The sequence below is a fragment of the Euprymna scolopes genome, chromosome 7 (assembly GCF_053919585.1).
Source record: "Euprymna scolopes isolate OS-2025 chromosome 7, ASM5391958v1, whole genome shotgun sequence".
NCBI classification, from domain to species: domain Eukaryota; kingdom Metazoa; phylum Mollusca; class Cephalopoda; order Sepiida; family Sepiolidae; genus Euprymna; species Euprymna scolopes.
Window position 1 is genome coordinate 134,475,110 of NC_136488.1, and position 144,179 is coordinate 134,619,288.

General features: G+C 34.6%; 3 long non-coding RNA genes across 3 annotated transcripts; 1 reads left to right on the forward strand and 2 right to left on the reverse strand.

The window, feature by feature from the left end:
- Positions 1–40,806: 40,806 nt before the first annotated feature.
- On the forward strand, positions 40,807–58,453 carry LOC145279971 (uncharacterized). Its single transcript, XR_013868508.1, has 2 exons — positions 40,807–40,938; positions 55,483–58,453. It is a non-coding gene; the product is annotated as an uncharacterized LOC145279971 (long non-coding RNA).
- Positions 58,454–95,138: 36,685 nt separating this feature from the next.
- Positions 95,139–104,650, reverse strand: LOC145279972 (uncharacterized). The gene is made up of 2 exons (XR_013868509.1): positions 104,547–104,650; positions 95,139–96,109 (listed from the first exon to the last, which is right to left on the reverse strand). It is a non-coding gene; the product is annotated as an uncharacterized LOC145279972 (long non-coding RNA).
- Positions 104,651–121,893: 17,243 nt separating this feature from the next.
- LOC145279973 (uncharacterized) lies at positions 121,894–139,340 on the reverse strand. The gene is made up of 2 exons (XR_013868510.1): positions 139,230–139,340; positions 121,894–125,681 (listed from the first exon to the last, which is right to left on the reverse strand). It is a non-coding gene; the product is annotated as an uncharacterized LOC145279973 (long non-coding RNA).
- Positions 139,341–144,179: the final 4,839 nt, after the last annotated feature.

The window sequence follows — 144,179 nt, forward strand, 5'->3', positions numbered from 1 at the left end:
CCTGGCTCTTATATAGATAGAGAATTGCATCAGCAGTGAGATATCTACTGGATCGATAGAAGGATCCCACCATTTTCCAGCGGCCTTGGTAACAGATTTGATGTACCTGTTCCATTTAAGATCAGGAGTAAAGGTCAAGGTAAATTTCCAAAAAAACACTTCTTCTTTTTTTTTTAAATAGAATATTTTATTTATTGATCTTTTATCTTCAATTTGTGATATATAAAACTTTGGTACATAAATTAATTATTTAATTTTTAATAGACATTTCAAAATGGTGGGGGGGTTGAATTTAAAAAAAGAACGTTCGTCTAAAATATTATATTCGGTTCATTGGAAAGAGCATAAAATTTCACATTGACCCTGAAAATATCGTAAAAATTAAACCAATAGAAAAATTTCGATAGATTTTTAAAGTTTAAACATTGAAAAAGAATTTCATTCATAAAATTCAATTGATTTCATACGTAAAAAATAATGGTTGGTTGAACGAGCACAGGCACTTTGTAAACACTGTTTTATAAAAAATAATATTTCTATTATTTTTTAAACAACTTTAATAGTTTATTTTGGAAGTATATTCCATACAGAAAATAAACAACCCACTTTAAAAAAAATAAATAAAATAAATTACGAGTTTTGTATATTTTATTCGCAGTTTTCTGTTAGGAGTGTCAACCCCCCCCCCTTCTGATACACACACAGACACACATCTGTATGGTAATGGTGAATAAAAAGAAACAGGAAGTTTTAAACACAACGGAAGTTGGCACATGAGTCTCTTAATTTAGCTATGGGAGCACAGAATCGATACAATTTTCAATTATTTTATGTTAGTTTTTTGGGGTTTTATTCACCTCCTTATAGGCACCGCCAAAAATGGCCGCAAAATCAAGTTGTTGTTGTTTTTTAAAACGAAATTACATTTATTAAAATCCATTATTTCTGAGTAACTTTTTTTTTCCAGAAAGATAAAACCCTGAATTTTATCATATAGAAAACAGAATAATGTAAAACTTTTTCTACTATTTTTAATTCAATTTTAAATGTTAAATTTCCCCAAAAAGTTAACAATTGACATTTTTTGTCTTGCACAAAAAACGTACTTAAATATTTAAAAAAAAAAGGGGGGGTTTTTGAAATAATTAATTTATTTATTTATTGTCTAACTAAGATTTAGGATGATTTTCTAAGAGAATATGCAAAAATATTATAATATAAGTACCTGAATTTCAAATAATTCCACTTATTCATATAGGTAACCAAATATCTCGCGTCGACGTAGAGTTCAGATCGACTCTGTTTACGTTTTCTTTTGATGATAAGAAAACTATGGAAGACCAAACAGGCCAAAAAAACTTATTTTTCAGTGACGAAAATTTCAATGTATTATTAAGCTGAGGCTGGTCAGTACCAGATGGGTGACCATTTGTATGAGTTTGGTTTTTAATGTGTATGTGTGTGGGGGCCAGGCTCCCCAAAATGGGGGGGGGGCAATTTAAAGCAGAATAAAAAAAAATTATTTCAGCGCGTTTGGTCCACCGTAGTCGAAAGGCGGCAAACGTTTTCAAACGAGATCGAAAAAAATTATGCTATTTTTAACACAAAGGGCACAATATTTATCGAATTTTTTTTTTTGCATCGATTATTCAAAGCATGCCCTGTTTAATAATGGTCATGCATTATTCGGCTCGCTAAAAAAAAAATTGTTAATTTATTTATCAAAAATTTTAAAATGGCTTTTTTCGTATAAATATTTAAAAAAATTTTTTTTGTTTTGCTTAACTTAAATTAATTATTTTACTTAACATATTCACCGAATTTCACACTTCAAAACTCAAAAGCGGGATAATTAAACACAATCGAAGTTCTGATATTCAGACGTCAAAATAAGGTATGCAAACAATTTTTTTTTTTTTTATCTATAATTCTGTCCCTTACAACAACACAATATGTTTTGTTCAGTTTCAGATGATTATTTTAAGCATATTTGTTCCCACTTCAAAACAAGGGGGGGTTTGTAAGCAAAAAAAAAATATATATGAATATCGTTTATGAAAAATAAGTACACTGTTATAAAGCTCATTCTTCTCCTAATAATCGCTGAAAATTTCGTATTGATCGGATAATTACCTGATTTTTGGTAGATTTTTAAAAAGACGGTCCTTCAAAAAGTACTGACCTGCCCCCCCCCCCAGTTTTGGCGGTGCCTACCTCCTTATAATAAAAGTATATAAAAATACGTAAACTTTTTATCAACTATTTTTTTATTTTGTAATCGCATAAAACCACAGAATCGACATAATTTTCAATTATATATTATGCTTATTTTTGAACTTAATTAAACATAGTTATTTAAAAAGATATGCGTTGTTTTCTTTTCTTTTTTTTTCAAATATAGTTAGTTTTTTTTTTTTATTTAAACCTGGTTAATCTATTACGGTCTGTTTTTATCATTTTTTTTTTTAATTTTTTAATCGCGTATCTGTTTATCAATTTTTTTTAATTTTTTAATCGCATATCTGTTTATCAATTTTTTTTTTATTTTTTAATCGCATATCTTTTCCACTCCAACGTTTTCATTGCTTCTCTTGTTTTTTAATACAAGGCGTGTTAAGTAATACTCCAGAAAACACACGTCACTATGAGTAAAATTACCTCAGCAATTTCATCGATTGTGTGTTTTCGCAAGGGTTGCAGATACAAAGTATTTGGCGGAAAAGATCGTAATAGATTACGCTGGTTTAAATAATAAAACTAACTATATTTGAAAAAACAAAACAAAAAAAAAACTTAAATATGTGTCCAAAAATATATTAACAAAAAATTTATAAAATTTATAAAAATATATAAAAATACATAAACCTTTTTATCATTTTTTTTTTAATCGCATATCTTTTTATGCAATTAAAGAAGAAAAAATATAATTGATAAAAAAGTTTACGTATTTTTATATATTTTTATTATAAGGAGGTAAAAAAAAAATATATATATATATATAATTGAAAATTGTATCGATTCTGTGCTTCCATAGCAAAATTGGGAGACCCATGTCCCAACTTCCGTTGTGTTTAAAACTTCCTGTTTCCTTTTATTCACCATTACCCTATTTGAGAAATAATTCATGTTTAAAATATGTTTATGTAGATATTAAAAAAATTAAATAAATCTCATGGAATTTTTGCTGTTACACAAATGCTGAAATTGATGTTTTTTCTAAACATACATTTTTTTTTTTAATGTGTTCTTGTCCATTGGATGAGAAACATAAAAATTGTATTTAATAATTTATTTAGACTGTTTTCTTATTTTAAAACACTGAAGTGAATGTTTGTTAAACATATGAAGTATCCGCTATATATGGCCGGAACAAACTGTTGGCAGAGACATTCAAAGCAATCACGGTTTTAAACGCGCATGCATTTGAAGAATGCACAAAGACACAACGTTGTGATTTGCCTATCTACACACATGCCATAAAGGACTATGTTACACTTCATGCGCAGTAATACAACAAATAGTCTGGAATATTCTAGAACTCGACTTTGTAGCAGAAATAAATGGAACTTTTTTCTTTCACGAATCAATGCCTCTCCCCTTGCTATTTGGCCACATATTGACCAATCAGGATTGCGGCGCATTAATCCTTTCTATCCCCTAAGGAAATCGGCCAGCTTCCGGTTTGGAGGATAAGAACTTCTTCTTACTGAGAGAGACACCAAACAGAACGGGCCCCTTTTCTTTGCTCTCTCCACCTCGGTGTTATTTCTACCGGTATTGACGATTCCACTGCGAATAACTACCATGATAGCACCAGGTAGCAGAAGTCCAGCTTTTGACCAGGAACATATCACCCGGTGAACATTCTCCTTAATAAACCTATTCTGTGTTACTTTTTATGAAGTTGTTGCGTTCATCATTTCAGAAGCTTGTAATGAATTATTTATTTTGTTAGCCTTTTCTAGTCTCACACAAAACACGAGTTCACATCTCAAGCTATATTACTTGTCATATACATACGCGCACACAGACGCATGCACGTCCACACACGTACATATATTCACATTCGCGTATATACACTCACATTCACGTGTATACACACACACACACTAACGCACATGTAAGCACACAAGGACAACGTCACTTCCCCTTTCAAAGGAAATCCACACATGCGCAAAAGACCACTGGAAACGACTATAAAAGCAAGAGACGAGCTGTTCCCAGCCTTTTCAGAGCAGCCTCCTAGCTGGACGGTCTACGGACCGACAGCGTGCCTTTTTGGCATGCGTGCGCACACACGTACCTCACACCATTTGCTACTATATAGGACAAAAAGCCAACAGACAGTACGTACACTTTATACGCTTTCTCTTTCCATAAACTGGATTGACTTTCTCGCTCTATCTCCCCTTCGGCTTTGGTTCATCAACACAGACATGTGCGCGACTCTCTACTGAGCTTAACCCTTTCTTTCTACAGGCCGGCTTGCCACTTCGCGTTTCTCTATTGCATTCACCTTTCCTTCCACACGCGTAGTCGTCAATGGCCGAATGAACACATGTATACTCAAGATTTTCATCTCTCAACAGAAAATAAACGACATGTTTATTTTATTCCAGCATTTGAGTTCTTTGTTTCCTTCATTCAATTCATTTCATTATTTTTTCTTGTAGCGAGTTGGGGTATTTATATCCTGGTCCACAACATGAAATGATGACCCCGTTATTTTAAAATGAAATGGATGTGGTTGAACGAAACACTCATACACACACTCTCTTTCTACGACAATACACTTTCCTTCTCACCAGTTAACAATGAGAGATGCACGGCAAACTATACACTTTCCCTCTCACCAGCTAACAGCGAGAAATGCACGCCAAACTATATACCTTCCTTCTGACCAGTTAACAGGGAGAGATGCATGCCAAACTAAGCATGTGTAGTACCCTTTTCTTTTATTTGTTTCTTCACAAAACAAATTCCTGTTCGTTTAATTCAATTTAACACGTAGTTCGTTTCCTTCTCAATTCAATTCATTAGTCCTAATTTGCACCACCTCAACAAATTGAAAGATTACTAAGAGTCGTAAACTACCTTGCCAAGTTTGCACCCAAACTCAATACAGTATGTGAACCACTGCGACGCTTACTGGACAAGGAATCTGTCTTTGACTGCCACAACATGAAACAGAAACAGCATTTATTCAGATTAAAAAGCTCATCACTGAAGCCCCTATGCTTCATTATTATGACCTCAATAAGGAGGTCTCACTTGAATGTGACATCTCGGAAGTCGGTCTAGGGGAAGTCCTAACACAGGAAGGACATCGCGGTGCATATACATCCCGAGCACTCACAAAAACTGAGCGAAACTATGCCCAGATTGAGAAAGAGTGTCTTGCAATCGTATTCATCAAAGTGCTCAAACCTTCTTTGCTGCACATGGCGCACAAGCAGCAATGATAACTGACAATGCTACCAACTATACGAGCAGTGATTTCTGTAGAATCTAGAATCATGGGACATTGAACACAAAACTTCTAGTCCTCACCACCATCAATTTAACAGACGGACCGAAGCAGCAGTGAAATTGATGAAAGGCATTATAAAGAAATCGACAAAGGAAGGCACGGACATGTGGAAAGCCATACTAGAATGGTGCAATGCTACAACACCTGGTATGCACCACTCACCAGCACAAAGATTCTTTTCCAGGCGCACTCGCTCCATGCTACCTTGCAAAACCACAGATTACACACCACAAGTGCAAGCAGAGGTACAAGATAGCCTCATAAAAAAATGACAAACGGCGAAAATATATGACCGTCATATCAAGCCATTACTCAATCTCACCATAGGACAGCCTGTAAGGGTGAAATGCCACCCACAAATCCCTAACAGCAACTGGGAATTGTGCACAGTCATTAGTAAAGTAGCTCCAGGCAGTTATGGAGTTGAAGTAAACGGAAGATGTTATAGAAGAAACAGAATCCACATCTGCCAACCAACCACTCTCCCAACGGGTGTAGACTCCATGCCACAACATGCCTCCACACCACAGCATCTGAAAGAAAGATTATTAGGCAAACCCAGGACTACAATGATTCCCAACATATGAGAAACAACTTCATAGGTCTAAGCGGGTGATCAAACCCCTTGCACGATTGAGAGACTACACACTCTAACACACACACACGCACACACACACATACACATAAACTGACTATAATACACCACACATCTCGTTCAGTCAAACCAAGAACCAATGAGGAAGAAGGGGAGTGTTATGGAGTACGTAGCTGCGGCTACAACAAAGTATGTAGCTGCGACTACAACCTCCTGTGAAACTGTACATATGAAAACACGACTAGCTTTGTGAACCACCATTGATTCACGCAATAAAGTTGCAGCATATTCTTAACTCAATATTGGCTTTGTGTTCTCTCTGCTTCTCGCTCAATAAAATATAGCTTCTTTCTAACTAAGTCTCAAACTTTTTTATTACAATTTATTTTACTGAGAACACTTAAAACTTAAATAGTGGAGAAATACTTAAAACCCGATCGGCTAGATTTGTATCCTACAAAAATGGATTCTGCCGACATGTGGAAACACTGGAAGAGGTCGTTCACTATATTCCTTGAAGCGTTTAGCTGTTCACAACAAACGAACGAGTAAAAACTAAATTTGTTAATTAACCTGGTGTCTTCGGCAATATTTAAACACATTTCCGATATTAACGACTATTAGACAGCCATGAATGCCCTCAAGGAGGTTTTTGTTCAACCTAAAATCTTCTGCCGGCATTTGTTGGTTACTCGTCACCAACAAACAAACGAAAGCATGGATCAATATCTACAGTCCTTGAAAGAACTCCCAAGGACTGTTGTGTTCGTTATAACTCTACTTTCAACCAAGTCGTTGTTTGTTTCGTTCACCACACTCTTTTCTTCTATCTCTTCTTTTACAGACGTCCGTTTGTTTTCGTGACTCAAAATCGTCTCTTCCCGCTTTTCTTTCCTTGTTATTTATGGAATCAGGGTACGAGATTCTCCGAGATTCTCTGAGATTTCACAAGACTTTTTTCCACATAAACGCATGCGGGCGCCATCTTGATTCTTAGTTTGTGCTCTGCAGGCACAAATGCGCAGTCTCTTTAATGCTAAGCCACTTTCTCCACAACTGTGATTTCCAGGCCATGGCGGCTATACAAGCGAGGGATAAGTACATCAGGGCGGATGCATTCATAAACGAGATTTCATTATCCCACATCAGACAGAGACTCATCGAAAATAAGAGACTCGACCTACACACCAAGCTCTCATGTTTGAGTCTGCCCAAATCAATTATCAACATATGTTCAGTTGAACTCCTTGACTGCATCAATATCCGCAGCTAAAACTGAAGAGGAAGAGAACGATCAGTCTGGGTGCGAGGAGCAACCTACAGCAGCGGTACTCCTGGGACAGAAATGCTTCTTCTGTGAAAACCCAAGATCTGACTGGACGAGATGCCCCGCCAGAAACTCAATATGTAAAAACTGCAAGAAGAAGGGGCATTTCGCACATGTCTGCAAATATCCAACAGCAGCTTCTATGAATTATCGTGAGTCATTTCTTGCTTCATTGGTTCCTTTTTTTAAATTGCTCAGAAAGTTTATCTCGTTCGTCCTTATGGGGAAAAATCAGAGGTGAACCTATGAGGATACTCGTCGATACCAGAAGCCCTAAAAATTTCATCTACCCCGATAAAGTTAAGAAGCTTGGGTTAGCTGTCTTGCCAAGCTCTTAATGGTCAGTAGTTCTTATACGTCCACTACTCTTGCACATTGTGTTGTATCTCTCAGTGTGAATGGAAGGGAGTACGATAATAATATGAAGTTGTCGATTATGGCAGACCTATACAGTGAAAGTATTCTCGGGCATAATTTTCTAAACCGACATTCGTCCATAGAAATACCTTTCGGAGGACACCCGTCCCCTCTCACTGCTTGTGGACTAACCGCCATTAAAAGTGTCTCTTATTCCTTTCTCTTTACAAACCTGACTGCAGACTGTCGCCCAATAGCAGTTAAATCGCAGAGACATACCCTACTCGATGCTGGATTTATTAAATCAGAAACAACCCGTATGCTAAAAGAATCCCCATGGCGAGCCCAGACGCTAGTAGTGTCTCCTGAGAATCACAAGAAGAGACTTGTTGCGGATTAATCTAAAAAGAATAAATCGTTTCACTCTCATAGATGCTCACCCACTCCCTTGAATGGAGGACATGGTAAATAAGATTGCCACTTACCAAGTACTTAAATCTAACCAGTGCCTATCATCAAGTTGCCATCAAACCGGAAGAACAAAATACACACCCTTCGAAGCTTCTGAATCCCTCTACTAGTTTCGTTGAATTTCGTTTGGAGTAACCAATGGAGTAGCAAGCTTCCAACAATTTACTGATATCATCAAACGAGAAGGCCTCTGACAAACCTTCGCCTACATCGACGATGTTACAGTTTGTAGAGAAAATCAAGCTGAGAATTATACTAATATAGACCGAGAGCAAGTGTCAGTATGCTCTTGCTTCTGTAGACTTGCTTGGGTACACTATAAGCAAAGGTTCAAAGGATTGATCGACTTGCCTGTCTCTCAACCCCCCCCCTTCTCTTTGTCGAGCTATGGGAATGCTTTCTCACTATTCAAAGTGTATATCTAACTTCTCTGAGAAATTACATTCCCTAACCAAAATTACCAAGTTTCCTTTTACTAAGGAACAAATCGACGCCTTTACAGAACTGAAGAAATAAATAGCTAAATTGTCCCTAGTAGCCACAGATTCTTCTCTCTCCATTGAGATCAAAACCGATGCTTCAGAGCATGCTATCGCTACCACTCTAACCAAGAACTCTCAGCCAGTGGCCTTCTTTTCAATAACTTTAACCTCCGCTGAGCAAAAGCATTCTGCGATTGAAAAGGAGGCTTACGCAATTGCAGAGGCGATCCGAAAATGGCGACATTTACTGCTTGGGAAGCATTTTAAGTTGATCACTAACCAAAAATCTGTCATTTAATGTTTGACCCCAAAGGAAAAAGCAGAATAAAAAATGAGAACATTACGAGATGGAAGCTAGAACTTGCTTGTTTTAGCTATCGGCCAGGGAAACAAAATGTTGCTGCAGACGTCTTGTCTCGAATTTGTTCTTCCCCCACCTCTGTAGACAAATTACACTCCCTGCACACAACTTATGCCATCTGGGAGTAACCAGAATACTACATTTCGTCAGAACCAAAATCGACCATACTCTGTGGAAGATGTAAGAGCAGTTACAAAAGCCTGCTGAGTTTGTCCCGAAGTAAAAACTAGGTTCCTCATGATGGCATCTTAGACTATCGTAAAAGCAAGTCAGCCTTTTCAAAGACTAAGTGTGGACTTCAAAGGACCTTTACCTTCAAATTCTCGTAACTGATACATACTGACAGTCGTTGATGAATACTCGCGCTTTCCTTTCGCTTTACTCTGTGCTGTTCAGAAATACCTAACTTATTCTCCATACTTGTAAACATTTCTTTCGTACATTCTGATCGCAGAACTGTTTTTATGTCGGATTAACTAAAGGAATTCTTGCTATCTCGAGGCATTGCTACTAGTTGACCGAGTGCCTTCAATCCTCAAGGTAGCGAACAAGTGGAAAGATATAATGGTATCACATAGAAAATAGTGAGCATGGCTCTGTGGTCGAGAAACCTTTACATTACAAACTGGGAACGAGTACTAGATAGATGTCGCCCTCCACAGCATTCGCTCATTGCTTTCCATCTCCACTAATTGTACTCTCCATGAACATCTCTTCAATTTCCAAAGGAAATTGGCCACTGGAGATTCTATGTCTACCTGGCTTCCAAACATTATTTTCCTTTTTCAAATATACCGATAAACACTGTATGAGTTCATATCTAGAGAAAATGCAATTTCCCCAAATTTTCTGTAAAAATGACTTAACTATAAACAATTTTGTACTACTTCTTTTGTACTCTACATCTTCTAACCAAGATTACTAACTTTCACTTAACAAGGAACAAGCAGACGTCTTTAGGTACCCGAAGAAAAAATTGCTTAATTGTCCCTAATAGCTACAGACTATGCACCGCCAAAACTGGGGGGGGGGCAGGTAAGTACTTTTTGACGGACCGTCTTTTTACAAATCTACCAAAAATCAGGTAATTATCCAATCAATACATTTTCAGCGATTATTAAGAGAAGAATGAACTTTATAACAGTGTACTTATTTTTCATAAACAATATTTATATATATATATTTTTTTGCTTACACCCCCCTTGTTTTGAGGGGGTTGCAAATATGCTTAAAATAATCATCTGAAACTGAACAAAACATATTATGTTGTTGTAAGGGACGGGATTATAGATTTAAAAAAAAACTTGTTTGCATACCTTATTTTGATGTCTGAATATCAGAACTTCGATTGTGTTTAGTTTGAGTTTTAAAGTGTGAAATTCGGTGAATATGTTAAGTAAAATAATTAATTTAAGTTAAGCAAAACAAAATTGTTTTTAATATTTATACGAGAGAAGCCATTTTAAAATCTTTGATAAATAAATTAACAATTTCTTTTTAGCGAGCTGAATAATGCATGACCATTATTAAACAGGGCATGCTTTGAAGAATCGATACAAAAAAAAATTCGATAAATATTGTGCCCTTTGTGTTAAAAATATCATTATTTTTTTCGATCAAATTTGGAAACGTTTGCCGCCTTTCGACTACGGTGGACCAAACGCGCTGAAATTTTTTTTTATTGTGCTTTAAATTGCACCCCTCCCCATTTTGGAGAGCCTGGCCCCCACAAACATACACATTAAAAACCAAACTCATACAAATGGTCACCCATCTGGTACTGGTCAGCCTCAGCGTTAATAATACATTGAAATTTTTGTCACTGAAAAATAAGTTTTTTTGGCTTTTTGGTCTTCCATAGTTTGCTTTAAGGTTTTTATAAAAACTGGGCTGCAATTTAAGTGAAACGCACCACGCTTACTTTTACGTTGGTTAAAAATTAAAAACAAAAACAAACTAAAAAAACTTTACATTTTCTTTCATTAAAATAAAAATGACAATACTTCAATTCCGTTTCATTTCGTGCCCTTCGGCAATTTTAACATCGTTTCTTCTGATTTTTTTATTTTATTTTTTTGAGGTTTTTTATGTAACTTTTCTGTTTTTCATTTTCCCCATCTTTCCATTATTCAAATTTATTTCTTCTCTCTTTCCGTTTTTCATCTTTTTTTCGGCAAGTTTAGGATCATTTCTTTTTAATTTTTATTTATTTCTTTTTTTTTTCCTCTGTTTCCTTTTACCCGATCTTTCCATTTTTTAATTTATTTCTTCTCTCTTTCCGGCTTTCCTCTTCCTTCGGCAAGTTTAACATCGTTTCTTCCTTTGTAAAACATATCATCAATCATTTCTATTACATTTCGCTTTGTTCGAGTCCTTTCTCTCTATTTTCATCGTTTATTTCTTCTTTTTTTCCTTTTTTTTCAGGATTTGTCTTAGAGGCGGCACTAGGAACCCATTTTTTTTCCATTCTTTATTTTTTTACTTCATTATTTTGGGTTGGAAACGACCGTCTCACGTTCGTATATAACAATATATTTTCTTGGTAGATTTTGGGGTGCTACAACCGCGGTGATGGGGATTCTTCCATTATACCAAATTGAGCCACAGCAACGCGTGCCAGGGTACAACTAGTTTATTATATATTTCACTGGAATCTTAATCTCATTATTCTGTAACATTGGATTTCTTTGTAAAAGAAACGTCAAATATTTAACCTCCGTGTAAATAATTATATATTCCACTGGAATCTTAATCTTATTATTCTGCAACATATCGGATTATTTTAAAAAAAGAAACGTCACATATACGTCCAGTGGAGAGTACAGTTTCTAACATTTGCTTGCATATAATACAATTCAGTTATCTGTTAAAAAGTCGGACACTTCCCAGCAATAGTTTCTATTCATTATGTGCATGCCTATGTAAATATTATGTTTGCATGTGTTTCAACATATGATGTTACATTGCAACTGATGCAAATATATTATAAGAATATGATTGTTTTTTATTTAGGCATCTTGATTCCTTGGGGAATATAGGGCTACAACAATGCTCCTCCAATGGACCAGATTCTGGCTGGTCCTCTTCAGTTCAGCCCATGTCATTCCAGCAGCCATGGTCTCAGCCTCAATGCTTCTTTTCCATGTCAGTGTCGAACGATAAATTTTACACTTGCTTTGCAGGTTCCATTCAAGGGCCTGCCTGGTGATGTTGGATGCAGACTTCCGCAAAGTGTGGCCAATCCTGTTCCATTTTCGTTTTTTGATCTATATCTCCCTTTGGGTTAGGGTTTGTCCCACAGTTGTTCATTGGAGATACTCTCTGGCCATCTGATGTTTAAGATGTTTCTGAGACATCTGTTGGTGAATGTCTGAAGTTTGTGGGTGTTGATCTTGGTCACGTTTCTGAGTCATAGAGTAGAACCGACTTCAGATTGGTGTTGAAAATTCGGATATTATTCTCGGAGTGAGAGGGCTGTTAAGATGCTGAAGGTGTGTCTGGCTCTGCTTATCCAGCACTTGATGTCCTCATCTGTTCCTCCATTCCTGCTGACAACACTTCCCAGGTACACAAACTTGTCAAACTCTCTAATGTTCTCTTATTGTAGTTATACTGAATCTTGCCTTCTGTTATTTACCCTCATGACCTCTGTCTTCCTGATGTTGATCTGGAGTCTAGTGTTTCAAGCAAATTCTGCCACATGACATAGCTTATTATTCTTGCTTATGGCATACTATGTGATGGTAAATATTATGTTTGCATGTGTTTCAATACATGATGTTACATTGCAAATGATGTAAATACTTTATAAGAATATGATTTCTTGTTAGCATCAAAATATTAAATTTGAAGAGGAAGAGCTGCATAGCATGCATCAATCTAGTTTCTATGCCGCATGTGGTCAGGTGTGCCATAACAGAGTTTCTCAAGTCAGGATTTTGATTGCAATACAGAAACATATGTCACAATATGTTGGTTTATATCATTGTGGTCAAGTTTGATCAGCATAGTGTATCTGTGTAAAAGGTATAGCGATGAATATGATTTTGTTTCCACTATGTATTGTCATGTGAAATATTTGATTTTGAAAAAGCAGAAAAATACTTAGGAATATGGTTTCTTTGTTTCATTTTAATTCAAAGTTCTCACAAATCAACAGGATGAGATATATATATATATATATTTAGAATGTTCCTTTACCTTTCAAACACTGAGTTAGTAAAGAATTAGAGAACCTAATTTTCCTCTCCACAATTGACCATTTAAAATGTTATATCTTTCTTGCGGTCTATTGGTCTTTCTCAATTCAAGGACAAGCATATATCTAGTCTGGTGGAGTATTCAGCTTCATGTTGTTATTTCAGGTAACATTACTTGAAGAAGCTAGTGTATGTTAGCTATACCGAGATCTTATTTGAGCTTCAAATGCTATATTATTTTGAATATTTAGTCAAGGTTTATTTCTACAGAAAAGTATGCTTATGCCAGGTTATCCTGAGAAACCTTTGTACAGAATGAGCTTAAACACTAGATAATAGTGTTTAGTAGCCATTTAAGTTTTACTCGCATATGTGTTAACATATTTTGCAACATATTCTCTCTTCTAAAAGACCTACATACTACATAATAATATAGTTTTTTTTTCACTTTACTTTAGTTGAAGTTCTTAGAAATAAACGGTTCCTTGCTGCGGCTAACATTTGATCTCTATATGAGATCCGTGGATATTCGAGTATTCCATTACAGTTCTTTTTATCTCTCAAACATGCAGTTCTTAAAGTTAGGAACATTAATTTTCCTATTGTTTATTGACCAGTTAACTACATCGTATATATTTCTGTGGTTCACTAAGTCTTACTGGATTCCAGGACAAGAATTCATCTGGTCTGATGGAGTATCAAGCTTATTATAAGAAACATCACTAAAAGCAGCTGCACCAATTCTTGTACAAGCCAGTGTAGGGTAGCCACACTAACAGGAGACCAAATGCTATGCTATTTTGAATATTTAGTCAATGTTTACTTGTATGTAGGGGACGTATCTCATGTAAAGGTTATCCTGATAAACTCCTGAACGTAGAGACCTCAGATACTAAAACCAATGTCTAGTAGATATTAAAGATTTCTCCAGTAGCCATTTAAGTTTTCTTGAGGAGACATTAAAGTTTTTCTCCTGTATGTGTTTGCATATGTTTTAACATATTTGATTTCTGTGTAAAAAGAGAAGCACATACTTCACAAGAATATGGCTTCTCTCCAGTATGTGTTTGCATATGTCTCAGCATATTTGATTTCTGTGTAAAAGAAGAGCCACATACATCACACGAATATGGTTTCTTTCCAGTATGTGTTTGCATATGTTGCAACATATTTGATTTCTGTGTAAAAGAAGAACTACATACTTCACAGGAATACGGTTTTTCTCCAGTGTGTGTCTGCATATGCAACAACATATTTCCTTTTGTTGTAAAAGCAGAACCACATACTTTACAAGAATATGGTTTTTCTCCAGTATGTGTTCGCATGTGTTGCAATAGAGTTTCTTTTATTGAAAAAGAAGAGCCACATACTTCACAAGAATATGGTTTCTCTCCAGTATGAATTCGCATATGTCGTAACATACTTTCTTTCCTTGTAAAAGAAGAGGCACATACTTCACAAGAATATGGTTTTTCTCCAGTATGTGTTCGTACATGCTTTAACATGTTGGATTTCTGTGCGAAAGAAGAGCCACATATTGTACAAGAATATGGTTTCTCTCCAGTATGTATTCGCATATGTTTTAACATACTTTCTTTAATTGCAAAAGCAGAGTCACATATTTCACAAGAATATGGTTTATCTCCAGTGTGTGTCAGTATATGTTTTGATAAATGTGGTTTCTGTGTAAAAGAAGAACCACATATTCTACAAGAATATGGCTTTTCTCTAGTATGTGTTCGCATATGAATAACGAAACTGTATTTTTTTGTAAAATAAGAACCACATACTTCACAAGAATATGAATCCTTTCCAGTATCAAATTTATAGCTCATTTTTAAAAGCGAAATATTATGGATATTTTATTAGAATTTGATGCTCTCTATTTTTCATAATGTATTTTCATGTAAAAAACGGTAAAGCATACGAATTATTTACAATTTTTCACATTTTTACAGCTAGAAATTTAGTCATATGAAAAATGTCTAAGTGCTTGAAGATAATTAGTTCCAGCTTGTAATCTCCTACATAAGATCAATAAGAAGTATATGAGCAAATGTATTGTCTAATATATTATGATAAAATATGCTTCGAAAAAAAGAAAAAGTTCATTTAATTTACATGCTATTATTTAACTGATGTTGTATTAAAAAAACGTTACAATTGAAAAAGCATTTTTTATAATTCTCTTCCAGAATTCAAGTCACCAAGAGAATGTAGATTCATCTAAATCCAATGACACTTGTTTTTCTCATGAATGATTCTGCAAAATTAAAATCAATATAAAATTAAATTTTAAAAGATTACATTTCAAGAAAAGATATTAATTGTATATTCTGCAAAATCAAATGAAATAAAATATTTTTAAAATGCCCCACCACATATTAAAAATAAATATTTTTGTATAGTGGTTTAAATTTAATTACTTCCAAGAAGATGATAAATCCCCAAAGTTGAAGTTTTCTTCATATTACAAACTATCTCAGAGGCAGGAAGACATTTTTTACTTAAAAATAACACTAGAGACTAATATTCCAGTCTATTAAATATTGGATCAAGTGAGTAAGCAGATTTCATATGTCAGTAGTACTTTGTGAAGAGATTCGACTGCCTCATATTCATGCATATAAAAGGTTTTACGTCCATGGTCTGAGAGTTTTGATGAGTCAGTTTCTTTATATATGGCTTAAGTGCACTTTTTGTTGAAAAGTCTAATTTTGATACAGAATTCATCTAGCTACAAAATAAAGGAATGAACAGAATCCAAGATGCTGATCAAGCTGACAATATTATAAATGCCGGTACCAGCCAAGAGACAATTTAACAAAGAATTAAAACAATATTTTCAAATTCTTGATTTTCTATAACAAACAAAAGCTTAAATTGGAGGGGAGAGGGTTTCTACATTAATGAACCTTGTGCCTAACTTGTCTGTACTTGTGAGGTGCAGATGTGTTAAGCAAGTGTTTTGTGGGTTTGGGAAAATTAGAGCATGTCAGCTGGGTTTGAATGACAGTCGTTTATTAATATTCAACTAAGTCAAAACGATTTGAGATCCTAGAAAAGTAAAGGTCAAACCCGGAGAACTCATCATCAAGGCATACGAAAACAAAAACCATGTTCAAACTGTCTGAATATATCTTTCTCTCTTTTTATGTCGTTCCCCTCTCTCTCTCTCTCTCTCTCTCTCTCTCTCTCTCTCTTTCACTCCCCTTCTCTCTCTTTCACTGAAAAAAGAGAGAATTGAAATATAATCATATTGTTTTTTTAAACAGTCGAAGCTTAGACTCTTCACGCGCAAGACGGATATAGTAGTTTGTGTGCAGCAATGGGTTGACAACTAAAATATGCTCCACCAACATTAATGTTATATAAATTATATACATTTTTATACAAATGCATTTGTTCGCTATTTTTGTACAAGCATTCAATTTCAGCATGCAGTCTCGGCCATTAATATCGATGATGATGATGGAAAGCTGCCTGTAACAGCGTAATGAAGACACAAGAAGCGACCCATGCCAACCGGGTATTGCTGATGACATATCGATCCATTGTTTTGAAGTTTCCATATGCCTATCGTTTGATGTCGTTTATTCCCCCTGGGAGCTGGTTGCATTCAAAGGACATTCCCCAACCAAGTAACTCTCCCCGGAAAACGATAGTGTCATAGAAATGGCTACTTTTGCTGATAGTAGTGTTCAAGTAGAACAAATTAAGTGTGTAGTGTTATGAAATACTATCAAGAGATTTGGTGGTTAAGTGCAGGTAAGTATATTTGTCGAATGACAGATGTTTTAATTTAAACCCTAATAATGGTGGAATACCTGATTGACTTCTGGTTCTTAATGATAACCTACACAATGAAATCTGAGTATTTATTTCTAAGTTAGGAGGTTCCACTTTCTTGATAAGCCAGTTTCTGTAAACGTGGCTGTATGGGCACTTGTTGTTAAAGAGTTTGATTCTCTTGAAGAATTTATCTAGCTATGAAATAATGGCAATGAGCAAAATCCAAGGTGCCAATCAAACTGACAATAATATATAAATGCCGGTACCAGTCAAGAAATAATTCAATGAAAAGTTAGAATCATAAATCAAGAGTCGGCAACCTACAGCCTGCGGATTAGATCTGGTCTGCAAAGGCATTTTGACCAACCCACGAGCCTGATTACCGAGGACTATTTTTTACATGAGAGACGAGGTTTTAAATTCAAAAAATAGCCTGTTGTTAAAGTCCTCTGATCCACCAACCAGATTTTTATACTATAACCGTTAATTTATAAAACCCTAATCACCTTTTTTCCTGAATAAAAAAATTAAAAAATCCAACATAAAAACTAAGAGCCCAATTGACTGACCGGCGACAGACATAAGGCAGTGACAGCTTTAAAAGGACAATGTTGTCTCAGTCAGCTTTCTATTTCATTTCCTTAACGACCTTCTATCGCCTACTTCTGCCACCTACACTTTATAAGTTGCTAGAATTTTTCAATGGGCCATTTATTTTTAGCTTATCATATCCCTCCATTTCTCAAACAAGAGCATTTTTTCTTTTTTTTTTTTTGTATACTGCATGGCTCAACAGGGGCCATATGTCATGCAATTTAAAGCTTAATTACTCTGCAGATAAACTGAATAAAATTTGAATTTTCCAAATATCGAAATGAAATTCAAAAGAATGTAATCCAGGTTTTTCTTTTTTATTCGAAAAGAAATAAATCTAGTGTAAGTGTTCAAGCTTGCCACAAAGGAGCAATATATTCTCATTTATTTGTTTATGAAAGAAAACACTGTGAGGTCTTCAAATATTTCACTAAATAACTACAAATCTTTTTTTTAGCATTAATTGTAGATATAATGACTCATTTGAATCATTTAAATTTACTATTCAAAGTAAAACTCAATTTTCAAAAAGATTTATAATCATATCGTTTCTTTTGAAGAAAATGTGTTATAGAAACATCAACTTAAAATAAAAATTATGCTCGTTTGCATCATGCCAAGCAAAGAAATCAAAGGATGCGGAGCTATTTTTGTAATCCAGGATTTGCAAAACATTTTAGTGATTTTCTTCTGCATAAAAATGATTTCAAATTGTTTGCTACATCATTTGATGTGGAGATGGAGACATTATCAGAATGTTTTCAAATAGAATTGACAGAAATGCAGTGTGACTATCTATGAAATGAAAATTTAATTCCAAAGATATTTCATTAGTTGATATTCACAGAAAATATATTTTTTAAGTAGAAGTGTTTCAAATTAATGATTCATACAAAACCAAACGTTTTTGTTTGGAATTACCTATCAATGTGAACAACTTTTTACAAACTGAAGCAAGCTAGAAAGGACTTGGCCTGCCTTGATAGAGTTCAAAATAGACTTTGTAGCCTCGTAGGAGATGTCCTTTTCTCTTCCCTGAAACCTCTATCTCACAGAAGAGATGTGGCGAGTTTGTCTCTGATGTATCATTATTTTCATGGAAAGTGTTCGACTGAGCTTCAGTCTATGGTCCCCACTCGCCAAAATTTCACAAGAAACACTCGTCTAGCTGAAAACACTATCAATAATTCCCCCCACTCTTTATCTGGGCCTAAACTTAAACGTAGATTCCATGAACAAAGCTTCTTTCTTAGAACTGACTGCACGCCTATGGAATTGTCTTCCGTTTTCCTGCTTTCCGGCTGACTACAATATTGTTGTCTTCAAGTCTAACGTAAACAAGTTCTTGATGAGCCGTTCCATATAAGTTAACAAATTTACTGAATTGATTACTATATTGTCCAATTTCTACTGCACACTCTTTAACCCTTATCCTCAAGTGGCCTCTTGGCCTTGATAATGTGGTGATGCCTGTGTAAAAAAAAAAACTAAGAACAATTTGAGAACATGATTGAGAAAAATATCTTGGTATCTTGTTCTTTGCATCGACAAGTTTGAAACCAAATATTGACACTCTCAATTAATAAAATTCACCAAGTTCTCCACTAATTATTTGGTTGTTGATAATAGCTTAACGCTGCTCTGATGTATTATTTTTAATATGATTTCAGCAATGTTTTCAGTTGCATAAATATTTTTAATTACTATATATAATTATTATAATCATCTGTTGTTAATATAAATTATTTTTAAGTAGATTCAACACAGGTGATTAAATGTGACTATACAGATCTGTCAACACTTTTCAATTTAACTATATCGTCGACATTAAAATAAAATTGATCATTTTTCATAGAATCGCTGCACATCTCAGTGCACTTAAGATATTAGACCATCTTTCGATTATCTTCCATGAAACTTATGTTACCAAATCACGTTGCTTATGTTTAATTTCAAGTAAGGGGTACATATTTGTTATAGCTATATTTAAAAAAAACAGAAGCAAAAGGAACAATAAAGAAAAAAAGGCCAGGAATAGACTGACATGTAAGGTATCTATTTACAATGCCTCCCCACGGGACAGAGTTAGACACCAGGGTCGTTTTTTAACGTGGAGAAAAGGTACAAAAATAAAAAATTGTCTTAGTCGTGAAGGACTGCTCCTCCACCGAAAGAGAACAAGAAATGGAAGTGCAGCATCTGAAGAACAGAGCAGAAATCTAACAACGGGCAAACATACGAGCATTATAAATACATGCCTCATGAATGTGTGAATAATCTTGCATGTGTACATATGTAAGTATGTATGCAACTATTTGTACTCATATATATGGATATATGTCCTTTGTTTTTGTTTGCATATGGTTCGTTTGTGATAACAATTTTCTATAACAGGTTAAAATATACACGTCATAATTTCATCCATCTCACTTTGGTTGATTTTTTTTTTACTTTGAACAATGTTGATGTTTCTTGAAGAAAACTAATTTTTGTTCAATGCTTTTAATTTTAGATGTTCTTTTGCTTTTCTGCTTACTCAATGTTTATTTTAATAATGGTTTTAAATATTTAGGTTGACTGAGTCTGCATATGTAATTTTTCTTAATTATTTAATTAATTACCTTCATCTGGCCTGTGATTTGTCATTAAAACATGATCTAGCCTGTGAGTTGAAGTTATAAATAAACGAAAGCTTAAACTCTCAAAATGGCTACTCTTGTTGATAACAGTCTTAAGTTGAACAAATCAAAAATGTGTAGCGCGCTATCAAATACTAGAACCTCAACCTTTATATTGATATGGCACTAATCTTTGAATCAGAAAACCAAGAAAAAGGAGATTATGATGATCAATCATTATGCTGTTAGATTTATTTATTTGGCCAGGATAATCCCATAGTCACATTTATCAAATTACATTTTTCCTAGATGTAAACACCTAAAAGATTGCGAATACAGGGGACATACTTATCTCCCTTTTCACCACTTTAATGGCTGATGTACTATTTTTTTACCACAAATAGCAGTTGTTCTACCCGATGAATTTTCATAATTTTTGGATATATTACTATTTTCGACCAGACAATTAAGTAAGTACTGTTGTTTTTGCTTAAAACGACATATTTAAAAAATCGATCCGTCGACGATCTTAATAGGTGTCAACTCTTTTTCTTTCTTTTTAAACGCAAACAAAGAAGTAAATCAAAATAGTTTCCTGAGTGTATTTCAGTGGATCTGAACGAGCTTTACCCCCTGCAGTAAAATTATTGTCGATAACAAACTTAACTTTCATATTAGCAGAATTCTTTTTTTTTTTTAAGTTTATTCAATGACTTTTAACGTCGGGGATCACTTTTAAATTATAATGTTCAGTGCTTCTACACTATTGGAACGAAATTTCGGAAATTGTAATACTGAATTTTATATTAAAACAATGCTAGATACGTATTCCTTATGTTTTTAAGATGATTATATCAAAATATTACCAAAATCGATGAGGTGGAAAATTATTTATTAAAGAAAATAAAAAATGAAATTTGATGAAAACGATCGTAAGGCACAGAAGAGTTCAAAAGGGAGGTAATTTTCCGTTTCAATTTAAACAAGATGGCCGCTATTTTTCACCTGCTGATACAATGAAAGTTGGGTTTTTTTTTTAATAATTCAGTAATATTCAGGTAATTTCGACTGTATAACTTGGAAGCTACCATTGTAACTTATTAGAATCGACAAAAAAAATCAGTTGAAACTATTGTTTTTTATCTGAAAACTCCATTTATCGACTACAAACTCTCGTCCCAATAGTGTAGAAGCGTTTTTGCTTTTACACCACAAAAATAGCTTAATAAGGAGTTTTGCTGATTGACCGAAAAGTGGGATATCAATTTAATAGAATGCTATTATTTATAAGTGATCCCCTACGTTAAAAGTCATTAAATAAACTTAAAAACTTTTTTCTTCCTAATATGTTAAGTCTGTTATCGATGATAATCTGCAGAAAAATAAGAAAACATATGAAGGAATTAATTTTATGGCATGGGTAGGGGGGGGGGGGGCTCGTCCAGGTCTGCCTTTTTGATGTACGTACTGGTCACGGAATGAAGGATGTCCATATAAATTGATCAAGTAGTTTTTATTTTTAAGAAAGAACAAATTGAGTAAGCAAACAGGAACTGTATCGAGTCGCTATTTTGGCACATAAAAAACAAAGGCAGATAAGTCCACAATAATTCAAACTTTCTAGATCGGTCTTGTAATGTTAATGATTTCACATTAATCCCTTTAAATCTTTTAAAATAATTTTCTTTATATATTGTGCTACGAAACAAATACTGTCAAGAATAGTGTCAACTGAAATAAAGGAATACATTATAAGATGGTCAACATCATGAATTTTGGAATATAGACTTTTGTCATTCATTCATTATATGCTCTGTAATTACATTGAACTTCTTAAATAAGGATTGGTATATATAAGAAGGAAATATAAGTGAATAAAGAATATTTCCACATCTTGATCAATTTCCGTACATTTCCTAATTAGGTTATATTATTGTTTTGTCATTAAATTATTGGCAATTAATTAATTAACCATTATAATTTAACCAAGTTATAAAATTAAAACTAGTTTAGTTAAAATAATATGGTTTCGTGGCAGCCATTTTAAAGCTGAAAAGTTCACGATAACCATATAAATATTGAACTAAGGTTTAGGTCAATATTAATGGGGAAAAACAGTTCATAAATATATTTTAAAAAACAAACAAACGGTCCATTAAGTTTAAATAAAGACAGTTTGAATAAAACTTCTAATAGAAAAAAAAAGAAAAGTACATTCTATACAGTTTTGGTCATCCGTAGCTAAAAATATGTCGGACGTCACTTCCGCCAAATAGCTTTGTAAACAAAGGAAGACGAAAGGTGAACTTAACAACAATTTTTTTATGATACCGAGCAAAAGGTTCGATTTTTAGGAAGAAAAGCTAGTATTAAAGATGGGGAGGGAGTGTCGGCGCTTTAAATTGAGTTATCTCCCCGTGGCGTGTTCTAAAAATCCAAACAAAAATTTAAAAATTCAAAGATGTCTACCTTCAACGTGTTTTTAAAAACGTGTTTTACGCTGTAAAAAAAAAACAAAAAAAAAACTACTAGATCAAATTAAGTTAAATATTTTTTCGGGGATCTTGAGTTCAAAACAGATGCGCACAATATAACCTTTTTTCGATATTTTCATAAGTGCCAAAAAAAGCAATTAAATTCAAGCAATATTTACCTTTTGTTTGACAAAGTACTTTCATGAAAAAACGACGAGTTTAACTGTTGGAAGTCAAAATTTAAGATGGCGACCAGAAAAGCAAATTCGCAGAAAATTTAAATCGAGCTAATTTAAATGGGCCATGGTGAAACGGCCAATAGCTTTGTTGAATATAACGTCAAAAAATATTATTTTATTTGTCGCAATATATTAATTGTTTAATCGAGATAAAACAAAATATAATAGGGCCGATGGGTAAAAGGATATGCTGACCAAAGCCACTTCCTCCTCGAAAAGTGCCCCAACCTTGCCTGACCCAGTGAATTTTGTATTTTAAACCCCCGAAAAGACATATGAACATATATAAAATCTCCAAAGCATTTTTTTAATTGAAATATGTTTATTTATAGAAATAATTAATATTGAAAATATTTATTATATCTATAAAAGTGAATGTGTCTGTCTGTGCGCCTCCTGTCTGTGTTTGTGTGTGTGTACATTTCCCTACGCAATAACTCTGTCAATTTTTAGTCTACAGCCTCGAAATTTGATACACAGGGTACTGAGATTTGGGGATATCAATGTGATCGGTTTTCAGCCAGAAATTTGGCTGTTAAGGGTCAAAGTTCAACGATTAGACCTTTGAGAACTCTACCAAACTCCTCCGACAATTTTGGTTCTAAAAACTTGAAATTTTAGATATGTTCTTTGGACATAAATCTAACTTAATAACTTAGTTTGAGCTCAAAAAAATAAATGTTAAGGTGTCATAATAGGGGTCAAAGTTTTAAAAAATTGACCGCTTTTTGCTTTTGTTTTTTGGTTTTCTTTTAGTTTATTTTTTTTTTTTTTTGCTCAGCATACAGCTCCAAACACCTGGGCAACGCCGGGCTGAAAAGCTAGTATATATATATAAAAGTGAACGTGTCTGTCTGTCTGTCTGTTCTGTGTGCGTCTGTGTGTCTGTATACATTTCCCTACGCAATAACTCAGTCAATTTTAAGCCTACAGACTCGAAATTTGATATATGGGGTAGTGAGATTTGGGAAAATCTTTGTAATTCGTTTTCGGTCAGAAATTTGGCTGTTAAGGGGTCAAAGTTCAACGATTTGACATTTGAAATCTCTACCAAACTCCTCCGACAATTTTGGGTTTAAACACTAGAAATTTTAGATATAGGTTCCTTGGACATGGATGTAACTTAATGCCTTGATTTGAGCCCAAAACAATAAATGTTCAGGGGTCATAATAGGGGTCAAAGTTAAAAAAAAAAAAATAAACCTCTGTGGTCTCTACCAAATTACACAGACAATTTCTGGTCTAACATTTGAAATTTTACATAAAGGGTCGTCGCAGTTTCAAATCACTGTTTTCATTTTTTTCTCCTTTCTTTCTTAGCCCCCCCCCCCACGCTCCTTCTCTTACCGGTTAAACACGAGTGAAACGTTCGCCAAACACGAGTGAAACATTCGCCAAACACGAGTGAAACATTCGCCAAACACGAGTAAAACATTTGCCAAACACGAGTGAAACATTCGCCAACCACGAGAGCATTCACCAAACCCGAGTGAACCATTTGCCAAACACAAGTGAAACATTCTCCAAACACGAGTGAACCGTTTGCCGAACTCAAGTGAAACGTTCGCCAAACACGAGTAAAACATTCGCCAAACACAAGTGCATTCACCAAACACGAGTGAACCGTTTGCCAAACACGAGTGAAACATTCGCCAAACACGAGTGAAACATTCGCCAAACATGAGTGAAACATTCGCCTAACACGAGTGCAATCACCAAACATGAGTGAAACATTTGCCAAACACGAGTGAAACATTCGCCAAACACGAGTGAAACATTCGCCAAACACGATTGCATTAACCAAACACGAGTGAAACATTCACCAAACATGAGTGAAACATTCCTCAAACACAAGTGAAACATTCTCCAAACATGACTGAAACATTTGCCAACCGCAATTGAAACATTCGCCAAACATGAGTGCATTCACCAAACATGAGTGAACCGTTTGCCAAACACGAATGAAACATTCGCCAAACACGAGTGCATTCACTAAACCTGAGTGAACCGTTTGCCAAACATGAGTGAAAAATTCTCCAAACACAAGTGAAACATTTGCCAAACACAAGTGAACCGTTCGCCAAACACACGTGCATTCACCAAACATGAGTGAACCGTTTGCCAAACACAAGTGAAACATTCTCCAAACACAGATGAAACATTCTCCAAACACGAGTGAAACATTCGCCAAACACGAGTGAAATATTTGCCAAACACGAGTGCATTCACCAAACACGAGTTAACTGTTTGCCAAACACGAGTGAAACATTGACAAAACACGAATGAAACATTCGCCAAACACAAGTAAAACATTCTCAAAACATGAGTGACATATTCGCCAAACACGAGTGAATTCACCAAACACGAGTAAACCGTTTTCCAAACACGAGTGAAACATTCGCCAAACATGAGTGCATTAACCAAACACGAGTGAACCGAGTGAATGAAACATTCACTAAATACGAGTGAACCATTTGCCAAAGACGAGTGAAACATTCTCCAAACACGAGTGAAACATTCGCCAAACATGAGTGAAACATTCGCCAAACACGAGTGAAACTTTTGCAAAACACGAGTGAAGCATTCACCAAACACGAGTGAAACATTCGCCAAACACGAGGGCATTCGCCAAACATGAGTGAACCGTTTGCCAAACTCGAGTAAAATATTCTCCAAACACGAGTGAAATGTTCGCCAAACAGGAGTGAAACATTCGCCAAACCCGAGTGCAACATTCGCCAAACACGAGTTAAACATTCGCCAAACACGAGTAAAACATTCGCCAAACTGGGGTGAAACATTTTCCAAACACAAGTTAAACATTCTCGAAACACGAGTGAAACGGTCGCCAAACAGGCATGAAACATTCGCCAAACACAAGTGAACCATTCGCCAAACACGAGTTAAACGTTCGTCTAACATGAGTGAAACATTTTCCAAACACGAGTGAAACATTCGCCAAACACGAGTGAACCGTTGGCCAAACACGAGTTAAACATTCTCCAAACACTCTTGTTTGGCGAATATTTCGCTCGTGTTTGGCAAATGGTTCACTCGTGTTTGGTGAATGTTTCACTCCTGTTTGGCGAACGTTTCACTTGTGTTTGGAGAATGTTTCACTCGTGTTAGGCGAATGTTTAACACATGTTTTGCGAACGTTTCACTTGTGTTTGGCGAATGTTTAACTTGTGTTTGGAGAATGTTTCACTCGTGTTTGGTGAATGTTTCACCCGTGTTTGGCAAACGGTTCACTCGTGTTTGGTGAATGCATTCATGTTTGGCGAATGTTTCAATCGTGTTTGGCGAATGTTTCACTCGTGTTTGGAGAATGTTTAATTCGTGTTTGGAGAATGTTTTACTTGTGTTTAGCGAACGTTTAACACATGTTTGGCAAATGTTTCAGTCATGTTTGGCGAACATTTCACTCGTGTTTGGAGAATGTTTCACTCGTGTAAGACGAATGTTTCACTCGTGTTTTGCGAACGTTCCACTCGTGTTTGGCGAATGTTTCACTCGTGTTTGGCGAATGTTTCACTCGTGTTTGACGAATGTTTCACTCGTGTTTGGCGAACGTTTCACTCGTGTTTGCCGAATGTTTCACTTGTGTTTGGCGAACGTTTGACTCGTGTTTAAAGAATGTTTCACTCGTATTTGGCAAATGGTTCACTCGTGTTTGGCGCATGTGTCACTCATGTTTGGCGAACGTTTAACTCGTGTTTGGAGAACATTTCAGTCGTGTTTGGCAAATGTTCCTCCCCGGAGACCGGATCTGTGAGGTTGATCCTCACCATGCAGCCGATAAGATAACCCCCAGGCAGAGGGGATTCCTGAAGCCTCTCCAAAAGCTGGAGACAGTGGACGGCCTATCGACTGCGGATCCTACTCGTTTCAAAAACGCTCCTCTACTCATGACGTTTGTGTGTCACACGAGGGTGGGACGCACCAAGGCCATGTGGAACATAATAGAGGCTGCAAAAACAGCGATCAAAGATACAAAGTTGGTAGAGGAGGGGCACGACTCCCTCAAACAGTTGTCGAATAGGTGCGAGGGGAGGGTGCCATTGTACGTCCACCCTTGATTCTATAGGGCCATAAAGTTAACCTTCCCACTGGATGTCAGGGGAATTGTGCAAGACTGACAGGTCACGTCCGAGTTGCTTTCGGGTAACCTCGCTTAATCCTGCGGCATCCTCACTGCAAAAGACTTCAAGCCGGTGGTTGACACTGAGTAGGCATAATGGCTACGTACTTGAGCCTAGCTAGCTTGAATGTGAGGGGCATGAGGTGCCGAAGTAAAGCCGCTAAGGTACTGAGGGACCTCATGTCCATGAACATAGATGTGGCTGCACTGCAAGAAACTCACTTCGTTTCAGTTGACGATCAACGGGTGCTGGAGGGGCATTACAATGTCTTTTCAGCATTCAGTGACCGTCATAGTAAGGGGGTGGCCTTGCTAGTTAGACGCACTCTTTCTGCAGCGGTTAGCGTTGTGCATGCAGATGCTGATGGCAGACTGGTCGTGGCCGATGTTGCCATTGAAAATAGATCGTTTTGAGTGGTCACAGTTTATGCGCTTAATACCACACAAGAGCGGGTCTCCTTTTTTCGGCGGTTGGAGGTGTTTCTCGAGGGTTAGGAATGGTTAGTCTTAGTGGGTGAGTGGAATGCCATCCTTGATCCCAGGGTAGATAAGGTAGGCAAGACTAGCGGGACGGATGGGTGTGACACCAGTCTGTCTGATCTGATGGCTTTGTGTGATCTGGTCGATAGATTCCAGGTGGATCATCTGGGGTGAGAGACGGGGACATATCTCTCTAATAGGCCCTCCGGTCTGGGTACCTACCTGGATCAGTTGTTAGTTAGAAGAGGCACCCTCGATTATACTACCTGTCCCACGTTCCACTGGTTAGGTCACTCTGACCACAAACTACTTGTGGCTCAGATCAACTTAGATAGGAAGCACAAGCTGGCTGGGTACTGGAAGTTGGACACCTCCTTGCTGAGGCTGGCCGACTTCTGGGAAAAGCTGGTCAAACACATCAAGAAGGGGCTAGTGGGAGCTGTAACCGGGAATAAGTGGTGGGTTAGTGCCAAAGCTACCATTAGGGACTTCTCTGTCAAGTACAGCCAACGCCTCGCACTAAATAAGGCCAAGGCAGAGAAGCGTCTAGAGGACAGGTTGGGCCGGGCAGTGGCAGGAGGGGACACACTACAGATAGAACTAGCTAGGGGGGACCTGAACTGTTCAGCTAGCGAGCGGTTTCAGGGCCAGTTAACTAGGGTTAGGCTATGTAAGGTGTCCAATGAAGCCGTGAACATAGACGAAGCCGTGAACGTTGACATATTCGTTCCCATTCTGACAAACGTGTTTAACCACTGGTTTGACACGGGATCCATCCCGAGTCAGGTTACCAAGGGAGTGGTCACGCTTCTTCAGAAGAAGGACGGGTGTGTCGGGGGGGGGCTAGATGACTATAGGCCCATCATGCTCTTAAATGCGGATGTGAAAATTTTGGTCAGAGTTCTTGTGAATTGTTTGCAGGTCGTCATCACCGACTTGATCGAACCGGATCAGAATTACGCTGTGAAGGGGAGATCAATTCAAAACAATCTGCACTTGATTCGCACGATCAAAGAAAACTTAGAAGACGACACTGAAGCCGCGCTGATCAATTTGGATCAGTCCAAGGCGTTCGACAGGGTGGATCATCGCTTCTTAGGATCTGTATTGGAGGCTGGCGGTTTTGGGCCTGACTTCCGCAAATGGATCTCCATTCTGTATGCTCGGCCGACATCAGTCGTGCAGGTAAATGGGGTGCAGTCAGTGCCATTCACTGTTTTCCAGTCAGTGCGCCAGGGGTGCCCATTATCTCCCCTGTTATATGTCCTCGCGTTAGAACCTTTCCTGCTCAAGCTGAGGACTGGGGAAACTGGACTGGCCCTACACGGTATTGAATTGCCTGGCGGTGTGCGGACCAGGGTATCCACGTTTGCTGATGATGTCACCATGTGTGTATCGAGCCATCGTGACATTTTCACGGTGATTAAGGCACTCAAGCGGTACGAGAAAGTCACAGGAGCAGTTGTCAATCTTAGCAAGTCCGTCAGCCTGAGGTTGGCTTTCTGGCAGGGCTATTTAGCACTGCCAGGCTCTTTTGGCTAGACAGACAGCCCGGTTTGCATACTTGGAGTTTGGTTCGAACAGGGCCTCCAGCTCGACAAAAACTGATCGGAGGTACAGGCAAAGGTCAGAGCGTTGGTGAGGACTTGGCTCGGAGGGGGTTGTCCCTCAAAGGTAGACCGGAGGTGTGTACTACATACGTCTTTCCGCTCATCCTTTACAAGCTGGCTGTACTTCCCCTGCCTGCAAATCGTCTTGCAGCTTTGACCCGGTTGCTCTTTTCCCTGTTGTGGAATGGGCAGCAGCTGGTCTGTACTCAACGTCCGATTGATGGGGGCTTGGGGATGCCAGATTTGATGAGCCACAAACGTGCCAAAAGGCTGGTGTTCCTGAGTAGAACTCTGGTAGAAGAATCTGTGTGGGGCCCTGTTATCGGTAGAGCTTTTCCCGACCTCATCCCTGATCACTCGGTTGAAAGTAGATGCAAGCCGAGAAAGCAGCCGCGGTTCTACGATGAATGCTGTGAGGCGCTCAGAGTGTTGCCGCAGTCCAGTGACCTTGCCCGGCCTAGAAGGGCATTTTATAGGGAGGTAGTGAAGGGGACCAAGTCGGACCCACTAGGGGAGCGGCTGTGGCTGTTGGACAGGGAGGTGCGCTCTCTGTGGAATTGGGCGCCAGGCCGGGGTTACCTCAACAACTCTGAGTTTTCCCTGACCTGGCAGCTGGTTAGGAATGTGATTGTCCTTAATGGCAGGCATCACAGTTACAATGATGAGATCAACCCAAATTGTCCTCGGTGCAAGGAGGAGCACGAGGAAACTGTCGAACACGCTTTTTTCGAGTCCTCCAATCTATGAGAATACTGGGTGTATGTCAGCAAGGTCACGGCTTGCATCGTTCCCGACCAGGTGACGTGCCTGGATTTAGCATCCATGGTCTACAACGTAGATCTGCTGTGGCCTAGGGAGGAACGAATGGTGTTCCTAGCGATCTTAGGCATAGCTATAGTTGTGTGGACATCATGCATAGAGATAGGGCGAGGGGGGGGGATCCAATATCTCATTACTATCTGATTTTGCATTTTAAACATCAACTTAAAATCAAATCAGATGTGATAGAAAGAGACTATCCCGCTCGGTATTTAGTCGTAGGTGGATACACACCGCTAGTTTGTGCACATTCACGCAAAACAGGTTCGAGTACGTTTTCCCTGCCTAGGCATGGCACACGCTGACTATAAGAACAAACAAGAAAATCCCATCATGGTGGATCAGTCCCTTAGCTAGTTGGTATGAATGAATCTCAAGGCCCCATTATTTATTTTTCAGGTGTTAGTATACCTCCAAGAAGCCCACACCCAATAATTTATTTTTGACCCTCTCCATCCTCATGGCACACATCTTGGAGGTCACCGTACATCCCCACAAACCTCACCCATTTGTTTTGTCCATAGACTGCCCACTCCCACTTAGTAAAGGACTCCCTTGTTTTCGGTTGTGAACCGGAAAACAGGAAGCATTTAGGAAATTAGGAAGGGAGGGTTCCTGCTAACATATCATCATTAGCATTTTATTTGGTCTTTTTATTTTGTATTATTGTCATTTTTCTCAATTTTTGGGTGTTTTAAGGCTTTCATTTGCCCCCCCCCCCTTCATCCGCATATATCATACACATCACAACTTCATCATTTCATATTTCATACACATCACAACCTCATATATCATACACATCACCCAATTTTTGTATATATAATAAAAAAAAAATCCCTAATATATATGTACGTTAACATATATATATATATTAGCATTGTAAATATTTTAAATATGTCATTTTCATCTCATCTGAGTAGATTTCCAATAGCTTAGGTTCATAGAGTCAATGCGGTATTGTGGTGATTGCAACTAGTTTTAGGGAATAGACCAGTGGACGAGCCCCGACAACTCCCACCTCCAATTCCTTTATGGCTTCATGCCTAATCATAAAGTTGTAATATTTTTTGGCACTTGTTGTATGCCCTTATAAATGTAATATAATTTTCATGATAAATAAAGGCAACGCGCCCGGCCCCCCGGGGCTGGATACCAAAGTTCAAGCAAAGACCATATGTAGGGGAAACCCCACATATAAGACCTTGGTCAATGTGGGGGCGACCCTTCATACCAATTGTCACTATCCAGCTCCCCTACTCCCCGGGGAGTTGGTCCCCATTTCCCTTTCACTCCTCACATTAAAAATCGGCCTTGTGCCTAATTTGCTCAGTGAGGGAGCAAATAAATACCAACCCCACATATAAGACCTTTGTCAATGTAGGGGTAACCCTTCATGCCAATTGTCATTATCCAGCTCCCCTACTCCCCGGGGAGTTTTTCCCCTTAACCCTTCACATTAAAAATCCGCCTTGTTTGCTTGGTGGGGGAGCAAAAAATACCAACTCACCCGGTCCCCCTGCGGGGCTGGACACCAAAGTTCAAGCAAAGACCATATGTGGGGGAAACCTCACATATAAGACCTTGGTCAATGTAGGGGCAACCCTTCATACCAATTGTCACTATCCAGTTCCCCTACTCCCCAGGGAGCTGGTCCCAATTTCCCCTTCACTCCTCTCAGCTCGCTCCAGCGCCTCCAGATCACTCCTGCTGCTTTCCAGCCCTTGGTGACTCCTGCAGCCTTGCCTTCCACCTTGCTCGACCTTGGCTCCCTGTCGGTCGTCCGTTCCTTAACACTGATCCCTCCGTTCTCAGTGTTGTTCCTTCCTAAACACTGATCCTCCGTTCTCAGTGTTGTCCGTTTCTAAACACTGATCCCTCCATTCTCAGTGTTGTCCGTTCTCAAGGTCGTATGTTCCTTAACACTGATCCCTCCGTTCTCAGTGTTGTCCGTTCCTAAACACTGATCCCTCTGTTCTCAGTGTCGTCCGTTCCCCAAACACTGATTTCTCTGTTCTCAGGATTGTCCATTCCTTAACACTGATCCCTTCGTTCTCAGTGTTGTCCGTTCCTAAACACTAATCTCTCCGTTCTCAGTGTTGTCCGTCCCTTAACACTGATCCTCCATTCTCAGTGTTGTCCGTTCCTAAACACTGATCCCTCCATTCTCAGTGTTGTCCGTTCTCAGAGTCGTACGTTCCTTAACACTGATCCCTCCGTTCTTAGTGTTGTCTGTTTCTAAACACTGATCCCTCCATTCTCAGTGTTGTCCGTTCTCAAACACTGATCCCTCCGTTCTCAGTATTGTACGTTCCTTAACAGTGACCTCTCCGTCTCAGTGTCCACCATCCGTTCCAGACCGCCTTGACGTCCAGCTGATCATTCCAGACCCAGCGAGCAACCCTGAACCACGCTACGTCTAGAGTACCTGTTCCCGACATTAGCCTCCAGTGACATGCGGCTTTCCAGGCGACCAGCAACCCGATCCAACGATTAATTATTTTTGCTTCCTTTAAACAAATAAAAGGCGAATCCTTGCCTTTAACCAAACAACCTGTGTCTGTCATTCTTCTTTGCCTTTTTGCTGTTTACCGTTTGCCTGTGTCTACCTTGTTAGTTGTTGGGTCGATTGTCCCCGTACGACCGGCCCTGCAACAGGGTATTCAGAGATAGGGCAAGCTTTTTTAATTGGTTTGAGGCGAAAATTTGAGCTACCAAATACATTAATGTATGTATGTATGTATGTTTGCATATCTGCCTAAAACTTTCGACAGAGACGACGGATTTTCACAAGATCAATATCGTTTTGAAGCTCGACCCTTCAGACGACAAATACCGAAAAATTGCCTAAAATGTCTTCACCCTCAACTGGGCACTTTTCAACAGGGAGGGATCGCTTTTTTTACCGATATTTTCGAAAGTCATCCCTGTCGTTAGTTTATGTTCGTTATTATAAGTAATTGATAACCAAGTTGTGGTTTTATTTGATATAGAACTTTATTATATATTTACATAGGAAGAGAGATTGAAGGTACGTGTGTAGAGGTCTACGCCATGTTGTCGAATACGATATGTATTAGGCGGTTTACATCAATATTCATACGCCATGGTTTTGCTTGTTACGCGTATGAAAGTAGTTCTATGATAACACTACATCTCCCTTACCAGAAGGAAGAAAAGTAGTACACATTGTTCAGATGTTTATTGTTTAAATCTGTTTGGCCTATGGATTTTACGGCCATGTCTTGTTATATTTGGTGCGCGTTTCTTAGTGTTTATTTGGTTTGAGATGCTTGTGTTAGGGAGTCCAGATTGAGATTGGGTTTGGTCACTGAAGTGAACATATTTATGGGTTGCTTTTCCATCTGCTCTGATATGGACTCTGTTACGTCTTTTTGACGATCCATCTGGCAATTTGAGGATGTACGATCTAGGTTCTGTACATTTGTTGAGAATTGTTGCTGGTTTCCATTTTCCAGTTTGGTTATCCCACATACGTACGTGTTGTCCAGGGACAAGTGCTGGTAAGTCATGGGCTGTTTTATCGTGATAGGTTTTTTGTATATCCTGTCTGTGCTTTAGTTCTTCGTGGATATGGTCACGGTTGGGAAATCTGTGATTCGTGATTTTTGCAATCAGGTTCGATTTCATGATGCGACTGTTTAGAAGTTCAGCTGGGCTTGGAAGTTTGTGGCTGATGGGCGTTGTTCTTAAACACAGCATTGCAAGGTTAATATCTCTTCCTGCTTGCTTTGCTTTGACTATTGTTCTTTTAATGGTTTGAATCTGTCGTTCAATGAAACCATTTGATTTAGGAAACCTTGGAGATGATGTGATATGATCGAATTGCCATTGTTGAGCAAATGCTTTAAATGCTTCACTGGAGTACTGTGGTCCGTTGTCACTAATAACTCTGGTGGGAATACCATGTTCTGAAAATATCTGCTTCATTGTTGATATGACCATGTTGCTTGTGGCCATGCCATTCATTTTCCGTATGATTGGGAATTTACTATAATAATCAGCAATTATGAGGTATTCCTGGTCGTTACAGTGGAACAAGTCAGTGCCAACAACTTCCCATGCTCTGCTAGGGATGTCGTGTGGTTGTAACGTTTCTTTTGATTGTGCTGGGAGGTTTTCTGGCATATTGAACACTTTTTGATCATGTTCTCAATATCAGTGTTAATTCGCTCCCAGTAGACAGTATCTCTAGCTTGCAGACGTGTCTTTTCGATACCTTGATGGCTGTAATGTAGTTGGTCCAGGATAGTTTTCTGCTGATTTTTAGGGATAATAATCCTGGAGCCTTTCATGATTATGCCATCACTGACAGATAGCTCATCTCTGTATGACCAGTATGACCGAATTGTCGGTGGTACTTCCTTAATTGAGTCTGCCATCCTGTTGTTATGGTTTCATGCAATTGGTTGAGTATTGGATCAGACTTTGTTTCCTTTTTTATTTCATTCAGGCGTTCGCTCCTGAATCTCACCAAGTCAACTCGAATATCTAAGTCGATCATGTCAGTGTTTTGAGTACTGGGGAGACGACTTAGTGTATCAGCTATAGTCATTTCTTTGCCTGATATGTATTCTATTTGTATCTGGTATCCCTGTAATTTGGTCATCATTCGTTGTAGCCTAGGAGGTGCACTGGTCAGTGGTTTCTGTAGTATCATGACCAAGTGTTTATGGTCGGTGTGTACCTTGAACTTCCGCCCATATAGGTAGACATGATACCTGTGCACACCAAATACAATTGCTAGAAGTTCCCTTTCTATGCACGAATACCGTTGCTCGGCGTCTGTTAAAGATTTTGACGCGTATGCAATAGGTTTTTTGTTTTGCAAGTCCTTTTAAACTCGCATCAGTTTGCAGTATTGGTACTTCATTCGTGTCGGAGTATGTTAGTGTGGCGTCTTTGGTGATTATTGTTTTAAGCGTCTCAAAGCATACCTTGTGATGCTCTTCCCAGAGAAAAGGTACGTCTTTTTTCAACAAGCCTCTTAATGTATGTGTCTTGTCAGCTAAATTTGGTATGAATGGTGAGAAATATGTGACAAGGCCTAAGAATTCTTGTAGTTCTTTTTTGCATGTTGGATATGGCATGTCTTGTAAGTCTTTAAGTTTTTCTGGGTCTGGGCTAACACCATTTTCACTATATATCATTCCAAAGAAAGATATATTTTTTGATTTTATTTTGCATTTTGCTGAATTAAACACAAGACCATTTTTCGCAGCTACTTGCATGAGCCGGTATAAGATCTTATCATGCTCTTTGTCCGTTTTACTATAGACAACAATGTCGTCTGTAATTCCAATTACTCCGTCAACTTGTTCGAGTATCTGGTCCATTTTCATTTGGAAAATGTCCTGGGATACACTTAACCCAAATGGTAATCTCTGGAAACAGTATCTGCCAAAAGGGGATTGGAATGTCGTTAGCAGCTGAGATTCCTGATCCAAATGTATGGACCAATAACCAGCTTTGGCATCAAGTTTAGAGAACAGCTTGGCACCTGCAAAGTGGTGTGTTAGCTCCTCCACTGTAGGGGTTGCATGGTGTGGTCTCTTTAGCGCAATGTTAAGGCGTCTTGGGTCTAGACAGATTCTCAGGCTTCCATCTTTCTTGTGTGAATAAGCTAGGCTGGAAACCCAGTCTGTTGGCTCTGTGACTTTTCTAATGATCTTGTTGCTGACCATTTTGTCTAGTTCCTGTTTTATGTTGTCCTTTAGGGCAATTGAGGTTTTTCTTGGTGGGTCAATGTGAGGTTGTACGTTTTTTCTCGTTGTTAACTTGACATGTCCAGGCATAGAGCCTATTTTGTCGAATTGATCTGGATAGATCTGTACTAAGTCTTCGATTTTGTTGATTGGTTTGACTATATTTTGTTCTTTCACCGTGCAGTGAAGAGTGACCATTTTCAGTATTTCCAGTGATGGTAATCCTAGAATTGCTGGTCCATTTACATCTACTATATAGAAGGTGCTTTCGTGCCAATCAGGGGTTTGGTAGTTGCATGGTATACTGATATTGCCATAGCACTTTATCGGTGTTCCATTGTAGGCTATTAATTTTTTGTCCTTACTTTGTTTTTTTAGTTTTGGGCAGCCATCAGTAGTTAATTTCTCAGGAAACATTCTACGGAATGTAGAAATTGGTAATGTATTACCTTGGGCTCCAGTATCGACTTTAATTCGTAGTCTGTGAGTCCCGTTTCGATTAGGTAATTTTATATTTATATAAGCGAAGGCTTCATCTCTCTGTGTTTGAGAGGGTGTGTTAATAGTGGGAAAAGTTAAATTTTCGAATTGTTCATTTAGTTCCTGGCTGTTGTTCCTGGATAATATATCAGTTTGGATGAAGTGTTTTTTCTTGGTCTGGTTCATGTTTAATGGTTTTTGTTTTCCACGGTCTCTGTTTTGCGATCTTGACCTTGATCTTCTGTTATATAAACATACTGTTGCCCAGTGGTTATATTTTCCACACGTTTTGCATTTGGAACCAAATGCTGGGCATGCTTCACGTCGACGTTCGTGACTTTTTCCGCAATTAAGGCAGTTGTTTGTCTTTCTATTTTGTTTATATTTTTTAATTGCTTGTATGTCAGTATTGGCGCTATTGTCCTCCCCGTTATTGATGTTTAACATCTCTCTAAGCTGTTTAATATGTGCGTTTGTTGCCTCATACGTTTTACCAATTCGGATGGTTTCATCCAGTGTTAGCGTATTATCTTTTCGTAATAGTTCTTTCTGGAATTCGACAATTGGGGTACTCGCAATAATTAGTTCTATAATTCGCTGTTCTTGTTCAGTGTCGGTTAGTGAGCATTTTAACGTAAGTTGACGACATCTATTGACGAAGTCGTCTAATGTCTCATCTTATTTTTGTTTATAAGACATTAGTTTTAGTCTATTAATCCTAAAGTTTTCTTTAGGTTCTAAATGCTCCAAGAATTTATTAAAAATAGTGTCGGGAGAACGTTTTTCCTCATCTGTTAATTTCCAAGTGTTAAATTTTTTGAGACCTTCGTTGCCGGTCTTTAGCAGTATGTAATTCACTTGTTGGTCGGTTTTTATTTTGTTTATAGCAAAATATAGTTTTAACCTCTGTTTAAAAAGTTTAAATGTTTCCGCTGGATTTGGCATTTCCCAGTCCATAAACGGAATAATGTCATTATTGGTAGACATTATTATTAACGGCTATGTATTTTTTCAATAAACAGAAAATTCAATATGTCTGCCAATGTGCGAAAATCCACACGTGTTTACGAGAACACATACGATAACAACAGTTGACAAAAATTCAAAATGTCTGCTATTGTGCAAAAATTCACACGTGTTTATAGCATATACGAGAATGACAGCAAAGTTTTATAAAATGCACATTAATGGTAAATTAATGAAAATTGGTTTACATGCTTTGTTTTGTCTTCTGTAAACGTATTTTTCCTCTCGTGTCTGTTGTCGAAGTTTTTTTTTTTTTTTTTTTTCAACTGTTATAAATGTTCGGTATCCATTTCACTGCCACCATGTCGTTAGTTTATGTTCGTTATTATAAGTAATTGATAACCAAGTTGTGGTTTTATTTGATATAGAACTTTATTACATATTTACATAGGAAGAGAGATTGAAGGTACGTGTGTAGAGGTCTACGCCATGTTGTCGAATACGATATGTATTAGGCGGTTTACATCAATATTCATACGCCATGATTTCCTTGTTACGCGTATGAAAGTAGTTCTATGATAACACTACAATCCCCTCTTTTCGATTGTCTAGCCTTAATTTTAACCTACGTCACTTCCTGTTTGGCGGTGGTCATAACAGCAAAGATGTCAGGTTTTTACCCCGTTCTTTTCATCTTTCACAGTACGGGTTCAAGCCTGCCTTCCTACTACCATTTTTTTGTTTGTTTGTTTGTTTGTTTGTTTTGCTCAACACATACCTCCAAACGCCCTGGCAACGCCTGGCACCCATGCTAGTATAAAACAAATTCAATTAAATGAAATTCGTGGAATGTGTTCGTTTTTACAAATATTGAAATGAATGTTTTCTAAACATGCATTTGTATTTCTTTTTAAATGTGTACTTGTCCAAGAATATATTTTTTATGAGAAATGTAGTTATTTTTTGTTTCATACATTCCTGAAACTGTTTTCTTATTTAAAAAAAAAAAAAACGAAGTGAATGTTTATTTAACATATTATTATCGAAAATGTGTTTTTGTTCAAAACTTAAATAAAATGTATTGCATGTTGTGTGTGTATATATGTGTGTGTGTGTGTGTGTGTGTGTGTGTGTGTGTGTGTGTGTGTGTGTGTGTGTGTGCGTGTATAGCTATATCTATCTATATGCTTGTATGTATGTATGTATGTATGTGTCAGGTCATGTCATGTGCTACTGGTACCATGTAACCCAGTACTACCTGCCTCATGGTTGGGTCACCGGCGACTAAACTGGTTCCCCCACCAGACTTGTTTGGTGAGGAGGGCGGCTAGTCTCCCTGAAGGATTAAAAACAAGACCTTCCAAAGGGCGAATGAACTCTTTTTCTGGGTCAACGGCCAACTAGCACCGTGTATATTTGTGTGTGTGTATGTGTGTATTGGGGTGGAGAGGGCTCCCGTAAGCCGTGGTGAAGGCAGCCTTTCTAGGAGAAGCAAATCTCTGATTTAAAAAACTATAAAGTGGAAGACCATTACCCGCATTAAGCTGGTCTGCAGTTTAATTTGTTGCTGGCTATCTTGCTCTTGCTTGTTGCTGGATTTCAACATTTTGAACCGAGAGAGAGAGACTTAGCTGTCGTACAAAGCTAAGACTCTGTAACATCATATTTGTATAGATACTCCCTCAAGCATTTGGGCTCATGGATTTTAAATGTCTGAGGGAGTGGCACTCGTCTGACAAGACGTTGCAATCATCATCATGTATGTATGTAAAAGCACACGTTATTTTTTGTTTCATACATTCCTGAAACTATTTTCTTATTTAAAAAAAAAAAAAAATCGAAGTGAATGTTTATTTAACATATTATTATCGAAAATGTGTTTTTGTTCAAAACTTAAATAAAATGTATTGCATGTTGTGTGTGTATATATATGTGTGTGTGTGTGTGTGTGTGTGTGTGTGTGTGTGTGTGTGTGTGTGTGTGTGCGTGTGCGTGTATAGCTATATCTATCTATATGCTTGTATGTATGTATGTATGTATGTGTCAGGTCATGTCATGTGCTACTGGTACCATGTAACCCAGTACTACCTGCCTCATGGTCGGGTCACCGGCGACTAAACTGGTTCCCCCACCAGACTTGTTTGGTGAGGAGGGCGGCTAGTCTCCCTGAAGGATTAAAAACAAGACCTTCCAAAGGGCGAATGAACTCTTTTTCTGGGTCAACGGCCAACTAGCACCGTGTATATTTGTGTGTGTGTATGTGTGTATTGGGGTGGAGAGGGCTCCCGTAAGCCGTGGTGAAGGCAGCCTTTCTAGGAGAAGCAAATCTCTGATTTAAAAAACTATAAAGCGGAAGACCATTACCCGCATTAAGCTGGTCTGCAGTTTAATTTGTTGCTGGCTATCTTGCTCTTGCTTGTTGCTGGATTTCAACATTTTGAACCGAGAGAGAGAGACTTAGCTGTCGTACAAAGCTAAGACTCTGTAACATCATATTTGTATAGATACTCCCTCAAGCATTTGGGCTCATGGATTTTAAATGTCTGAGGGAGTGGCACTCGTCTGACAAGACGTTGCAATCATCATCATGTATGTATGTAAAAGCACACAGATGTCTTAGCGTCATACTGTGCTTCTCCCAGACAAATCAACACCACGTGTACATCGTGACCACTGGCACGCAGACGGGGCTCTGATGATGTACTGTATAACTGGACCTCCACTGCCTTGTGGGCCAAGGTTCTTTTAACCAAGGGATAAGGATGAGATAACCCTGACAGAAACGCTCCAGAGGAGCTTAGGCCCTGTAAGCTGCGGCATACATGACCCACCGACTAGCATGTGGTATATGCTCTGGTGCCCAGCAACCTAAGTCCCAGTCATGGATCAAATGGCATGATGAGTGGAGAGGGCTCCGTAAGCTGTGGTGAAGGTAACTTCTCTAGGAGAAGGAAAACCCTGATATAAAACCTGCAGCGACTGCTGCATCCAATGATGTTGACTTGCTCTTCTTTTTGGTTCAATGTGGCAGTTGTTCAGAGCGTGAGATTGTCTTGGTGCAAAGTCTTTCCTCACTATAAAAAGCTTCAAGCACAGGCATTAAATGTGTTTTCAATCGATATTTATTGAATAATGCGCCAGTTTCCTACCTAGCAAAATGGATGAGTTTTCCATGGGCGAGTCTTCCCATGGCCGAACGTAGAGGTCAGTTATTGGCAATAGGGTTCCAGCATTCGTAGTATAAAAAAAAGAAAAAAAAAAAGAAACTTGTTTCGTTTTACTAACAAACGTAGTTTCACTTTAATATTTGAGTGGGGAAAAATAGACAAGAAAACCTGTATTAAAAGCAGAGGGATTTTTCAGACTCTTCACCGGTCAGCCGACTGGCCCGCAGAAAGTCTTTCACAATCGTTTGAAAATAGCGAGGAACTAATCTTAAATTTTACGAAATCAATAAAATTCTACTAATTTTACCTGTTAATTCTTATAAAATTCGGTACTCTTGTCGAAGCTGTTCTATCTATTATTTTTTAAATTCGTTAATTTTCTGCGAAATTGCTGTTTGATGTCGCCATGTTGAATTTTAAAAACAGAAACTATTTACTCATCACAAAACTAATTCACAAATCTTTCAAACGTGTTTTATTTCAAACAAATCAAGCGAAGAAGTATGGATAAAAGTAAGTATAATGTCAATTGAATTCGTTTCCTGTTTTTATACCCAATTATTGTCTGTACCAAAACGTGGAGGATCGCATCAAACTTTTTTTTTTACAAATCCAGTTAACATAAACCAACCACCGACCTTTATTTTAATTAAAAAAAAAAAAATACTTCTGTCTATTAAGTAATAAAAGTTTCATTAACGTTTACTGTAAATGTTAAAGGCAAAATAAGTTTTTCTTCCATAAAATGACCCCTTCTATTTTATTTAAAGAAGAAATAGATATACAAGTACAATAAATAATGAAATTCAGGTACTTATGACCTTATTGAACCGTGCTGAAATAATAACGGTCTTATTTAGTAAGCCATTCTTAACATGGGGAGAAGGGGTGTTTGGTAACTATTCTGTACTTTTACCTAACAATTTAATATAAGGGTACTAGTGCAGAGAGTGATCCGGACGTAAATAATAACGTTATTATTTAAAAAGCCATTCTTAACATGGGGAGGGTGTTTTGTACCTATTCTATACTTCAACTTTACAATTGAATAAAAAAAACATAGCATAAAACTTTAATTAAACTTGGAAATACGATTTAAAAAAATAGTGCGGATCAGTAAGTGCACAAGGAAAAAATATTTCCGGGTTTTTTTTTTGTTGTTTTTTTACTGTGAGATTAATTTTTTTTTCTTGCATTTCATATTAAATATTTAAGTTATGGGTGCTAATGCACTTATTGATCCGTGCTAATGCACTTATTGATCCGCGCTATTTTTTTAAATCGTATTTCCAAGTTTAATTAAAGTTTTATGATGTTTTTTTTTATTCAAGTGTAAGGTTAAAGTACAGAATAGGTACAAAACACCCTCCCCTCTCCATTTAAGAATGGCTTTTTTTTAAAATAATAACGTTATTATTTCAGCACGGATCAATAAGTGCACTAGTACCAAGTTATCTATATTTCTTATTAAGTTTTTCGAGATGGTTTAAATTTAATAATTATAGATCAAATTAAAATAAATCAGTGTAAGAAAGGCATATTTGTTTAATCAAAGCAAAAAGTATGGAGGAAATTTAATTAAAATTTCATTATATCACTTAATGATTCTATGTAAAATGTCGGTGCTTATTCAGATTGGCACTTATGGCAATTAAAAGTAAAGAAAATACAGAAAATTCCGTATGATGTAAGTACTCGTTACAGATCAATATGTCATATGCCAAAAATTATGTAAATCGATCAATTAGTTTTATTTAAAACTAAGAAAATCAAAACTTACGATTTTTAGCGATTTTACTACTACTAATTGAACATATGGTTTATTTTTCATTTTGACACGTCAATTTAAATTGTCCCCGTTTTTATTTCATTAGATTTAATCATGGCTAAGAAAAATATAACTTGCTTAGTCATAAAATTTGGTTTGCTTGAATAAAAAAAACTACTTGATCACATTACGTGATTTTTTTTATATTTCATCTTTGTTCTGTGATTGGTATGTACATCATATAGACTAGGCACCGCCAAAACTGGGGGGGGGGGCAGGTCAGTACTTTTTGACGGACCGTCTTTTTAAAAATCTACCAAAAATCAGGTAATTATCCCATCAATACGAAATTTTCAGCGATTATTAGGAGAAGAATGAACTTTATAACAGTGTACTTATTTTTCATAAATGATATTTATATATATATATTTTTTTTGCTTACAAACCCCCCCTTGTTTTGAAGTGGGAACAAATATGCTTAAAATAATCATCTGAAATGAACACAAGATATTGTGTTGTTGTAAGGGACAGAATTATAGATTTAAAAAAAAAAAAAATTGTTTGCATACCTTATTTTGACGTCTGAATATCAGAACTTCGATTGTGTTTAATTATCCCGCTTTTGAGTTTTGAAGTGTGAAATTCGGTGAATATGTTAAGTAAAATAATTAATTTAAGTTAAGCTAAACAAAAAAATTTTTTTTTAATATTTATACGAAAAAAGCCATTTTAAAATTTTTGATAAATAAATTAACAATTTTCTTTTAGCTAGCCGAATAATGCATGACCATTATTAAACAGGGCATGCTTTGAATAATCGATACAAAAAAAAAATTAGATAAATATTGTGCCCTTTGTGTTAAAAATAGCATCATTTTTTTCGATCCCGTTTGAAAACGTTTGCCGCCTTTCGACTACGGTGGACCAAACACGCTGAAATAATTTTTTTTTTATTCTGCTTTAAATTGACCCCCCCCATTTTGAGGAGCCTGGCCCCCACACACATACACATTAAAAACCAAACTCATACAAATGGTCACCCATCTGGTACTGGCCAGCCTCTGCTTAATAATACATTGAAATTTTCGTCACTGAAAAATAAGTTTTTTTGGCCTGTTTGGTCTTCCATAGTTTTCTTCTTAGCAAACGCAAATGTAAACAGTGTCGATTTAGACTCTATATCGACGCGAAATATTTGGTTTCCTATATGAATAAGTGGAATTATTTGAAATTCAGGTACTTATAATATTTTTGCATATTCTCTTAGAAAATCATCCTAAATCTTAGTTAGACAATAAATAAATAAATTAATTATTTCAAAAACCTTTTTTTTTAAATATTTATGTACGTTTTTTGTGCAAGACAAAAAAATGTCAATTGTTAACTTTTTGGGAAAATTTAACATTTAAAATTTAATTAAAAATAGTGGAAAAAGTTTTACATTATTCTGTTTTCTATATGATAAAATTCAGGGTTTTATCTTTCTGGAAAAAAAAAGTTACTCAGAAATAATGGATTTTAATAAATGTAATTTCGTTTTAAAAAACAACAACTTGATTTTGCGGCCATTTTTGGCGCTGCCTAATATAGACTGTACTGTATTTTCTTTACTTGTAATTCCTGCTTTAAGTGCTTATCTGAATAAGCACCAAAATTTATTAAATATTTGTTTTAATAAAAATTGTAAACATTTTTAACAGAAGCTATGCACAAATATAGCCTCAGGTTTCGTTTTTTACTTTAATGAAGGTTTTCCATTTTTGCTACTCACTGCTGCTAATAATATGCATTGTTTTCATGTGTTTGCGTGATCGTATTTGATTTTTTTTAAAGTAGACATGGATTATAGCAAAAATAACAAGAAATATTAAAACATGAAATGTAGTTTGTCTCACATAAATATTATCTTTGTTTTTTACATATGGATTTTAGAACTGTTTGTTCTAAAAGAAAACAAATGAAAATATATATTATAGCAATTTTAATTTCTGTTTTATTTATGTCTGATTTACTTTTTGCAAGCAAATGATGATTATTCACTCCTTTTATTCGGCATTGATTGGAAATAATCGTCTAAAAAGTTGGAGCGTCACACGAGCTACCTTTCGTGTTCTAAAATTTATTTTTCAACATAGTCGCTTCCATTCTCAATGTACTTTTACCAGTGATGAACGATGGCTGTGCATGTGCACCTGGAGTGCGTTTTGTCTTTCCAAATGTAAAGCCTATTTTTTAACTCAAAAAGTTGAAGAGCTACAAAGACAGAAGTGGTACGATTAGAACAAGCCACTTTTTGCACTCCAGAATTTCTTTTTCTACATAGTCATCATCATTCTCAATGCACTTCTGCCGGAAATTCAATGACGCATCTCTGCTTCCGATGCACGTCCATGAGAAGGGTTGCTTTCTAAGAGTCTCACACTGTCAATATCTGCAACAGAGAGATGAACTTTTCAGATAATGAAAGCATTAGTTTGGTCATTACAACAATGCAATTTTTAAACCCCTCCGATTCATTCAAACTGAATAAAAAATAGAAGGCATTACTTTGGGGACTCTCCTCATAAACAAGATGGGACTATTTTTTTCATAGGAAAACTGTAAAAATAAGATCTGGTAAATATAAATCTTTTAGAACTGTGATTAAACATGAATGAAACTTTGAAAGTTTAACTTTAGGTGAATTTGAATTTTTTGTTTTCGTATTTACAGTTTTTTAAAAGTTCAAGTGAAAATGAGAAATTTAAATGTTGATGATGTAATCATTCAGTAAAATGATGAACTTAACAAAAGAAATAAAGACGTTTCCCAATTTTTATATGTAATTATCATGAATCCTGTTACTTCATTGATAAAATGTCAGATGAAATTCTTAATAATGCAATATTTATATAATTCTTTAGTACCTTATATAAACAACTGTGTGCAAAGGATTTTCGCTAATCTATTTAAATTGAAAATAAACATTTAAAATAAGCTTTTTTATTGTGATATGGAAAGCAAACTATAAATAATTCCCCCATTAGCAAGCAAATTATTTATGACAAGGCAAATATCTGACTGCCTGTCTCTAACTTTCCTACTGGCGCTTTAAATTTAAGGAAAAAATTCAGTTGGCTTCTCTGAAGGAGAGGTCTAAAAAAGTACGGAAAACATGGCTGGCTATGCCCTTGATTATATCATCAATTATTTTATTTCATTGATAAGATGTCAAATAAAAAATCTCAATAAAGAAATAAATAATTGTTTTTAAACCTTATATAAATAATTAATCTTGTGCAAGGAATCTTCACTAATTGACTTAAATTGAAAACAAACATTTCAAATATGTTCCTTTGATATTTAATTTTATCTTTAACTAAAATAACTTGTTTCATAAAAGATTATAATTATTATGAAAAATGTTTGCCTCCTATCTTAGTTGAAAGAATAAAATAAAATTTTAATCCAGAAAATACTCTTGTGTTCGCTGTATAACTTAAATATAAAAATAATAAATTTCACCCAAATGACATCATTTGGGACTAAAATAAAAATAAAGCTTTTAAAACTCATTAAAACTTAATGTAATATTTGTTAAGCAAAAATAAAAATAAAGTGTCGGAACTTCTTGTAAAAGAATTGAATTAAATTCATTGCACCAACTTCTCAAAATTCAATTTGCTACACTAACTTTTCATATTTCAGTTTACCATACCAACTTCTCATAATTCAATTTATCACACCAACTTCTCATAATTCAATTTACCATACCAACTTCTCATGATTCAATTTACCATACCAACTTCTCATGATTCAATTTACCATACCAACTTCTCATGATTCAATTTACCATACCAACTTCTCATAATTCAATTTACCATACCAACTTCTCATAATTCAATTTACCATACCAACTTCTCATGATTCAATTTACCATACCAACTTCTCATAATTCAATTTACCATACCAACTTCTCATGATTCAATTTACCATACCAACTTCTCATGATTCAATTTACCATACCTTCTCATGATTCAATTTACCATACCAACTTCTCATGATTCAATTTACCATACCAACTTCTCATGATTCAATTTACCATACCAACTTCTCATGATTCAATTTACCATATCAACTTCTCATGATTCAATTTACCATACCAACTTCTCATGATTCAATTTACCATACCAACTTCTCATGATTCAATTTACCATACCAACTTCTCATGATTCAATTTACCATACCAACTTCTCATGATTCAATTTACCATACCAACTTCTCATGATTCAATTTACCATACCAACTTCTCATGATTCAATTTACCACACCAACCTGCCTTAACTTAATTTGCTGCACCAACTTTTCGTAACTCAATTCGCTACACCAACTCCTCAAAATGCAATCTACCACACTGCCTCATAACATATTCCATTGCACCAGCTCCTCAATGCAATTTTTACACCAACTCCTTGCAACACAATCTGATGCACCAATTTGTAACGGAATTGACAGCAGCTCATCATACTGCAATTTGCCACACAGGCTATGAGTGATCTATGATGTCTTGAAAGTCATCCTTATGTTTCACAAAGGCAAATGCATACTTGTACCCCCAAAAGATATCCAGCGAGAGCATGCACACACTATTTTTGGGTGCTTCTGTGCATGTCTCTCACACTCTTCCCTGATCTCAGGGCAATGTGGGAGGCAGATTTTATCTGGTGCTCCATCTTAGTGATATAGTCTCAAGTACCTCATTTGTGTCAATTTCTTCATACATGTCACTCAACACATCCTGTCATGGCTTAGCAGGTGCATCACTCTCTAAAGAATCTTTCTTGCCTGATGTTTCATATATCATCTGAGGAAACCACATGATCATTGATGAAACAATCCTCCCTGGACACTAAACATACATCCTTTATGTGACATGGTATTCCATTAATAAATATTGAAAATGAGCTATTGATTTTTTTCACTGTACCCTTGCCAAACTACATTGTATATCATTCATGTTGATTTTTAACTCAGACAGCATCTACCATATATGAATTGAAAATTGCTGTATCAGGCACAAATACTGCATCTACATCCTTAACACGAATTTTGTAAGTGTAGCTTGCATTAATTTGAAGAGTTGAGAGTGTTTTGTTGTCTTTGGTATGACATTGTGTCAATATACTGTCTCCAAAACTGAGCACTGTGTTCTTGTAGCAATCTGCTTGATCATGTAATAAGGTATCTCAACTACCCAATTTCCTGATGATACATGGTTGTAGTGAAATTGTACATATGCACCACATATCCATGCAAACTTGGTAAATATCTCTTTGCAAAATGCTGCACGATTGTCTGTAACCAGTTCAGTTGGCAGCTCTCAGTCACAAAACGCTATTTTAAACTCGTTGATGATGCTAGCAGTGTCCCGGGTAACAAAATGTTTATCAATCTTAGATAGAGCCGATTTCTAAAATGGGTTACATCAATTGTTATCTTGCTCCCGTTTTCTGTAATTTCAAACCTGCCAGGCTTCCAATGCACTGGGGCTGGATCAATTCACTGACATCCACTGCAATCTCCAACTACTGATCATACCTTTGCTTATTTATCCCTAGGTTGGCTAACTTCTCAAAATACAGTATTCTCATCACACCAGGGTGCAAACTGGATTGGTGCATAATCTATATCTGAGGAATATTCCGTTCTTTGGCTCATACCCTTGTAAGCTGATCAGATTGGTTATTAGATTTGACAAGCCTCAAATCAATCTGCAGCTAATATTTAGAGACAAACTGTCAGAGTGTTGTAATCCACTGTTTTATGAACATTTTGGATGCTGTTCCCAGCTGATCTGGGACTTTACTTTCCAAATCAAACTGCTCCAAATGATCTTTAACATGGACTGCAGAACATGCTCTCATTCACAAGAATATTGTCAATATAAGATGTAGCTATGTTGACGATCTTAGCCATGCTTGAAAAGGCAGACACAATGGCTTGCATTGTTAAAGGGTCAATATTGGGCCCAAATCTAGGTGACTGAGACAATATCTTTGTTCCTTAATCTCCATTGTTTGAAATGGCCAATAGCAATTGGCGACATAGGTCTAGCACTGTGACATTTGAGCCTTGCTGCCACCATTCCCTTAATTTTTGACAGCAAACATCTGCATCGACTGTATATGTGTCAACATACTGGTTTAGCTTAATTCATAACAAGGTGAACTTTCTGTATATTTTCCTGCAGAATGTTCATGAAAAGAATTACAGTATGCGAGGGGGTCCAAGCTCTTCTGGATGTGAAGTATGCAGCCATTTTTTATTGACAGATGAGTTCCCAATCATACTCCTCTTGAATTTGTGCAGGGTCTGGATATTCTATGTCTGTTCCTCAATATAATTGAATGCAGTCCATCTCTGAGTAGTCTTATCATACTCTTCATTGAAATCAAGTTTATAAATGGTGATAGCAACACAATTTGGTCAATTGCATTGTGGAAACATAAGCTTTTCATCACCAGTTACAGCCATTTTGCACAACTGCAGCCGAAGCAATGAATCAAATCCTAGTAAGTCTCTGTTTACAATCAGAATTTCCATAGTCATGGGAAGCTTTGCATCAATACTAACTTTCACTATAGTGATTCCATGGCACTTTAGTTACCTACATTTGCTGTGAACACACTAGTTGCTTTTCTTGTCCATGACTTATAGCGTGATTTGTGTGCCATAGATATGGATAATCACCACTAGTAATGTGACATTTACAAGAGTTTGCAGGATGTAATTGGTGCTGAGTTCTCATCCCACTGTGTGTTTCCCGGACAACATTGAGCAATGTGTCCCAGGCAAGTGTTTTTGGTGCTTTTTACCAAACATCTCAAAGCCTTGCATCTTAGGAGACAATTGCTTACCCTATGATGCAGTCAATCACAGTTGAAACATCTCAGTGGTGCATCCGTATTTGTGTGAATTATGACATGTGTGGAGCTAAAACAGTATTCTCTGTAACACCAATGCAGTTCACTAAGATGGTACAAACCTGTGCCAGTATGCACAGCAATTCTAGGTCTTCCATTTAAGTAAGAGTTCTTGTGCATACTGATCTGACATATTGACAAATAATTTTGTAGTTCTGCCAAGAAGACATCAATCATTTTGCCTGGCTGGAGACAGTGTGCTGCAAATTGTTTCCATGCAGTGAATAGGTCCAAAGCAAAAGCTGTGTACAACTTTTTTATCACACAATTGAAATCTGCATGTTTCTCACTCAATTGCTGACACACAGCACATGCACCACCAGAGAAATGCATCATGATGACATACTCAGTATACTTTATTCCACTCAATTAAAATATCAGTTTTCTCTAACCATTTCATTAGTGACGGCCCAGAATCAGTGCCATCACACATGGGTATAAGCTTCAGGTCAAAGGGCATGATGCCAAAATAGTTTGATAGGTAAAAAAAAACCCAAAGTGTCAGAACTTCTTGCCAACTCTGCAATTCAATTTTCCACAACAACTTGTAATTCAATTCATTGCACTAACTCCTTGTAATGCAATCCACCACACCAACACCCCATACCACAATCTGAAACATCAACTTCTCATGTTATAGGCACAAAATTTCTTCCTGCACTAACTCATTGTAAAGCAATTTGCTACACCAACTCCTCATAATGTAATTTGTCACCAAGTTCTCATTACACAATTTATCACACCAACTCCATGTAACACAATTTGCTACACCAACTCCTAACACAATTTGCCACATGTGCTATAAATGAATTAGGACACTACTGTTGAATGTCTTGAAAGTCATATTTATATTGCACCAGGGAGAGTGCATTCTTGTATCCTAAGAAGTATCCAGTGAGAACATACACTGTTCTTGGGTGTTTCTGCACATGCCTGTGACAGATTTTATTTTAAATGTATCAGATTGATAATAGTATTTCCTTTTTCTATTTTATTTCCATACAAAAACTGGAAATGCTTTCAACCAATGGTAGTTTGAATTAGTTTTATAATATATAAAAAAAATATGTATTAACTTTATAATATGAAAATATGATGTATTAATTTTATAATATAACTAAAGATTGTATATTAATTTAATAATATAACAAAAATTATGTATTCATTTGATAATATAATAAAAATTATGTATCAATTAAATAACAGTTATGCATTGATTCAATACACCAAAATATTATGCAATGATTTAATATAACAAAAAATTATGCATTAATTTAATATTGCAACAATGTATTAATTTATTAATATAAGAAAAATTATATATTAATTTATTAATATAAGAAAAACTTATATATTAATTTATTAATATAAGAAAAACTTATATATTAATTTATTAATATAAGAAAAAATTATATATTAATTTATTAATATAAGAAAAAATTATATATTAATTTATTAATATAAGAAAAAACTATATATTAATTTATTAATATAACAGAAAACTATTCATTTAACAAAAATTATGTATCAATTTAATAACATAATTATGCATTGATTCAACAAAATGTTATGCAATGATTTGGTATAACAAAAAAATGATGCATTAATTTAATAATATCACAAAAATGTATTAATTTAATATGCTTTATTTATTATTCCATTTGTATTCACTTACCATGGTTAGGATCAGTAAGTGAGAAGTTTGCCAACCAAATCAGCTCAACAGTGGAAAGATACTATTTTGCTTCAAATGTACATGTTGTGTTCTTTACGAAACCATTAATGGTATCCTGTCGGAAAGACCCACCCATCAACCATAATAATAATGTAATTTATAAATTTAAATGTAGTTGCAGTGCTGACTACATGGGTCGAACGTTGTTAAGGCTTAATAATAGAGTCCAACAGCACATACCTCACAAAATCAGGAATGGTACTTACCTACCAACAGACGTTCTTCTATAGCTGAACATATGCTTAAAAATCCGGCATGTGGCATGAACTTTAGCATTGACTCATTCACTATTCTGAGTTATGCTCATTCGACTTATCACCTAAAGGTTTAGGAGACTATTCATGTTTGCTTAAAGAAGCCTTCTCTCTACAAGTAGAGGGAACATCTCTTAGGTTTGAACATGATCAGTCTCTATGTGATATTATACATGTCGTTATATTAGACATATAGTGTATCCTGTAGGGTTTTTTTTCTAATAAACTATGTCACTATATTTTCTAATATATCATCTCCATTTTATTTTAAATGTATCATCTCCCAATTCACTCAGTTTTATTAATAAAAAAAAAGAAATCCCTCTTACAAAAAGTGAAGGTGAAACCGGTTAGCTGGCCTCCCCCATTAATTTTATTTTTTCATTCTCCACTTTTTATCATGAACATCAAAACCGGTTTTCCTGTCATGATTGCAATAATTAACTTAATAATATAACAAAAATTAGTAAAATTAAATATTTTTGGTCTCGTTTAATTCAAGTTTTATATTATACTAGCGAGGGGTACCCGGCGTTGCCCGGATGTTTGGGGGGGGGGTTAAAAAAAAGTAAGTATGAGGATCGAACCCGAACCCTTGAGGCAAAGTTGTAAATTAAAGTGTGAAAAAAAACGTGCGATGTTAACCATTGCCCCACCGCGAGATGCTAATGGAAACATGCTTGAATTTATTTAATTAGTTCGATTTAACAGGTGCCCATTTTAATGAGTTAATGAGGTCAAGTTTGACTGCGGGATAGTATTCATTTACTGCTGAACGCTTTTTTCCCACCCCCAAGATGTTATAGGAAAAAGACTAACCCACACGCGGCGAGCAGCAAATATTAAATATTTATCTTCCCGAAATCGAGCAAATTAAATAGACAGGCGAGCTTCATTGTTAACTGTGAGATATTACGATTTATATGTGATATAAAAAGTTTTAAAAAGTTGTGAACCGACCGACCGCTTCTCTGAAAGAAGCCTTTTGTAGACACACAGAAAAAGCGAACACACATACCTACATACATTTTCGCTTTTATATTTATAGATTTGTTAATTATTTTTATCTATTTCTCGCTAGCCAGTGTCAATAGTCCATCCTTTGGTACCTTAATTGGATGTGCTTTGATAAACACAATGCAGAAAATGATCTATTCACAATCACAATTAATAGAAATCGACAATATTTAAACATAGAAAAATTTTATATTCATGAAAGCGTTATTTATGGTTTTAATTTGAGGATGTATTTTGTGTCACTTCATATTTCACCTTTTTAATTTGCTAAAATGTAAGCATAATTTTTGGATTGTTTTCATATTCTAATAAAAATAGTCATTAAAGTTTTCTATCATATTATTATCAAACTTTAATTCTAATAGATTGATGACTACTGCCTAAGTGGACTGAACTTATACTTTAGTATTAATTCAATATCATTTGTCCAGACATTTCATATTGTGGTTACTGTGCTTGCTTTGTTCTAATGACATGCTCACTATACGCAAAGTGGAGCATCAGTCCATCCTTAAGCAGTTATTTAAGACTCGGAACTCCATATTTTGTGGTGGTTAAGAGCTTTCTTGATTAAAGCTAATCATAACAGAAGTTCAAAAAAAAAATTGTGTATAAAATAATCGTTTACGTAGCTTACTTGATTATATTGCGTGATGAGTAGGGCTATGACAACAGCATATTCTTTTCTTTGTTTTGATTGTCAGGTATATATCCATTGATATCTTATATGTTTTATGTATAGTGATGTGGTTTTTGGTTGATTGTGTCTGTGTCGGTTATATACTTGAGGGTCAAAACAATGAAAAGAATATGCTGTTGTCATAGCCCTAGTGATGAGGTAACATTCCTAACAGGTCTCATAATTTGTAGAACAACATTCAAATCAAATTGAGATCATCCTAGCTTTGTAAAAAGCAATACACCTCGAATGAATGTATATGGCCAGCTTCCCTCTTTGATGAGTCCTTTGAAATGGATGAATTCAAGAACCAATCAAGCAATATGTAATTATTACCTGTTCCATTAGCATCCGTAAGTCAATGTGCAGTTTTGATTTGTTCCTCTTCAACGATCATTGGATGCAATCTTAACCAAACATGATTAATCACTTCCTCATAAATCGTATGTTATTTGAACTCTCAATCCTTAGGTTTCTGTGTCTGGGGAATCCGTAGTGCAGTTTATATACTGATTGTATAGCTGGATCCCCTATTTGTAGGCTGCATGTATAAACCAGTTACTGGAATAGGCAGCGTGTTCAATAAGTTGTATAGTTGGAGGTCGTCTTTGTGGATCGTACAGCATAATGAAAAAACAATCAACAATAATGGCACATGTTATAAGTACATTTAAGACATTGAAATGAAGCATGCTGAAACAGGATCATATATTTACTTATGTACAAGGAATATTTATTTATATAGAAAGGTTACGAACGTTACAGAGTGTTTGTGTGTTTATAAACTAGCATGCATATAGATAAACTTTTGTTGCATGTATGTGTGCGTGAATGTATATGAGATTTCATCGAAGCATATGTTGGAAGTTCATTGTGTGTGTAAGAGTGTGTTTATACGAGTTTCATTCTTATCTTGAGAAAGGTAAATATCCTGTCGAGTCATGGATGTAATTTGCGTGCCATTCACATTTGAGGTTTGAATTGAAGGAAAACATGTTGTCAGCTCAATGTTTTGAGTGGGAAGAGAAAGAAGAGAGAGAGAAAAAACGGAAGAGGAAATGGAGAGTGCGACCTGTTGGGCAAAGCAGAGGTTACCATAAGGGCGACAATCAATGCATTGTTTAAAAGGTGTATGCATGGATGTGTGTGCAGTTTGCTTAAATGCATGCAAGATTCAAAGGCATGTTCCTATGCATCAATCTACTTAAAAACCAAATACAAAGTCAATTATTTTGCAACTACTGGTAGCTTGAAAGAGTGTACTATGAGTTGCTTACTTTCTTAATTTTTTTTCAAATTATTCCCTCATTGAAAATAATCTTAGCATAAGTACTTGCTGCTGGATATCTTTTGCTTAAAATTAAGTAATGAGAGCCCAAATGGTTACAAAATTGTCTTATTTTCCAAGTAGTATTTCACCATAGCAAGTGTCAGTTTCTCCAGTGTAAATGCTACAAATTACCTGCAAAAATAAATAGCAGTAAAACTAATTCAGATGCATTTCTTTTTATATCGCCATATTTGTTTGTATGCATCATCTTCATTTTCCATAATATACATTACTTTGCTAAAAATTTAACGAATGATCTTTGAATTCTTGAAACTTAACTTTCATATTGAAGAGCAATATTAAAAGTTTTATCATAGTTATTTTGTGATTTTCAATTCTTCAATAGCGAAAAACGATGTTTTACCATTGCAGCATAAGAATACACAAATGATTATCCTATGATAGTTTGAAATGTATTTGCCATAAACAACACCAGATCATTTTAATTCAATTTTTTCTCATCCAATAATTTCTATTCATAAAATATTGCAACACTTAATAGGTGTGAATTGGATGAGGACCACTACACAAAGGTAGAAAAGTCGAAATATCATTGTTTTAAAATATTCAATTAAAACAGATGTCATTCTTCTCTCTTATAAAGTAGTTAATCCATTACTTTCTATGTCTCTTTCACATTCAACCTTTTCTTTTACATATAAATGTTCAATAATATTTTATGCTTTTTGTTGTCAGTCTCTTTAATATGAAATATCATCTAATTACTTTCTGTCTCTTTCACATTCAACCTTTTCTTTTACATATAAATGTTCAATAATTGTTCAGCTGTAATATTTTATGCTTTTTGTTGTCAGTCTCTTTAATAATAAATATCATCTAATTACTTTCTATGTCTCTTTCACATTCAACCTTTTCTTTTACATATAAATGTTCAATAATTGTTCAGCTATAATATTTTATGCTTTTTGTTGTCAGTCTCTTTAATATGAAATATCATCTAAGTACTTTCTATGTATCTGCCACATTTAACCTTTTCTTTTGCATATAAATGAATACAAAATATAGTAACTGTTCAACTATAATATATTACGATTTTGTTTTGTCAGTCTCTTTGATATGGAATATCATCTAGGTAAGAATTATTATTGCAACCTTTCAAGTTCCACTATTACATTCTGTTAAGACAATGTTATTGGTGGAGCAAGAACATCGTTAAATATTAAACATTGTTTTACGAGGAACAGAATATATAAAATCTCTGCATTTTCTCAACACAGAGTTAGTGTAATCAGTAAGGAAATTGATTTAAACCAACATTACGTTTTAATTAATATTTCTTTTTTGTTCACAGATAAAAGTTTCACCGGAGAATAAATAAACTGATCTAACAGGAAGCAACACTTTTTTATTCATTTGAACGGAATGAACCAACATTTTCATTAATTTCTCATACTTGGCAAAATTTGCAGAACTGAAGTCGATGTTCGAAATAAAACTACATTCATAAGTTTGTGGAATAGTACAAAATAAACTGAATGCATGAAAAAGGAGTATGTTTACTAAGTTAGTCTTCATGTTATTTCAAGATTTACAAAAATAGACACGCCAACACGCACCTGGAGATAAACTTTATTTCATACTTGAAACGTTTGCATACAAAAATTCAAAGGATATTATGCTAAAACGCATTTGATATAAAAATCCAAAAGAAATTATTTTATGTCATGAAAATATAATACAAATAGAATTGGAAGGCAACGTTTTTTGTGGGGTTGTCTAAACATACACATACTAACACATCTTGGAGAATAACAAGTTTTTGCTAAAAGATCTGTGGAAAAATTTCAACAATTTAATTTTAAAAATCTACATAGCACATTGTGGATTGTGTGGCATAAAATTTCCAACATATTACATAAAAAATATTAGGTTAGTTTTAAGTTATTGTTATTAAGTGCAGAGCATTTTTAAACAACTACACTTGAAAGAGTTATCATGCAAATGTGTGGCCTAGTTTTTTCCAGGACTTATAATATATAAAATTACATTCTGCAGAGAAACCTTTTCAAGTTTGTGGCAGATAATTTGACGCATCTGTCTCTTAAAAATCAACATGGAACCAGTTTCAAAAGAGAAACCCTACTCTTGTGGAGTGTGCGGAATATCATGTTTAAGTAATTCTCATTTAATAATACACCTAAGAACGCACACGGGAGAGAAACCATACTCGTGTGTTGTGTGCGATACAGCATTCACTAGTAACGGTCTTTTAAATCGACATATGAAAACACACAGCGGAGAGAAAGCTTACTCGTGTAATGTGTGTGGTGGTGAATTTTCAACGAACTACATCCTAAAAACACACATGCGAACGCACAGTGGAGAAAAACCGTATCCGTGTGACGTGTGTGGAGCATCATTCTCACTGAATTCAACATTAAAATACCACATGAGCAGACACAGTGGGGAGAAACCTTATTCTTGTGAAGCGTGCGGTGCATCATTCTCACGTAATTTTGACTTAAGAGTGCATGTGCGATCACACACTGGAGAGAAACCTTATTCTTGTGAAGTGTGTGGTAAGGATTTCTCAAGAAATTATCATTACAAAAGGCACATGAACACAGTTCATAAACGAATCTAGTATCTTGCCCTCGGGCTAAGATCACAGTGTAGTATCTGTTCTGATTGCTACACTCAAGTTAATTCGTCCTTAGTCCCCAGAGGGCGAAACCTTTCTATACTAGGGCATTTTTTATTTTTACTTACTTCCAGAGTGCCCCTTTTTTGAGAGCTGGTTCGCCCCCATATTAAAAACGACTTGTGACACATATTGCTCTCATGGGAAAGAAATTAAATAGTAATCTAGTATTTCTTCTGGAATTGGAGTGTTGATCTTTCAGAACTAAACTTATGAAAAAGAAAAAAATGAGAAACCTTATACTTTATATCTGTTTCTTTCTTCACTTAATGGCGATGAATGCATCACATCGTGTTGGCATTCATAATGTTGCATTAATAAACATTACTAAAGTACTAGAGCATCAGAAAAAATTATGTTGAATGAGAATTTTAGGTCTCTCTAATTGCATGCATGCCTAGTAAGCGACAATTTCATCTTAAAAATACCATGTGTACTATTGATGTATATACCAATAACAGTTCCTAATGGGAACATTCACATTTTTACTATCACTTGAGAGTAAAAGTATATAACAAACATACATAGCAATAGCAGTTACTACAATGGGAACCACAGGCGCCACCATAACCTGTGAAATATTTGCTTGACTTATAATAAACTATTGCTGATTGGAGCAAACACTTAATTTCGATTGGGATTCATGCAATATGAAACAATTTTATACATGAACAGAGCACTGATCCATTAAGGTGGATTAAGGAAGTTCACTGTTTGCAATCTGTAGCCACCAGAAGAATCAGGCACGGAATCAACCCACATCACTCAGCTCAACCACCTAACCCATATCCTGACACACAAATCCAAACCCATTTTAGCTGTTGACTTGGTGTCAACACAAATGCTTCACTACCAAAGATGGTGACCTGTCTGCACATAATATCAATACCGTTTCTACATTGAAACTTACTTTCAAGTAATCAAATAAACTCTGCTAACTTTACCAACTAGCACTTATCTACATAGTACGAACTTTGGAATAACATTTTCTGGTACTCTTGCATAATTTCGTGAATTCTCGTCAAGCATGGATCGGGCGAGACCAGCAATTATTGGTGTCAGCCGAGCGTCATAACAGATGCAGACTAATAAAAAAGCAAAACAAACCAGAAAAAATACAAAATCAAAAATAACAACAAAAAAAACTACCTTGAAAAATGAAAATATGTTTTTTTCATTTTAGTATTTAAATTGTTTTTTTTTGGGTTTTTTTTTTTTTTGCAAAATATTTACCAACAGAAAGTTTGGGTTTTTTTCTTCAAGACTTTTTAACTGTATAATTGCTAGGTGTAAGTACAATTTTTTGTTTTCTTTTATGTAACCATATTTTTTTCTTTTGTTTTTTTTATTTTCAAAACTTGTTTAGGCAAGTTCTTTTGGTGGCACTTTCCATTTGTACATCTCCAGGAGAAACCATCCTTTACACACAATCTTTTTTAAGTAAACATTTGTGTTTACAATTGTTTCGCCTCATTTTTGGGGAACAGCAATTTCTTCTCTTGACAATATGAGATTGTCTGCATCGATGTTTTCATTTCTTTTTCTAACATGCATAGATTTATTTTCTTGCCTGTCATTTTTCTGTTTGGTGAGTTTGAAAATATATTTGTCAGCTTTTCTTTTTTTTGTTGGTTTAGTCGCTTTCTTCCAATTCGAATGTCATCTGCTTCCATTTAGATAGCGTTTTTTCATTGGCTAATAAAACTCCTAAAAATTCAATTAAAAAAATAATAATAAATAAATAATAAATAAGTAATTAATCAGAAAATAAAAAGTCACCCCCACCTCCTTAATATCACCTTAAAATTACTAAAAACATAACAGAAAAAAAAATTGAATAAATAAAATAAAAAGTCGAGTTAGCATTTTAACATTTGAACAACGCTCGACTGACACCGATGATTGCCAGTCTCACCTGATCCATGCTTGATGGGAATTCATGAGAATTCGGATCAAATTATACAAGGGTACCCATTTTCTTATGAACTTTCAATACTCGTTTCCTCGTTCAGACTCATGAACTTCTACTAACCTCTCTATTACTAACAAATTGTCTTTTATTACATGATTACCGATGATGAGCAAATAAAATATAAATTGTTAGAATGGAATTTTGTCTTTAATTTTACTCTACAACATTTTCAGTAGATGCAAACACTGAAAATGTGAATCTTATTGATAAGTTACACAAACCAGTATATTCTACAATTTACAGGGTTTTCAATTGTGTTATTCTTAATGTAAAAGGACTTTGGAATGCAAACATAAATACACTGGCTGAGGTCAATATTTATCTCTCTTCCAATAAGATTTGACACAAGGATCGGAAAACAGAAGTGAAGTACCAGCATTCCTGAGAACTCTGGCCTTAGAAAATGACTAGGCAGCACCGTTGGCATTACCTGGAAGGGGAACCTCAGATCATTAGTAATAACTAATCCCTTCTCAAAGAGAGACTGCAAAGTCTGAAAGGGTGAACCTCCTCAAACTGCACATGATCAAGTACATATCGCTGGGAACAGGGAATGGGTAATTTTAAAAATAGTGTAGACTTTGTTGGATTTGACATTGAGGAAAAAGTTTCCCTAGTTCAGGTTGGTAGTTATCTCCTTCCAATAGCGAGAAAATATTACACAAGGGTCGCAAAGTGGGATTGCAGAGTCAGCATTCTTAAGAAGGATCGTTTGAACATAGAAAAATGACCCTGCAGCCACGTAGACATTCCCAGGTAGGAGCGTCACAGTCCATTAGCTGTAAACTAACTCCTCACTGAGAGAAATCTAAGGCTGGAAGAGTTGACCTAGAACTGCACAGGAACATACTGCAGTTAAAAGGGAAGAGGCCCTTTAAAAAACTGTCTAGTCTCAGTTGGTTTTGATACCAAGAACATTTTTTCAGAGCTGGGGTTGGGATTTATCTCTTTTGCATGTTGGGAAGATATGACGCAAGTGTTGCTGCAATAACTGTCTGCACAGCCACATTGGTATTTTCTTGGCAATTAGCAATAAAGTAAATCCTCAAATAGAGAAGACAAAGCCTGGTAGAGTAAACTTTATTTAACTACTCAAGACCAGGAACATACAGGGAGCATATCATTTTTAAAATGGTCTAGACTGTTGACTTTGACGCTGAGGTAAAAAAAAAAATTCCTTGGCTGAGATCAGTATTTATTTTCTTAGCATGGAGAGAGTTGTCATAAGAATGAGATTAAAGAGATAGTGCCGCATAAGAATAGCACTCTGGCCTGTAAAAATGCATGTGTAGCTGCATTGGCGTTCTCAGGCGATTTGCAATAAACTAACCCTTTCTCAAAGAGAGAAAACAACACCTGGCAAGGTGGATCTCCAAAACTACATAGGACCAAGAACATAACGCAGCCAAGAGGGAAGAAGTCATTTAAAAAATGATCCAGTTTCAGTTGGTTTGGAGTTTCTCTCTCCAACAGCTGAAAAATGTGGCCCAAGCATTGGGAAGTGGGATTAAAGTGCCAACGACCTAGTAACTTTCCAATGTGTTTATTTATTTCTCCAGCTTAATACTTACTCTTTTTTAAAAGAAACGTGTTACAATGTAAATATTGGGAAGATGAAAATATCAGAACATCCCCTCTACCCTATTAAGTAAGTTATAAGTGCATAGTTTTTCTGTTAATAAAGACAAACCCATTCATTCAAGGAAGATAATATCTATTTTATTTCAATTAAACTATTCAAATATTGCACTGAATAAAATAATAATTTTACCCTTAATATTCACCAAAGAGATCGATACTGTCATCTTTAGACAATAGTGCATTTTATTATTATAAAGTAAAATCAGGAAGCCATTTTTAACATGGGCAGGGGCGGGGCATTGTGAGCTCTATTGAACTCTCCTGATGTAAAAACAATTAATTTGCTTGATAGTATTAAACTGCACTAGTGGGAGTTTTTTTTTTTTAATTTCTTCCATTTAACTATTAATATATGGAGATAAAATAACGTGTTGCAATATTTTTGGTTTAGTTATGAGGGTGTGGTTACTAAAAGTTGGAAGCTTTTATTTTTAGACAGATGTGGGATGTACTGACCAATCATATGGGACAGTGCTCGGTTATCAACTAATCAGAAATCATTCTATCTCTTAAGAATTTCTACACCAAACGTTTTGGTTGCACACGGAAAGGAACTTTGCTCTTTATCTCAAGACATTTTCGAATTGCTCTTTGTTTCAGGACTTCTTCAGATTGCCTACCTGCCGGAGGCTCTATACTTTGGCTTGCTTAAGTCCAAAGCTTTTCTATGCACAGTATTTTTTATCTTCTAAAATCAAAATGACTTACAGTGTAAAACAAGTGAAAACAAGTAAGTGCACAGTGAACGAGACATAAAAAATGACTAAGTTCAACATTTGCTCCCCCATTTAGCCCCAAAAGTCCCCAGGGGACGTCAAATCGTGGTGAAAATGAACAAACGGTGCAGTTTTAGGGTTTAACATATGTAAATTTGAGTTCTGTACCATACAAAAAAAGAAAAAAAATAACTAAGTCCATCATTTGCCCTCTCCTATTGAGCTCCAAAAGTCCTCAAGGCCTTAACATATTTAAATTTGAGTTCAGCACCATGCAAAACTGCTAAATAGACATACACAGAAAATTTTGGACAAATATGGTAAAATAGTCCCAAAATTGGGGTGTTTTTATTAGCCCTAAAAGAATCCCTGAGGCACATCCAAGAGTTATTGCAAAGTATAGACAAACAAAATTATATAGAAATCAGTTAGTTACAACTTTTCAGAAAGTTTTATGAAAATCAAAGGGATCAATTTTATTTTAATAATCCCAAAAGTGTCAATGTTAGTCATTTTAAACTGAAAGGCACCCCTAGGGAGGCAACCGGAGTTTTCCCAGAAAATCCACCCTGTTACTTTTTACTCATATCATGTTTAATGTTTGTTCAAAATTTCAAAAAATTCCAAGGCGTAGTTATTGAGAAAAGTGCAGACAAACGAATGGACAAGGGTGAATTTACATGTTTACCCTCCTTTTGTCAGGGGACCAATAACAATTATTAGCTTCATGATATTGATCAAAGATATTGTCCTGTCAACTTTTATGGGCACGTCCGAGAGAGGTTACTTTTTCTTAAAAAAGTGTTTCATATTGACTGATGTACCTTGAATAACCTTCCAGAGGTTGAAACCCAATTACAGGAGACTAAACCAGACCTTTTATTTTTAAGTGAAACTGGCATTGGACAGGCTATTTCCCTAGATGAGTTTGCAATTACAGGATACTCTAACTTAACTTCTAAATCTGACCCCCAAGATCGCCATGGGCATGGAATATGTGCCTATATTAAAGATAGCTTTCCATGTGGGAGGGACATCTCCAGGGAAGATCCTAACTTACCCTATATGTGCTTCCGGGTTGCTTTAGCTCACACTACTGCATTTATATTTACTCTCTATCGCCCCCACAACAGCGGAGTTACTATCTTTCAAAGCATATCTGAGAAAATTGACCAAGTCCTTTCTACTTATCCTTCAGCTAACATTCACGTATGTGGAGACTTCAATGTTCACAACGTCGAATGGTTGACCCACTCAAACAAGACCGATGATGAGGGGAGGTTCTGTCATGATTTCTCCATTGCCTATGACCTCACTCAGATTGTTCAGGAACCTACCCGTGTGCCCGATAATGACGGCCAGTATGCGAGCCTACTAGACCTTTTTCTCACAACTTGCCCTGAACTATGTTCAGTTTCTGTTCTATCGCCTCTTGGATCTTCCGACCACTCTGTTGTATCAATTAAGATAAAAATGAAATGTAATAAGTCCCCAGACGTACCACTTCATCGTACAGTATATCGATACACTAAGGCTGACTGGGATAGCTTCCGTACATTTATATCTGATCTACCTCTGCATTCCATGTTTAAAAAGGATGTGTCCTCTATAGTATTAGACCTAACTGAATGGTTAATTGTGTGTATTGACCATTTCATACCCTCTAAAAAGTTTCAGCAAAAACCTAACAGCCAGCCATGGTTCTCTCCAGAATGTGCTGCTGCCATTGCGCACAGAAATCACTTTTTCCACTGCTTCAAACGTAATAGATGTATGGAAACTAAAGCCGTTTTCAGGACTGCCAGCAACCATTGTAAGAAAGTAATAAGGAACGCAAGAGAGTTGTATGCTCAATCTGTTAAGTCCAAAGTAGCTGAGCAGCGGCTTGGTTCCCACCAGTTTTGGCAAATAGCAAACAGAATCCTGAACAGAAGCGTGTGCTCCATCCCAACTATTATCAATGGACCTGAGGTAATCTCGTCAGCATCAGACAAAGCCAAACTCTTTGTCAAGAACTTTGCAGCTAATTCTACCCTTTGCGACCAAGACCGCCAACCCCCAATATTTCCTCCTGTATCAGAAAACACGCTATGTGATATACGTATATCTGTACGTGATGTTGCCAAACTAATCAAAAACCTTGATTCCAGTAAAGCAACTGGCCCTGATGGTATTCCAATTATAGTACTCAAAAAACTTCAACCTGAACTAGCGCCCATACTTACAAAACTGTTTAAACGTTGTCTTAAGGAGAATAGTTTCCCATCTCCCTGGAAAATCTCATCAGTATGCCCTGTATTTAAGAATTCAGGTGATCGCTCATCCCCCTCTCAGTACAGGCCAATAAGTCTCCTGTGCGTCATGAGTAAGTTGCTAGAATCTGTGTTAAATACAGAAGTAATCAAACATCTCAACAAAAATAACCTTCTTAGTGACACTCAATATGGTTTCCGTTCTGCTAGATCTACAGCAGATGTCCTTACAGTTATATCGCATAGGATTAGCAAATCTCTCGACGGTGGCAATCTTTCTAGGGCAATTGCTCTTGACATATCTAAAGCCTTTGATAGGGTATGGCATAAAGGTTTACTTCATAAGATCGCTAGCTATGGTATAGCTGGAAAAGTCTTCTCAATTATTAAATCATTTCTTTCTGATAGGTTCATAAGAGTAGTAGTTGAGGGGCAAAAATCAGAAGCTCACAGTATTAATGCCGGTGTCCCTCAGGGATCCATCCTGGGCCCAACTCTTTTCCTGATCTACATTAATGATCTTCCAAATCATATCCTTACATCATTTGTAGACATTTATGCTGACGACACTACCATTTATGGTACCACATCTAAGACAGTAAACGAGCAAGTACTCTCCAATTCTCTCTCCTCTGATCTTGAGCATGTAGTACAATGGGGAAAGGAGTGGCTGGTTACTTTTAATGCATCTAAAACCAAGCTTCTCTCTTTACATCATCAACATTTTAATCCACATTTGTCATCAATTGAAATGAATGGCTCTCGTCTTCAGGAGGCCTCAAGTTTTGACAAGCTTCTGGGCTTGACCATTACTCCTGATCTTAAATGGAACACGTATATCAAATCTGTTGCCAAGGCCGCTGGAAAAATGGTGGGATCTTTCTATCGATCCAGTAGATATCTCACTGCTGATGCTATTCTCTATCTATATAAGAGCCAGGTACGTCCAAGGATGGAATACTGTTGCCACATCTGGGCAGGAGCTGCTAGAAAGGACTTGTCCTGCCTTGATAGAGTTCAAAATAGACTTCGTAGCCTCGTAGGAGATGTCCTTTTCTCCTCCTTACAACCTCTATCTCACAGAAGAGATGTTGCGAGTTTGTCTCTGATGTATCGTTATTTTCATGGAAAGTGTTCAACTGAGCTTCAATCTATGGTCCCCCCTCGCCAAACTTTCACAAGAAACACTCGTCTAGCTGTAAACACTATCAATAATTTCCCCCACTCTTTATCTGTGCCTAAACCTAAACATAGATTCCATGAACAAAGCTTCTTTCTTAGAACTGCACGCCTGTGGAATTGTCTTCCGTTTTCCTGCTTTCCGGCTGACTACAATATGGTTGTGTTCAAGTCTAAGGTAAATAAGTTCTTGATGAGCCGTTCCATATTCCATATGTACACTCTTTAACCCTTATCCTTGAGTGGCCTCTGGGCCTTGATAATGTGGTGATGCCTTTGTAAAAAAAAAATATATATATATATATATATATATATATATATATATATATATAGCTACTTTATTTAATCACATAAATATACAAAGATATAATTTTATGCGTAAATTTTCAGTATTTATAGGAAGAGCTAGGTAGTAAGTTATGAAAATATATATGGCAATTAATCTACACATTCCGCATTTCATTTTCATGAGAATTCGTCAAGCTTATGTGAAAAGTTGTGGTCATCACGCATTTTATATACATATGCTATTGAATTTCTAGTTAGCAAATCAGTTTCCTAATTGCCACCGTGCCCATCCTAATCAGCCAATGGGCGGGCACTTACAGAACAAAGGTACAGTTGACCTTAGGTTCACCCCTTCCCTTTGCATGTTTTATGAGAAGGGTAGATATTTTTTGTTGTAGTAAGCTGACCTACTTTCAACCTAGGTGTAATTAGATGTGTTATTTTGTGTTTTAGTTTATATTTAAAATATGTATGTTAGAGTATTAGTTTAAATTGTTCCAACCAGTGGCGGCTCGTGCATGGGGCTGTGGGACTGCAGCACCCCCAAGTTATTTCTACACAATATTAATGATAAAATTAAAAAATAATACGTTTGTTTATTATTTTTATTATTATTTTTTTTTTTTTTCTGTGTACATTATAAAATCATTAACTTTAATGTCGGTATCTCCAAATGCATATAATAACAAAAATAAAACTTGCTTGGAGCTGTGAAATTCACAGTTACACTTTCTTAATGAAATTCTCTTGTACGCATGCGCGGATTAGACGCTTTAGGCAGCCGATGAAAGCCTCTTGAAGAACTGTCGACTGGCGCAGTTCCGTGTCGTGAAATTCGTTGTTTGCTGAGAGTGTGCGCCTGTATACATATGATAACATTGTTATTGAAAAAAAAAGTAGATTTACTTATATTTTTAAATATTATTATTAAAATCTGCACATAATGTGTTCTTGTACATAAAATATTGTGCTATTTTTTTTTTTAATACGCACACTTTTAGCGTTGCGATTTAAGTCGGTAGCAGACGGAAATATATAATATGCAGAAACTGTTATTTTTTATTTATTAAAAGTATTCGGGAATTTAGCAGTGAAGCTAACACGCGGCCAAGGGTAAAAACCAAATATACAATAAATAAATCTTACCATAAAAATAAAGTTACATCTACCTGCCTTTTTGTTTGTTTCTTTAAATGCTATTTATTTTGCAACAACTAAACTTTACAAAAAAAACTGTTTAGATTTTTTTTTCTAGAAGCAAAAAAGCGAAGAAACAGTTTATGTTGAAAATACATTTTAGTTAGAAATCTTTTTAACGTGTATGTTTTAGATATAAAAAAATAGCATTTATTTGCCTCCGACAAGGACAATGTTAGAAGTTTTACACTTTGAAAAATGGATTTTTTACACAAGATTTTTGAATTAAAATGTGTTTGTAAGTAAAAAAAAAACACACACACACAGTTTTTTATAATTATGCATTTTTAAACTTTACATTGAATTTGTTAGTAGATGGGTCAGATAATACGCATTAAAAAAAGTAATACGAAATCCTTCTGTACTGAGACAATTTTAATTTTTTGTTTTTTGGGGAAGAAAGCTACATTAAAATTCGATGTTTTATAATGCTTATATATGACATCCTATTTTCTTATAATAAATCTCCACTTTATGTCGATCTTTACCGGCATGGGAAGGTCAGTAAATAGCCAAGTTTGTTCTTTTTATATAAAAAGCAAGTTGTTAAAAGATTTGTAAATAAAATTTTGTATCTTTAAATATTTTTGTTTGTTTGCTCACTATATAAAAATGTAAACTTTTTTATTTTGCATTTTATTTACAAATACGTTTTGTTATAAATACATCTTTAAAAATAAATTTTGTAAATAAAACTATTAAATAAAACGCTATTTTCAAATAGTAAACTCCTAAATTAACCCTCGTAGGGAGGCAGGTAAATTTCAAAGTTTTTCTTTTTTGTTTTTATAAAAAATAAGTTATTTTTTTTAAATGTTTTTCGTTTGTTTGCAAAAAAAAACAAAAAAACTTTTATTTAATCTGAAAAGTTTAAAAGGAATAAATATATATATTATTTTTATTCTGTAAAGTGTACATAATTTTAAAAAATCTTTTTAATAAAAAAGTTTTTGCGTATTATCCATTTCTGATTGATTATTTGTCTTTGTTATATAATTGAATATTTATTTGAATGTTTGTTTATTATTTGATTAAATATTTATTTATATATTTGAATTCCTTTACACGATATTAAAAAAATACGTAAAATTTTTGAAGCAGCACCCCCACTAATTTCAGGCACGAGCCGCCACTGGTTCCAACATTCGTGTTTTCTTGTGTGGAATGATTGCTATGAAATGTTCCTGCCGTGAATTTGTTCTGTCCATATGTAGTGGTCGCTACAAACTTGTCAGTTTCCAAATGTCGCGATGAAAACATGTTTTATTATAACTTTTCTCATGCTTACAAATATTTTTTTCCTTATGGAAATTAACTTTTTTAATCTTTCAAATACAATCAAAAAGTAGTCGGAAAGTCGGAAACCTACAAAAAATTTATGATAAACCAGCTTTCAAAACTATGTCTCCTATTTTATGCCCACCATTATTGCTCGTGTCTTGTAATATATATTTAATTGTGCAAAAATAAAAAAATATTTGAAAAAGTTTTTTTTAATGCTGCATCGTGTGTTTACGATGACGGGTACAAATATACGATAGTGATGAGGGAGAGATAGAAGACATTTATACCGTTTGGAGTGTTTCTTCTTATAACATATATTAGCGAGGGTTTGAGATAGGGGATGCACATTCTTGGGAGAGTTACATAAAGTTCATAATAACGATGAGGGAGACAAAGTTCATATTAAGGATGTTTCACACATTACCTTTTGCTGTTGAATGATGACACGACACAATTTTACAAAAGCATGATGATGGCTTCTTTATTATAAGATTGACCGGTCGAATGATGATGACATCAAGGAATTCAAAGTCGTTCTCTCTTTGCTTCTAAAAGGACTCTCCTCTGATCATGTCAGCTCTGTCCGACCGACTCTGCTGACTGTTCGATCCGGACTTGACTGCCTCTGACTGACTGCCTCTTTCTGCTAATCCTAGCTTCTATTGTTGAGAATCTCCCTTTCTGCTATGACGTCATATGTATGACTCTAAACGTGATCGACTCACATGGCTTAAACATATGTGGCTCGGCACATGTTCCTAAAACACACTTCTGCAGACAAAGAATTCTCACTAACCTATTTTTCAATATATTTTTAAATTCTATTGTTCATTATTTATTTATTTATTTATTCTTGCTAAAATACGACGTTATGTATATAATTGTAATGAATACACTTAAAACACGAGGTTACGAGTGCGTGCTTTATTCGGCCATCTTGAAGGAACCACCACCACCTCTACGACTCAATACAAGGGAGATAACTCTTATAATTTACAGAGTTATCCTACTGTTACATCCTCTTCGTTGAGAAAAGGTGTTTATTACCACATATATATCATTTATTGTCTATTTGAATAGTATAAAGTCCTTGTATTTCGGGGGGGGGGGTCGCCATGTTCTTTGGGGTCGGTCCTGGGTTGTTATTTCTGTTGGTTCGATTCAATTGGTTGACTTGGGTTGTCTGTTGGGATGTATCCATCGTTGATATTAGATGGAGTGGAGCTCTGGCCTCCAGTGTGTCAGGGTGTTGTTGGGACGGTGGTGTTATATTATCCCAACTGTTCTCTGGGGATTATGTAGCTCTTGTTGGTGTCGTCTGTTGTGTCTCGGCAATCTTCTGTCACTGTGCATTTTGACAATGTAGCTGCATGGTTCGGTGCATTTCTCGACCACTGTCGCCGGTCGCCAGGTGTCGTTTTCCTATATGACAGACACTTTACTACCAACAATTAATTCCAGGAGGTCTTTTGCACTCTTGTTGTAGTGTCGTTGTTGTTTTTTGCTTTTAGCCCACAATCGTTCCCTGATCTCATTATCTTTTGGTGTATCCTTTTTTAACACGGTTGGGGTTTTGTGGTGCGTTTTTTTTATGTATTTGTTTAGTAGTTTTGGGTCTAGGCATATACGTAGGGCACCATTTTTTTTTTCGGCTGCATGCAGTTGCATTCACCCAGTCCGTTGGTTCCTTTATCTTTTCAATTACCCCCAAGTCTTCCATTTTTTCTAGTTCTTGTTTAAGTTCTTCCCTGAGGTGAACTGGGAATTTTCTGGGTGGTTGGACCACTGGCATTGCATCTTCATCAAGAGATATCTTTTGAAGGCCTGGAAATTTCCAATCTATCCGGGTATTCTTTTGCTAGGTCTTCGATGTTCTGAATTTGTTTTAGAGTGTGCACTTTAGTGATGCTGTAGTTGACGGTTACTAAGCAAAATCATATGCATGGTCTTAGACCCAGTATTGTGATGTCACTGTCACATATAAAAAATTTAGCTTTGATGGTTGCTGAATCCTTGTCTTATTTTTAGTATTATAGAACCATAGTGGGTTATTTTTGTGGCCCACAGGGTATTTAACTCTTGTTTTGGGTAGGTAGGGGTTATCTCCCTTAGTCCATTTTTTATTTTGCCCGGTTTCCGGTAGCCATTTTGTGGGTATATTTTATTATATATTCTGACAGGTAGGATATTTCCGTTTGCCCCTGTGTCGACTTTCATTCGTATTTTATGTCTTTTATTTTCTGCATCTTTGCAGTCTATATTGGTAAAAATTTCTTCGCGTTTGTCATTGTCCGCATTTACTGTGTATAAGTATATGTCATCGTCGTCTTGGTCAGATTCGTCACCTTCTTTGATTGCTAAGTTTATTTTTTTCTTTCTGTAGCTTTGTTGCTTGTTAAATCCATTTGGGTGATTTTGTTTCCTGGCTCTGTATGAACTATTCTCCTGTCTTGATTTGGGAGTATTTTTTTTTGTTCTTCCGACCTTGTAGGTTCATTAAACAGTACTGTTCAAAGTGGTGTAACCCGTTACATCTCCTGCATATTTTGTTGAAGGCATAACATTTTTCTGTCTTTTTTTTTCTGTGAATCTTTCCACATCTCGTGCAGCTGGGTTTGTTTTTTTGAGATACCGCGTGGTATTCTTCGTGTTTCCCTTTGTTGGCATCTTTGTACCACGAATTGTCTTTTGTGGTGGCTTCGTATGCCCTGATGCTTTCTATGGTTGATTTGAGAGTCAATTCTGGTTTAGCTATTAGGTTTCTTCTTTCGTCAGCACTCCTAAGCCCTTTTATTATTTGTTCCAGGATGCGCTCATCTTTGTTGTTACCAAAGTCACATCTGTCGCCTTTAGTTTTCAGTCTGACTAGGTAGTCATCCACCGTGTCTTCGTTCTACCACATTGACGAAAATTCCAAGCGCTCGACCCATTTGTTTGGTTTTTTAATCATATTGGTTTCAAACACCATGAATATATTTTTAGATATTTCTTTTTGCTCGCTTGTGAGTTGGGCATTTTTTAATAGTGCGCGACCCTTTGGTCCGGTGCTCAGCAGAATGTAATTGTATTTCAATTTTTCTTCAACTTTGTTGATAATGAAATATGAGGACATAAAGTCGACCCATTCGTTGTATGCCTCGTGTTTATTTTCATCTGTCCAGTCCAGGACGGGCAGTGTAAAGTTGGAAGACGCCATGTTGAATGCTACTTTTTTTTTTTTTTTTTTTTTTAGAGGGAAAAGTCTTTTTTTGTTTGTTTGTTTTCTTGTAGAAAATAGTGTACTCACTTTTTGTGAGATATGCCTTTCTTTCTTCTTCTCTTGGACGTCGTTATTTTTTTTTTTTTTTTTACTTTATTTGGGGGGGGGCCGCTGCCACCATGATATACGACGTTACGTATATAATTGTAATGAATACATTTAAAACACGAGGTTACGAGTGACTGCTTTATTCGGCCATCTTGGAGGAACTACCACTACCTCTACGATTTAATACAAGGCAGGTAACTCTTATAATTTACAGAGTTATCCTACTGTTACATTAGCTGACCTTTTTTTTAATTCAATTTCCATAAAAGAATGCACAATAAAATTATTTTTACAAACAAACATATCTAAACTATTTTATATGAAATTTAACAATGCGAAATTCTAACATTCCATTTTCTGAATCTATTTTTGAACCTTGCTTACAAAGTTCGAATCTCGGTCTATCCTAATCTCATTTTCCACTTAATGTTCTTTTTACTTTTATATAATAATATAATTATCTATTATATTTGAGAAGAAAACGATAAAATTATCTGACAGATGTGCTGAAAACGAATATCGCATTTAAATTTTTCGTAAATAAGTAGTTTTACAGATATTAAGCAATGTAATTCTTTGTTACAAGTGGTGGTGGTGGTGGTGGTCACTGGTGATCATCGTTGTACACGCAAGCGCGCGCATATTTTTTGCCGGTTGGTTGGTTTTGTGTTCGTCTACCAGGTCACAATGACCAAATAAACACACACACCCCTAAAAAAACATTACCAGAACCCCCACTTCCACCCCACCCGCAAAAAGGTGGCCATAAAATGGGTGCTTATTTTACGTTAAATTAATATAGGAAAGTGATCCCCCAATTTTTAAAACTATAATCCCTTCAGATTTTAAAAAAAAAACTGTTTCCTGAAATTTTAAACGTTATTATCAGCGCCCACCGAAAACATATAATCGTAGTAATTTTAAAGGAGTTTTTGAGAGTGGAAAGATACTGCACTTTTACCTAAAAAGAAACAAATTAAAAGAAAAAAGTAATAATAAATAAAAAAATAAAAATAAAACAAATAAGCTGTTTCATTTCATTTCGATAATAGAAAAATGGAAAAAACAAAACTCGAAATGTTTCGTTTCATATTTTCATTTCCGGTTCTCTGTCTAAATTCGAATTCGAGGCGAACTATTTCCTTGAGCCGAATTACACCCGTGGTAACTAACCAGTCAAGATTACCATTTTCTCAGATCCTAAAATAGTAAAATGTTGAATGAAAAAATAAATAAATAAAATTTACATTTCAATTCTCAAAGAGATCAGCAGCGCTGTTATCGAGGTCGTTCTTTTTATATTCTACGTCGTCAATTTTCTGCGTAGCTGCTTTAAATCCTCGTTGAATTTTGATTGCGACTCGACTAAATCATCATTACATTTGCGGATTCCAGTCTTGGTTTTGTTTCAAACAACGAAACGAAACGTTGGATTTCAAACACGACAAAAGATTGGAGAAATGTAAGTATAATATTACTTGAATTAGTTTCTCTTTTTTTATACACGTCTTTTCGTTAACTTTCCAACGATATCACTTTTTTTCTCGAATGGAAGTGAAATTAATTTTTGCCTGTCATAGGGATTAAATAAACCTAAATATTTTTTAAACGAACTAAAAATCAATATAATCCTTTTGATAGCTGAATTTTAATTGAATTTTCTAGATAATAACATAACCTTATTTCCGTATTTTCAACTTATTTAATTTCAAGCAAGTATATGCGGGAAATACAAATGCCATTTAAAGTTTGCTCGCTGAAAACGTTCCCTATTTTTTATAATTTGCAATTAGCATTGAGTCTTTTATTTTAGTACATGATGAAAGATCGAGATAAAATTCGGTACAAGCAATATTTATTACGTAATCATTTTAAAACAGCATGTAAAATAAAACTAAGCACTGTGCAGGGATTTTTTAATTATTAGGTACGGGCAAAAATGAATGCCGATGATCAAAATGTATAAACATTTTGACCTCTCCCTTTACTTAAAAAATCACCAAAAATCAAGAAATTAACCAATTATAATGAAAATTTCAGTATTTATCAAATAATGATCACGGAATGTAATGAACCCATTATTTTTATTTAAATTTTCGTGGAAATGTATTATTTTGTTTAAACAAAAAATACCTTTACTAAAGTTATGGTTTTCTGTAGTAAGAAAAAAAAAATTACTGGAATTTATTTTTGCTCTTTTTATGAAAATAAAGCATCGTAAAATATAACAGTTAAAACAAAATTATTTAATTTTTACAGGAACATTACGAGAAACGCCCCCAAAGTCTGTATTAATGAATTCGATATAACTTGAAGAAAAATTAATTTCTCGAACTACCAATATTAGCATTGTTTATTTAATATTTTCACACAAAAAAATTATAATAACAAAAAATATTTCTACTTTTTGTTTTTAAATTACAGGTTTCGCATAATTTTTATATGTAAGACTTTAATATTTTCCTTGCTCGCAAGAATGTGAAACTTTCGGCGTAACATAATTTTTTATATAATATTGGCCAATAATTAAAAAAAAAATAATTTAAAAACAGAAACATAGGAAAATAATTAAAATAAAAAATGGTAAAATTTATACAAATGTTTACAATAGAAATGTACAGATGCACGTCTGGGGGAAAAAAAGAGAAACCCAGCACCTCTCCTTCCTTTTAATTACATGACGTCATTCTCAGACAGCTTTTCGACTGTCTCAGATTTTGGGCCTCCATATATTCCATAATTCCAAAAGTATGGTTTGGGGGCTAATTCAGCTATTTTTTGTGCAAATAAGGTGGGGTTTTTTTTTTATTATTTAATTCAATATCTTAGGATTTTCCTTTACTAATTATCTTTGAAATAGACCCAGAAAACTAATATTTATCTCTAAAAAGATTTTTACAATGAATTTAATTTACTTCAAATGGTTAGCTCGCCATGAAAACATTTTTCATTACTTTTTTTTTCTATTGGCAAATGAAATTTAGTCTTTAATCTTTCAAATACAATCAAGAAGTAGTCGGAAACCTACAAAAAGATTTATGATAAATTGGCTTTCAAAACTATGACCCCCTATCCTTATTCATTTTTGCCCATACCTATTAATTATCTATATGAACAAACCAGTAGATTATGTATGTGTATGTATGGAAATATTTAACCAATAAACTCGTAAACTACTAGTCACTTAACACTGAAATTAACATGAAATAGTAATTATACACTAAGGACGGTTTATGACAAGTAAAATCTTTGTTTGGGTGGATGAATAATGTGTGCAGATATATGTCGGCAAGTTGAAATGCAAAATGTTCATTTTAACTTGCCGACATAATTCTATTACTTTTACACATGTGTAAATTAATGTATAGCCTGAAGTGGTTTAATTGTAAGTCTTTTCTCATCTGCTGGTGAGGATCGTGACTGGAGATATAAATGTTTTGGTTTCAATTCTAACTGAAATCATGTTTTTAAAAAAACTTTGGAAATCAGTTCTAAATATTAGGTACAATATAATATTCCATAGAGAATTGGCTCTGTAATAATAAATAGAAAATCTGTATGAATTAAAATACATTTAAGCATATTTTACACTCAGGCAAAACCAGGTGCCCCCCCTGCTAGTTTCATGAGTTTAATATGAAAAAAAAAATGATTACTTTCAATCTTTTTGTGACTGATTAATTCACTTATTATTTTACGATTCAACAGATGGTCTTGTCCGTCATATTGTTTCACAAAAAATACAAAAATAAAATAAAAAAATTTCCCCAAAGTTGAATAGTATTCATTATATTGATCCAATTTCATGTAAATGCCGAAACATCTGAATCTCATCCCACAAAGAAAATAAAATGGATTTTTTTTTATATTCATTCAGTTGTTTTTATGTAGCGTATTCCTAATGGGGGATATTATGAAAGTTTAGAAGGAAAGGACTGTGTTATGTATAGATTGTAAAAAAATTTAAGAGTGGAGACAATTTCAAATTATTCTTGAGCCAAACATGTCAACTGAGAGAGGGAGAATGCCTTTCTTGAACTGTGATCTCTATCGCAACAGATATCTATTCAATTGCAGTCTATGATAGGAGTTCTGCATAAAGTCATAGGACTGTTAAACCATCGTAGCCAGAAAGAATTATGCAGTGTTGGAGGCAGTTTACTGGCACGTCACCTCAAAGAGTGATGTTTCACCTTTCACCATGCCAGCTGATATGCAACATAGATAAAATGTTCGAATCAAAGGTGTTGAAGCTAACCCACTGCCCAAATCAGAGGTGATTGGAGGAAAGTATGAAAGAGGAGACGCCATTTAGGTTAAAAACCTGCATGGTAGGTGCACAACAGCACAACAAAATATAACACGATCTGTGTTACTGACGTGATCAGCTCATAGTTTGTGAAATTTGATAGGGTGCCTCAGTATAGTAAAGACCTTCATCCAGTAATATGAACGCACTTATCAAGTGACGAGTGATTCTGAGCATAGTGAGCGGCTAATCTATCTGAATTCAAATCCACTTGACAGTGATTCCGATGCTAGTAACTTTTCAACTGATTAGGTGTCTATTGAAAGTCGACCTACAGCTGAGAGTATGCATGAAAATGAGGCCCGTGTCATTACTCTTCAAAGAAGTACCCAACAAAGAGGGATACTGTCCCTCCCCGCCGCCCTGTTTGTGATCATAAAATCAGGAGGGAGTGTGGGGACAATCGTAGCTTACCTGATTAGCGTGGGTGTTGTGTTCATCCACTTAAGAAAAAAAGAAAGCTAAAATCGCAATGTCACTTTTGTATTTGACGATCACATGTGAGTAACGCAAACTCTATGCAAATTAGTTTATGCAAGATGCATAAAAGAAGCAGTAAAGGGAATAACCAGTGAGTTGAAAGACATTGCGTTATGCGAACGAACATGTGTATTATCAAACTTATTGAAGCTGACTCCAAAAATTGTGGATGGGACAGAACACAACTTTACGATTCCACTGAAATCAATTTTCAAGCTAGATTTCAACATATCATAACGTATTTGACTCATTTTATTGCAAAACTTTAAAAAATTGAATTGTCTTATTTTAGTAGTTTTAAAATTTTCTATCTGATTAGAACATTCTTGTTTTCAAGTTTAATGTTAACAAATTTTGGTTCAGCCGTCAATTTAATAATCAAATTCTGACTATTTTCAATACTTACACAGTGTTTGTCATCACCAGCTTACAATTTCATTAACGCTTATCTACAAGTGAGTGTAGTTACTTATTAGTAAAAGAACCTCTACATTCTTCAGATTTTTTTCCCCTCCTGAGTTGATTAGATCTAAGGTTCATTTTAGACACCCATCATATCATTCTCAAATTATTTCCCTATATGCAAGTCGACACACTGGTTCTTGTTAGATAATCAAAGTTTAGCAACATTGAGTCTGGTCTGTAGGAGATGGTTGACCATTTGAAAATATCAGAGGCTGTAAGTAGAATGGCGTCAACACATCCCTGCAATAGTTGTAAAAACCTCACATCCTCATCTCCCTTGACAGGGGTATATATGCGACTGAGAACTGCTTATAAATTGTATACTTCCATGAAACTTCCTATTTAAGAAGAAACCGGCTCAACTCACATGGAATTAGTACCGCCTTACTACAAACTACATGCAACACATCTTGTCAATCCTCACTGCCAAGTTTTTTCTTCCATACACCGGCACATTATGTACATATGTCTGCTAGTCTCTTCCCTTTGTCAATACTGGTAAAATTCTGCTGATTAGTAATTGTGTAAGCTCTTTGAACTTTATGTATGCTGAACTTTTGCAACCACGAGCATCAAGTCCTTCTTGTGCTTCAATAATTTTACTAATGCAACAAAAGTTCTAAACAATATTACTAGCCTCCTTCAAATAAAATGATTGCTAGAATTTTTTGCTGGTCTTGACTAATGTAAGGCTTCCGGTCCTAATTTGATTCCTGTTGTTATTCTCAAATGTTGTGCACATGCACTTTCTTCCATCTTTTGTTTTGTTTTTTTACATGGTAGTCACCACTTATCAAGGCCCATAAGCCACTTGGGGATAAGGGTTATTGTGTCTACAGTAATCAATGGGATAATATCGTAGTAATCGTTAGTAATGGAGATTTGATAAAGTGTCTTACTTAAGGTGCTGTTTATCAGGAATTTGCTTATGTTGGACTTGAAGACATCCAAGTTGTAGTCAGGTGGGAAACAGGCAAACGGAAGAGAGTTCCACAGACATGCACTTCTAAGAAAGAAGCTTTGTTCATGGAATCTACGTTTTGATTTAGGCACAGATAAAGAATGGGGAAAATTATTGACAGTTTCTTTTATCTTATCGAAATTATTCGATCTCTGTTTATCTCAGTGTTGTTTCCCTTCTTACTAGAAGGAATCTTCTGTTGTGCCTATCTTTAAAAATGTCTGACCCAACTAAATATCGTCCTGTTAGTCTTCTCACTGTTATTAGCAATGGTTTGAGAGGTTGGCCAATAACAGGATTGTTGATTTTCTGGAAAGTCTGGGCCTCTTTAGTTATGTTAAGTATGGCTTTTGTGCTTTTCATTCAACAGCTGATCAAGTAACTCTTGTAACTGAATGGATCTGTTGGTTTATGGATAATTCAGGCGAGGGTAAGGTCATTGCATTTGACATTTCATAGGTATTAGACAGTGTGACATCCTAGTCTTCTACATAAACTTTGAGATTATTGTATTGGTCTTGACCTTGTGTTTCCTTCTATTGAATAGTGATTATCTAAGCTCACTAGATTCATAGTGACGTCAACAAATATTTTACTGATTGAAATATTTTGTGCAAATAAAATTATTTCCTTTAAATTTTTTAACTGTCATCTATTGAGATTTTCATTGGCTAAAACCACACAGCACGTGTGTAATGTCGTTTGGTCAATCGATTCTTCATTGAGTATTTTTGCCATATTTTGCCAGTCTATGATAGCTGTATTCATGGAAAAACGGGTCAGTGAATGCAGAAATACCTAAATATATATTAATTTGCTAGGAAAATTAAGACAATAGTAGCATAATTCATTAATGAATAATATTAATTTCTCTTGGAACCAATTGCTTAATAATTAATGAAATTGATGGTATTATTAAAAATATATAAAGAAATTGTAAATTTTTTCTTCACATATAATGTTGCATTGTATGTTTTATTAACTAAAGTCTATTAATCATTCACAGGGCAACAGCTTAAAACAAAAGGATTGCATACCATACACGAAATAGAAAAGTTTTTAAAAGAAAATATAAAAGCATTAAGAAAACCTTCATTTAAAAAAAAATATGTAAATAAACTCAACAACAAACTTTACGGATGTAAGGTGTGTGGTACATTAATTTCCGATTCATCACTATTAAAATAGAGACACAAACTAGAATAAAACTTTATGCATGTGAAGTGTATTGCTTAACATTTATCTGACACGCTCATTTGAAAAACATGCAGACACACACAAAGGAATGTGTAAATATCTCCACTAGACGTTCTGTAAATAATTGAATATCCAATGCATTAGCAAATCATGGAAACATGCTTACCAGAAAGAACAGTTGGAAATAAGTCATGCACCATCCACTATGACTATGCAATTCCTACAGTTACAGGTCTAGAAAACAGAGCCATAAAACCTGACATGATGTTATGGGAAAGAAGGAAAAAGAAGCAACCTTAGTAGAAGTCAGTATCCCCAATGATGCCAGATTAAACAGAGCTGAGAGGGAAAAGATAACGAAATACCAAGGTCTTATGTATGGCATGAAAAGAAACTGGAATCTTAGGAAGGTTTCTATCATCCCAGTTATTACAGGAGCAACTAGACTCATGAAAAAGAATTTCAAAAACTACCTGACAAAAATACTCGGTGGGCCAACTGTAAGAGAGATTCAGACAATTGCACTTAAAGGAATGGTCAGAATCTTAAAAAGATCTCTCACTTGGAATATCTTAGATAGCAGGTGAATACCTGGCATCCAGTAGGATGCTCCGTCCCCAGCTTGAAGAAATTGATAACATTTTTAAAACCAAGGGACAAAAATCAGTATTTTGTTTATGTTTGATCAATGAACATCTGGTGAACACAAATGCAAAAGAGATTCAAACAATTACACATTAAGGGACGGTCAGAATTTTAAAAGAAGATTGCTCAGTTAGAATATCTAGGTTAGTGAGTAAATGTTAGGCTCCATTCCCCAGCTCGAAGAAAATGATAAGAAAATAACAAAATGTGAAAAACATATGCTTGTGAAATTTGTGACCAGCTGTGACTGGCATGTGGTGAGAGGAAGGAGAAAGGTGAGTCTGGTAAAATGAACATGTGGCGGCAAGAGGCTTTTTAAGTTGTGCTGAAATTAATGGTAATGAAGGCTTTTGTTAAAAAAGAGAAAAATGCCAACCTGGATATTTATTTCTATTCTTGTTTTGTTTATTCATTTGTGATGTAACAGCTATGTTAACATATCCATCAAAGAAAATGATGAGAAAAATAACAAAAAAAAGCAAAAAGCCATATGCTTGTGAAATTTGTGGCTCAGCTTTTTTGCAAAGTTCTGATTTAAAAATCCACCTTCGTACACATACTGGTGAAAGACCTTATGCTTGTGAAGTGTGTTACTCAACCTTTTCAAGAAATTATAACTTAAAACTCCACCTTCGTACACACACTGCTGAAAAACCTTACGGTTGTGAAGTGTGTGGTGCAGCTTTTTCACGAAAAGATACGTTAAAGATCCACATGCGGACACACACTGGTGATAAACCCTACAGTTGTATAGTGTGTGGTTCAGCTTTTACCAAAAACAGTCATTTAAAAATACATATGAGCCAGCACACAGGTGATAAACCTCATGTATGTGACGTTTGTGATTCAGCTTTTGTGAGCAAAAATTATTTAAAAATCCACATGAAAAAGCATACTGGCGAAAAACCTTATGTATGCAGAGTTTGTGGCTCAGCATTTTCACAAAACTCCAATTTAAAAACACATATGAAAACACACACAGGCGAAAAACCTTATTCTTGTGAAGTGTGTGGCTCAGCTTTTTCACAACACTCTCACTTGAAAAAACACAGGCAAACGCACACGAGTGAAAAACCTTATTGTTGTGAAATGTGTGATTCAAGATTTGCACGGAATGATACTTTACAAATGCACATGCGAACACACACTGGAGAAAAACCCCATTCCTGTGAATTGTGTGGCTTAGCTTTTTCCAAGAAATATCATTTAAAAATTCACATGTACAAACACACAGTTGAACAACTTTCTACTTTTTAAACTTGTAACTCGGTTTTTACAGTAAAATATAATGTAAATATCCACATCCAGAAACACCAGGGTTTACTCACTAATGGATTCAAAATAAATGGCTGGCTTACAAGCAAATAGCCGGTGCAGGTTTTGCCACTTAGCGATTAAGAGCCTGAGCCAATTAATGTCAGGATGCCGAATCCTATTTGTAAATGATCTTTACACTGTCCACCACACCAAAGTATACCTCCATTAGAAGATCTCTGGAGAAGTACAGTTTGACAAATCATCGAATATCTGGCAACATGAACCACCACTGAGAAGATCAAATGGAAAGGTGATAGTATTCTATGACAAAGACATACAGGCAGGCAGATACATAAAAGACAAAACCATTAAGTCAGACATTGTAATACAGAAACAAGCATGAAAGAACTACTGCCAACATCCCAAAAACTATGTGCTTAATAGAGCTGAACGTGAAAAAATAACAAAATATCAAGACCCAAAAGATTATTTTAAAAAACACCTGGTCTTTGAAAGAAATACACATTATACCGATTTTAATATGAACAATTAGCCTAATTAAAAAGAATCTTAAAATATACTTGGAAAAAATCCCTGAAAGAACTAGCTGTAACGAAATAGAGTTGGTAACCATAAAAGGAATAATGTCTATTCTTAACAGAAGTTAATGATTTAGCAAACGACTTGGTCTCTGAAGGAAAAGCACATGTTACCTCTTTGCTTGAAAGATATAGTATAAGATAAGTATTTTCTCAATTAGGGAGCGACAAAAAATTTATTAACAGCTTTATAACTCAACAGTTAAAATGCAGGAAAAATCTTGATTGTAAACTCAGATATCTGTATATCTCACAGAGACTTCAATTCCTTCATTTTGAAGCTATATCTAATTTAAAAATACAATTAGTCAATTTAAGAGGAAAATTAATATTATCGAGTTGTTTACTAACAAAATGTTAGACAGTTAAAGAATAGCAGGGATCACTTGTTATCCGAAACATGAAGCCCTTGTTTTCTGATATCATACTTAAGTGAAATAAAAGAGAGAAAAGGAAATTACTCAATTCAGATGAGAGGAAAATTGTCAGAAAATATTATGTTATATCAGAAAATATTATGTTATATCAGAAAATATTATGTTATATCAGAAAATATTACATTATATCAGAAAATATTACGTTATATCAGAAAATATTGCGTTATATCAGAAAATATGTTATATCAGAAAATATGTTATATCAGAAAATATTACGTTATATCAGAAAATATTACATTATATCAGAAAATATGTTATATCAGAAAATATTACGTTATATCAGAAAATATTACGTTATATCAGAAAATATGTTATATCAGAAAATATTACATTATATCAGAAAATATTACGTTATATCAGAAAATATTACGTTATATCAGAAAATATTATGTTATATCAGAAAATATGTTATATCAGAAAATATTACGTTATATCAGAAAATATGTTATATCACAAAATATTACGTTACATTAGAAAATATTACGTTATATCAGAAAATATTAAGTTATATCAGAAAATATTGTTATATCAGAAAATATTACGTTATATCAGAAAATATTATGTTATATCAGAAAATGTTATGTTATATCAGAAAATATGTTATATCAGAAAATATTATGTCATATCAGAAAATATATTATATTAGAAAATATTATGTAATATAAGAAAATATTACGTTATATCAGAAAATATTATGTTATATCAGAAAATATTACGTTATATCAGAAAATATGTCATATCAGAAAATATGTCATATCAGAAAATATTATGTTATATCAGAAAATATTATTATATCAGAAAATATTATATCAGAAAATATTATGTTATATCAGAAAATATTACGTTATATCAGAAAATATTACGTTATATCAGAAAATTTGCAAAAACAGCTTGCAAAATCAAAGAGACTGCCAGAAAGTAATTTCAGCGATTTTGCAGAGACCGCCAGCACTTTAGGCCAACCCTGTACTTTTAAGAGAGGGAGACACGCCAAATATCCACACCGGTGAAAACGTTAATTAGATTTTTAAAATGAACAATTACATATATTTAAGTATTTATCAAACGAATTATATATATTTGTAACTATTTATTTTACATTAAAACAAACGAATTATATTTATAACTTTATTTAACAGAAAAACGAACAAAATAAAAACGAAACGTGAAACGTAAACAATGTTTAAAATCTATACTGCTGTCGAATACATCTAATTAGGCAGGGGGAAACGTGTCCTTTTTCACATTGTCTCGGTAATTTCAGTTTTCATGATAAAATTTTTTTTTGAACGTAAAACTTAAAAAAAAAACAAACGTAAAACCTTAAAAATCAAACATAAAACTTTATTGTTAAAAAATTTAATACAAAAAAAAACTTTACAACAAAAAGTAAAACTTTATCTTGGGCAATGAAAATAACACAAGTCATTCGGAAAGCATGTAAAATTCTAATTCACGTTTTCACTGGTGTAGATATTTGGCATGTCCACCTCTCTTAAAAGTACCGGGTCGACCTGACCTGTAGTGCTGGACTGCTGGCCGTCTCTGAAAAATCGCCCTAATTTCTCATGTTATTAATAATGTATATTGGCATTATTGACTGTTTATAAATGGATATTACATGACTAGATACTAAAACAAAGCAAAATATTGGCGATATGCATAGTAATCTGAAGAAAATAGTGTCTAGGAAAGCCACATCTACCCAAAGGAGCGGGAGATATGCGTCTCTCAGAAATAGGCTATCAATAGCAAGGAAATATTGTGAGCATCACAGACATTTGATGATCTGTAACTCAAAGCGTTATGATAATATGAATATCAAGAAACAAAAGCCAATAAAACAAATTTACATAAGAAATATCTAGAATAATAAAAGCTGCCTGAAATACACCAAGACTTTTCATCACAGAAAATTGGAAAGAATGGAACAACAAACATCATGCCAGATATTATCTAGATGATATATATGGGCAGTATAAAAAAGGAAGTCTCCAAAAACTGGATAAGAGGGTCATTCCACTCTGATCACTTGAGGATTATAAGGACTACCAAGATCAAGATTTGATGATGAGAGTTTTAAATGGATGAGTGGTTTCAGCAACGGCAACAACTGCAGATTATAATACACAGAATTAGTGAGTGTGAACCACCTGGTATCCAGTTGTTAGGTTTTGCTAGGGGAAGGCAACTATACAGTGAGACACAATTGAGTGTGTAAATATCTCTATTCGACCATTGGTAAAATTTGATTATACATGAATGTAAAATTGTAAATAAATCATACATCATCTATTATTTCTACACAATTTATATATACATGTTTTAAAAAAAAATGTTTAACCTTACGTATGTGGTTCGGCATTTTCACAAAGTTCTTATTTAAAAATCTATCTGCGCACACATACTTGGAAAATTGCAGTTTCATACTAGATACCATCTTTGAGTGTTTATGATCTCCCTTTACAAGGGTTTGTCAGGATAGATAACCCGGCATTAGGATGCTTCCTCCGACAAGTAAACCTTGACCGAATATGGCTTTAAACTATCTCGAACGAAAAAATAGTGCACCTCCTCTAAGTGATGTTACCTCAAGTAACAAGATTTCGCTAGATACACTACCAGACCAACCAAATTATTGTCCTGGAATCCAGTAAATCAAGAAACTACAAGAAATATATATAAAATAGTTTACCAGTTGCAGTTTTTTGAAATAGCAAATGATGGTTTGGAATCACCCCATTATCAGCAAAAATAAAAAGATGAGAAATTTGAAAAAAAAAGACGAGAAAGTGTTTTTTTTTTATAAAAAATCAGCATCTTTTACCATTTTAATTTATAATGTCAACATATTTATAAATCAACATATATTTGTATGAATTTGTTTACATAAAACTCACAAATTTTAAATGTGTTTTGAGTCCTCTTCATTTATATATGTATCCAGATATGTATTCACATTGGGAGTTTTAGTGTACAACTCTTTGTAACAAGTTTAACAACATTCTTGTAGAATTGATTTCACTAGCATCTCTAACTACATTTCTCTATTCGTTTATGTATAATTAATTTTTTAAACAGATCAGTATACATATATATTGATTGTTGGGTCTTCTCCGTATAACAATGTTTTTCGTTTGCTTTGGATTGAGTTTATTAAGTATAATGTGATCAATTCATCATTCAACTTTTTTCTGATCAAATTCGACAGCCAGATTTCTGTTGACTGTCAAATTCAATGCAAGTTTTGGATTTTCTTGTAAAAGTGAGTATTATAATTTCTATTCTATAATTCAGAAGTTCTTAAATAATGGCGAGCACATTGTTATTCATGTATTCCTGTGAAAGAGACATTTAAGGAATACATTTTATTGCGATGCTTACCTTACAATTTCAAAATTCTTTAAAAATATTGTTGACATTCCCTTGCTTAGCAAATTCGAAAAGTTGTCAAACTGGCCACAGGTACCGAACATTTGATCCTATGCTGGACACACTTGTATCTCTTTGCCACCAAAACCCTACAAAGAGCAAGTCACATTTATTGCAACTTCATCAATTATCATTGCTTTGGGGACTGGAGTTGAAATAGATTATAGTTAAAATATTCCTACACTATTTTCTGTACTGATTTCCTTGGTGACAAGTGCATTGAGATAGCTGAGTGTTCGTGACCTGGTCGGTATATGAGATAGTCATATCATGGCTCTGTTCTCAAAACTCAACGTTCAATGAGCCTTGACAGTTTGGAGTAGGTGTTGTTGAAAATTGATGTTAAGGGTTTGTGAACTCTATGGACAGAAAATAGAGCTCCAAAAATATATATGTGAAAGTTTTAACATGCCCTTGTGATAGTGAGTGCTTCACATTCTGTTTGGTAGAATTTTTGTTCCACTGTGAATAGTGGTCGGCTTGCAAATGGTACTATCCGTCCATTTTTGACAGCACGACAGGGATGCCTACTGGCTTGGCATCGATATATTTTGGTGTGTTTGTTTGGTCAAAATAGGTAAGTGAACATGCTTTACTCAGAACCTCCTTTATGTTTTTAGACAATCAGTGTGGGGTTCAGTCCAAAACCACTGCATGAGTTTTTCATTTTTTGTTGTTTGTTGTTAGTTGACGTAGTTTATGAGTCTGCATGCACAGTTTGGAATGAATCATGCACCACAGAGGTTAGTTATCTGCAACAAGCTTCTGACATCTGATAAGTTCCTAGTGTCGAGTAATTCAAGTGTTGTTTTTATTCTATGAATAGTTATGACTAAGTGTTTTAGTAGTCGTGATGATAGTCATACATTGTCATTAGCAGTATACATACCAGTCGAGGATCTAATCTCTCAAAATCTGTCCAGCAGAAACTGGACCATTTCAGTAGCCTTTTATCTGCTGGGCTGGGGTATTTATCCTGGGTAGTCCCAGATCAACCCTCTCAGATCTCGTCTTCCCTCTTTTGGGTGCAGTTTATTGCTAACTTTCTGAGACAACCCAACGGGGGAGGGGGTTGCTGACAGAACTATCCAGTCTATATTTAAGAGGCCAGAGTACCTCTTTAGAGGTACTGACTTGACTCTCTACACCTTCCAGTCTTGTGCCACACCTTTTTGCTGTAGTAAGGAAGTTACCATCGTCATATGTGTCAGTCATAGCCACTGTATCTAATCCAGACTTCTGTAACATTCTGTAAATATAGCCTAGTTACTTGAGATGATGTCTTCGATACCAAAGATGTGCACCAGGATTTCTGATGACATTTTGTTATGCTCACATTTAGGAGGAAACTTTTTTACAAAATCCTTGGAATATTGCGTTGAGGTTTTGATTATGATTCTGCTGGTCTGATCGAAAACAAAGGATGTCATCACGGATGCTGTGGGTTATATTGAAAATGTTTAGAACAAAGAAAACAGGCAGGATTAATGAACAGTAATAATTTATGTATGCTAAAAAAACAATGTTTATAAAGTTACTTGACGGATTGGTTTGTTAGCTCGACTTAGTCCCTCACAATCAAAATTCAAAAGATTATAGCGTTTCAGTTTTTTTTATTGTATACTTTTGATGAAAAGTGAGATATTAAAATTCAATCAAGAAAAGCATCTTCGTTTTTTGTTTTTATTTATTTATTTATGTATTGTTGTTATAAATTTGGAACATATCTTTTGTAAGTTTATCGTGGGTCGAGTTGAAATGTCATGTTGCTAGTAACACGAGTGAGGTTGAATTTCTGAAGGAAATAGCGATTTACTCGTTGGTGGGCGTCAGTCTTCACAATTCTTTTTTGCCAAAGAAACGACCTCATAATTAGTATTCATCCTACGTAAAATTTATCTGAAATTTGAACAAGATGCGGGGCTTGCTGCTTTGTAAGAAGCTAATAATTTCGTCTTTTATCGTTATGAGAATCTATTGTTATATCGGCAAGGTCCATTTTTTTTGTCACGTGCTGTCTTCCTGGCTCACAGGTTTCATAGGCTACTTTTTCTTTTTTTTTTCCATTCTATGACCCCTACGATTACTCTTTCCTCTTAGTAAACATATTCTTGTGATTTTTTTTACCTGTCAATCCATCGCCATTCAAAATAAGGGGCTGAGTCATGAGACATCCTTCATCCCGTATGAGGAAATTCCTAACCTGCAAGTTATAGCTCAAAATAGGGGAACATGCGCCAGCAAGTCTCCCCTAATGATTTTACGTTTGTAGGGCATAATGTTATTATAGCAGTTTCATTTATACCAAATCCAGGTATAACCGATTTTGGTGGAGATAGGGTGTTGGTCTTATGCGCTTAAAATTTGCTTGAGACAAAATGTTATATAATACATTGAACGTTTGGTAGCTATCGCCAAATGACTCATTGAGACAGGGAATGTTTTTCATCTTACCTGTATGGAATACATATTTCGTGTCACTGTTGCGTCTATGTGCTGGACATCTGCAGACCTAACTGTCGCATTCAGAGTTTTTAAGCAGCACCGTAACCTGTATTTCTTAGTCCAAAATATTTCGTTAGAAAAACGAGTTACCCACATTCTGTTACTGTCGGGAGAAGAAGGACTTAAAATTTACAACGCCTGGGCATTCGAAAATGAAGCCAATAGAAATAACTCCAAAATCATTTGGCGAAAATTCAAAGAAAGATTGCAACCATTATTGAATTTCCACATTGCTCATTTTTATCTGCGTCAATATAAAAAAAGGGAATCAGGGAATTTCGATGACTTTCTAGCCAGATTTAAATTACAGATATTAAAATGCGAATTCCGAGATAACCAGAGAACAGAGGAACGACTTATAGAGCAGGTTATATTTGGAACGAAGCATTAAGAACTTCAAAAATAACTTCTAGTAAAAGGTGAAGATTTGACACTGCAAGAAGCTATAAATTGTGGCAGAATACATAAAGCTTCCATACACCATATGAGACAACTAACTGAACTAGATGAACGAAAAGAGCTAGATATAATGAAATACAAGCATTTTAAACGATGCGGAAGCTCCCATTTAAATGAAAAATGTACAGCATGGCGTATCATATATTCAGCTTGTGGATTGAAACTCATTGGGCCAAAGTCTGCACCAACAAAAATGAGAAAGCAGCAAGATATGTCCCAACACTTACAATATAGAAGGAAGCAAATAGTAAACCAGGAAAAGCACCAGAAACACAGCAACCGTGTGCACTTTGTAAATGCCTCCCAAAGGAATAATGAAGGGATATCTAAGACGTTTGAACAAATGACTTTCAACTCTATCCACAAATAAAGTGACCGTCGGACAGAGATTTTCACAAACCTTTTAATCAAACTTCCCACCATCCTAGGCACCCACTTTCTGAAAGCTAAAGTTGATACAGGAGCCGGAGGCAATACACTTCCGTTACATACTTTCCAGATGTCCCCGCATCTGATAAGTGCAGCAGAACAGCCACTCCTCGGTGCAACAAAAGAAGAACCAACTGTTTGAGCAGCATATGATGGTTCTAATATTAAACAGCACGGATCCATAAAATACTTTCTTCACACAAAGGAAAATAGAATACTAATGTAAATGCAATCATTGGTGCAGAAACATCAGAAAAACTAAGATTAATAGAAATAAAATAAGCAAAATAGACATAAAAGGCTTGATAGAAAAATACGAAGACTGTTTTGGTGACATAGGCAAGCTACCAGCCACTCACCATGTTATGGTGAACCCAGGCGTAAAACTAGTTGTCAATCCTCCAATGTAAGAATTTACTTTTCACTTGTTTTAGCTTCAAGACAGTGGCAAAAAATTAACAATTACAGCAAAGCATATGTAGCAGCCGACAGCCGCTACTAACAAGCAGAGCTACTTCTTATAATTTCGAGATCTGAAATCTATTTCTCCCTGGCTTGTCCAATCACAAACCAGCTCCTACCCACGTGACCGAGGATATAAAAGGCAAAATTACGAAGTCTTCTCTCTTTTTCACTGTGTTTTGCCCAGAAGCACACATCGCCTGGGGTTTCATCCCCAGGCTGAACGTGAGTATTACAAGCTAGCTGTATCTCTCTTCAAACTTATTTCCTTGCGCATTCTTTGTCATGCTAAAGAACTGTCCTTGTTGATACGACTCACACACTCAATCAACACGGCAACACACTTAAGTATTTGCCCCTTCTTTCTTTTAACCGGCTTCTTTTGTACTGACGGCTACTAGCTATAAACACTATTGTCTCCCTCAACACGCCGGCAATATATTAATTCTACCTTTAAATACATGGAACACTTTTCTCTCTATCAACGAACTCTTCACGACTATACAAGCGTGTATGAACACTGAACTCTCTTACTAATACGTTTCTCTCTTGTACTTTTCTAATAAAGCTAATAGTGAAGGTTAAAAATAAAGTTTATTAATATAGAATGAAACTTTCATTGCGTTGTAGTCTAATTTCTATACATACCTCTAAAATTTGACACAAATTTTATTCATTCTTCTTTGCAAAAATGGAAATGCCTATTTTGCTTTTGACTAGAACTGGTAACACCTCGAAAGGTAATAGTGTTGCGAGCTTACGGGTGTCACAAACTCAAGATAATAAAAATAAAAAAACAAGTGTAAAATGGAGTTGAACAATCAAGCAAAGATGACAGATGGATAAATTTAATACAATTTTTTTTTAATTCTAAATGAATGAAAAGAGAAAATAAAGTTTCTTCTTAATTGAAAGTCTCTTCCTGTGACTGAGGTAATTAAATTTTTTATGTAATGAAGGAGACAGTTTTGCGACTGAGGTAATAAAAGTTCTATATGTAATGGAGTTGAAAAGTCCTGCGATTGAGGTAATTGAATTCTTTTATGTAATGAAATAGCCAAGAAAATTCATGCAACTGAGGTAATTAAATGTTTTGAAGGAGAAAAGTAAAAGTTCTCGGTTAGAAATAACCAGTATTTCTTTTAGGAAGAAATAACAATATAAAAGTCCATCGCTTATTTTAGCGAAGAGACAGAAAAGGGTAAAAGTCCATTAAGATAAAAAAAAAAGAAAAAGTTCATCTCCATGAAGAGAATTAATTGTTGGGCGTACACGCGTTTAATGTCCATATGGACGGGGCCAAATGATGATGTTTACAGCATGCTGACTTCAGGTCGATTGACTCGTTTGGGCGCAAAAATGCCCTTTTTATAGATCCAAACCGGCTCCACAAAGACCGTCAGTATAAAAACATTTTTTTACATGTTTTCTTTGTAATCCGATTGGATGAAAAAAAAAACATCTTTATAACGTGATGAGATATCGGTTGTGAAGGGACTAGTATTAAAAGGCACACGAATAGTAGTCCCAAACTCTTAAAGAAAAGAGGCCCTACAAAAGATCCATATTGGACATCTAGGGATAGAAAAGTGCATTACAAGGGCGAAGGAAGTTATATATTGGGCCAATATAAACAATCAAATAAAAGATATGGTAAGTACATGCACATATTATTTAAACCATAGAAACCAGTAACCATCAGAATCATTAATACACCACGAAATACCTGTAATGCCATGGACGAAAATTGCGACGGATTTTTTTTATTTTTATGCACTTGTAGCGGTGCACTTGAATCATGGTTTATATTTTGCTATGCCGGCCATTTTTTTTCCATTTGGGAACAATATAAACCACCTAGCAACAAATAACCTTTTTTGTGTCGAACTGAGGTGAAGTAAATCTACTTTCAACTTTTTCTCCATAAAAATGAATAGCAGAGGCTTTGATTCCGAGCTGTATCGAACATAAATACAATCCATTTACACACGAAATTCTTTTGGTTGTATTCGATTCGGCGGGGAATTAATTCTATTCATTTGTTACTCTCTAAGACCAGCGTGTGGTATAATGATACTTTCCCATAAATACAGAATATCTGCTGCCATTCGGCAGTTACAGAGGGGGGGGGCAAGGAGTCGACGACACCTAGACGTAGCCAGGCAAAGCTCACCAGCAGCAGTAGTTCAAACGGCTTTTGTCAGGGCTAGCATTTTTCCACATTAATATGCAGTTCTCAAACTGTTCTTATGCGATCCACAACTACTACCATGCGACTACTACTGCCTGGCTGTTTCCTGAGATCTTCCCTCTTCAACAAGCGACTTCCGGCTCATTCCTGCAGCCCTTGGTGCTTCCTGCAAATTTCCAGTGCCTGCCGCGTCCTCCTACACCCTTCCACATCATCCTGCACTCTTCCAGTACCTGTCACATCCTCCTGCACCCTTCTAATGCCTGCCGCAGCTTCCTACAGCCTTTCAGCGTCAGCTACACCCTCCTACATGCTTCCAGCTCTTAGCAGGTTACCATTCTTATTTCGTTTTTATAAATAAAAGGCGATTCGTCATCTTTGAACTGACTTCAGCTTTTTTTATCATTTTTCCTTTTGCTTTGCTGTTCTTTTCTTTTTGCCTCTGTGTCTTAATATTTCAGTTGTACAGTCAACTAATTTTTAAAACTGGTTGTTAAACCCTCTGCAACAAGTTGTTATCCTGACGTGATACACAGACACACAACAAAAGGGAGCAGTATGTGAGTAAGTTGACGATAAAGCCCACATCATACTTCGACGCAGACCGCAGCTGTTTGAAGATGACATTTCACCCAGACTTGACCAACCAACCACGGTCAAACAGTTCGACCAACTCAGCATGAAACCAACACCAAACTCTTGACTTCATACGAGGTATAAAAAGTTAAGCTCTGAAAACATCAACAACACCCTTCAAGGCCTACCAACTCTCTCCGACAACTGATTCGACTAACAAATCCTCTTCATCAAGCACATAAAGTTTGCAGCCTTCCAGCCCTTGAAATTGCAACAGATACTGATAAATTTGAATCAATCGTAATCATTCAACTGAGCATAACTCATATGAAGATTGGTTTGTTTCAGTTGTGAGTTAAATGAGATAAGAATATGCATTCTTTCCCAACACTGGAATTTTAGATTTGTACAACATACCGCATTTTAATAATAAATATTGATCCAATATACATAACAGCTGCAAATTTTTCACATAAAATTCCGCACAGTGCCCCATTCAGGATAGAGAGCTAGAGAATTTGACAATACATTATACAGGCTTAAATTTCTGTGGACTCAGCTTAAATTTATGCCACAAAGTTGGAAGTGAAAATCTGATGAAACAAACATAAAACGATGGATCGGTTGAAAATCACAGCAATGAGATAATTCCTGTTTATAATAAACAGTACATTCTGTGACATGTTACCAAAACTAACAGGAATGCCAAATTCTCTGATTAGAAAATCGTTCTACCTGTAGAGGTTTCACTCTCATATATGAAAGCTAGCCTCGTTCGTGGTTAGAAAAAGGACAAACAAACCTGTGAAATGATACTGCAATTTCGTTTCAAGAACTTGGAAACTTATATTGGGATTTTTCCAATCCTGTCGTAACAGTGTTAATGCAATAAAACATCACAGTAAAATCCGTTCCCTTCAAAGTTATGCAACACGATCACTTATCAATGTTTGTGTCATCATTAGTTAAATAATGTTGCATTAAGGTATCCCAAACATCATGCATGTGAATATTTCAAGATGATTTTCAGCAACATGTGTCAAATGTGAATCTAGAGACATTGCATTGAAGTAGCTCGGCATTACCCCATTATCATTATTTATTGAAATGAATTCTTGAATGAATATATATATATTCGTTTGCACAAGAAAGTCCTAAGTTTAAATGTATAAGGCAAACAACTGTGACTTAGAACAGGTCCCATATTCAAGTAAGCCAAGAAATTGACTGGTTAATATGCAAATGAGCGAATAAGCTAGTCTCAGTAGTATAAAATACCCAGGATTGATAATAAAAAGGCTTTCCTGTTTTCAGAAAAGGTTTATCGGACAATAGAGCTGAATATTGAAATGGTTGTAAAATTAAATTTTGCATAATATAGGAATCTGTTTAGTAATGAAAGGAAAGCAGTTCTATCAAAGTTTCAACATTCTTACAAGTATTTTATAATAAAAATAATGATAAGAAAGAGAGCAGGCTACCCCATACTATAATATAAGAATTTATGAGGCGAGACATGAAAAGCATCTACATCAATATTGCGTCTCGGGAGTGCATTGCAAGATAGAAAGGAATCTTGCACCAACATCTGAATACTGGAAGGAAAGGCTGTTAAACGTTGCTGTAGATGTCCACACATAGAAAGAATATCATTATAAACAGAAACCACACATGTTTATGACCTTTGCAAGAGTCTTTCACGCCTGCATTTGTTTCTTTAGTCACAGGCAGGCAGCTGCAACCACTACTATAATCAAAATTATAAGAATCTGGATTCATCAATATATACATGAGACATGAAATCCATAATTTATATTTCTAATATTTACATAAAACATTTACATATAAGACATCGTTTCATTTAGACATTATGAAATAAAGGTAAAGATTTGCTTTTATGCGAATAAAAATGATTTCTTCCTGAATTTTATTATCTATAGGAATAATGACCATTTTCTACATGCTTATAGCATAAGCAAATGTTGTTCAGAAGTTTTAAAGTTCACAGTGCAATAATTCATAAGTATGAAGGTAATCTGCATGAGAATATGTGGTTGCATGTAAGAGTAACAAAAACATTCTGAATATTAGCCATGTACTTCAGAAAAAGGTTTTATATTTTTATCTTTTTGTTTCTACTGAGGGTGGGGTATCCTACCAGATGCCAAACATTCACATGTTATTTTAGTCTGTTCACTCAAGAGATCGTTTTAAAATACTAACCGTTGCTTTCAGTGACAATTTTTTATCTAAAAAAAAAAGTTTTCATTTTTTTTTAATTTTATTTTATGGGAAACGAATAACAGATATCCATCTAGTGTTTTCGATACTTGAGCCGAGAGATCCTTTTAAAATTCTGTCACTTTAATTGCAATTTTTTGCATTGTTCAACAGATATATTTGACAGGTAGTTTTTAAATTCTTCTTGGTGAACCAGTTGCTTCTATATTTACTGTAATTATAGAGATTGTCCTAAGATTTAAGTTTCCTTTAATATACGATATAAAACCTTCATATTTTGTTATGCCAGTAAGACTAATTTTTAACTAGTGTTGATACTTTCTCTCTTTTTCCATATCACTTAGTTGTAACAATTTCGTTTTCTTAATATGGAGGTGTATGAATTAGATAGTCGTGATGGATTGTGTATAACTTTTTTGTTTCTTTCTAATAGATGTTCTAAGAATCCGCTACTCCATTCGAATTCAACCTTTTACAGATTGTCCATTGTGTCGCATCATATTGTAATGGGACCTTACAAATGGACGTCAGCTAGCTCAATCTTTCTCTGTGGTACAATCTGCAATTTTTGTCATTTCCTTAAAAACATTGGTCATGAAGCTTTGATTTTGGGCAGCTGTTATTATCCTCTTCTAATTAGTGAAGCAGTATAAACCTTCTTTGTTTATATTTTCATAAGATAGTCCACCCGGAAAATATAATCGCCATATTATTTGTGTATCCTTTTAATTTTGTGCAATAGAATAATTTGGTGTATATTTGGTATATATATTTCAGTAGCAAGTTGTGTTTTTCTCTCATATGTAAAAGCTTTTTCCAAAATGTCTGAAGTTACTCTACTGTTTCTTGTTTCCTGGCGTTACTCGAACCTTATGATGGTGTACGATCATAAAGTTCGAGTTCTGGCAGCTCATCAGATATTGTGCAGTGCTCACAATAGTGGTTCTATGTTGATAGCCAATTTCTGAATAACACATAACTGTTGCTTTAGTCAAATACAGCCTTGGTAGACACTACTTTTAACACAGTCAATATTTTCCTCATTTTAATATCTAACTTGTTAATGTCCATTTTTGCAGAGTCGATATTGTCAAAGTTGTATGCTATCACGAGTATGGCAAATTAGTTAATGGCAGTTACTTTATTTTTGTTTGTGAGCTTGGTTTTGAAAATATTTCTTACACAGCATGCATATTTTCTGCATATTTTTGCCTACATCTTGACATGTATTGAATCGTCCATGACAAGGTATCTGCATCGGTTATACTCTTCTAAATCTTTGATGCCAGTAGCTTCATCAAGATGTATGTTTCCATTTAAATTTTCTTCCCAGATCTGAGGGAGAACTTGGCAACTTTTTGCAAGCAAAACTCTATTTAAATATCTTTGGAGAAGCTATGTACAAACTGCAAGATTCAATTTAAGTCAGGACATGAGTCAGCATGAGTTCACATGGAAAACATTAGGTAATCCATGAAGTGACATTGATTGACTCTTTTGTTCGGGTCTTGTTAGTATCCTGAGTTTATAGGCACTCCTGCATTTATTCAATCTTTTGTTTTAGCAGATCTTTAGCCAGACAAAAGAGTAAAGGAACTAAGCCATCTCCTTGTAAGATTATTTTTCAGATGCTTATGTTATTGTTCTGTTGATGTAATTAATGCTCTGGTTGTTTAGTCAGTTGGTTGCTTACTCAACAAGTTACTTCATCTCGTATATATCCACATATACATTTTAAAAATTCTAAAAGAAAAAAGAGTAAAAAAGATAAGCTATCTTCCGATCTTGACGTCAGCATTGTTCTTGTTTTATTAGTGTTGTTTAATGTCGTGATTGGTACATTTATATATGTACAGCCATGGTTTGTTGATTTATCTATTGTGTATCTGCATATGCTTTTTTAAAATTGATTTTTGTGAAAATGCTGAGCCACACGCTTCACAAACATAAGGTTTTTCTCCCGTGTGTGTTCGCATATGGACTTTTAAATTAGATTTTCCTGAAAAAGCAGAATCACACACTTCACAACAATAAGGTTTTTCTCCACGATGTATTTGCATATGGTTTTTTAAATGCGACTTTCGTAAAAATGTTAATCCACATCGTTCACAGGAATAAGGTTTTTCACCCGTGTGAATCCTCATGTGGATTTTTAAATCGTATCTTCCCGAGAATTCTGCACCACACACTTCACAAATGTATGGTTTTTCACCAGTGTGTACTCGCATGTGGATGTTTAGAAGACATTTTTGTGAAAACGTTGAACCACACACTTCACAAGAAAAGGGTCTTTCGCCAGTGTGTGTCCGCATGTGGCTTTGTAAATGAGACTTTTCTGAAAATGCTGAGCTACAAACGTCACAGGAGAATGGTTTTTCGCCAGTGTGTCTCCTCATGTGCATTTTTAGATTGGACTTTATAGAAAACGTTGAGCCACATACTTCACATGCGTGAGGCTTTTCACCTGTGTGTGTTTGCATGTGCGTCTTTAACGTGGACCTCTGTGAAAATGATAAGCAACACACGCCACAAGAATAAGGCTTTTCTCCAGTGTGTGTTAGCACATGTCTTTTTAAGTTTGATGGATATATAAATGATGAACCGCACACCTCACAGACATAAGGCTTAACTGTCGTGGCTTTTTGCATTTTTATTGATAAATATTACTATGAGATTTTTCTATTGCTAAATACTATTATACTTTTTATTGCTTAATATTATTATTATACTTCCTTCACAGAAGCAACTTTTCTTTTCAAATATACTTATTAAATCCTTTGGTTTTGTTCCATTACCCTGTGAATGAACAAGAGCATTTCATTAATAAAATATTATATAACAACAAATTATATGTGGACAAAACATTACTATCATTCATTTAAGCAAAACGGATTATTTAAAAAGAAAAATAATAGTATTTCTATGAATTATTATCAACTAAATATGAATTTGTTAACACATGACATTCAACTGAAATTACATATTTTGTTATTTTATATATGAATTGTATCTGAGCTCATGTAGCACATTACATTATAATTTTCTTTGGAGTTAAAAAGATCATGTATATATAGCACACTATTTTAGTAAATTGTATGGAGTTAAGAAGTAATTCTCTTTGGCATGCAGCTCCAGAGTTATTGAATGTGCAACAACCCCGTTTGTTTAGCAAAGCAAGATAAACAGAAGAAATCAACCTATAAGTATCAATGAATGCTAACCAGACGGCTGTTGCAATAACATAAAAATTTCACCTATTATTAAAAGGGTAAAACGAGACTTCAATGAACACAACTAGTAATAGGAATGAGCAATCAAGTTTTATTAGTAGTAAACGAACATAATAATGACTACAGTGAAAATTCCGAGATAATAAAATACTCAAATTACCAAGTGACAGAAAACTGTTTACTTGCATGACAAATGGAATTTATTGTTTTTAAAATTATATTTTCAATCAATATGTGAATTTGAGTCAAATGTAGATTTTTTTATTTGCCACCAAAAAAAATATTGCTTGATTTTGTCGTTTCCTGATTATTTTTAAATATAGATAAAAAAGGATAAAAATAACTTACACAAATATAATAGCATTTGTTTTCGTTTGCAAGTGAATAAACAAATACCAATCACTTAGTAGAATGAAAGATGAACTAATGAAATATTTCTAGTGATGTGGTGTCTAAAGAAAACATCAACAGACCAAATTCTGTTTGAAATGCATGTCAACAAGACTTGTTTGGACAGAAATGAAATAGGCTGAATACTGTTTCATGTCACTGGATATAATATGGTGGTTAGAGGAAAAAGAGAACACAATGGCATAATCTTTTTTCCCCACAGTCTTTTTGGGAAAGATAATTACAACTAGAAGTGGTAGTATTAGTTATCAAGGCTTACATTCAGGCATGGAGTTGCATCCAATGATAAGCTGTATTGAAGTGTTAGGCCCAGAATTCTGTACAGGCTTTGAAGAAGAAAGTGTGTCACAATTACTCAGGAACGAAAGGGTACATTCTTGTTGCTAGTGCTATCATCAACGTATTCACTTTCATATTGATTTTACATGCTGGCATACATTTGACGGCTTTTAAAATTTACTTGCAAAGTAATATATACCTGAACAGATCTTCCTTTAGCCCTCCTTCTCTCATGCCCATATTATGTCCATATATTAGCATTTCTTGTTAAATTAACTTGCTACTTAAACTGTTCTACATATATATACTGAAGAACTCATTCCTTCTTTCAACATTGCCATACCATCAACGCATACTCTTCTACGCACATCTCCCTATACTGTGTAAATTCATTCTACCTACTGAGGTCTTAAGAACAAACTAGTTTAAGATTCACATTACCTTCACTGTATATAATTTCTATTCATGCAACACATGTCTGCAAGTACCACTGGCCTGTTTTCACTTTTATATATCATCATTCTGTGTACTCGAATCTAGTGAACACTTTCCTTGGTATACAGTGGAAATGCTCTGCCAGTTCGTAATTGTAAAAGTTCACTGAACTTTATCCACTCCTGATTCTTCCAATCATATAAGTTCTAGCCCCATCCTATACTGCAAGGCACTGAAACTTATACAATATCAGTAGCGTCACTATCCAAATATTTTTTCACATTGGAATTCTCATCTACTTCTTGTACACAAATTGACTAATCACTTAACTTACTATAAATTCCTTTGAATGTCTTGTATATCAAATGGTTGCATATAGCACACAAAATTAAATTGCATAGACTTGTTTCATAAATTAAGTTAGAAAATATTCCTCTTTTTGGAGTATTTTACCAATACAGTTTCAATCAACATTTTTGATATAATATACATAGCATTCCACCAACTCTTTCGCTTAACAGGTAAGTCATCCATTGCTGCATAGGCAAGTAGTAAACTATCAGCACACACACATCTCTATGGAAACCCATACAGAATTCTCTGGCTAAGAAGTAGATACAAAGCAAAATGAGAGTAAAGTATGGGTATTTTTTATAGTTACAAATTTTTTCGTCAATATTTTGACATTCAATAAAAACAGCAAAATGTTGTATTAAATGTGCATCGAAATTAATTCCTTGCTGTAAATTATAATGTGTGTTTTGTTTGTTACTTCTTTTCTTACAATAGAGTCACTATTTATCGAAGTTCGAAAGCCACTCGAGGATAAAGGTTAATAAATGCAAGGTGGTAGTGTAATAATCGTTAATGGTGTAGATTGGGTAGGATTTTGATTATTTAAGGGGTGATTCAAGAATAACTTGTTTTCATTGGACTTGAAGGCTACCATATTGTAATCAGCTAGGAAGCAGGCCAGTGGAAGTGTTCCACAGACGGGCAGTTCTAGGAAAGAAGCTTTGTTCATGGAATCTCCATTTAGATCCAGGCAAAGATAAAAAGTGGGAGAAATTATTGATGCCATAGATACTTCAACAGAATTTGAACTAATAATTTTTTATAATTTGTTTCGACAATAGTGATTTATTTTATTGTTGATAAAGAATAATCGCCAGTTAGTTCTTTTGTTTAATCAAAACATTTCTGGCTCCAATATTTTACTACTGGGGTGAATTTATAATTGTTTAAATAAAAAAGAAAAAATATTAACATTTTTTTATTAGGAAGCAAAGTATGAGTATTGTTAATCTATATAATAAAGTAAAATTGATTTTTCCCTAAGTAGGGCAAGTAAAAGAAAGCAAGTAAACTTAACCAACAATAACAAACTTTCAATACTGTGTGCCATTTGTGAAAGTAGGTCACAATCAGAAAGCACTTTGCCACCTCTAATTGTGGTGCCTAAGGCCCACTTGTCCTCTCTTTGTCTGCCATCGGATAGCAGAAAATATATTCATGATTTAGGAATGGCATAAATACACATGATTCTACTATAAATATACAATAGACCAAAAATAAGTTTTACTCCTATCTTACGGAATGTGTGTAGAGAAAAAAGTAAGGCATAATAGAGTGAGATAGTCTAATGCATTGCTTGTATATTTTACTAACATTACCCAGTCATAAAATACACTTAAATATGATATTTCTTTTTATGAAGATTTTTTAATTTCTATTATAGAGCTAATACTCTATTGATTATTATATTGTAACCAATATATAGTAATGATTTCAAAAGTTAATAAAAATGACTTGAACACCATTACCTAGAATCGAAACGAAAACATTTTGCACTTCAGCATTATTTGTTACCATCTGAGCTAATAGCAAATAAATATGAAAACCTTAACAATTAACCCACTTTAACATATGAATGTATATTTGCGTTTGTGTAGAAGTAACTACTTTAGTTAACATACGCCTACCAAGTTCCACTTTTTTCAATTTTGACTGCTTAGCAGCTATTTTTACCAACTGAAAACCAAATCGAATTCATTCCACAGGTCAAAATCCCTTTTATATACATCAAGCCCAAATTCTGAAGACCAATATTTATTGCAGTAGTTTGGTAGAGCACGTTCTGCATACAAAGGAATTTTATATATATATATATATCCATAAAAGTGAACGTGTCTGTGTGTGTCTGTCTGTGTACATTTCCCTATGCAATAACTCTGTAAATTTTTAGTCTACAGACTCGAAATTGGAATACTGAGATTTGGGAAAATCTATGTGATCGGTTTTCAGCCAGAAATTTGGCTGTTAAGGGGTCAAAGTTCAACGATTTAAGCTTTGAGAACCCTACCAAACTCCTCCGACAAGTTTGGGTGTACACACTTGAAATTTTAGATCTAGGTTCCTTGATCTAACTTAATAACTTGATTTAAAACAATAAATGTTAAGGGGTCATAATAGGGGTCAAAGTTTAAAAAATTGACCGTTTTTTTTTTGTTTTTTGTTTTTTGCTCAGCATACACCTCCAAACACCCGGGCAACGCTGGGCACCCATGCTAGTTATCTATACAAAAGCTTGCAAAGGAAATGTTTTAGAAATACTCAAATTTTATAGATAAATTAAATTTATATTGAACTATAAGACTTTATTTTGTTTCATAACTCATTGTTTATGATCTAGTTTTTTTTATGGCTCATGGTGTCATATTTTTTAATGCTAAAGACGAAAAAGTATTAAAACATCCTTTTTCCTCTATTACAACATCATACTAAATTGATTTTAACTTCAAAAAGTTCTTAACATTCGATCCTAACCCATGCTGATGACGGCTGAAAGCTAGAAACATGCATGTATATGGGTATACATTTTATGAACGTAATAATCTATATATCTATAAACGTGAACATGTCTGTGTGTGTCTGTGTACATTTTCCTACGCAATAACTCAGTCAATTTTAAGTCTACAGACTCGAAATTTGATATACAGGGTACTGAGATTTGGGAAAATCTTTGTAATCCGTTTTCGGTCAGAAATTTGACTGTTAAGGGGTCAAAGTTCAACGATTTTACCTTTAAGAACTCTACCAAACTCCTCTGGCAATTTTGGGTCTAAACACTTGAAATTTTAGATACAGGCTCCTTGGACATGGATCTAACTTAATAACTTGGTTTAAGTTAAGTAATGTAAAGGGGTCATAATAAGGGTCAAAGTTTAAAAAAATTGACCGCTTTTTTTTTTGCTCAATATACACCTCCAAACACCCGGGCAACGTCAGGCTGAAATGCTAGTATTTAATAATAAAATAAATAAATAGGTGACTCATATATATATATATATATATATATATATATATATATATATATATATATATATATATATATATATATATGAATAACAAAAAGAGCTTATAGCTCTATAAAAACGCTAAGGTGGTGGAAAAAATAAATAAAGCATTTCGATGTTGTTAATATTGCTAAATTATTATAGTAAAAAAATAATTAATAAAATTATCCAACAATCAGCTGGTATGGAAACCTACGTATATAAGATTTACTAGATATTACTGGCAGTAATATTCTATAAGTATTATGCCACCTACATAAGAATTGCTCGAATACAAGATAGAGCAAATAAATCAACTTTTTAGTCATTCAATGAATTTAAAAATTTATGACGTGAAATGTTTGAGTTTCAGATCAAAAGATTTTTTATTATTGTATGCCTTTGGTCTGAAACTCAAACATTTCACGTCATAAATTTTTAAATTCATTGAATGACTAAAAAATTTATATATATATATATATATATATATATGAATAAATAAATATATATATATGAATAAATAAATATATATATATGAATAAATAAATATATATATATGAATAAATATATATATATGAATAAATAAATATATATATATATGAATAAATATATATATATGAATAAATATATATATATATGAATAAATATATATATATATGAATAAATATATATATATGAATAAATATATATATATATATGAATAAATATATATATATGAATAAATATATATATATGAATAAATATATATATATATGAATAAATATATATATATGAATAAATATATATATATGAATAAATATATATATATGAATAAATATATATATATATGAATAAATATATATATATGAATAAATATATATTTATATGAATAAATATATATATATATGAATAAATATATATATATATGAATAAATATATATATATATGAATAAATATATATATATATGAATAAATATATATATATATATATATATATGAATAAATATATATATGAATAAATATATATATGAATAAATATATATATATGAATAAATATATATATATATATATATGAATATATATATATATGAATATATATATATGAATAAATATATATATATATATGAATAAATATATATATATGAATATATATATATATATATATATATGAATAAATATATATATATATGAATAAATATATATATATATGAATAAATATATATATATGAATAAATATATATATATATATGAATAAATAAATATATATATATATATGAATAAATAAATATATATATATATATGAATAAATAAATATATATATATATGAATAAATAAATATATATATATATGAATAAATAAATATATATATATGAATAAATAAATATATATATATGTGTGAAAAATATGCTTATTAGCTTGAAAGATTGTAGCCTATCTCAAAGAAAAAGGCGTGTGAAATAAAAAAAATACATGGAAAAATCTAATTGCATATCTGAAACCCCTACATTTCACTTAAAAAATGCATTATGAAAAAGATTCTGTTTACATTTTTTTGCCAAGATAAATATAAGTTTTTTTGGAACTATTTCCAAGTAAATTATAAAGTTAATGTCTGAAGATAAAGAATTAATAAAATAAATGTACTTAACTTGTGTTTAAAAAGGTAATGATTATACAAAAATGTGCCAGCTGTAGCAACGAAGTTTGTTTATTAATACCAAATAAAACATTGTGGCAAAATCTTTAAAAAATATGAAAGCACAGAAAAGCTTCTACAGGCATATCTGAAAATGATGTCAGATGGTTGGAGGGAGAGAAGGGTAGGTACAAAACTGACTTTTTTTTTCAGAGCCATGCATCCATACATACCTATAGTGAATGTTTGTATAATTTACACTATTTTTAAACTTAATTATTTTAGTGTGTTCCTGCTTTTATTTTTTTAATTTAATTGTATTTTTTTAGATTATATAACAATTATGTTATGCTGATTATTACAGGACTATTCACACAATGAAGATATTAGAATCTTATATATAAAAATTATGCTAAATAGGTAACCTTAAAAAAACAATATATTTTGCAATTATAAATTTTTGTGTGGAAATATTAAATAAACAATGCTTAATTCAATGATAATATCATTAGTTGGAAAAATTAATTTCTCTTCAAGTTATATCGATTTCATTGATATGGACTTTAGGGGCTTTTTTCATAATGTTTCTGTAAAAATTAATATTATTTTAATTGTTACAATTTACGATGCTTTATTTTCATTAAACAAAAAAGATAAATTCATTCATTTTATTTTATTTTTTTTTTTTTTACAACTGAAACCCATAATTTTAGTAAAGGTGTTTTTTGTTTAAACGAAATAATACATTTTCACTTATATTTGAATAAAAATAATAGGTTCATTAAATTCCGTAATCATTTTTTAATAAACACTGAAAATGTCATTAAAATTGGTTAATTTCCTGATTTTTGGTGAATTTTTAAGTAAAAGGAGGGATCAAAATGTTTATACATTTTGAGCATCGACCATTCATTTTGCACGTACCTATATTTCACCCTTTATTTATACCAGTCTTTTTATTTATGAAGCATGACGTATGTTAAATATAACTATAAAGCATATACAAATAAATGTTGCCATTATTTTATTCGAATTTTTGAAGACCCCCCACCCCACCCCTGAACGTCGATCTCATCATTGACCAAGTTTTTAATAATATTTTCAAGTTTAATTAAAGTTTTATGATATACGTTTTTATCAAATTGTATTGCAGAAAAGGTACAAAACACCCTCCCCTCCCACGTTAAGAATGGCTTTCTAAATAATAATGTTATTATTTTAGCACGGAACACCTTCTATCCGACCAATCGAAGGTAAAATTAATATTTAAATAAAATTCTATTAAATGTTCATTTCAATGGTTTTAAACGAATATGTAATAAATATTGCTCATATTAGGTTGCCATCCGTCCTCTTTTCACGCAAATAAAATGCTTGTTGGTAATTAAATATGAAAGTTCGGAAGTGTTTTATTTATTTATTTATTTATTTATTTTATGCTTACTTTTTATAGTGATCAGTTTTCCGGTGCCATTTGTATTTATCGTAATCATTTGTTTGAAATTAAACATTTTAAATAACCGAATAGATCTAAAATTAAGGTACTAGTGCACTTATTGATCCGTGCTGAAATAATAACGTTATTATTTAAAAAGCCATTCTTAACATGGTGAGGGTGTTTTATAACTATTCTATACTTTAACCTTACAATTGAATAAAAAACATAAAACTTTAATTAAACTTGGAAATACGATTTAAAAAATAGCACGGATCAGTAAGTGCACTAGCACCACAATGAAATATTCAATGCCATGAAATTCATTTATAAATAGAATTTATATAGGTTATCGTTTATCAAATCCCAATGATGACTGACATTTCCTATCCAAAAATAAGTTCACCTTTGATAATAGAATAAAGCCTGCTAACTTCGGAAAATTAATAAAAACATGTAAAGGAAAGAGTAAACTGATTCACGTGATACTTACTTTTATCCAATCTTCTTTCGCTTGGCTTTTTTAAAAAATAAGGATACGGGTGAAAAATTACCGAGTTTGTCACGATTTAACGGGGGTTATCGATTAAAAATTCAAAATGGTGACGCCGAATAACAGCTTCGCAGAAAATTAACCACGTGAAAAAAAAAAAAGAAAAAAAAGACCAACCTCGATACAATGCCAATCTTTTTAAAAGTTAAAAAGGCAAAGTGATTGAAACATTATATATTTTAATATTTAATTAAGAATATGTGAATAAAAAAGGGGGAACACTTTTACGAGTATCATTCCATTAAAAAAAAAAATACATTGTTTTTGACCGGAATTGATTTGTTCGTTCTTCTCTTGTTTACTATTCCTATTTTCCGTTTCATGTTTATTTTGAGGTTCTGTGTGTATTTTCCTTCAAACTACGAATTTCAAGGTAACTAAATAAATACTCCTAATAATTCAAAACAAAAACAAATTAGACTGGAGTCACTAGGATTGACATCAAACTACTAACCGGCACTTCCGGACCAAATAGTGTTGATTAGTTTTAATCTAATTTTTTATGTCTTTTTTTTTTTTTTTTTTTATGACTTATGCGTAAAAATTTCCCTGCTAAAATAATAACGTTATTATTTAGAGACCTATTCTTTAACATGGGAAGGGGGAGGGTGCGTTACCAATATTCATTACTATCACTTAACAATTTAATAAACGAGATATACTGTAAACCTTGAATTTGAAAATACTACCTTCTTTGCATAAACATATGCCCGGCAAAAAGTGAAAGAAAAGTCAGGTTAATATTTTTTTAAACAAATTAAAATCTATTAAAATCCGTTATTCTTGAACTATTTCCTTCCAGAAAGATAAAAGCCTGAATTTTATCATATGAAAAGCAGAATAATATCAAACTTTTTCTGCTATTTTTAATAGAATTTAAAATTTTCCAAGACCACATCATCAATCATCATCCAGTCCACCATCATTTTTGTCTTGATCGCTAAAAACATTAAAATATTTAAAAAAAAAAAAAAAAAAAAAAAAAAAAAAGGAAAGGTTTTTGAACGAAAGTTTTTTTTTTGGGGGGGGGGATCGTCTAAATAAGCTTTAGGATGATTTACTATAAGCATATACAAAACTATTAAAATATAAGTACCTAAATTTAAAATAATTCCAACTTTTTCTATCACTGACTAGTGACTCTATAGGTTTGCGTAGAGAAATTAATAAAATACTAAATTTAATTATAGTTTAAAATTAAGTGTATATGCCTGGGGGAGACTAAATAAATTACATTTGGTCATGTATTTTTAACGTTTGATCTGACGATTAAGTAAAAGGTTTAATTCTTTTTTCATAAGCGATGTATATATATATATATATATATATATATATATATATATATATATATATATATATATATATATATGAACAAATGATTAATAAAACATGTTAAAAACCATCTTGAAAAAGAGTTAAAAACATATTTAATTTGAAGTTTTTAATTCGACCGTGTTTGGATTTTACCATTCTTGGATTTTTTTTACCCTTCACCGGACTATCCATTCATGTGAAATCTGTTTATCATTTTTTTCTTTTACCTCCTATTCCCCTTACCTCACCCTTTTTTTTTTTAACAAAGTAAGATCTGTGACTTACTTGTGCTTTCATTAAATACTTTTACATGCAAAATCCGACCCCGCATTTTGCTAATTCCTACCCTCTGATGAGAAGGAGAGTATTTCTTCGAAACTCCGCGGATTAAGGACTATCCACTTATCTTGTGCCTCCTTTTTAAAATTAAATATGTGTTTAACTCTTTTTCAAGATGCTTTTTAACATGTTTTATTAATCATTTGTTCATATTATAAGCTCTATTTCCTTTTCGGTTTTATTGAGCTTTTATATCTGGTTGAGATTACTTTACTTGTAAATATTAGCTCTTTAATATTTATAATATATTTTAAGTTTACCATTTTGATTACCTTGGTAAACTTATTGTAATTTATATATATATATATATATATATATATATATATATATATATATATATATATATATATATATATATATATATATATATATGAGTGAATAAATGATAAAAAAAATATATTCCAAAATTCATATTGCTCTATAATTACATTGAGCTTCTTAAATAAGGATTAATATATATTATAAGAATATATATTTCTACAGAAATATATATATGTGTGTGTGTGTGTGTGTGTGTGTGTGTGTGTGTGTGTTTTGCCTACATAATCCTCGAAGTTAAGCAACGATGAGGCTGGTCAGTACCAGATGGGTGACCATTTTGGGAATGCTAGGCGCCGTGTGTGTTGAAAAAAAACACTCTTGCATCTTCTATCATGGTTGGGCCACCATAGGTGAATAAACAAGACATTGCCGAAATAAATTATTGTATTTTTAGCAAAATGCGCAGTTATTTTTCGATTTTTTTCATTGTTGGTATCGATTCTTCAGAGCATTTCCTATTTAATGGTATATTAGCAATATTGGTTTGGAAAATTATTTATTTATTTTTCAAAGATTTTAAAGTAGTGCTTTTCGAAAAAAAAAAAAATGAAAATATCTTCTTTTTTTGGATAATCTGAAAGATAATAATTATTATTAATATATTCAACGAATTTCACACTTCAAAACACAAAAGATGTGGAGGGATGAAACGATGGAATTTAGTGTGGCGCCGTGGCGGTCGTTCAAGCAACATGTGATGCTTGATATACTGACTTTAGTGTCGATTTGTTGTCCACTCATATGTGCATTGGATGAAACAACATTTGCATAGAATAAAACTATGAGTCAATCCATAATCTACGGGATCATTAACTTCACAGCTTTTCCAATAAGTAATATTTTATAACATATTTAACTGTATATTTTCAGAAACACCTCCCACACACACACACACATACAAACAAACACAAGCACTTACAATTAATGTCCAAAAAATGAAGAGAATTAACCGATTTAAACATCATGGTTACCTATAATTAGAAAACGTTGTCAAGAAGTAAGCGACCATTTTCCTTTAAATTATATGCCATTATTTTTGCGCAAACTGGCATGGGCGCCAACATTGCCTAATCTCTTCTTAAATAACAACGATTGTTTTCTTTTTATTATATTTAAATAAAAAAACATTTTATATGGATATAGTTTTTTTTTTTAATCTCTTCTAGAGTTATCATTTTATTTAACAGTAAGTCTATGGTAATGGTGAATAAAAGCTTTTAAACACACCGGAAGTTGGTGCGCGCGTCTCTCAATTTAGCTGTGGAAGCACAGAATCGATACAATAATATTAATAAAAGAAAAATAAGATATGCTTTTCACTCTACTGCCGAGACATAAATATAAAATTTTATATTTATGTCTCGGCAGTAGAATGAAAAGCATAGGCACCGCCAAAAATGGCCGCAAAATCAAGTTGTTGTTGTTTTTTAAAACTAAATTACATTTATTAAAATCCATTATTTCTGAGAAACTTTTTTTTTTCCAGAAAGATAAAACCCTGAATTTTAGCATATAGTAAACAGAATAATGTAAAAATTTTTCTACTATTTTTAATTAAATTTTAAATGTTAAATTTTCCCAAAAAGTTAACACTTGACATTTTTTGTCTTGCACAAAAAACGTACTTAAATATTTTAAAAAAAAAAAAAGAAAGGTTTTTGAAATAATTAATTTATTTATTTATTGTCTAACTTAGATTTAGGATGATTTTCTAAGAGAATATGCAAAAATATTATAATATAAGTACCTGAATTTCAAATAATTCCACTTATTCATATAGGTAACCAGATATTTCGCGTCGATGTAGAGTCTAGATCGACTCTGTTTACGTTTGCGTTTGATAAGAAGAAAACTATGAAAGACCAAACAGGCCAAAAAAACTTATTTTTCAGTGACGAAAATTTCAATGTATTATTAAGCTGAGGCTGGCCAGTACCAGATGGTTGACCATTTGTATGAGTTTGTTTTTTAATGTGTATGTGTGTGGGGGCCAGGCTCCCCAAAATGGGGGGGGCAATTTAAAGCAGAATAAAAAAAAATTATTTCAGCGCGTTTCGTCCACTGTAGTCGAAAGGCGGCAAACGTTTTCAAACGGGATCGAAAAAAAATGATGCTATTTTTAACACAAAGGGCACAATATTTATCGAATTTTTTTTTTGTATCGATTATTCAAAGCATGCCCTGTTTAATAATGGTCATGCATTATTCGGCTCGCTAAAAAAAAATTGTTAATTTATTTATCAAAAATTTTAAAATGGCTTTTTTCGTATAAATATTTAAAAAAAATTTTTTTTGTTTTGCTTAACTTAAATTAATTATTTTACTTAACATATTCACCGAATTTCACACTTCAAAACTCAAAAGCGGGATAATTAAACACAATCGAAGTTCTGATATTCAGACGTCAAAATAAGGTATGCAAACAATTTTTTTTTTTAATCTATAATTCTGTCCCTTACAACAACACAATATGTTTTGTTCAGTTTCAGATGATTATTTTAAGCATATTTGTTCCCACTTCAAAACAAGGGGGGGGGTTGTAAGCAAAAAAAAATGTATATATAAATATCGTTTATGAAAAATAAGTACACTGTTATAAAGTTCATTCTTCTCCTAATAATCGCTGAAAATTTCGTATTGATCGGATAATTACCTGATTTTTGGTAGATTTTTAAAAAGACGATCCGTCAAAAAGTACTAACCTGCCCCCCCCCCCCGTTTTGGCTTTTCTATGTCTCGGCAGTAGAGTGAAAAGCATATCTTATTTTTCTTTTATTAATATTATTGGAATTTTTTCTTTTTTTCCCCCGTTGTACACATTTTTGTGAATTATTCCATGGATTTCTGCCTTTGCATTATTTTGGACCATCTTCCAATTGCGGGATTTCCTTGGGTTTTACTTGTGCAAATGAAAATTCAATTAACTTTCTTGAAGTTATATATATTTGGATTTTACCGTCACTGGATTATTTATCTTCCACCAGACTGATCATTCACGTGTAATCACCTTTTTCTTCACCATATTCCCTCTGCTTCACTTTTTTGTTATCAAGTAAGATCTTTGACTTACTTGTTGTTTCATTAAATACTTTTGCATGCAAAATCCGATCCCGTATTTTGTTAATTCCTACCCTCTGATGAGAAGGAAAGTATTTCTTCGAAACTCCGCGGATTAAGGACTATTCATTTATCTAGTGTTTCCTTTTCAGATTAAATATGTTTTTAACTCATTTCAAAGTGTTTTAGTAACATGTTTTATTAACTGTTTGCTCGTATTATAAGCTCTATCTCCTATTTGGTTTTATCGAGTTTTTACATCGGCTGAGATAACTTTATAAATATTAATTCTTTAATATTTATAATATACTTTAATTTTACCATCTTGAATCATTTTGGTAAATTTAAGTGTATTTTTTTATTATATATATATATATATATATATATATATATATATATATATATAAAAGGTATTATTTACGACTTTTTTTTAGCAATTCTCGGGACTCCAAGGGAGAGAATATCTTAGCGTATCTTTGCCCCCCCCCCTAAACAAATAAAACAGTGCAAAGAATTTTATGGTTATGGTCAGCTAAAGTACTTCCTAACTTCCGGCGTTGCTGCTACTCAATTTCTTCGTTTTCGTTTTTCTTTCACGCCTGTGCATGTGCTCTTTTTCTTTTCTTTTCTTTCTTATTTAATAATCATTGAAAAACTGTTTTCAGTCTTATAATTAAGAATTATTGAAAACACTTTTTGTGCTCTGTTTTGTCAAGAATTATTGAAAATACTTTTTTTAAAATCTTTTAAAACTATTTTGGAAAGATTAGACACGTATTTTTATGATGCTTGAAGTTTTGTTGATTTCATTAATTTTATTTGTTATTTTAATTTCAATAATTGTTTTTATACTTTCATAAACATATATTTATTATATAAATTCAAATAAAAAACTTATTTAAAAAATATTTTATAATTTCATAAACATATTTCTTATAAAATTTCAAATAAAATATTAAAAGTGCAAATAAAGGCGAATTGTGTTATTTTTATCTGTATAATTGTTTTAATTTTTATTGTATATATTTCAATTATGTCTTTTCCTAATATTTTATTTCAATAAATCGCTTCACAATAGAAATACTAAAGAACGATAAAAGTGAGGATAATCCTTTTTTGGTACACCAACGTACCAGGACGCCAAAAAGTACGCTAGTATGGCACATTTCATTCTAATATAAAAACAACTTTCTACAGAAAGAAAACTTATTTTTAGATTTTTATATAATGAATAAACCTAAAATTATATATGAAAACCCACGTTTATTATTTTTAAAATCCAACAACGGAGCTGAAGTCGATGTTTTTGTATTGTAAAACAAAACTAATTTTTTTATATATAATTTCCCGTGTGGCATACCGCTGAATTATTTTTTCTAAAGAATAAAATTGAATAATGTTTATTTTTATAAGAATGTTTAGGGATTTATCAAACGAATAAACATAAAAATATATATGAAAAAACACCCTCGCCACCACCATCCCCATCCTCCCCAATGTAAACAGAATTTTTGTGAAATGTTAAACGGTATTCTACTCGTTAAATGTTGTGCGTTACTTACGGGAAAACGGTTAATTAAACTGCATACGCACATGTTAAACTACACAAGTTCTATAATTGAATACCACCCCCAAAAAGATTGGAAAACATCACCTGTTAAACTCCACAAGTTCTATAACTGAATGCCCGCCCTCCATCCTCAAAAACGGAAAATAAAAATATGTTCTTGTAAACTTGTGAAAACTATTTTTAGAATAATTAAAAAGCATTAAAAACTAGGAAACACAAAAAAATGAACCATATTTTTTCTTTTCTTTTTTGAACACTTTGTTATTTGAAATGTCCGCTCAAGATTCCTCCACGATGTGATAAGGCTATTCACTATGCGTGTGCACGTGCATCATGTAAGAAAACACTACTGAGGGCAGTGAAAATGGTGTAAAATAGTCCCAGAGTTCAGGGGTTCATACCATGCAAAAGGTAAATTTGCGGCGGGTTTGATTATCAGATTCATTGTCAGCGACCTCGAATATTTCTAAAATAGAGTAGTCGGTGTTCTGTTGTAGCGTAAGGTAATATTTACCTCTTTCTTTGTATTTTATATATATATATATATATATATATATATATATATATATATATATATATATATATATATATATATATATATATATAATCTGGTAGATTAGTGACAATTCAATATACCCACTAAAAATAATGAAAAAAAAAAAAAAAAGCTAAAAATAAAAAAATTACAGAGACGGCTACGGCTTCCAAACACGCGCCTCCTAGCCTAGGACACAAACAATATGAGCACTCAGATACTCTCGCGTCAGAATATTTTTTTTGATATTCCATTCATACTGGATGCTAATTTGTCGACAACAGAAAGAAAATGATATGAATAAAATTGTTTTTTTTTTTTTGGGGGGGGGGCTTCTCCCCGTATTATTTGAATAAGTTGTGTGACATAATAGTTCCTTATTTCTGATATCTCGTAAAGAGAATCGATTTTGCATGAAATTCGTATTTTTTCATAAACACATTGCATTTCTTTATTCAAAGATTCCTTATCTTTTTCAAGGTTGTTTTGTCGACTGTCTAATAATGGAATTATATTCATTCCAACTCATGAGAAGTCTGTCTATCCCAGCTCTTGACCAGGGTGCCTTTGGCGTCCGAATCAATGTGGCAACAGTTGATTGGGTACTTGTACAGTTTAATCAAGACATTAAAAAAATGAAAATATCGAAAAAAGTTTAAATTGTATGTATCCGTTCTAGAACGAAGTTCTCCGAAAAAATATTTCACTTAATTTCATCAAGTAGTTTGTTTTGTTTTTTTTTTTACAGCGAAAAAACGTTTTTATAAGAGCGCGTTGAAGGCGGCCATATTGGATTTGAAAAAAAAAAAAAATTGTTTGAAGTTTAAAAATAACAAAGGGAGATAACTCCAGTTAAAGCACTGACACCCCTTCCTATCTCTAATACTAGCTTTTCTTTCTAAAAATCGAACATTTTCCTCGGTAACATAACAAATTGTTTTTTCGCTATAAAACAAAAAAAAAAAAAAACTACTTGATGAAATTAAGTGAATTTTTTTTTCTTCAGAGAACTTCGTTCCATAACGTATACATACAATTTAAACTTTTTTCGATATATATTTTCATTTTTTAATGTCTTAACTAAGCTGTACAAGTACAGTACCGTTGATTGAAACTCTATTTGATGCCATTCTTATATACGAAATATTGCATATTTTTAATGTTTTTTTGTTACAAGCTGTATAATATATTGGGCAGAGTTACTTCCCTTATACGACTTACCCTAATGTCCTTTACCTTGGCCTTTTGGTCAAGATCAAAGTGTAGTATCTGTCCTTCAGATGTTGCACTTCTATTTCTTGTTCTCTTTCAGTGGAGGAGAAATCCTTCACGACTGAGACAATTTTTATTTTTGTACCTTTTCTCCACGTTAAAAAACGACCCTGGTGTCTAACTCTGTCCCGTGGGGAGGCATAGTAAATAGGTACAACCAGAGGGCGTAGCGTTTTTTTTTTTTTTTTTTTTTTTTTTTGCCGGTGTAAATAAACGGAGCAAGGAGAGGCCATTTTGGAGGCGACCTTAACATTCCTTTTTTTGTAACAATGAGAATTACGCTTCGTGTGTTTTATTCATGCTGAGTGTTCCAGTAAAAACAAATTAAGCTAAATAAAAAAAAAATGTTTCGCTAGTGAATTACAAAAGAAATATGTACTTTTATCTAACATTTTAACAAATAAACGGTAAATATCCAGATCCGCTACAACAGAACACCGACCACTCTAATTTGTTTTTTTATAGGTAATTGAGATCGTTGACAACGAATCTGATAGTCAAACTTGGGGCAAATTTACCGTTTGCATGGTATTAACCCCCGAACCCACGAATAACTTTCCACCATTTTGCAGCTTCCGTTTACGCTACGCGCGTGTGCTGCAGCATGAACGACGGCTTGCTTCACCTAGCAAACTGCTTTCTCACATGGCGTTACCACTGTAGCATAAACGACGGCTTCACCAAGCAAACTACGTTGGGGGGGGGGGGGTCCAGGACATAGAATTTTCTAATTTTCAAAAATACATTATAGCACTTTTTGGGTGGAAAATTTTAAATTAGCTGAAAAAGAAATAAAACAAGAAAAGGAAAGCACTCCAAGTTGGAGTAGGGGGGGATTAATTCATCTGGGTTTTTTTTTCTTGGAACATAGAATTTTCAAATTTTAAAAAAGTAACGCACCGCACCGTCACCGACATTTACCAATTAGAACACCATTTAACATTTTCCGAAGATTTTACTGTTTACATTTGGGGCGCGAGCAGGGGGGGGGATGTGATGTTAAGGTTACTGTTCCTGAGCCAGTAGATCAGATTGTTGAGGCCTATCAACTAAATATTGGAAAGTTTGGCTTAGTGAAAGTGCCGATTAGGGTTAAGTTTGATTTTACTAAATGGCAGCTTGCTCTCAATATTGTTAAGAAACAATTACATTTGTTAGGCGTCTGTAGGGATTCCAGTCTTGTCCCGGATTTGTTAAATGAAGACAACTGGAATTTGTATGAATTTAGTGGGAAGTCTAAGTGTTAGGTGGATAGAGGCATTGTGCCTATTGAGAATGGAAGGCAGTTTTTGAAGCAATGAAGGGAGACTGTCTGAATTTGGGCAGTAGCCTAGATGGCAAGGATCTGGTATCTGCATGTCTTGATGCACATGTTATTTCAAAGAAGAACTGGAGTTTAGCTTGTTGCAACTCCTTTTCAGAACAAGTACTGGAATACACTAGTACTTTTAAAGCACTTACTGTAAGTACTGCATTCAGTGCAAGTATGCACCTTCGGAGCGAATGTCACTTCGAAAGTTTCAGGACTTCTGGTCCTTTATCACCTTGTCTCCATGTTGGGGTCAAGGGGAGATTATTCAAGCGAGAGTTTGGCAATCATAAGCTTGACTGGATATTTACTGTCGAGTGTTACTTGGCTGTAAAATCTGGAATATTTGTTAGCTACATGATGTGTAGTGCAGCCCCTCAGAAGATCCATGAGGGTGCATGTTTTGTTCTGCAGAAGCCTTCTGTAGAATTTTGTTTGTATGAGGATGAAGTTTCTCCTTTCAGGATGGCCTTTCTTGTTTTAATTAAAGCTATTTCATGCATCATGGAGTATTTGAGGATATGCTTCTACGTTACTACTTCCAACATTATTCGGGTTTTTATAGCCCAATTTATTTTGCTATTTGATTCTTCCCCTGGAGCAAAATTAATGTTTTTAGGAAGATTTGGTAAGAGTGAGGTGAAGTTCCCGATGCTGGAATCTGAAGCTTTGGGGCTCACCCGGGAGATTTCGGAAGAACCTCTAAGCACCAAGGACTTGGGTAAGAGACTTGTTAATCCTAGTTTGTTGAGCTTAATGTGTGAAGCTCGACAGGCATTTAGTGTTACATTTCCCCTGAGAAATTTATGCAGGAAAAACACTTTGAATTTACGTATTTGGAAAGCCTGGGGTAGCTTCCTTAATCAAATGGAAGACTACTTTTATCACGCTCCTGTTTATCGAGTAAATATGCCTGACTTGTTATGGCTTCGTGAAATAACGCCAGCATGCCTGCCATGGTTCTCAAATTTACAACCCAGAATTCAAGCCATTTTCATTTTCATATAAATTTTCATCTCCCTAAAAACGATTAGACCATTATTTTCGAAATTTTAAGTGCGTTTTTTTAATTAAATCTTTTATTAATTTCGACCATCCTTAGTTAAAATAATTAAAGAAAAAATTAAGCCCCTTTAAATTTTATTTGATCTAGGTTTTAGAAGCTTTTCTGTTGCAAGCATTTTTTTTTTCTTGTTGGGAGAGTGTCGGAATATTATTTTTTTAGGACTAAGCCATTATCAGTGCAAAATGGAAGGGCGGGAGTGTCAGGATTTTCGCCAACTTGTAAAATTTACTTAACCCCTACCCCCTCCTTATCTTGACCTACTGGCAGTTGTTGGAGCCTGCAGCTGGCGAATGTAGGCGCGTCTCACTCACTCTCTCCATTTTTGTCATTTTCATTTAAGTCCTCCCGGACATTTTTCTCTCCTCTCTCTCTCTCTCTCTCTCTCTCTCTCTCTCTCTCTCTCTCTCTCTCTCTCTCTCTCTCTCTCTCTCTCTTACTGTTAATGCCTTTCCTTTTTTTCTTGATAGCCTGCGGCATTGCTTAGCGCTGATTGGCTGGACAATCCCAATCAACTTTCTTCCGCCATTTTAAAATAAATTCCAAAGAAGAATCGGACAGTGAAGTCCTGTTTTTTCGAATTCCGTCAGGCGCAACATGCGACGTAAAATTCTCAACCGTCCTTAAGGGTGGAAGGCCTTATTGAGAGATTGAAATTGGTATTTCAAAATACACCATTTCTTGAAGATGTTAACCCCTTTCAGAGAAAGGAGACCGAGGTAAGAGTGACAGAGCCTGTCACTAATTGTGGACGGGAGACTCGTAAACAGTGATTTATTTCTTTGCCCCCCTTTCAAACGGATGAAGAAATAGCAAGACAACACTTTTCAGAGAAAACGAAAATTATTTCGGAGAAGAAAAAGAAATACCAACCCACTCGGAGAGAGGGATAGAAAGAATAAGAAGCCCCCTTTTTAAGAAAACTTTCTTTTACACCTTTTGAAGGTTTTGTTTGTTTAAAAAAAGAGACAATAAAAAGACAGAAAAAAAGAAAAGAACGTTAAAAGAACCTTGCAACCTGCGTGTTTTTCTTTTCAGAAAAAAAAAAAGAAAAGAACTTTTTGTTGAAAGACTGAATTTGAGAAACTGAAAAAAGAATATTTTCTATTTTTTATGTGCTTTTATTTCAGCCTTTCTGTCAAGTAAGATTTGTTTTGTGTTTGTTTTATTTTTTATTTCATGTTACTTACTTGAGTTTAGGAAAATATAAGCAACCGTAATATTTTATTTTCTTTAAATAAATTCGGATCATTTTAAACTCATTTCGGGTCGTTATTTCATTTGCTCATTATTCTTTACTTTGCTTGTTTATTTTCCCCCGTTTTTTCCCATTAATTTGGTACCCTAAAAAGCGGATTTTGGTGACAACCCCAAAATTCCGTCACATCCAAGAAGGTTGAAGTCCACAACACAATATTCTATAATTTTTGTGGTCTGTGCTTCTGCAGCCATACGAATTGATCCTGATCTTCTGTGTTGCTTCAGCGTAAGTCTTTTGGCAACATTGTGGCTTATAAAGCTACTATCAGTACTTCCACTGTCGATTAAGGCTTTCAGTTTATGACCTTTCAGAAAAAAATTAGTGGATACTTTAAACCCCGACTCAGTAGCAGCAGAAAAGATGGTTGAGAGTGTAGGGCCGTTACTATTTGATATTGACTGAATGTTTGTTTTATTTTTTATTTCATGTTACTTACAGGTTTTTAAAACCCGAGTTTAGGAAAATATAAGCAACCATGACTATTTTCTTTAAATAAATTCGGATCATTTTAAATTCATTTCGGGTCGTTATTTCATTTGCTCATTTTTCTTTACTTTGCTTGTTTATTTTTTACTTCCCCCCCCTTTATTTTGTTACCCTAAAAAGCGGATTTTGGTGACAACCCCAAAATTTCGTCAGTGTTAGTTACTAAGACTAGCAGAGTTTATATTATAATTGGGCTTATTAAGTTTTTCCATGTGGCGAAGTGTCGGCATCTTGGTAAGTTAAATGCAATGCCCATAACCTATGGGTAATGACAGGCTTTGTTTAAATGCCAATAAGGAGGGGTTTCATTGTTCTGTTGTCGGGTTCTGTAGTTTGGAACCCTTGTCGCTAAAAAAAAAACATGAAAAACATAAACTTCTAGAACTAACATGAGAAAATTATTTCTCTTCCCTGCAACCTCTATCTCACAGAAGAGATGTTGCGAGGTTGTCTCTGATGTATCGCTATTTTCATGGAAAGTGTTCGACATCTATGGTCCCCCCTCGCAAAACTTTCACAAGAAACACTCGTCTAGCTGTAAACACTATCAATAATTCCCCCCACTTTTTATCTGTGCCTAAACCTAAACGTAGATTCTATGAACAAAGCTTCTTTCTTAGAACTGCACGCCTGTGGAATTGTCTTCCGTTTTCCTGCTTTCCGGCTGACTACAATATGGTTGTCTTCAAGTCTAACGTAAATAAGTTCTTGATGAGATGTTCCATATAAGTTATCAAATTTACCAAATTTTCATTACTAATGATTACTATATTGTCCAATTTCTACTGTACACTCTTTAACCCTTATCCTTAAGTGGCCTCTTGGCCTTGATAATGTGGTGATGCCTATGTAAAAAAAAAAAATATCCCGATATAGGGAACCAATCTAAATTCTAAGCATTCAAGTTAGAAAATGTTTCAGTCGAGGTTAGTTTGTGGTGCCGTATTTGTTGTAACTACTACAAATTTAGTAGTTATTATTCTTTTCTTTCCAGCATCCTTCTTGTTATTAAATATAGTCCAAATCTGACCTTATACAACATACCGTCCGTTTCAGGAAAGGGATAAATGAGAAAAAAAATGGCCGCTCCTGCTATTTTTGGACTGGTTGGGGAAGAGTTGGGGAAAATGTGCGAATGAAATACAATCGGTTTTTCAAATAAAAAAGCTGTGTGTCAGAGAGAGGGGGGTGTTTTGGCAGAAATAAGTTCTGACAGACGTAAGCTGAGATTTGATACCGAGAATTGCAAGGAGAACAATTGGGAATTCTTTCTTTGAGCTTTACTTTCTAATAGTACTAACATATTTAACTGCAAGCTATTTTGGCACAACGACGAAAATGAGCGAACGAGTAGGGTTAAGCAGCGATATCTTGAGGTCATTTACTTGAGAAGGCGATATGGTCGTGTGGTTTAACAAGTTGATGTTGATGGCAAAGTTGCAGAAGATTGAAGACATAGCCACATTTATTCCAATATATTTGGAATGAAATGCTCCAACAGTCTATCTAGAAATGGGAGAAACAGATCAAACCATTGCTGAGAGTATTGAGAACCAATTAAAGATCGCATTTTCAGAGAGAACATTTGAGGCTTATAATAAACTCAAAAGAATTACTTGAACTGAAGAACCGTTGGGTGTTTATGCAGCAGAGATGGATATGCAGGGCACAGCCTTGAGAAGACTGGCTTCCATGAGTGGTTTCCCTGACCGCATCTCTATAGAAACTGCAACGACTTGAAACCATGGAGGTGGAGGAGATTTTAGGACATGCTAGAGTGCTGTCAAAACAGCTCAGTGAACTGGGGGCAGTTGAAGCTTCTGCGGCAAACAATCAAAGCAGAGAGGAGTCAACATTAATGAAACAAAATCGTAGATGTACTGCTACAAGCTTCAGATGTAAAGGACCCCACCTGATGAGAGACTGCAGGGAGCTACGGCCAGACATTATCTGTTTTTGGTGTGCTTAGGTGGAGCACATTAGCAAGAATTGCTCTTTGCTAAAAGGAAACGGGTGCTATTGCGCCAGTAGTCACTCCTTTTATACTGGAAAGGGTGTGAAAGTTTGTTGCCACTGATAGTGATCACTATTAATGGGAAGAAAGCCTTTTGTCGACACTGGATGTGCAATAACGCTTGTTACTACAAATGTTACCAACTCTTGGAATGAAACCAGCAACATTAGAGCAGTAGATGGCAGAGAAGTGAAATGTTGTGGAGAGGCCGATGTTTGGAATATGCCACTGCATCTAAAACTGATTGTACTGAATAAGCTTATTGCAGGAATTGACATGGTACTGGGCCTGGATCTGATAGAACAATTGGGAGGCGCTACCATTGCTAAAGGCCAGGTGAATCTTGGCAATCAAAGTGCACCAAGAATTACAATAAGTGCAACCAGGAGCAATACCATCCAACCGTCAAAACCCAGGCCATGTCTGATTGAGGATGAAGACGTGAGCCTACATTGATGGTGATAAATAGACGATAGAGTAGCAATGAATAACAGAACTACCTGTGTTGATAAATCGGATTAGGTGCTACAAAAGCACGCCAACAGAAGATATAGTCGCAGTTTGAGAAGAAAGTTGAGAGGTGGATAGGCGAAGTACTATTGATACTGTGGTAAAGGAAGGTTGAAGGAATTTTGCCACTCATGGCTGTGGTCTAACCTATTAAGAAGAAAGTTAGGCTGGTGTTATATTTCCGGGTGTAAAACAAGTATATAGCTTGTCACAAAAGATTGAATTGACATGTGTGAAGATGTCATGAGGGACTGGAGGAGAATGGAACAGCCAACTAAATCGTGAACCTAAAGTCAGCCTACCTCCAAATTCATGTAGACAAAAAGCTACGACAGTATCAATTGATAGAGTATAAAGGTCCAGTTTATTGTTTGATCAGATTAGGATTTAGACTGAATTCCTCCCTGAAAATCATGATGGCAATTCTTAAGACTGTTGACCAAAGATGATGTGGTGAAGAGAGATACCTGCTCTTACATCGATGATGTACTGCTGGATGAAACCGAGGTGACTGTGGAGAGGGTGAGAGATCATGTCCAAACATATGGATTGACAGCAAAGTCATTAGAAAATGGAATGACTTTGGGATTAAGACAATGATGCAATAAGACAGGAAAGTTGATGTTTGGACGAGGAAACAAGATCCTGAAACCAAGGATAGCCTGACCAAGAGAGAGCTTTTCTCTGTACGTGGAAAGTTGGTTGATCATCACCCTATAGTTGGATGGTTGCGAACTGTGTGCAGTTTTATTAAAAGGCAGATGGGTACAGATAGTTGGGAGGATGAAATTAATCAAGAAGTGCTGCTCATGATACAAGAAGTCATTGCAGAAGTGAAAAAAATGGACCCCATAAAAAGAGAATGGTATATAAAAAGGAACCATAAGAAATGACTCTGACAGCCTGGCATGAAAGGTATTATTGGAAATAGGAGGGGTGACTGTTGAAGACACTGCTTGGTTATGAAAAACGAATGATAGCACACATATCGATGTTGCGGAACTCAATGCTATGATGAAGGGCATTAATTAGGCTTTAAAGTGGGGGCTATAGGTAGTGGACGTTAGAACACACTCTGCAACAGTGACGTCAGGGATTAAATCGGAGGTGTCTGGTGATAAGTGGATCAAGAAAAAGGAGCAGCGGATATGCTTATTAAGCATCAACTTGGAGCTCTTGGAGACTTGATCTGAGGAATTTGGACTGAAGGTAACTGTCATCTTGGTTCCATCACATAAAAATAAAGCAGACGAGCTGGCCAGAGTGAAGAAAGCCTGGCTAAGGAAAGAGAAAGATATGGCTCAAGTGTGTTGTGCAATAGAGCACCTAAAAGACATGCATAAAATGCATAATTTTAGAAAGGAACAGATTTTATACCTGGCAAAAAAAGTGAACCCACACATCACAACGCAAGATGTACTAGAGGTGGTGGAACAATGTAGAGAATGTCAATTAATTGACCTGTGGTGTTGATCAATAATGGTATGTTCCCGCTCAGAAGTTTTTATAGACTTATATGCAAAGTGGAACGCTAGGCTATATTTTAGAGCTGTATACCTCCCAAGTGGTAATAAATTGGTGTGGCATTGAGAAGCCAAATTTCGCCCCAAGAAGCTATATTTTGGTATATGGTACTGACGACTGGCCTAGATAAAAAGTCAGTGCTACGGCAATCTATTTTTACATACGAATGACAGTATTCATTGGCTGTAATAGAGAGAGTGGAACAGGAACACACGAAAATCAGTGAAACCACCCAATTCTCATTGTACAACCCACTGAGGAAGAGGTACTATAACTGAAGAATAAAATCAAAGCGGCAGCTATGGAATGCCATGTCACATCCTAGACACATACAGTTTCCTTGCCAGCAGAGGAAGTGGAGATTGAAGTTTCTGAAGAACCTGTATGGCGGTCACACCATGAACGAAGATGCTCAGCATTGATGGCAGACTATTATTGATCGAAGGGGCATGTGAGTAAAAAGTAGTACAAACCGTGCCTTGTACAACATGCTGTCTGTTTCAGGAAATGGAATAAATGAGAAAAATTGGCTGCTCTTGCTATATATGGATTGATGGTCACGTGAGCTAACCATCCAATATGGAAATGAGATGCAGTCGGTTTTTCAAATAAAAAGTCTGTGTCAGAGAGAAGGGTGTCTGTTTGTCAGAGGTTCTGACAAACATGCACTGAGGTTTGATACTGAGAATTGCAAGAAGGAGAACAGTTGGGAATTCTTTCTTTGTTCTTTATTTTCTAATAATACCAACATATTTAACTGTATTTATCACTTATGATAGATTGGGAAATTATTGTCATTTCTGTATTTGAATGTTTTCTATTTTCAGTTTTTGAAGAGTTTGATTCAGAACAATCGTTTTTTTTTAAATAAATTAAAGTCTCCAAATAAATTAAAACAGTTTGTGGTATTTTTGTTAAATCTAGAAATAAATTAAAAGTCAATTTAGGGTATTTTTGTTAGGTTTAGAAATAAACTAACACAGTAAGTTTGGAATAATTTGAAATGTATGAAATATTATTAAATAAATGAAATTAGTAATAAATTGAGGTTGTGCTTCTATTATTAAGAAAGTAAAATTCTAAAATTGAATTAATCATTATTTGAAAATATGTTGTTTTTTATTTTGCTTGATGATTTTCTTTTTGTTTATTTCCTTATCTAACTGGTCACAGAATTGTTTATTTGTCTCATCAAGTCTAGTGAGTGTGGGAGCATACACACTGATTATACTAGGATGTCTTGATTTGATCAGAATATGCACAGCTTTATTAGGCATTTGGTGATTCCAAGTGGAATTGCTGGGTTGTTTTATTGAGCAATGTAATTCTGATGGCAAACCCTACGCTATGTATATCTGTATACTAGGGTTTTCCTTTTCAAAATAAGCAGGTGAAGTATCCTGAGGCCAGATTGTCCAGACATACCTCTGTATAAAGAAGTCTAAGACACTTAAAATAATGTCTGTACAGCATTCAAATATGTGTGCGCATATGTTTTTTTAAGGAACAATTTTGTGAAAATGCAGTTCCACAAAATTCACAAGGATAAGGCTTCTCACCAGTGTGTGTACGATGGTGTTTCTTCAAGGAAGAATTCTGTGAAAAAGAAGATCCACATATTTCACAAAAATATGGCTTCTCTCCAGTATGTGTTCGCAGGTGTTTTTTTAAAGAAGCAGTTTGCGAAAATGCTGATCCACACACCTGACAAGAATACGGTTTCTCTCCAGTGTGTGTTCTTGTATGTTTCTCCAGAGAAGAATTGCGAGAAAATGAAATTCCACATATTTCACAAGAGTAAGGTCTCAATTCACTATGAGTTTGCATATGTTGCGCCAAAGTAGAATTTGCTGAAAATTTAGCTTTACAAACCAAACAAGAATATGGTTTCTCTTTAGTGTGTGTGCGGGTGTGTATTTTTAAAGTTGCATTCTGAGAAAATCTAGCATTGCATATTTTACAAGAATATGGTTTTTCTCCTGTATGTGTTCGTGTATGTCTTTTTAAGGAAAAACTGTCTGTAAATACAGATTTACAAACTGTACAACAATGAAGGTTTTCTCCAGTGTGTATGGTCATATGTTTTTTCAATGAAGACAATTGTGAGTATACGCAATCACATATGGTACAAGAATGTTTCTTTTTAGTTTGCGTTTGCATGTGATTTTTCGAAGAAAAATGTGTGAAGGAAGATGCTTTACAAGAATCATGTTTCTGCATGGCATGCGTCTGTGTGTGGATTTTCAATGAAGAATTACACGAAAAAGCAGACCCGCATGTCTTACAAATACAAGGTTTCTCACCAGTGTGTGTTCGAGTGTGTACTTTCAGCGAAGATTTCTCGGCAAATGCTGCTCCACAAATCCTACAGCTGTGGGGCTTTTCTTTAGTGTGCGTCCGCATATGTATTTTAAATGATGAATTGTATGAAAATGCTGAACCACACACTTCGCACGAATATGGTTTCTCTCCAGTGTGTTTTCGCATGTGCACTCTTAACGAAGAATTTTCTGAGAATGTAATCCCACACACTTCACAGTTATATGGTTTTTCGCCAGTGTGTACACGCATGTGTTTCGTTAAGGATGAATTCTCAGAAAACGAAGTTCCACATAATGTGCAAGAATAAGGTTTTTCTCCAGTATGTGTTCGCATGTGTTTTGTTAAAGAAATACGTTGTGAAAATGAAGATCCACAAATTTGGCAAGAATGAGGTTTCTCTCCAGTGTGTGTAAGCATGTGTTTCTTCAACGAGCAACCTTGTGAAAATGAAGATCCACATACTTCACAATAATATGGTTTTTCACCACTGTGTACACGCATGTGTTTCTTTAGTGAAGAATTTTGTGAAAATGCTGATCTACATATGTGACAAGAGAAACGTTTATTTTCAGCAGGTGCACATGTGTGTTTCTGTAAGGTGGAATTGCATTTAGATGCAAATCCACCTACATTACAATAATAAGTGTTTGTGCCCATGTTTGATTTATTTGGTTTAGTTTTATGATATATTTATCTTTTTCAGGTTATTAAATGTCAACTGATCATTTTTAAGAAAAAGGTGTAATCCTTCATGTTCTTTATATCTTCAAATATTCAATATTGGCATTTAGATGCGTATCCACAAACCTTATAAGAATAAGTGTCTGTGACCATTTTTGGTTCGTTTGTTTTTTTTTAGTTTTCTGGGATATCAATGCTTTTCAGGTTATTAAATTTCGAATCTAATAATTTAAAAGAAAAAGGTGTGTACACTCATGTGTTTCTTTAACAAAAGATTTTGTAAAAATGCTAATCTACATATGGTACAAGAGAAACGTTTATCTCCAGTGCACATGCACATGTGGTTCTGTTAGATGGAATAGCATTTAGATGCGAATACACATACATTACAAGAATAAGTATTCTGACCAGTGTTTGTGCCCAAATTTAGTTCATTTCATTGTTTAGTTTTATGACATATGTACTCTTTACAAAAAGAAACAAATTTATAGGAGTATATATATATATAGCCGACTGTCAACTCTACAGTTGTAGGTTCGATGTCTAGCCACACTGATTAGTTGTGATACAACGAAACAATACTGTATGTGGATGACAAATAAAAAGCCCCACCTCTTTGGGTTGAGCACTTTGTAAATATATTTTCACCCGATGCATATGTAAGCAATTAAGTGAAGCCGATTATTAATTGGTTTTCTGTAAGTTCTTTATAACGTCAAATATTTATTCATGATGTTAAGCTTGGTTGTTTTGTTTTATGGAATACAAATCTTTTCAAGTAATTTACAAGAATAAGATATCTCGCCAGTGTTTGTACCCATGTTTAGTTCTTTTTACATATCAATCCTTTTCAGGTTATTAAATGCTGAATCTGATTATTTTAAAAAAGCAGCTGTTATTCTTCATACCCTTTATATCTTCGAATATTTAATTATAATGTTTGGTTATGCTGTTTTGTTTTATGGCATATCAATGTTTTTGGGGTATCCAATCCCTAATTAGGTAATTTGGAATAAAAAATATACTTAAAGTTCTTTATATCTTCAAATATTTAATCTTGATGTTAAGTTTGGTTATTTTCTGTTATGGCATACAAATCCTTTTAATGTAGTTTAATGCATAGTTAGCTAATTTTGGATAAAAGTGATTATGCTTCAAGTTCATTATATCTTCAAATAAATATTAATGATTGTATAATGGAGAAAGAATATTGTTTTTATTTTTGATTTACAGAATATGATTGATTTTTGCTAAAGGAAAAGGAAAAGGAAATGACATCAATATTTGATGCATTTACATCATGGAGCCAATATCTTCAGATAGGCTGATCTAGTAGAATCAGAAATGGTGGTCATGATGATGATGACAATGATCAGTACACGAGACGAAAGTTTCAAATTAATTTTGGTATTATTTCTTCTTTATCTGCTCTTTTAATTTTGCCAGAACTTGGTGCATTGATTGGTATGCATTTTTGATTCTTGTCCAGAATGTTCCCTAAATTAAAAAGCAAAGAAAACATATTAATGTGTAAATATGGATCAACCATTTTTCTCCAATACATGAAACTTTATTATTATTTATTTAAGACTTATAACTGTTTGTAAATAGTAATGTGCATATGAAAATAATTCTACGATTTTCATGCAAAGATTGACTCCAAGATTGACTCCAAGTTGTGAAGGCAGTGGCAGCAAGCATCATAGAACACTCTAGAGCATGGTCACCACTATGGCTATGACAAAAGAAAATTCTTATCATTGTTTTGACTCTTAAGTATATATCTGACACAGACACAACTGAAAACCACATCACTCTATATAAAAACATAAAATATCAATGGATACACATTCGAGAGTCAAAACAATGAAAAGAATATGCTGTTGTCCTAGTCATCACATCCTAAGTAGTCCTGTACATCTACTGTAATCTGACAGTCTCTTGTTGTAACAGTTATCCGTGCCACTGGATCAAGGCATCCAAGACCAAGAGAGTTTGTCCATGGCTACCAAGAGTAAGTGCACGCCAATAAACATGACAGCATGACATCATTACGAGGTCAACATGTAGTTATATGATCTAGGCTAAACTGTCCCTATCGGCAGCAGTTTCGTCTATACAGTTTTCAGTTTGCTGTCCAACATGGTTTATTCTTGTGTTGTTCCAAATTGCTGGGAAAATTATCCAAAAGGCTGTAAAGTATATATATTTTCTTTTCTTAAAGAGAAGGAACAAGTCTCAATTTGGATATGTGCCATTAGAAGGGAAAATTTTATTCCAACCAAATATAGTAATGTTATTTTTTAATAATTAAATGCATATTTAATTAGAATTGTATTCAAGTACATTCATAACGTTTGATAACATTGTTATTATAAATTGAAGAAACAATACTATTTACTGCTAATAAAGCAAATATTATGTTGATATTTTAAACTGTTTATTTTCTTATAAGTCTAAAAATGTCTATCAGGAAAGTTAAAAATTTAATTTAATTTTGTTTTAGCTTTTAAAATTGTAAACAAATAATTTTTACATGAGAATATTTTTCAAAATGTCCTCTTAATAATAAATAAAAACTTTCATTGAGTATTTCCAAATATTTAAAAGTTCTATATACTTTTCTAAAGACAAATCCGGTTGAAAATTAATCACTATGCAGATATTAATAAAATTAGTTGTGAACATTATACATTAAATTTCATTGTTTCTTTTTCGAATTATGAACAAATAATTTTTACATGCGAATATTTGTCAAAAAAAATTTTTTTTTAATTATTTACTTACCAACAAGGTCGGTTTTTAATGCAGGAAAATCTAGCTCCCCAAAAAGGAGCACTCTAGATAGGAAGAAAAATAAAATAAAAATTGTCTGTCATGAAGTATTTCTCCTCCACTGACCGAGGACAGAATAAATGAAGTGTAGCATCAGAACAGATATTACACTGTGATCTTGTGCCGAAGATAAATGTTGCGGAAGATAAATGTTACCAAAGACAAGATAAGTTACTAATGTTCCAACTGTGTTTTAACTAACGTTTTTCTTTACTTCAAAACAAAAGAAAACAAATATCACATTTAAATTTTCTGCAAATAAGTAGTTCTCCGGATATTAAGCAATGTTATTCTTTTATTGTTCGTTTGTATTTAAATTATTTGTTTGATTTCAATTTGTTGTATTTTATAGTTTGTTTTCATTCTTAAAATTATTGTTTTTAACTTTTAAAATTACTCGTTTGTGTTTAATGTCTTTTAATTCCTTGTTTCCTAAATCCATAGTTCAGTTTTATCAGTATTAAATTGTATATCGCTTTAAAATTACTTAATTTTACATAGATGATATATTTTATATTGAATAAAGTTCAGTTTAAGTATTAATCGAACTATATATTTTTTGTTTTAAATGTTTTATTGCTCTTTTTCAAATGGCCCTCATATAGCACTGACAGTCTGACAAATTTTACCTACATTGCCTGCAGACATTTTTCAGTTAACAGGCCTTCTTCTTCCTCTCGGTGCCTCAATTTATTCCTGTGCAATGAAATTATTCATGCACATGTCCATTTTAAAAACCCCATTATCAGTACTGACCTGTAAACATACACTTTTAAATTCCAGGTGATGAATACGTGGTGAAGCAACTAGTGGGGCCAAACTGGCAGTCATAGTCACAATCGTGCACATAAATGGTATCTGGACAAGTAACTATTCTTTTATTTGAGAGAAACAGGAAAGTTCAGCAGCATTAATAGACGACTGCCCACTCTAACATGGGGGAGGGGATGACAAAAGGTGTCTAAAACAAATACTTGCCATTCCTAGTGTTACGGTAAATGTTCGTGTCCTTATTATTTATTATTCTCTATTATTATTATTATACGTTTGTTTATAATAATTTACTTTTACGATTCTTTTTACGATTGCTTTTATGAGTCTTTTTACGTTTCATTTACTTTTATGGGTCTGTGTGTTTATCACTGTTCTTACATATACGTGTGTGGGTGTGTATGCTCTTACGTACAGTTCACTGTTATATGTGGTGTAGGTGTGTGTGTTCTTATTCTTCCACAGTTCTTTTGCCTTGGAAGTTTCCGAGACATGTATGTGCAAATGTAATGCGAACATACCTGATTGCCTTGGCCAGCAGATGATGCCTTCTTGGACAATGGTCTCCATTTTGCTGCGGAGTAGGTGCTGCAGACAGATTAATCAATGAACAACAAGATGGACTGAAGCTTTTATTCAAGGCAAGCCTACATCTAGGGCCCTGGTTGTTGAATCTCCCATCTGCTTTCTCTGCTGCCGAGAACCACTCTCCCCATGTAGTCATCAACCGGAAGCCTACGACCACAATTCCCATGTCACCCCTTAATTTCTGGTACATTATATCTAGGTCATTCAAGGTTGATGCCTATCAAACCTAACCTTCTGACCCTGCTAAGTCACTGATGGGAAATCAAAATATGCTTATGTAACTTTCGATTTCTAAAACTACCTATATAGCAATTAAGCTGGGATTTCCAATACTACACTAGTTTGGTCAGATTGCCGTGGTTAACAGATTCATCCTCATTATGGTTAAAAATACAGAACAACAAAAAAACTCAAACTAATCTTAGGAGCATAGAATATCCGAACACTATTGGAAAGAAGTAATATGCTAAGACCATAAAGACAGACAAAATTTGTTACAAATGAGTTACAGCATTATGGAATAGATATTGCAGTACTCAACAAAACAAGCCTCACTGGTGAAGGTTCGTTAAGAGAGAAAGGAGGTGGATATCGCTTATTTTGAAAAGGAAACCCCTAGTATACAGATATACATAGCATAGGGTTTGCCATCAGAATAACACCGCTCAATAAAACATCTCAGCAATTCAAATTGGAATCATTAAATATCTAATAAAGATGTACATATTCTGAGCAAATCAAGACATCTTAGTATAATCAGTGTGTATGCTCCTACCCTCACTAGACTTGATGAGACAAATGAACAATTCTGTGACTAGTTAGATAATGTCATCACATTCCTTTCTCAGAATGACAAACTGATAATCCTTGGGGATTTCAATGCAAGAGAGAAAAGTAACTACAAAATCTAGGAAGGAGTTCTCGGAAGATACGGTCAACAACAACGGACTGCTGCTCCTTAACAAATATGCAGAACACAGCCTCTGCATTACTAACACCTACTTCAGGAAAAATATAAAATCAGATGGATTTATCAGAGATTAAAATACTGTCACATGATAGACTTCATCATAATATGTAAATACGACATCAGTGATGTATGGATGGCACACATCATGAAAGTGCTGAATGCTGGACAGAACACAGACTTGTCAGGACCATATTAATTCTGCATACATCACCATCCCACAGAAAAAAGCCGAAGACCTTTAGAGCCTCATTAAACATTGCTCGGCTAAAAGATCCAGCCTAACTTTTAATGTCGAGCAGCAGTTTGACAACAAACTTCAAATAGGTCTTTTCTTGGTGGATGGTAATGTAAAATGGTACTTTTTCAAGGAGACTGTTTCTGAGACTGCTAAGGATGTGTTCATTAAAACTCTACTTTCAACCGAGTCATTGTTTGTTTCGTTCACCACACTCTTTTCTTCTACCTCTTCTTTTACAAACGTCCGTTCGCTTTAGTGACTAAAAATCGTCTGTCCTCCTGCTTTCCTTTCCTCGTTATTTATGGAACCAGGGTATGAAATTCTCCGAGATTCCACGAGACTTTTTTCCACATAAAAGCAGGCGGGTGCCATCTTGATTCTCAATTTGTGCTCTGCAGGCATAAATGCACAGCCACTTTAATGGTAAGCCACTTCTTTCTCCACACTCCCCTCTGATCTTATGATCACAGAGACGGCAGGGGGGGGGGGTGATCACCGCCGTCAGGTGCTTCTGCGAAGGGGGACAGTACTGCTCTCGTCTTCGCGTGCGCTTTCATCCACCACCTGATGGTCGGGGAAGGCTTCATCTCCATGGAGGCTACTGATATCAGAGTCACTGCTTGATAGGGATGGTGCAAACCAAAGCGATGGCCCACTCGTCTCAGAGTCAGAATCACTCTCATCATCAACTGGAGGTGGTACGTGTCGCCGGCCGTAGGTTCATAACATGACGGGGTACGCCATCAACCTGGACACACTGCTAACTCACCATATCGGTCACTGTGCCCTGTATATACTTGTCAGTACATCGGTTTCCTGGCGGCTTCACCCAGACAGCATCCCCTTTGGCATATCGATTCCGTTCTATCCCAGTGGACACAGTTGTATCGGGATGGATTCCTTTTTCTTGGACATGGTACTGATAGATTGTGTTTGCAGGCACCGCTCCTGGAGAGACACCATTCTTTGGCATGAGATTATACCAGTACACAGCTTCTGCGATGGTGCACTGCTTCCTGGCTGCAATTGTTTTGATGCTGTGATGGCTTCTCTCAGCTATACCATTGCCAGAAGGCACATAAGCGCATTTAAGCATCAGACCGCGAAACGTGTAGGCTCACAATCGATGAGGGTAAGGAAGTGGTTGCCACCATAGTGGGTGATGTCCATGCCCACTCTCTGCCACTTACCACACACTTCCCCTTTCTTCCATCGTGCTGGAGCTGGGTCGATGAATTGGCAGGCCTCGCAACTTTCCACCACTGTCCGGATATCTTTTTTTTCTACTCCTGGATCAATCATCTTGACAAAGTACAGTGTCTGCTTGATGCCAGGATGTCCACAAACGCGCAGCCGCTTTAATGGTAAGCCACTTCTTTCTCCACAAAGGAGGTTCTTGGGGGAAAAAGGCAAGAGTTTATGAAGAGTAGTTTGACTAGAATGATGAACAAAACAAGGAAGCCCTCAAGACAAAGAATATGCCCTATATTTAATGGCAGAACAATCGTTCTTCTGTATTGAATGGTAAAGCTTTCAAATCTCTGCAGACTGAAGCACAATCCGATTACATAAAATGCAAGACAAAAGGAAAAGCATCTAAAGCACTATGCTGATACACACAATGCCAAGAAATTTTTCCATTCACTAAAGACAATGTATGGACCTTCAATTTCAGGATACTATGCCTTACTATCTTCTGATGACTCAATTCTGATCAAAACCAAGAAAGGTTTTGTTGGCAAGAACACTTTAGCAATCTGTGCAACGTGCCATTTCCAGTCAAACTGTAGGGACTATCAGATCTCTCAGCAACTGATTCAGGATATCCTTTCTGAGCTACCAAAAATGATGGAAATCAAGGAATCATCCAAACAAACTTAGGCAAAATAGCAGAATACTTACTGAAATCAATAAGGCGGCAGGGCAGGCCCAAATGCATTAGAACCCTTTCAAAATCTATGGCAAAGCATCTGAGAGGCAGAAAAAATGTCAGACAATTTTTGAGGTGCCTTGATCATTTCCCAGCATGAAAAAAAAGTAGCAAAAATAATTGCAGAAACTAGAGGTATGCAACTTCTTTCCATCACCAGAAACTTATTTGGTAGAGTCATTAGTAATCAACTCATTACTGTCTCTGAAAAGAACTTGCTAGAGGCACAGTGAGATTTTAGATCAGGGAGAAGCAACATCGATAGAAGTACATGGAATAGAACATGCCTTTGTCTTCCTTGATCTTACTAAGGCTTTTGATAATGAGCAGGGAAGCCCTTTGGGCAGTGCTTAGACATATTGGATGTCCACCAAAATTTATTTTAATAATTACGTTCTTCCATGATGGCATGGCTGGACAAGTTGTCTATAACTTGATAGAGTCTGAGACTTTTGAGATCAGTAATGGAGTAAAGTAAGGCTGTGTATTAGCACCAGTACTCTTCAACATCTTCTATCTCATGCAGTGAAACACCGGGAGAAAAAGGTCTGGATGGTTCTATTTTTTACCTATGCCAGCTAAATGCTAAGACCAAGCATCTTCTAGACCTCATCCAAGAAGTTCTTTGCCAGTGGCTGTGCTTCAGTAGCATATGCTGAATCCAATCCGCAACTGATGTTAAACCGCTTTTCAGAAGCCTTCAGACTGTTTAGCTTTAATAAAACTGTGCTTCATCAACCTGCACCAGAAACAAGCCACTATCGACAACACTCAGATAAGGAATGTTGAACACTTTTAATATCTAAGAACCCTAACCCGATGCTCCTTAGACATAGAAATCGATGCACTGATCAGCAAAGCTAGCCAAGCTTTAGAAACAGTGCTCAGTCAGCATAATATATGCTTGAGTATAAAACTGAAAGAGTACAATGCAGTGGTTCTCCCCTCCCTTACGGATGTGAAACTTAGACGGTGTACTGTAAATACATAAAAATTTAGAGAAATTCCACATGCATGCTATATGTTCCATCTGAATGTAAAAGTCACGAACAAACAATAGGAAGAGGATGGGTTGGCCCGGCACTGCCCACCTCCAGAAGAGAGAGAGAGAGACTCCTCAGCTTCAAGGCAGGTTGCTCAAAGCAATTCCGTAGCTGAATATTTTGATGGAATCACTTTATAGTAGATACAAAATGTCTCAATTCTCGGTAAGAAGGACTGTTTCCGGTGAAGACAACAACACCTAAAAGTCCAGGCTTCCATAAAGAAAGACAAAGAATGAAAACCCACTCCTCACAAATTCGTTACAGAAACAATTGCCTCAACACTCCACTGATCTTTGCATGCAATAACAACACTGCCTCGTAGTTCACTACACACCATCTCCTAAGTGGTCTCCGGCCATCACCTTTATGCCAGTGAATGCCAACTAATTTATATACAGCTAAGCTCACATCTTGTCAATTATCACAGCTACAAGATCACGTTTCCCATAAAATTGCCTCACCATTTGCAGTGTTTCTTCCTTCAGATCAATTACTACCCTGCATGCCAGACACAAAGGAACCTTCTTACGTCAATAGCTAAGGTTAGTCTCCTTTTCATACCCACATCATTCTTGGAATCTGTTGACAGGATCGCATTACTAATCTCAAGCCAAATCATCAAACATAGAATGTATGCTCATCACGGTCCAACTTTGCAGGGTAGGTCATGTTATTCACATGGAAGAATACTAATGTGTTAGTTGTATGAAGAACTTCAGAACGGGAAGGGAAACTAGGGTTGCCCTAAAAAATGCTACAAGGTCACAGTCAATACTAATCTACAGTGGTGTAAACTTGCAACAAAGGAATTGAAAGACTGTGCCAGTGATCAATCTAATTGGCAAACCACTGTGAACAAAGCTACTGTCACATTTGAAGGTGTTTGCCCCCAGAAGCTCACTGCCACCAGAGATCAGTGACACAGCGAATCAACAACAGGGATATAAACTGCAGACTTTTGATACTGCTATTGTTTCAGATCCTGTATCTCCAGTTTTGGGTTGTACAGCCACCTCTGAAAACATTGATAAGTTTCCAAAATAAAATGTCCTCTTCAAACACAATGGACTACTAACACATCTAACACATGTTCTACTGGATCCTTTTTTGTAAGTGTTTGAATTTATACTAATTTTTACATGACACCTAAGTTTGTAATAATGTTTTCACCTGAAATGTTTTTAGATCACCTATCTAAACAAGCAAACTCCAGCAAGTCGATCAGCCTACAATAATGTTTTTTTTTTTACATCCATGTGTTGAATTGATGATATGCTGTTCAAATTCTCAGCATGTGGGTTGGATCAAATCTCTATTTTGTGAGTAATTACAGTAGAACCCCAGGATACGGTATTAAAAATTAGTAACAAAATACCATATAGTATATAATACACATATATATAATCAAATAACATTATAAATATCACTGTAAAGTGAGGCAAATTATTGTAACCAGGGGCCAGAAAAACATTGTATTTCACATCGTAATGTGAAAAACCATATCCTAGGGCCACCATATCTTGGGGTTCTACTGTAGTTGGAAGTGCAACCAAAGTGTTGATTCAGATTTGGTTTTGAAATAAAAATGATAAAGTTGATATATGTGTCACATACGTCTTTCTTATCATTTACCAGTTTTGCTTGTGAGCCATGTAATAAGCTTCTAGTATGCTTCCTCATTTCATTTCTTTGGAGATAAGGAAGGCCATAAGTTTCAATAAATCAGCAAATCATATTTGCACTTGATTGCTGACCAAAAGTCAACATAATTTTTTAAAATACAAAAAAAAATATCCTCATGATATCGAAAGTGTCATATTCCAAAAAAATCACGTAAATTGATCAATATTTATATAGAAATCATTTTTTATGATATTTGGCAAGTAATAGTAATTTGTAGGCCTTACAAGGCTGCTTTTGATCACTATTTATCTCTTGGTAGTTGAAATTGAGTTATCTCTCTTTATTTATTAAATATTACAAACATCATCCTCGGTTCCGCATAAAATTTGATTTCTTAGGGGTTCTTTTTTTGCAATTAGGTTGAATTCTGAACAAGAACCAAATATTTCAACAAACACATTTACAGTTTATCTTGTAAATAAAGTCTTGTAGAAATGTATTATCTTAAAAATATCAAAGACTTTGAAATATTTTACAATTTATTAGTTTCCTTATTTATTATATTTTAAAAAGTAGTGGGTCATTTTTATATACAAGAATGGGCCCAGAATGGGTAAAATTCCCCCAACAGAAAAGTTTTACTCCGACCTTATATTTTCTTACAAAGGTTAAAATTTGAAAAAAAGCAGCTTAAAAAAATCAGAAAACAAAACCTTTTTAGTTTAGTTCAAATGAAAAATCAATATGGCTGCCAATAAATATCGCATGAAAGCTTTGATAATCGTTCAAAAATCAAAAATTAACAAATTACAGGTAGAAATATATCCAAAAAGAAAAGTAACTTATCTTACCTTTGGTAACATTTGTTATATATATATATATATATATATATGTGTGTGTGTGTGTGTGTGTGTGTGTGTGTGTGCAAAGAGCAAATCTGGTTTAATCCTTCTTTCAGTGAACATATACAAAATAATATCCCTAAAGAATTTTACAAAATAATTGATAAGAACTTGCCCTCAGCTAATAGATTAAGTAAAATAATTAATAAGAACACAGTTAAGCTTTCATTCTCAACCACTTCCAATCTAAGTAAAACTATGAGTACAAATAATGGCAAAATAGTGAATAATAATAGAATTAAATGAGGTGAATTAAATACCGAGAAAAAATGTAACTGTAGAGTACATAACAAATGTCCATTGGAGGGCAATTGATTAAATTCTGAAATTGTGTACAAATGTGAAGTTAAGGTAAATAATAGTAAAAAGATATACCTAGAAAAAACTGAATGTTATTTTAAGCACAGATACCAAAACATGTAGTCGGATTGAATTGTCGCCCTTGAATTTTGATCAAATTCAAATCAATTAGCAATACACATGGAAGATAAAACGCTTTGGATAATTATGGATTTCAAGGGGGTTCTGCTAAAATCGTCATATTTTAAAAACCAAAGCATCTTAAGTTTTCAAACTACCACCGTTTTGTTAAAAAATGAATATACTTTCAAATTAATTAATAAATAATAATGTACATTATATATTTTAAGAGTTTTAAACAAATAAAATGATAAAAATGTTAACATCATAAAATGGCGTTTTTTTGTAATGATCCCCTCCTCCGTGATTTCTAAATGGTTGTACTATGTTTCTCTTAAGAACTTTGTGATGAAATTTGGAAATTAACTAGAAGAGATATCACTTTTAATAGATTCGGGTGCCTGAAATTCTTTAGACAACTCATTTTTTTGTTGTGTTAAAAAAAGACTTCAACATGACAAGTATGGAAAACATTTTTTTTTTTTAATTTCTTTGGACACCCACTGTTAAATAAATTAATCTTTTTATTATATTTATCCGTTAAAAATTAAATTTTAACCTGCTTTCTCTTGTGGTACTGAGAAAATAAAAATAATCCACTGAAAAAAAAAATTGTAAAAAAGACGAAAAAAATATATTGGGGGAGGGGAGATGTACTGCTCGCACATATGAAGCAAAAAAAATCATATTTCACATTTTCGTTTTTTGTTTTTTTTAAATCATGACACCTGGAAAAAATCGTTCTTTTTTAAAAATGTATATAAAAACGATCTGTAGAAGCAGCAGCAGCAGCATTAATATTAGCGATAGTATTACTGATATTAATGTTGCTACTACTGCTGCTCCTACAGATCGTTTTTATATACATTTTTAAAAAAGAACGATTTTTTCCAGGTATCATGATTTAAAAAAAAAAAATGTAAAATATGACTTTTTTTTTTGCTTCACATGTGCGATTAGTACATCCCCCCTCCCCCAATATATTTCTTCATCATTTTTACAATTTTTTTTAGCGGATTATAATGAAATGGACACTAATCTACCCAATTATATATAAAAAGAATGCAAAATCAGTATTTAAATATTTGTAGGAGGTGCTCAGTTTCTAGTTAAGTTTCTATTTTCTATGCCTCCCCACGAGGACAGTTAGACACAAGGTCAGTTTTTAATGTGAGGAAAATCCAGCTTCCCAAAAAGGGTCAATCTGAATAGAAACAAACATAAAAATTGTCCCGGTCATGAAGGACTTCTCCTTCACTGACAGAGGACAGAAAAGATGAAGTGTAACATCAGAATACTACACTGTGATCTTGGCCCGAAGTCCAGGTAGAGAAATAAAAAACGTCTTAAAGTGGAAAGTTTAACAAAATAATGTGTCACTCAGACAAGAAATGTAATTGAAAAAAAAAACAAATTTATCAAAACTTTATGAACGATTTGTTAGCTTTAGCAAAATGTGTTTTTTTTTATATTAAATAAGTGGGCAAAAAATACTTAATAAGTTTTCCAAATGTTATATTTTCTGTTAGTGACGTCACTAGTTTTAAATGAAATTTATTTTTGTCTATTTGTCATAATTCTGCTTAAGTTTCACACCCCTCATTTATGTAAGTTTACATATTTAAGAGTAATTTGATGTCCAATATCTAAGGCATAACATTTTAAAAAGTGAATAATTATGACCCACTAACTGTAAATATGGGTGTCAAACGCCATCTTAAAAAATCCCTTAATCCTACCTCCAACCTAAATACGAGTGGCAAGCCTCCTCCTCCTCCTCCTCCTCCTAAAACCTTCTTTAGCCCTAACAATAACGTTAATTCCTAGTGGCAAGCTCCTCACCAAAGTTCCTTAGTAAGTTACATATAAGTGTAAAAAAAACAGAAAAAAACAGATCCTTCTTTAATGAAAGGTGCAGTATTTATCAACCACAAAAAATAAATTGGTCAACTGTCCTGAAACGCTAGAATAGTCTCGAAATGGTGAATTATTTTACAATACATTTTTGTGAAACTAACCACTCTAAATTCTAAAATTGTTTTTGTTTTGTTTCTATCAAGTCTTCAGAGTGTTCACACATAATTTTCCTTAGCTCTATCATTAACCCAAAGTTAGAGTGGCGACCTCCCCACCGTCTCATAATTGCACAAAGACTCTCTTAAAACTACACATAATCGTCTTTAGAAAAAAAAGGTGCACAGGATTTATCTCCAAGAGAAAAAAATGATTAACTGCCCTAAAACGCTAGAATGGCTGAGAATGGGGAATCATTTTACATTAAATTCTAAAATAATACTTGTTTATTTTTCATTAAAGTTTTTAAAGTTATTCACACGTAAATGCCTACAAAGGTAAAATCACATATTTTGGAGAAGTGGTCAGATGGGGGGGGGGATAACGGAGGTATTAATCTACCAAAGAAATATTGCAATATATTCATCTTTAAACAGTCCTTGATTTCGATTTCGGTTATTTGTACATAAAATGCCTTATAATTCAGCTTTGAGTTCTCTAACTTCTTTTCTTTTAATGGATACATGGCGTTTTTAAGGAATTGCAGCATATTTATGTGCATTTACTGCAGATTATTTGGAAACCATTAATTTCTGGAAATGTTAGTAACATGTTCTAATTCCTAGCACAAAAATACATTTCTATGGTAAATTTCTTTGCTTAATCTTCTGTTTTAACAAAGATATAGAATTTTTACTGAAAAAGTAGTGTAAAAATGTGACAAAATGCATAGGGTCTTAAACGAGGCAAAAATATCCAAGCGTGTGAGGTACAAAAATAGTCATAATTTCCTTAATTTTTATTGGATTTTAAAAAATTTAAAAAGATTCTTTCTTAGCTCATCAAGCTCTTTCTATATATATCAACATTTAAATATTTTAAGCCATTTTAATTTTTTCATGTGTATTGCTAAATCAATATGGGCCCTCCTAGTCTCCTTTTCGCTTCCCTATAAAATGTAATTTTATTCATTAAAAAAACGGTACTTGTACAGTTTAGTCAACACATTAAAAAATGAAAATATCGAAAACAAGGTTATATTGCCCATATCCGTTATGGAACGATGTTCTCAGAAAAAAAATTCACTTAATTTCATCAAGTAGTTTTTTTTTTTTTTGTTGTTGTTTTTTTTTTTTTTTTTTTTTTACAGCGAAAAAACAATTTGTTATGATACCAAGCAAAATGTTCGATTTTTCGGAAGAAAAGCTGGAATTAAAGATGTGGCGGACTGGAGGGTGTATCCAGCGTTTTACATGGAGTTATCTCCCCGTTACGTTTATAAAATTCAAACAAAATTTAAAAAAAAAAAAAAAAAAAAAACACAAGATGTCTGTCTTCAACGCGCTCTCATAAAAACGTGTTTTTCCGCTGTAAATAAAATTAAAAAAAAAAAATTTTAAAAAAAATCGATCAAATTAAATGAAAATTTTTTTCGGAGATCTTCAGTCCAAAACAGATACGTACAATATAACTTTTTTTTCGATATTTTCATTTTTTTTAATGTCTTGCCTAAACTGTACAAGTAACAAAAAAACTACATGAATTTATATGATTTTGGAATAAAATATATTTGTTCCATGAGGCGTGAGTGCATCATAAAGATTTTTTGTTGATGTTTTTGTTTTTAAGACTAAATGTAATTCTAAATAAGCAACTAAAACGCTTTACAGAATCGTAAAATAAAGAAACTCAATTAACATTATACTTACTTTAATCCAAACCTTTTTTCTTATTTTTCTGCCCAAATAAGAATAGAATCAATAATTATACTAAGAAAACGTCTGACTATTTTAATTGTGAGGCTTTAGGTTCTCGTTAAAATTCAAAATGGTCGCTAGAAAGAAGCTCCGCAGAAAAAAAAAGCTGAGAGATAAAAAGTGCCGATTACTTTTTGAATAAAAAATAAAATCATTTAAATCTTATTTGTTTCAATATTTTAATTGTAGCTGAATGGAAGAACACCATCTTCGATTATAAGGATATTAACGTAAATCAGACAACAAACCCTCATAGTGAATTGTCCCGGACTTCTAATTGATTTTTTTTTTCTTGCATTTATTCTTATACATTTTTTTACGTGTCGTTTTTTTACAGTTTTCAAGAAATTTATTTACTTACAAAAAATACAAGGAATTTGAAGCGCAATAATGAAGAGATTATTAAACAAGGTTATTCCCAGACTCTGTGTTTTTTTACTTCCGGTTTCTGCTGAGTTTTCAGCTTCATGTTGAATGCTTAGGAAAAGTCTCTTCTGGTTAATGTGTACCACTTGGCTGTTTATCAGAATTGCAAAGTATTTTAAAACTGGTACACGAGGGACTGCCAAAATTCACCACAGAATTACCCCACTCTATATGTAACACGATGTAACTTTAGAAGGGCAAAATAATAGTAATATTTTTTTTAAAAAATTTTCATCGTACGAAAATAATGAAATTGCGAGACAAAAATCGTGTTTACATAATTCGCACTTTAAAATAACGTTCCCATGTAGTAGACATTCCGAACGTGAAAGCATACCCGTGTTTAATAAATCTAGCAAAAATCAACTAATGGTCAGATTTTCATTAAATTTTCGATATTTATCCATTTTAGAATGAAATTACATATAAAATGCAGTTTCCGTAAAATATAAAAGGGGAAATATTTTTTTTAGTGTGTGTCCCCCCTACCATATTTATTTTTTTGAAATTCGAACAAAATATATTTAAATCTATCGAAATTTCTATTTATTATAAAACATAAGAGTTCGAATAAATAAAAGGTTTATTTTTAAAGTTTAAATAGACGTATTGAACAAAAATTTACCTTGAAGTTGCAATTAAAAAATTGATATAAACTTTTTAAAAAAAGTTTGTGTTTTTTAATAGCGTTTTTTCTAATTGATATATACTATAATCAGTTGAATTGCCAAGTAAAAGTAACTTCTTAAAGATTGACTGAGATTTAATAGATTAAAACGATTAAAATTCCATTATTTAAAATGTCCGCTACGTGCTACCGCTACGCTACAACATAATTTTTTAATTAATTGTGTGAAAAATAATTTTTTTAATAAAGTTATAATATAAACATGACTCTTGCCACCTATTTTATGGACAGATTAAGCCCGATTCAAAATTAATATTGCGTTAAAATCCAGTTTTTGTACATGTACATATTCTTGTATGTCTTGTTTTATGAAATAAAATCCGGAAGGTGGGACTGAAAAAAAATGAACTGGTTGATTGAAAACATTCACTTCCGCAGTTGCGTTCGCTGTTCTAAAACTTCACAGCTGAACTCAATTATTCTGTTAGTGTTTACTAAAAAGTAACCAAATTATTAAAAGTTTAATTATTTTTTATAAATTTTTTCTTGTGTTTTACGTTTAATTTTAAAGTCTATTAAACTTCTTTTTTTCTTCTTCTAATTTTAGATACTTTAAAAACTCAACTTCTTTCGTTAACATTTGCTTTTAATTTTAGTAGTAATGAAGTGGTTGGAGGCACCAAACTGGTAAAAGGCAAAATTATTCCCAAGTAGTATTCCGGGGGGAGGGGGGGGGGGCTCTTTCGTATAAATAATTTAAATCGTTCCAAAGTATCAAAAACTTAAATAAGCAAATAACATGTGTAATAGAACCAACAAATTATTTTATTGTCACTTCTGCTCTTCCGTAGATATAAAAAAAAAAAAAAATCATGTAACATTTTATTTTTGTGTTATGTTTTCTACCCCCACTGGAAAAACAAAACAAAACAAAAAAACAGATTTTACTTAATTATTTCTAACAATAATGATGAATCTTTTTTTTACATTTCGATAATTTAATCTTTAAGTAAAGTATTTGAATGTAAAATAAATTCCTATTAAATTAAATTACAGTAGTAAATAATAGTTTCAAAAAAAATCGTTCAGCGTGGCTCGAATCAAGCACATCAATTGATGACGTCACCAGATCATGTGTACAGTTTTGAAAAAGTTCACATAAAAATGGTAGTGCCTATGGTACTGGTACACATTACTCAAAAGGAACTTTTCTGGGACATTCATCCTGAAGTAGAACCGTAAACAGAAACCGGAAGTCAAAAAACACGTGGAACCTAGGAATAACCTTGTTTGACTATATATATTGTGTTCGTTACAACTCTACTTTCAACCGAGTCGTTGTTTGTTTCGTTCACCACACTCTTTTCTTCTACCTCTTCTTTTACACACGTACGTTCGCTTTAGTGACTAAAAATCGTCTCTCCTCCCGCTTTTCTTTCCTCGTTATTTATGGAATCAGGGTATGAGATTCTCCGAGATTCCCCGAGATTCCACGAGACTATTTTCCACATAAACGCATGCAGGCACCATCTTGATTCTTAGTTTGTGCTCTGCAGGCAGCCTCTTTAACGGTAAGCCACTTCTTTCTCCACACTCCCCCCTGATCTCATGATCACAGAGATGACAAGGGGGTAGTGATCGCCACCGTCGGGTGCTTCTACGAAGGAGGACAGTGCTGCTCTCGTCTTTGCGTGCACTTTCATCCACCGCCTGATGGTCAGGGAAGGCTTCATCTCTGTGGAGGTAACTGATATCAGAGTCACTGCTTGATAGGGATGGTGCAAACCAAAGCGATGGCCCACTCGTCTCAGAGTCAGAATCACTCTCATCGTCAACTGGAGGTGGTACATGTGTCGCCGGCCGTAGGTCCATAACGTGACGGGGTACGCCATCAACCTGGACACACTGCTGACTCACCACATCGGTCACTGTGCCTCGTTTATGCTTGTCAGTACATCAGTTTCCTGGCGGCTTCACCCAGACAGCATCCCCTTTGGCATATTGATTCCATTCTATCTCAGTGGCCACAGTTGTATCGGGGTGGATTCCTTTTTCTCGGACACAGTACTGATAGATTGTGTTTGCAGGTGCCGTTCCTGGAGAGACGCCATCCTTTGGCATGAGATTATACCAGTACACAGCTTCTGCGATGGTGCACTGCTTCCTGGCTGCAATTGTTTTGATGCTGCGATGGCTTCTTTTAGCTATACCATTGCCAGAAGGCACATAAGCGCATCTAAACCGCAGCCGCACACCCCATTCTTGTAAGAACTGCCTCATCTGATGGCTGCAAAAGGCTGGGTCATTGTCCGTCAGCACTTCATCGGGCGCACTTCTTTCACAGAACACGGATGACAGCTGGCGAATAATGTTGCAAGAGTCCTGGCGCCCGAGGAGTCTCCAGACTGCGAAACGTGTAGGCCCACAATCGATGAGGGTAAGGAAGTGGTTGCCACCGTAGTGTGTGATGTCCATGCCCACTCTCTGCCACTTACCACTCACTCCCAACTCCCCTTTCTTCCATCGTGCTGGAGCTGGGTCGATGGATTGGCAGGCCTCGCAACTTTCCACCACTCTTCGGATATCTTTTTTTCCTACTCCTGGATCAATCATCTTGACAAAGTACAGTGTCCGCTTGATGTCAGGATGTCCACACTGTTGATGAATGTCCATGATGCGCGCTGCATCCACATTACACACAACTGCTGCACATGTGTTTTGCAGATTATCAGCGTCTCTCCGAGCACCAGCCAGAAGCCATCGTTGAGGGACTCTTGTCAAAACATCTACTCTGTTGAGCGCAGACCTGATCAACACTACGTCCACGGTCAGGTCGTACTCTGTGATGGTGTCGACCAAGGTGGCAAGCCGTCTTCGAATTAACATCTCACTCGATGCTCGTGTCGTCAGCCGTGCTCTTCCACTTAATGCATCGGTTTTCCACCGATGAGTGCATGCCGAGTCAGTCATGATATGTAGAACCTTGGCTTGCCATTGAAGCGCCAAGTTAACGCCCTTCAATGTGGCATCAAGTTCGACCAGGTTTATGTGCCTCGAATCATTCTCTGGCCGAAGCCAACAGGCATCTTCAATAATGGAATCATTAACTGCAAGGGCAACTCCAAGGGCCAGTGAACTAGCATCCACCCAGACCATGAACTCATTCCCGCTGACGCACCATGACCTGAATGGGGTCATCACTGGTCACTCTGGACACAGTCTCTGTCAACATGCTCCTTAGGGTGACATCGTGTACTGCATCGTCCCATCCCGACGACACGGCTGTTGCACGTCTCTTTACGGCTGCCACGGCCACCCTGAGCCAACCGCACACAGGGAAATGGCCTACCATCTTTCCACGAAGCGAAAACACTGTTCGTCGAGTGAGTTTGATGGGACCTTGGGAACGTGACTTCCTCTTCTCCAGCAAAGTCCCTCCTTGCTATTGCACACGTGCAGGCCGAGAACTTTTGCTCCATCGCACAGACGCTCTGGATCCTTCCATGTCAGTCCAAAGCTTTCAAAGTGCATTCTAACTGATTGCGCTGACATGAGGTTCTCATTGACGAATATATCATCGATGTATGAGGATGTTGCCTGTTGCACTGCCTCATCTTGCTGCCGGATAGCATGCATGATTGCTGTCATAATGCCTGGGGCCACATTTAGACCGAACCCTAGCCTGGTTAGACAATATCAGGTTCCTCTAATTTCCACAGTCTGAAATGGCCACAATTTCTTCTCAATGCGTATTTGCAGATAGGCCCTGCGTAGGTCCAGAGTTGCCACGTTCGATCCCTGCTGTCGCCACTCCCTTTATTTGAGTGCACACACATCAGCCCTTGCCG